Source organism: Giraffa tippelskirchi, chromosome 3 (assembly GCF_054371585.1).
Source record: "Giraffa tippelskirchi isolate mGirTip1 chromosome 3, T2T-mGirTip1v1.2.pri, whole genome shotgun sequence".
NCBI classification, from domain to species: Eukaryota; Metazoa; Chordata; class Mammalia; order Artiodactyla; family Giraffidae; genus Giraffa; species Giraffa tippelskirchi.
In genome coordinates this window covers 162185280-162319619 of record NC_137277.1, presented here as the reverse complement: position 1 = coordinate 162319619, position 134340 = coordinate 162185280, and the positions used below count along the sequence as shown (strand labels likewise).

Genomic DNA, 134340 nt, shown 5'->3' with positions numbered 1-134340 from the left:
TCCACCCCGGGCTCCCTGACTCCAGAAAGATGAGAATAACTTGGGGGTTTGGGTTAAGATCGGCGCGGGAGTGGGCAGGAGTGGGTGCTTTTGTCTCCTGTTTTCGGTTCAATTCGGAAGGACTTCGTTTGCGCGCTTCCCATGTGGCCGGCGCTGGGCTCACTGCTGGAGGGAATGCAGAGGACGTCAGGCATGACCTTCAAGTAGATTTCAGTCTACTCCCAGCAGTTCCCTCCATCCTCGGGTTTTCCCCCACTGCTGACGTGCTACTTGGGACAGTGACTTCGGAGTCAGGAGGCTGTTCACGTTCTCTAGATCAGCCTACCCCCGAACTGTCCCTCTTAGGGACCATTGCAATTTCCCAACCCTGCAAGCATCTGGTAACGTGTAAGTACCTGAAATGCAATTTCTGGACACTAAGAAATCTCCCCTCTTCCGGGCTTTCTCAGCTCCACACCCCCTCCCTCCGCAAAGAATCCCTTGGGGACGTGCCCCACCGCACCCACTCCAGATCTGAAGGCATTTGCTGCAGGACAGAACACCCTGCTTCGGAGGTCTTAGGTCAGATCAGTTTTCCAGGTGTAGGAGAATACGCTGCGGTAAGGTCATTTAGAGCTCACTCCAATAAATGCAGATGACCAAGAATGGCCTCCCTTCATCGTTCAGCTTTATTTACTGATTCATCCATCCAAGCTGTCCCCAACTCACAGAAATTCCAGACTGGACCCCACTTTAATTATCACACATCTCTTGTGACCCTAACAAAGATTCTTGTCAGATTCTCTTGGTAGGGATAGGACCATTGAACTGCCTCCAGCCTGGGTCTAATTTCTCAATACCTGCATGCCACCCTTCCACGTGGCCCCCTGCCCTTGAAAGTCAGCGCCATGACCCAGGAAGGCAAGTGCCTGATCTTAAGGAACCAACAATGTTATGGGGGTGAGTTTGGTGAGATGAACAAATAATTGGTTGTCAGAGGCTTTGAGGAGGAGAAATATTTAAATGGCAAGGTGATGGGGATTGCAGGGGTGGATCAGAATTTAAATTGAAGCTTGGAATTCTACCGGAGGACATACAAGCATAGCAAGGGCATCTTGAGCAGAGGGACCAGCTAGAGCAAGGACCTGAAAATAGGAAAGCAAGAATAGAGAAAGGAAGGCTTGGAGGCAGGGGGAGCACTGGCAGGAAATCCAGTTGACTTGGGTGGAGGTTTGGCTTCATATAATGGGCAGGGAGGTGCAGCATCCGTGTTTGGGCAGAGGAGTGAAATATACAGAGCTGGACTTCGAAAATCACAGAGCTGTATCTAGTGCAGATCTGATGGAACTAAGAAGAGTCAGGCAGGGGTGGCTGCTGGTAACTCTTTAGTGTGCCCTAGCGTCCTGTGCCAACCTTGTAACATTTGTTTCTATTGGTCTCATCCACTAGAGTCTGAGCATCTTCAGAGTAGGCACACTCTGGCATGATGCTGTCCAATAAAAATCTATTGCAAACCACAAACGTGAACCACATGTGCAATTTTCAATTTTCTAGTAGTCGTGTTAAAATATAGTAAAAAGAAATAGATGAAACCCATTTTAGTATATACTTTATTTAGTTTCTTCAAAATATCATTTCAAGGTGTAGTCAATATTAAAAGTTATTAGAGATTTAACACTCCTTTTTTCATACTAAATCCTCAAACTCTGAGGTGTATCTTATGCTTATGTGTCTGTGTGTGCTCAGTTGTGTCCGACTCTTGGCAACCCAAGACTGTAGGCTTGGGCTACAGCTACAAGGACTGTAGCCTGCCAGGCTCCCCTGTCCATGGGATTTCCAGGCAAGAATACTGGAGTGGATTGCCATTCCCTTCTCCCGGGGGTCTTCTTGGTCGAGGGATCGAATCCACATCTCTTGCATTGCAGGCAGATTCGTTACCACTAAGCCACCTGGGAAGTGCCAATTTTATACTTATAGCACATTTCAATTTGAACTAGCCAAAATTCAATACTTTCTAGCCATATGTGGCAAGTAGCTGCCAGATTGGACAGGAAACAGGTCTAAAATATAGTGCCTGGCACCTTGTAGGCACTGAATAAATGTACCGAATGAATGAAAAGTATGGTCTCTAGAAATACTTCTCAGGGCCCTGATAATCAGTTGCCATTGAATGCCCAGTAGCTAGAGATGAAAGGTAAGGCTCAGCCATGACGCTGTTGAGAGGGTAGGAGAGGCGTTCATTCATTCATTCAGCTCCTCACTCATCTTTTGAGACACGTTCTTCTTCAATCTCGTTTAAAGTTCTTGATCTCTTAGCCAAGAACCATGGAGATGAGCCGGCAAAGTAGGGCTAATTTGACACATGCCAAGTGCTCAATGAAAATTTTCTTTCTGATGAGTCTGAATATCCTCCACCAATTCTCATTGTTCCCTGATTAAGAGTAATCCTCCTCCCTGTATATGCACATTCACTCACTAGCAGCAGCCCCATCTTTTTTAAGTCCTTTCCTAACCACCCTGAAGTCCACAGTCCTACTCCAGAAAGACCAGCTTCTGCTGAGGCTTCAATCACAGAACATCCTCAGTGGACTGAAGTCTCAAGAAGAGGAGCAAGGGCTTGACCAAGACCCCACGAAGGTTACTAGCTGGCCTGGGACTCCTCCGTTTTGTTCATCACTGCAGTCCCAGGGCCTGAAACAGCGCCTGTTACACACAGACTGGATAAATCCTGAGTGAACCCAGGTACTCAGCTCCTAGCCCCCTAGAGCATATCTACCTTTACATTTCTCATGAATTCCTCTGTGATGTCCTTAGGCCTGTCCTGAGAGCCTGTCTGTGCTGAGGATGAGGCAGTAAGGACTCCCTGAGAGATGGGGACAGGCTGCAACTGGTTTACTCCCCTCCCCCTAATCCCTGCCTTTTTTCCATTTGAAAAGTGCTTCACAAACCCCACCCTCACAAGGTTTACCGTAACTAAGTACCACCTGTACTATTATTTACATAATATTTTCTTAATGAAAGTCAATCCCCCTTTTTTTTCTTTTTTACTTAAAGCTTTTTTTAATGCAACTTTATATCACTACCATAAATGGAAAAGCAGTATTGATGGATGGCCATATATAGATAGCAACCATAAAACTAAACACAATGAAAACAAAACAATGTTACTCAGTTCAAGTTGCATACCTCTTGCTTACTGCAGCCTCTGAGGCTGGCCTACTTCTCTGGCTAACAAAAGATGAGCCGAGTCTAAAGAGCAGTAGTAAAGGCAAGCCTGACCCAAGCTGAAATTTTTCTCCATTAAGTCATCAGAAGGAGAGGAATATTTTTTAAAACATTTATTGAAATGTAACATACATGCAAAAAAGTACACATATCATAAACTTGAGGAATGTTTGAGGAATCTATGTAACCAGATGAAGAAAGAGCATTGACAGCACCCAGAAGACCCCTGCCTGCTGCCTTCTAGTGGTTACATCCCCACCAAGGGTCACCATTATCCCAACCTCTGCTAGCATGGATGAGTTTTGCCCATTTTTACATTTCATATAAATGAAAACATACAATATGTAGTCTTTTTGTCTCTGACTTCCCCTGCTCAGCCCTACACTCATGAGATTTGTCCATAATCTTGCATGTACTTGTTCGTCCCTTCTCCTGCTAGGCACACATTTCCCTGGCCTCCCTACCTGGATGTGGAATTTCTGGATCGTGAAGTGTACCAATGCTCAGCTCTAGGAGATCTAGCCGAAAGTCATGCCAAATAAATGTATGAATTTATCCTCCTATCAACAGTTTAATGAGGGTTCCACTTTCTCCCCATCCTTACTAACACTTGGCATTTTCTGTCATTTCTCAATGTATCAGTTCTGGTAATTGTATCTGATTATGGTTTTATTTTGGAGTTCCCTGATGACTGAAGAAGCGGAGCACCTTTCTAATGATAGAATAGGAGGAAATTTTCAAAGGGAATTGTGTCATATAATGTGATGTAATGTCATGTCCATGTATCATGATTATACATCTTGAGTAGAACCTAAAATCATCTTGCATGTAGGAGTTGCCACCTTTTTTATTATGGAAGTTTTAATTGTAGTTGTTTCAGGAGGAAGGGAAAAGAGAAAAGGTTATATTGCTTGAGCAGAGGAAGCGTCCTCTACCCTCTATCCATCCAGTGAACCAGTGAAATTGCTCAGTCATGTCCGACTCTTTGCAATCCCATGGACTGTAGCCCACAAGGCTCCTCCATCCACAGAATTTTCCAGACAAGAGTACTGGAGTGGGTTTCCATTTTCTTCTCCAGGGGATCTTCCCTACCCAGTGATGGAACCCAGGTCTCCTGCATTGCAGGCAGATGCCTTACCGTCTGAGCCACCAGGGAAGCCCTTGCTGCAGACCAGCACTATCCACCTCCTCTTTGATGCGTCCTGAAACAAAATAAACAGGCAAGATTTATTCTGATTCAGTGGTTGGAAACCCCACCAACCAATATGAAAACTGAAGAGTGTGCTCTCAGAGGCCAAGGCTGCATGCTTTGTGGGGGTTCCCCAAATGAGCATCGGGTACCAGGGCAACAACGTGATCAGATCACCATCATCATCTTTGTCTTCAGAACATCTTTACCATATACCTCTCCTCAGATGCTGGCTTGGGCTTTTGTGCAACCCTTCCCCTTAGAAGTTACTGAATCGAGTTGGATGACTCTAAAGTGACCAAAAGGAGAGGGCACAAAGGGAAAGAACTGGATGACAACGTGAGCACCAGAGGCTGGTGGAAGAGTTCAAAGAAGGCTCTGCGGCCGGACTGTCTGGATTCGTGTCCAACTCCTCCCCTCCCTGGCTCTGTCATTTGGGACAAGTTAACTTCCCTTATCTGGGCCTCAGTTTCCTCATCTATCATGAGGAGGTGGTAATAATAGTACCCATTTGAGAGAGTTGCTGCAAGGAGTGAATGAAATGATCAAAGTGAGTTTCACACTCTACCTGGCACACAGCCCTCAGCAACAGACAGCTGCGCTGTTATTATTACCTGATGCTCAGGAGACTGAGAGTTCCTCAGTGTGAGGTCAGGAAAGTCTCACATCCCTTCCTCTAACACAGCTGGTAAAATGTCTGCAGGGGGAGGAATTCACCGAGCTTGACTGGAAGGGGGAGTGGCTCCCAATCTCTAGTGAGGTAGGGTGGGGATAACTGCATGCACTGAAGAGGGACAAGGAAGAAAGAGAAGACATCAGAGCATAGATGCCTCAGAGGCCTGGCAGAAAGCACAGATTCAGAACCTTCTCCCTCCCGTAAGTAGAAAGTCCAGCGGACCCACGCGGCCAAAGCAACAGGCAGTGAAGTGCAGTGATGACAGGAAGAAAAGAACAAAACTAGGAGCCGTAATTCCATGCAAATACTTTCACAAGTATGACTTCATTTCTCATAAATGTCATCAGAGGCCCAGAGAGGTTAAGTGACCTATCTGTGGTCACTCAAATAGTATTACCTTGCTACAATCCCAAAGAAGCAAAGAAATCAGCACTCAGTTCAAAGTCAGCTGCTGACTTCAAGGTGTATGACCCTAGTCATCCCACGTGCTCCTCACAGCCCCCACTGCCTTTGTCCTGGTCTGGTTCTTTCTCACTGTGGACCCCTCATCCCAAAGCTTAAGTCTTAAACATGGGTATCATCAGTCGTGGTTCTATGGATTGCTCAGGCTCTGCTGGGTCATTGTCACATGGGTTCCTCCATGTGGCTATAGTAGATGGAGTCTGGGACCTGGGTCAGCCTACTAAGCTTAGCATCCAAGAGCACTGTCCTGGCCAGCAGTTGAGCCAGGTGATTAAATGAATCAATGCTTTTTCTTGCACTGGGTTTTCTCCCTCCCAGTCTCCAGGGCTCACAGTCTTACACCTAGCACAGCAGAGTTCCACACGGCACAAAAGAGGTGCTACCCATGAAACAAGTCACATATTTTCCCTCTTTTTTTGGGAGGTTGTTGAGGTCAATGTGTTGTGGAAATTCCTGATGGGTTTGGGACCTTGGTTCGGTTCGGTTCAGTTCAGTCGCTCAGTCGTGTCCGACTCTTTGCGACTCCACAGACTTCAGCACGCCAGGCCTCCCTGTATCCAACTCCTGGAGTATCCATCGCCTGTGAAAGAGAGGCGTTGAGCAGAGCATCCCCCAGCCTTCATATCAGGGTCCAGAAGACATTTTTAGTTTTAAAAAAACAAACAAAAAAACCCTTCATTAAGTATTGTAGACTTTGAGGGCCTCATATGGTCTGTCACAACTGCTCATCTCTGCCATCCCAGCCCCAAAGCAGCCAAGGATTATAGTCAAACAAAGGAGCATAGCTATGTTCCAATTATGTTTCATTTATGAGAACAGATGACGGCCAGAATTCGCCCAGGGACAGCAGGATGCTGACCTCTACACTAGGGCCTCCTTGATGCTAGAGAGCAGGCTTTCAAAGACGGTCAAACCCAGGAGATAATATAGACCCTGGAGTGCTACTCCCCAGTCTGCACCATTAGAACGTACCTACATGCAACCGCAAGGGACCAACAGGATGCCTGTTGGAAAGACCAGCTTTGTCCCCTCTCCAGGGATCCTCGCTCCTTCCCAGAATCCCACAGTGAGCTGTCTAGATCCCCAGTGTCACCAGAAGATGATCTCAATCCGGCATCTGGCCAGGCCCAGGGAGACCCCCACTCCTACCCCCACCACCCGACCCCAGTCATATAAGACAAGATTCAGAGTTCAATAGGATGCTCCCTGAGACTTCCTGGAGGAGGAAGGCGGGACAGGCGGCACCAGGAGGTAAGGCAGACGCCATGGACCCCAGCGAGAGAGCACTGGCTTCCCTGAAAAGATTTTGAGCAGGGTGCAGCATCTGTGAAAAATTCAAGCAGGGCCACTGCTCCCATTAGATGGGCCTGCCCCCCTCCTCCAGGCTGCAGCTTTTCTTTCGAGGAACAAGACTACATCTGTTTGGAGATACTCTATCTGGAATCGTTAAATAAACCTTTCAGGCCCTGGCAAACAACAGCCCATCTTATTCCGATGGGGGAGCTCCTGAAACGCACCAGACTTCTTAATCCTAAATCTGTCTGCATCCTCCCCCCCCAACTCCCCTCCGGGCAAATCCCCACCGCCCCCACTCCCAGCCCTCCACTGGGGGAAAGGCTGCTCACCCTCGCCACCTTTGGCCCCTCTCAACGGGAACAGATTCTTGGCTTTGAGGGTTTCTTCGAGTTTACTTTTAGTATTGTCGTACTTGGGTTGTTTTTTTTTTCTCCTCCCTCCCCCATTCTTCCCAGGGGGGGGTCTCTCTCCCTCGCTGGCTTGTTCAGTGGATCGCAGTCACACAATACTGTCTGAGCAAACTTGCTCAGGGCCCCACAATTATCTCATCTTCCCATTACCTCCACCCTCACCCCCTTGGGGCCACTGAGAAGCAGGCAAAGCTAAACAAATTAAGGATGGGAGGAAGGACGCAGCCAGCTTTTCCAAGGCCCTGGCCATGTGGAATTGCAGGCTCGCAAACTCAGCTTGCCTTCTGCTCCCTAAGGGCACCAGCAGTCCACACACACATACACACACACACCCTGAGCCTTTCCTGTAGCTGAAACCCAAGTCCACCACAAAAGCCTCTTGCAATGCAGGCTGAGGGATCTGTGTGTCCAGCTGTGCACACAGACCTCTGCACACACACACCCTTCCCCCCACCTCCAGTTGTCTCTGGCTTCCCACACGGTGGCACACACTTCATCGCCCTGACTCCCCTTTCCAGGAAATCTGTTGCCTCTGCTGAGAGTCAGGGAAGGTGTGAAGTTGCGGTGGGCACATTTGGGCTTTTACAGAGTTGCTGCCGGGTGCTGGTGACACATGAGTTTGAAGGTGCCCTTCTGCCCGCCCGGTCCCCTTCCCACCTGGGAGAGGACTGCATGGAGGACACACTAGGATCCAGCACGCACTCCTTTGCTCTGCAATTAAAGCCCAGCCTCTCCCCTCCAATCAGAAGCCCGCTGGTGCTGGTGCGAGGGCCACTGCTCAGCGGAGGTTGAGGGGGAAGGAAGGGAGATTTGAGCAGGGGAGGAAATGATGAAATCAGCCAGCCAGTCTGGAAGCTCAGTCATTGAGGGGATTGGAGGTAGCAAATAGTCATTCCCTCGGGGAAGAGGAGGACCCCTCTATTTGGAGACTATAAACAGGCCAGTGTGAGGATGAGGGAAGTTTCCTGGGAGGCAGGGCGGGGAGCAGTGAAGACTCTCTTCTAATAGCATTCTTGCTTCACTCCTTGTAGAGCACCTTGGGCAGGGGTGAGACCAACCCCATGTGATTCTGCCCACTGTGCCGATCACCTGAACACTGGCATTCAGGAGTGGAGCTCTGTGGCAGCTATTCTAAGATCCGAGTTTATGTTACTTTGTGTTTTTGTGTTTTCCACCCATTTCCCCATGCACTGTGAGTGTACACACCTCTTCTGCCTGGCTTTGCCCACAGTAGATGGAGATTATCCCACGCTGCCTAGGTGCTGACACGTGGGCAGGCTCAGCGATTCCTCTTTGCACAAATGGAAGAACTGTGGCGTGAGGAAACCAAGCTCCTCCTGGTTCAAGGTCAGGGGGCCAATCTGCAGTTTCACTCCTGGAACAATGATCACTCCATTTGGCACTCCCATCTCCTTATCTTGGCTGTGGGCAGGCCATAAACTGCACTGACTGGGCCATTGCTGACAGAGCAGATGCCTAGCAGTGTTTCCCAAACATCAGTCCTTTGGGGACCTAGCTTTGAGTGACTTCAATTATTTCTTTAATATTTACCTTTAAATCAACTCCCATATTTTATTTAAATAAAATACTGCAGTAGTAATATTTCTGAAAACAGGTTTCATATATTATGCTTCCTTTACACATGAAAAAAGAAAGCATAACTTAAAAGATGTTCTTCAAAATACACCTAAAATCACCTTGTGTACCATACTCGGGTACACAGAATAGAAGGTATTTTAACCTTTGGGCCAGGTGAAGTATTTCAAGCAAGTCTCTGAGGTTCAGTCCTCTTACCCATAAAATGGGAATGAAAGTACCTTATTCTGCCTTCCTGAGGGTATCAATACCCCACAAAGGACAGTGGGCGCTATACAGAATTATCAAGTAGAAAGGGGATTTTTAACAGAAACCGTAGCCAGAAGAATGTCCCAAAATTTAATAAGCATGGGAATTGTGAAAAGTGTTAAGTTGCTAAAAGAGGAAGGAGTAGAGAATGCTGTACATACTCAAAAGAACAGGAGCCCTGCACAGATCCTGCGAAGGAGATCTAACAGAAATAGTAGAGAAATGTACAGGCTATTAAAAGAAACAATACACTCCCACATGAAAAACACAAATAAAAGAACCTATAGAGATTTCTGACCCTGATTAGAATCTCTTGAGCCACGAATGTGGAGCAAGGGGATGATGAGGCATTGGGCCCCACAGCCTAAACAATGGCCTGGGAAGGCTTCCTGGAGGTGGTGTCAGAAATCAGAGCTCTGGTTGTGAGGGTGGCATCCTTTATCCTTTCCCCACATCTCAGCTCCACAACCCCTTTGGGTTTCTACCGTGGACAGCGGGTGCGTGTTGGAATTGACTTTTCTGGAGGCTGGTGGTGGTTGGCAGGACATCGGGGCTGCTAAAGGCAGCAATGCTGTGTTTCTGGGGTGTCACCCGGCGCTCAGCACCCTCTGCTGCTTCTCCACAGCCCCCCACGCACCCCCTCACCCACAGCCTCCTGAGTACACGTTCTTCCCACTGGAAATCTTTCTGATTGCTGCCTCCAGGGAAACTTGTCTTCCTCATTTTCTGTAGTGTTTCTCTCTCTTCTGTGCAACTGTCAGAGTGCAACTATTTCTATCTCCTCTGCTGTTGCTTCTCTCTGCTACTCTGCAGCTTATCTTGGTCTCTTTCTCTGTGTTCTCTGCCTCCTCTCTCCATCCTGGTTATCTTCTTTAATGATATCCTTTTCATATCCTTTTCATCCCACGCTGACCCCCAGCTCGAGGCCTCTTTCTATAGCCCATCCTTTTCACTCTAGAGAGAAAAGTCCCAAGGACTCTGCTCTATTGTAATGACCATCAGTGGCTATGGGACTCCAAGGTATTGTCCTCTGGGATCTGGGCAGAAGGGAACTTTTAGAGTCACAGTGAATACCCTAACACCATTACACACAACACGCAAAACACACACACAGTGCAGCATTGGGCATTTTGCCAATACTTTCCAAATTGTGCCTCCTGCCCACGGTCAGAATGAAGAATCAATAGTTATTTCCATCCACATCTTTACGAAATAGCTACAACCCAGAAGCTCAGCCAAATGACCTCAGTTTCTGCTTTTGGTCCAGAATCCTGGTCTCTGGACCCTCAGTGTGTAAAGGGGCATTTGAGTTGTAACACTAAGGACTTCATAGCTTGAAATAACCTGGACAAGCCCACATACTTTAGAGGCGGCTCTGTGGGGTCCCAGTGCCAATTCTGCCCAGGATGACTTTATAAGTCACCAAACAGCTTGGAGCCTCAGTTTAACCATCTGCCAAATAGGGGTGAGAAGACGTAGCTCACGGGGCTTCTGTAAGGATTGAGTGGAATCATCCATGACAGCCTCTGGCAGGATGTCTATTCCAAAGAGCAGGTTCAACCTACTGTGTGCTGGGGGTTCTTACTTTGAGGATCTGGCTTCTCGGAACAGTCAGTCCCCTGTCTGTGAAAACTTTGGTCTAGGACACAGGGTGCCTAGTATCCTTCAAGGACACCTGTCGGCACCTGAGCCTCATCCCACCTTCCCTCCAGGCTGGGGCAATGCTGAAGGCTCCACCCACTGGCACTACCCCCTCTGAAGACCTTCACCTTGTAAGTGTGCCACCTGCCGCTGCCTGTCCACTCTGCTTGGTCCTAGCCATCTGGAACAGGTCCTTCTCTCTGGGGAAAATATTATTGTTTTTTTGGCCACTTGTTTGATCCTCCTAAGTCAATATTTGTGGAGATAAGCACCGTGTCCCATAGCAGTGCAGTTGTTTATGATTCTGTCCACATCCCATTTGATTCCAGTTCCTTCTGGGCCACAGTGGGAGGTAAGGGCGCATTTCAACCACAGTGGGTCCCATTACTCATCCAAACTGTCATCCAATGAGGAGGAAGGGCTGGGTTTAGGCTTCTCCAGATCCTGGACGTGTGCTCCCAGCCCGCCCTGACTGGAAGCTGGGACAGGAATTTTATGTGACCTTCCAGGAATCGAACCCGAGTCTCTTGTGTCTTCTGCATTGCAGGCAGCTTCTTTACCCGCTGAGCCATCAAGGAAGCTCTCCAGGAAGCTGGCAGTCTGGACTCCTGTGCGTCCAGGCCTTTCTTGTTAACACATCCCAGGCCGACCCCAACCTTCTCCACTAGATGATGATGAGGTCCTGGACTGGTCCTTTCTATAAAAATGAGATTTTTTTGTTTCCACTTCACATAAAAATTCCTGGTGAGATTTTTTCCACCCAGACTGGAGAGCTTATTTCAAAGGATTTTACTTAAAATATAGGTTGTGACGGGTATGCAAAATTCCCTTTGAAGTGGCCTGCAGGGGAGGGCATTCCCCTGAGGGTGGGGTGGGCAGCCATTCTCTTCTGCAGCTACACAGATGATCCCATGGCAGGCTGGGATGACATCCGATTTAGGACAGACACACTACCTATATTAAGCCATTGAGAGCAGAGAAAACAAGTGTGGTTTCAAGTAAAGCCCCAGAGCAATAGGCATGAGGACAAGCAAGGTTGCAACTGAGCTGTTTCTCAGGTGGGCAACTCTATATAATTATAAGGGAGTAGAAGCAGGAATTATGAATTAACCATGGTTAATGGCTTTCTGGGGGCTTTCCCAAGTGGCACTAGTGGTACTGCCTGCCAATGCAGAAGACATAAGAGATGCCAGTTCGATCCCTGGGTCAGGAAGATCCTCTGGAAGAGGGCCTGGCAGCCACTCCAGTATTCTTGCCTGGAGAATCCCATGGACAGGGGAGCCTGGTGAGCTACAGTCCATAGCATCACAAAGAGTCAGATACGACTGAAGCGACTCAACACACATGCACACAATGGCTTTCTGGAAAGATAGCAGGGAGGCTAGCTAGTGAATAATAGTAATAACAACAGCAACAGGAGAGAAGGAAGAACAGGAAAGGGAAAGGAGAAAGAAGGAGGGAGAAAGGAGGTGGAGGGGAGGGAGGAGGGGAAGAGAGCAGTGGAATAGCTGAGTGGTCTGCTCTGTACCAGTCTCTTAGCAAAAAGACTTACAAAAATAATCTCACTGAGTTACTTAATTCTCAGAACAACCCCACAAAGCAGTTCTTATTATCCCCATTTTTCAGATAAGGAAAGTGAGACCCTGAGAGGTTAAAGTGACCTGTCCAAGGCATACAGCTTGCAGAAAGCAGGCGTCAGATGAGATTTTGCTGATCTAGATCAAGCAAACTCCCAAAGATTCATTTTTGCAGAACTCATCATTCTGTACTGAAGACAGGCCCTTATTATCCTGTCTTAGTCATTTCCTTGATTATTCTTCTTTCTCCCTTTGAGACAATGGGATCCTTTGAATCCTTGGCCTGAGCCCATGCTAGGCTCCAGGACAAATTATTCAAATGAGTCAAGATGACCCATGCCTGTCTTAGCCACCCATGGATCTGAGATTGCCATAACCCTCCCTGAAGTGCTCGGAAAGTTTGGAGACCTTCAGGAATTTGGGGCAACTGCTATGCACCAGGAACGGTTTTCTTTGTTTGGGATAAATCGGTGAACAAAGCGGACAGTGCTCCCTTTCTTGGTGGAACTTATGTGGGAGGAGGATAGGGGACTCAGGGGTGGTGGGGAGAACAGGAATGACTGGCAGACATGGAAGGGAGTTTCTCCTCATGGGCTTCCTTTTAAGAAAGCTCGACCCAGCTCCAGTCTGCTCTCCACCTTGCAGCCAGAGAGGATTCTGTTCCAAACACAACTATGAGCAACCCAAATTCCTGCTCAAAAAGTGATCTCCCTTTGCTCTTAGGATAAAGACCCAAAGCCTCAGATCTGCCATCAAGAGCCTAGGTGGGGTCCCCATCCATCTTGAGCCTCACTGCACACTGAGCTCCTCCCTTCTCTAACTGGCGCTTCCAGCCCCTTCCCTTTTACCAGCCAGCATCTCCTTCAACCATCTCTTCCGTCATCTCAACCGTCTGGAAGGCCTTCCCCCATTGGTCAAACCCTCCTTACAGACTCCCCAAGCACCCTAGACCTCTCTGTAGCACTTCTCAGCCTTATGGCTTCACCCTGAGTTAGGCACATAGCTGATGACTGTCCACCACACTGGACTGTAAGCTCCTTACGGTCTGACCACGTGGAGGTAAGCTCCACACAGGACTGACCATTGCACTCACCACCGTGTGCCTAGAACTTAGCCAGGACCTGGACCAACACAGTCTGCTGAATGAATGACCATTCTCTGCACCCTGTACCTCTAATGACCTTCTCATTTGAGGGGTGCAAACTTCCCTTTCCTAAAAAGTGAACAGGCATGGGGAGTAAGAGCTGAGGGCAGGTGCATGGGCACTTCAACCTCCAACCAGGATCTGTGGTTTCAGAGTATAGGTGCATATATAAGGACAAAGACAGAATGTTTGACTGCCCACAGTCCAGGTCATACGGTCACAGCACCTGTGATGGAAAACATTCCACTGCAATGTGAAATCCTGGAGAAATAACAGGGTGAAATGAGTCACTAGCCAAATCCATCTCTATAAAAGTGCTGAGCAGAAACCCTCCAGCCTCACGAAGCTTGGAGTTGCACACCCAAGAGCTCTGTTGCATAGCACCTACTCCCCTTTCATTGGAAAAGCACAGGCCTGGGTTGCAAAAGTTACCTTTTAATTGGAGAAATAAGAGGCATCCCTTCACTTATACATTGAGGTAACATGCACTGATTAAGCCTCTACTGTGCTTTTGCTGTTGTTCAGTAGCAAAGTCGTGTCTGACTCTTTTGAGACCCCATGGACTGTAGCCCGCCAGGTTCCTCTATTCATGGGATTTCCCAGGCAAGAATACTGGAGTGGGTTGCCATTTCTTTCTCCAGGGGATCTTCCTGACCCAAGGATCAAACTCACATCTCCCGCACTGGCAGGTGGATTCTTTACCACTGAGCCACCAGAGAAGCCCTCCTGTGCTTTAGGGATATAAAAATAAACTAGACCATGAACTCAGAGTCCTTCCAAATGAACACAGCAGGCAGGCTGGGTGGAACAAGGGGTGGGGGCTATGGGGCAGGCACCTACCTCAGCACAGGAAGGGCCTCTTGGAGATGATAAGACTCAGGAGGAGTCTAGAGACAGATAAGAGTCGGGTTGGATTGCAAAGGGCTTTCCAAGCCATTGGAATGGCACATACAAAGGAATGGCGGTAGACAGAGCTTGGGTTGTGGTGGGAACTGCTGGAGGTTTGGTATTGCTGGCAAGTTAAGGGTAAGACTGAGAATGGAGGGAAGGGAGCTGGAGCAGGAGGGAGGAGACAGGTCTTAGAGCAATTTTGAAGTCCTGTGAAGAATTGTGAAAATGTTCATGTCCAAACAAAGAAGGAGCATTGAGCACTTTAAGGAGGAGAATAACATGGATAAAACTGCATTTTAGGTGGCTCCTAATATGGGGATAAAAGATTTGTAGGGGACCAAGAAAGGTCATGCCGAAGAATGTTCAAGCTAATGCACAATTACACTCATCTCACACGCTAGCAAAGTAATGCTCAAAATTCTCCAAGCAAGGCTTCAACAGTACTTGAACCGAGAACTTCCAGATGTTCAAGCTGGATTTAGAAAAGGCAGAGGAACCAGAGATCAAATTGCCAACATCCATTGGATCATAGAAAAAGCAAGAGAATTCCAGAAAAACATCTACTTCTGCTTCATTGACTAAGCCAAAGCCTTTGACTGTGTGGATCACAATAAACTGTGGAAAATTCTTCAAGAGAAGGGAAATACCAGACCACCCTACCTGCCTCCTGAGAAATCTGTCTGCAAGTCAAGAAGCAACAGTTAGAACCAGACGTTGAACGAAGGACTGGTTCCAAATTGGGAAAGGAGTAAATCAAGGCTGTATATTTTCACCCTGCTTATTTAACTTATATGCAGAGTACATCATCAAAGTTGGGCTGGATGAAGCACAAGCTGGAATCAAGATTGCTGGGAGAAACAGCAATAACCTCAGATATGCAGATGACACCACCCTCATGGCAGAAAGCAAAGAGGTACTAAAGAGCCTCTTGATGAAGGTGAAAGAGGAGAGTGAAAAAGTTGGCTTAAAACTCAACATTCAAAAAACTAAGATCGTGGCATCTGGTCCCATCACATCATGGCAAATAGAAGGGGAAACAACGGAAACAGTGACATATTTAATTTTGAGGGGCTCCAAAATCATTGCAGATGGTGACTGCAGCCATGAAATTAAAAGACGCTTACTCCTTGGAAGAAAAGCTATGACAAACCTAAACAGCATATTAAGAAGCAGAGACATTACTTTGCCAACAAAGTCCATATAGTCAAAGGTATGGTTTTTCCAGTAGTCATGTATGGATGTGAGAATTGGCCCATAAAGAAAGTTGAGCGTGAAGAATTGATGCTTTTGAACTATAGTGTTGGAGAAGACTCTTGAGAGTCCCTTGGACTGCAAGGAGATCAAACCAGTCCATCCTAAAGGACATCAATCTTGAATATTCATTGGAAGGACTGATGCTAAAGCTGAAGCTCCAATCATTTGGCCACCTAATGCGAAGAACTGACTCATTGGAAAAGACCTTGATGCTGGGAAAGATTGAAGGCAGGAGGAGAAGGGGACGACAGAGGATGAGATGGTTGGATGACATCACCGACTCAATGGACATGAGTCTGAGCGAATTCCGGGAAATAGTGAAAGACAGGAAAGCCTGGCATGCTGTAGTCCATGGGGTCAAAATGAGTCAGACTCGACTGAGCAACAGAACTGAACTGAAGGGGAACAAGGAGAGGAGAGAAGCCAGTTAGAAAGCTGTGGCCATGTCCCCAGATAAGAGACAAGAGCATAGTATTGAGTTATAGGAAACGCATGGGGGGAGGGGTTCAAGAAGGGTTTAGAAATCTATACTCAGAACAACTAGGGTATAATAAAAGCAATAACCCACACTTTACAATTCTGACTTCTTTCTACATGCTGGCCACTCTGGAAAGCTTTATGTACATTATTATAAGTTTTAATATTTATCCAAGTAGGTGGGGGATCCAGGATGAGAAAGGCCTGGAGGTTCTGGGACGCTCTATGTAGGGTCTAAATAACTTCAAAATGCTCTACAGATGCTAATGTCAACTGAGCTTAGATTAGGGGAGAGGAATGAAGTAGGTGATGGAGTGTAGAGTAGAAACGAAAAAGAGCAGGTCCTCATGAATAATGAAGAGAATTTCATTAGGGACTTTGGGAGAAAGTAAGTTTGGACAAAAGTTTGCAAAATCAAATGTTTCTGTGTGCCAGAAAGTGAACGCAAGTTCAACAGGCAAAAGGCCAGACAGTTAGGAGTGGTGGGGACTGCAGCAAATGGAGAGTCCACCTGCCATCTAAAGAGTCAGCCACTGCTCAGTTCTAGTGACAGTAGCCTTTTGAGAAAGAGGGTTCAAGGTAATCAAACTGGCTGATGTTCAAAGCAAAACCAGTTCTCCAGGCTTTTGCCTGAATTCTCCCAATCTGAAAATATTGGTAACTATTTGAAAATTTGGAAGAGAAAAGAAAAACATTGTACAAAGCACCCCAACCTGTCTCCAAGTTGGACACCAGTCTAGGATTGGCAATGTGAGTGCTCTGCTGTCGCCTCTCCATCCAGCAACTGAGTACCTCAAGGAGAGGGAGACTCTGGACGGGGCACACAAGTGCAACCAGGATGAAAGGAGTGGCTCAGGGTCCTGGAGACTTGCCAGCTTCCTGACCAAATGCCATTTGGAGAAGGAGAGATCAGGTGTGGTAATGTCTCATCCCCAAGTGACAGGATCTGCAGAGACAGACCTTCCTAGGATGAGTGAGATCTGTCACGCTGTCAACAGGGGTTGTCAGACACCAAGAATATCTTCAAGATCTAGAAGCTCAAGCAGCAAGGTACATGCTCAGCATCTGAAAGGCAGCTGCGAGTGGGCTGGACTGCCTGTTGGAATTCTGCCTCCATCTCCCATCCCTGTCTCCTGGGGCCATCCTCCGCTGTCCTTGCAGAGTCCCTATTTCACTTCCTATCCTGTGACTCAGGTTCAATGACCCTCACCCCCATCCCTCCCTCTAGATGTCTTCTCTTCAGATCCCAGGGACTGCCCCTGGCTCCCCTCTCCTGATCTACCCCTGACCTCCCTGACTGTCCTAGTTGTGAATCCACTGCTCTGGGGCTGACCCCATGACCCAGGTGTCATTGTGTGGTCTTGTGATTTAAGGCAGCAAGTGGGGAGTCTAGGGAGAGAACCTGAATCAGTACTTACTGAAACAGCAAAGAGTGGGAATAGAGCTATGTCCTCAGAGAGCTCCATAAAGAGGTCAGTGGAGAATGATCCTGGAGGTTCAATCAGCTCAAATCAAGGAGCCTCGGCTAGCACACGTGCCCCTCACTCTGTGCCCGGCAGTCCTGGTACTCCTCTGCTGAACGTGGAGAATCTGAATGCTCCCAACAATTCCACTTTATTATCCCACTTTGCAGAGGAGAAACTGAAGTCCCGGTGGAGAGGTTAAGTCACACGCCCGAGGACCTGTAGCCTCTTTCCCAGTCCAGACTCTTCAGAGTCTGCTCTTAAACAGTGCTTCTCCAGTTACTTCTGATGGAAGCCCAGTTTTCCCTCAATCCCTCAGAGACCTGACTCTTGTAAAATACAGTAATAGATGAATTAACAGAAAAAGGATCATGCGCTTGGATGGAGTGGGCAACTGGCAAATTGCTCTGAATGCTTCTGGATGCTTCAGTTTCTACACCTATCACGTCGGGTGCGGAGCAGCCCAGAGCCACAGGGACTGAGAAACGCTAATCCACCTACGGTATCCTTGCTCAGCTACCGAGGATGGGAAGGCATGAGCTGGGCGCTGGGGAAAACAAACAAACACTTGTATATATTCCAAAGGCTGAACTGTTCACCTCACTCCAGTGGTGCGCACTCCAGGACTCAGGATGCGCCAGAGCGTCCCGCCCCGCGTTCCCGGTTCGGGTGACTTAGGGCAGGGGTGCCCCGTTATTGTCCAGGGGTGAGATTCTTAGCTCCAAAGGGCCCTTCCAAAACCAAATCGCTGGGACTCGGCCTCCTTTTGCAACCCCGCAGCTCAGCAGAAATGTTTGCAAGGGCCAGCTGTTTTTGCTCCCGCATTCATTAATAAAAGTAGTGAATGCAGCCAGGGCCACCCTTTTCTTTCCTTTGTCCTGTCCTGAAAAGGGGCAGGGAGGGAACAGGAGAGCCTGCAGACGCAGGGGACGTGCCAGACGTGCAACAGGAAGGGCTCGGAGATGAGGACTGAGAGGAAGGAAGGCAGGTGGGCGGATGGGGAGGGGGGGGAGGGAGCGCGGGGCAGGGGGAGGGGCCGTGTGACAAAGGCGGAGAGACACGTGGAACTAATTCCCCGGGGCCATGGGGTGGGGGTGCACCTGAGGATTGAAAAACACCTGGCAGTTTATGGAAACAGAGGAGGATTAAGAGCTGCTGAGAAAAATGGGGCCGATGACAGAGCAGGGCTGGGTAGGGTGGGGGGACCCTCTAGGAACTGCACATCGAACTCTGAGACCTTCTTTTTGATCCCTTAGTGATTGGGAAGAGGTTAACAGTGCATCAGTTGGTGGGTAGGGCTAGGAGGGGGACACTCTAGGTCTTTTATTCAGTCTTTAAAGCAGGGAATTGGTTACAGAGGTGATAGAAAGTTTCCATGGGCTAGAGGGAGCACAGAGGAGTTGAAGGAGCAAGGATTCTCTAACAAGAGTTCCCACATAGAACACCAGACGCTGGTTAAATTTCAGAGAAAGAAAGTATTGTTACTAAAAGAACTTTTGTTAAAAAATTTTTAGTATATAATGTATTAAATGCCTCAAATGCCACAGAATTGTACATTTTAAAATGATTTAAAATGGTGAATTCTATGCTATGCACATTTTACCATCATAAAAATTGAATATAACATTTTCCTTTGTTCATTTGAAATTCAAATTTAAACAGTGCCCTGTGTCTTATTTGTCAAATCTGGCCACCCTACACACAGCAAGAGCTAAGACAATACCAAGGGGCTTCCCACATGGAGCTGGAGCCACAGAGACCCAGTTGCTGCTGCAGGGGGTGGAGAGAGACAGGAAGTCCAGGGAAAGGAGGGAAAATGGTCCTGCTTCTCTTCTCCAGTGACTCCCAGTTCCTCCCTGCCATCAACCAAAGTTCCTAGAGGCCCAAGGGCAAAGAAGTCTTAGAAACGCAAGAGCAGGGAAAGATATAAGAGCAAACTTGCAATTGCTTTATATGACCCAGGCAGGCCACCCAGTGACCACAATTCTATTTTATCTGTGGCAACCAAAATAATAATAATAATGACATGATGATGATGCAAGAGACCACAAATAAGAAAAGAACTTATTTGTGCTTTTAAGGTTGCAGTCTGGAAAACACAAATCTGGGGTAACTGCAAAAGAGTGTTCCAGAGAAGAGAAAGAGTCAAGGGCTTATAAGGACAAAAAGCCATGAGGTCCCTGAGTCAGGAAGATCCTCTGGAGAAGGACATGGCAAGCCACTCCGGTATTCTTGCCTGAAAAATCCCATGGACAGAGGAGCCTGGCGGACAGGTCACAAAGAGCTGGACATGACTAAGTGACTAAGTACGCACCTTCACAGTTGCCTGGCAAGAACTGTGATTGATTCTGACTTGAGTCAGAAAATATTTGTCCTTAAGGATTCGTGAGTTGTTTTAGGGTAAGGGTCTGCTAACTATAGACAGGCTGTCATGAGTTTCTGGTAGATGTTTGGGATGACAACATCAGGGCAAAAGGTCAGATTCCATCCAGGCTGAGACATGCGTAAGTCACACTTCCTTAATGGCTCTAAAATGAGAGCTCTCTTAGCAATACCAACTTCACTTTGATTTTCTTTTCACATTTCTCCCTTTTGATTGATTTCTTCCTTTAAAAAGCATCAGTGATCAACCACTTGGGTTTTGGGCATCAGTATGAACTCCATCAGGACTGGGAAGGCTCATTCCCAGAGAGTTGTATCCCACAGAGAGGGGAGCGGGGTGGTTTGTGGGAGAGGTCTGCTTTTAGAGAGTTTATAACCATATTTGAGCAACAAGGAGCCACCCAGGAAGACAATCTTAGGCAGTGTTCTAAATGGACATGGATCTTTACCAGGAGAAATCTTATAGGAGTGAGCAATCACCTCCAGATTCAATCTATCATTATTTCTAAACTGATGCTTTCCAACTGTGAAGCTGGAGAAAACTCTTGAGAGTCCCTTGAACAGCAAGGAAATCAAACTCATCAATCCTAAAGAAAATCCACTCTGAATATTCATTGGAAGGACTGTTGCTGAAGCTAAAGCTCCAGTACTTTGGCCACCTGATTCAAAGAGCTGACTCATCAGAAAAGACTCTGATGCTGGGAAAGATTGAGGGCAGGAAGAGAAGGGGATGACAGAGGATGAGATGGTTGGATGGTATCACCAACTCAATGGACATGAGTTTGAGCAAATTCCGGGAAGTAGCAAAAGACAGGGAAGCCTGGCGTGCTGCAGTCCGTGGGGTTACAAAGAATCAGATGCAAATGAGCGACTGAACAACAGCGTCGAGAAACACAAAATCCAAACAGTGTAAAAACAAAGAGAAAACTGTTAGAACAATGATTAGTAAAACTGGTTGCAGTTCAGATTACACTAAGCCACCAAGACCCGAGGGGAGTCAGCTGAAGACTTCTAGATGTCAAGGTTGAAGCATCTTTTGGAGTTTGAGATGTCTCTGATGACATCATCAGTTGTTTAGGTAAAGGCAGTTTTAGTTGTCAAGGATTCCAAGGATGGGAGAAAAACTGGAAATGTTTGGAGAGCCATAGATACTGGAGGAGTGAGAATTCAGGATCTAATAGTGCTAAGTCACCTCAGTTGTGTCCAACTCTGTGTGACCCTATGGAATGTAGCTTGCCAGTTTCCCCTGCCCATGGGATCCTCCAGGCAACAATACTGCAGTGGGTTGCCATTTCCTTCTCGAGGGGATCTTCCCAAGCCAGGGATTGAACTCGAGTCTCAAGTCTCCTGCATTGGCAGAAGGGTTCTTTATCAGTAGCACCAGCTACGAAGCCCCAGGATCTAATCCAGTTTACAGGTAAATACCGAAACCCAAAAGAAAATTAATAGTGCTAGAACCTAATATCCATGAAGGTATGATATTGAAACATACTTTTTCTCTCTAAAATCACCATTATTCCCATCAAATGTAGTCAAAATGAGACTAATTTGTTTGCAAAATAAGTACAGTTTCAATAATGTGGCCTGGTTACATAAATATAACAAGAATACTGTTGATCTGGACTTCCCTGGTTGGTGGTCAAGTGGTAAAGATTCTGCCTGCCAATTCAGGGACACAGGTTTGATCCCTGGTCCAGGATGATCTCATATGCCGCAGAGCAACAAATCCCCTGTGCTATAACTACTGAGCCCTGAGCCTGGAGTCTGAGAGCTGCAACTACTGAAGTCCAAGTGACCTAGAGCCTGTGCTCTGCAATAAAAGAAGCCACAGCAATGAGAAGCCCACACACTGCAGCTAGAGAGTAGCCTCTACTCGCAACAACTAGAGAAAAGTCCACGTGTGAAGCCAAAAATAAATAAATAAAAATATTTTTTTTCTTAAAAAACAATAGCAATTGATCTTATAGGCCTTTTTCTTTATTATTTTAAATTAATTAAATATTTATCTGACTGTGCCAGGGCTTGTAGGATCTACTTCCCTGACCGGGAATTGAACTCAGGCCCCCTGTGTTTTGGGAGTGTGGCGTCTTAGCCACTGGACCACCAGGGAGGTTCATTAAAGGCTCTTTTAAATCTCTTTGCTGGAACTTTTCATAAGAATCTAAGATTGAACATTTAAAGGCCTCTTGGGGCTAGGAAAGCAAAACCTATGTATGGATTTATGTGAATTCCTCTCTTCTTGAGGTCCCCAAAATATCTTGAATTTCCTGCACTGGGAAGGAAGGGCCCTTCCTTACTCCCTGGTAAGGCTGCTGCATACCTTGTAAGTAAGGTATCAGGCTGTTTTCCCATGGGTCTTTATTGGCTCCGTAAAATCAGTCTTAGCTTTTTAAAGCTGTCCGGTCATATCTGAGTCTATGCGTGTTTCTCTCAAATATAACATTTTAGTCAAAATCTTGACAACATAATCAAAGTTCCCAATTGTATTCTGTTATAAGGAGAACAGATTCTTATTGAACTTATACAAATAACTATGTTACTATCAAGATAAGAATACTCACTAGGAGTTTCCAAATTTTGGAGGGAACAGAAAAAGAGGAATCAGAAAAAAGATAAATGTTTTTTCTTTGTTGACAAGTGTATGCTTTATCAAACTGCTGCAAGTCAAAGATAGCTTGGGAGAAAAGAGTTCCTTTAATCTGAAAAAGCAAAACATAAAAGAATCAACAATGTTTAAAACAAAATGTCATACAAATTATAATTATCCCCATCCCTTCATTCAGTCCCATGGAATTAATTCTTGATTTGATCTTTTGTTAGCAATTTAATGAAGCCATCAGTTTCTTTGTTAGTATTCTATAAATTCTTACCCAGTTCAGTGGTATGATCTGAAAGTCTTTCAGAAACCTCTACTCTAGAGTGTTGATGTCCTTTCCATGAATCTCTCTGAAGAAGAAACATATTTGCAAAAGCATGAAGAGTAAAACAAAATTGTTGTTGTTAGTTACTCAGTTGTGTCCAACTCTTTTGTGACCCCTTGGACTGCAGCCTGCCAGGCTCCTCTGTCCATGGGATTTCCCAGGCAAGAAGAAATTGCCATTTCCTTCTCCAGGGGATCATCCAGACCCAGGGATGGAACCTGTGTCTTCTGCATTGTCAGGCCAATTCTTTACACTGAGCCACAAAGGAAACCCAGTAAAACAGTAACTGTCTATAAATGACAGACGACTTAAAAACACCCACTTTTGAAGATCTGAGAGTTCATTATAATGGAATTATAATGGAATTTGGTTATTTTTGTGACACAAAACAATTTAAGATAATAATTAGATTATGACTGATAACATTATACTAGAACATATCAGATATCCAGAAATTTCACATAGTTACTGGAACACTTACATACTTATACAGACACAATGTAAAGAAGGTTTCGTGTTACTTACTTGACAATCCTTCCCATGTAATTTAACATCTAAGCCTAATTAGTTTAACAATTCTCTTTTTATAAAGAGAAAAATAAACCTTTGGATTTTCCAGGCAAGAATACTGGAGTGGGTTGCCATTTCCTTCTTTAGGAGATCTTCCTGTTGCAGGGATTGAACCTGTGTCTCTCGCACTGTAGGCTTTACCATTTGAGCCACCAGGGAAGTCCTGAGATAGTTCAGGGGCCCTCAGAAGCATCTCATGCCTCAAATTAGTTCTTTTTTTTTTTTTTTTTCAAATTAGTTCTAAATTAAAAAAAACAAAAACAAAACTTCACTTAGAATTTGATTTGGAGAAATTTGTCAAAAGTATCGAAAGTTATAAAAAAAATTTGGTCAAATAGAATCATAGGTCACTGTGAAACAATGCTTAATTACCTATTTAACCAAAATAACAATTAAAGACTTCAGGGGCAGATTTCCCTGGTGGCTCAGAGGTAAAGAATCCTCCTGCCAGTGCAGGAGACACAGGTTCGATCCCTGATCCTGGAAAATCCCACATGCCACATGGCAACTAAGCCTACGTACAACAACTATGAGCCTGTGCCCAAGAACCTGGGAGCCACAACTACCGAAGCCCACGTGCCCGAGAGCCGGTGCTCCACCACAAGGAGAAGCCCAAGCAATGAGAAGCCCATGCACCACAACGACAGAGTAGACCCAACTCATTGCAACTAGAGAAAAGCCCGAGCAGCAATGAAGATCCAGCCCAGCCAAAAATTAATAGATAGAAACATAAAATTATATTAAAAAACGTATTAAAGTCTTCATGGGCAAATATAAAAGGTTGTATACTTATAAAAAGCCTTGTGCTGTGCTTAGTTGCTCAATCCTGTCCGACTCTTTGTGACCCCATGGACTGTAGCCCGCCAGGCTCCTCTGTCCCTGGGGATTTTCCAGGCAAGACTACTGGAGTGGGTTGCCATGCCCTCCTCCAGGGCATCTTCCCAGCCCAGGGATCGAACCCAGGTCTCCCTCATTGCAAGCGGATTCTTTACTAGCTGAGCTATCAGGGAACCATAAAAAGCCTTCGCTATAAAATATGGAATCTTTACTTGTCTAGTCAGATTACATTAAAGATAAAGAAAACTTTTATCATTTCTCATTAAGATCAGATCAATAATCCAAGAAAACTTTGTTGTTTTAACCGAAAGAAAAACCAAAGTTTGATTTTGTACCAGTTTACTTTTAATATTAAAACTCATTTACTTAATTAAATTCATTTCAATCTTAGCCAGTCCTGACCACACATAAAATTCCTTTCCAAAGATTCCTTTTTTATTTTTACCTCCACAAACCTTCAACAACTTTCTATATCCATTTTAGTTTGTCCTTTCTTTGTTTCCATTTAGAAATAACCAGCTTTAGGAGAAAATCACTCTCTCTTCCCTTAAGAAAATGCATTTTCACTTCTTACATCTTTTCTTAAAAATTTCTTTATAGCAAAGATGCTTTTCTTATTAATTTTAGTAGTTTTAATTACATACATTAATTAGAATTTTTAACCCTTAGAAACCTTAATTTCTTTTGAAACGAAGTAAGCAATTATGAACTGTCTTTTATATTAGCATTCTATAGACTGGAAAACTTATAAATATCTTTTATAACCTCTAAAAGCCTGTGCTTTTTTTATAGAAAATTTCTCAGTATGGCACTAAATGCATTTACTAATAGTCCCAAATATCTCTAGTTTTCTTGTGAAAGGAAGCCTATGTTTAGTCATTAATGTTTCAGCATCTTATTTTATTGGGGAATGATCTAGGTATTTAATAACTTTCCATCATTTAACTTAACCTAGCAAAACGCTAAAGTTTCAAGTTGCCAAAAAGATTTGAGGAAACTGTTTTAAGTAGACATATCATAAAACATAATTATTTTTAAAGAGCTCACCTAAAAACTCTTATCCCATTTACATGTACTTAATTGATTGATACTTATGAAAATATCATATAAGTTTATTTTTCTTGATAACAAATTCTATAACAAAGATAACACATGAACTTATTTGACTTTTAGTAAACCTAGGTACAATAAAAATATTTTACTTAATGCTGATGACTCTAAAGACATGTCTGTATTAATTAAAACAATAATCTTAAACCAGCTTTAATAGTGAATATTAGCTTAATACCAAATACTTCCCAGATTCTGTGAACCTATTCATTTGGATTAGTTTCTATTATATTTCTGAAAATTTATGTAAGTGCTTGTTTTCTTTAATCCAATTAAATAGAACTCCTTTACAAATTAATTGTGGCAATACCATATACTATCTATAGAAATAGATACTACAGGTATAGATAGATGCCATATCTGTAATGTATATACATAAACACACATACATATAGATAGACACAGACAGAGGTCTTATAGTTTTCATTTTAACACTTTAATCATGAATCAAGTATAATACAAAATTTACTAGCTTATAAATAACAACTAGAATAAACTAAGTCTACTCACTCAAATGGCCTGAGTCTTTCATTTTTTTTGCAGAGAAGAATTTTAAAATCCGTATTTGCCCTTGACAAGCAATGTTAAAGAGACTGGGCAAGAGAGTCCTTTTTACAGTTTGAATTTTAAAAGGCCTCTTTTCTTCTTTTTTTTTTTCCTGTTGTTCAGTCATAAAAATTAGAGATGATCTAGATAGTTCCTTGAGATGACCAGGTAGAATGTTTACATCTCAAAGGCACAAGGAGAGAAAAGCAGTTTCCTCTAAGAAGGTCTTTTGTTCCTTTAAGGGCAAAACTTTTAAAAAAAATGTTTTTTCCAAATTGCCATAATAACGATAGACATTTTTCTTAGGCCATTGGATGCATAATTGCCTTCTGCAGGAGCTCAAGCTCACCATCATAAAACAGAAGTTCAGAGAGAAATGGATAGCAAGGAGGAGAGCATGGTGGTAGACATTCAGAGGTACACGAAGGAGCAGAGGGATCCAGAGGGAGAGAGAGTGAGCTTTCAGAAGCCCCAGAGGATTTTTCCAATTTGAAAATCCTTTGAGATAATTGTCAGTTTCTCTAAGAGAAGCAACAGTGTATACCTTATTATGTTTTTGGAGGCCTCAACATACCAATTGAAATATGCTTCCATTCTTGTCTTACATTCCTTTTCTAATTGACCATACAGACAAACTAATTTCAGAATTTCGAAGGAGTTCAGGTTGGTCAATTTAATTGTAAATCATCCTGGGTAATCATAGTCCAGCAAGGCAAATACTTGCAGGACTAGGGCCCATAATTCTTATACACAAAAACAGCAGAAGTTCCAGAAGGCGGCTGCTCTGAAGTCTTGCCCTTAGAAAGTGAACTTCCCGTATTACAAGAGCAATTACACAGCAGAACAAAAAACAGGGAATGAAATCTTGAGAACAGAAGCTGGCAACCCAAACAATATGGGAAGCAAAATCGTGAAGGCCATTCAAACAAACAAAATAGGAAGTGAAATATCAAAGGTCACTTAAACAAAACAAGAGTAAAATACCAGAGTTCACTTAAACAAAACAAACAAACACAAAATGGGGAGAGAAATCCTAAAGGTCACTCAAAACAGGAAGTAAAATCCTGGAGGCCCTCTATGTAAAACAAACAAAAGTGAAAAAGTGAAAGTGTTAGTCACTCAATCGTGTCTGACTCTTTGAAACCCCATGGACTGCAGCCTGCCAGGCTCCTCTGTCCGTGGAATTCTCCAGGCAAGAATACTGTAGTGGGTAGTCATTCCCTTCTCCAGGGGATCTTCCCAACCAAGGGATCGAACCGAGGTCTCCTGCATTGCAGGCAGATTCTTTATCATCTGAGCCACCAGGGAAGCCGAAACAAGCAAAATGGGAAGCAAAATCCCAAAGGACAGAAGCTGGCCCCAGAGGGCAGCCAAATAAGCTAGAACCTCTATCAAGGTGGAAGGAATCCCCTACCACCACAATCTGGGAACACTGAGGAAATGATAGCGTCCAGTTGCCTCTTGTATGGGTTGTGCATGCTAAGTCACTTCAGTCGTGTCTGACTCTGAACAACCCTATGGACTGCAGCCTACCAGGCTCCTCTGTCCATGGAATTCTCCAGGCAAGGATATTGAAGTATGTTGCTGTGCCATCTTCCAGGGGCTCTTCCTAACCCAGGGATTGAACCTGTGTCTCTTACATCTACCTGCATTGGCAGGTGTGTTCTTTACCTGGGAAGCTCCAGTTGTCTCTTACCTTACACAAATCCAAGACAGTGCTGGAGAGTGGGTAGGCTGTTCTGTATCCCACTTCTGACACCATATAATGTCAACCAAAAAATAATGCAGGAGGTTGCAATTAAGAAAAGTGTTTATTTGGAGCTTTAACCATTGCAATTCAAGAGACACAAATTCGGGTAATCCCAAGAGAGTGTTTTGGGAAACAGAATGAGTCAAAAGCGAGAGAGGAGCCATGAGTTGCCTGGCAAGAATTGTGGAAAATGTTAAGAGTTGCCTGGTGAGAATTGTGACTGACTCTGACATGGATTAGAAAATATTTGTCCTTAAAGAATCACAGTTGTTTTAGAGTAAAGGCCTGATAAGTAGACAGGCTGTCATGAGTTTCTAGCAGATGTTCTGGATGACTTTATAAGATCAAAAGGTCAGATTTCATCCAGGCTGAGATGTGCGAAAGTCACACTTCCTTAATGGCTTCCCAGCTCCATTTTTAGAGAGCTCTCTTAGCAATACCAGCTTCATTTTTATTTTCCTTTCACATCTGCCCGGCTGAAATGAAGTCCCAAGTCTCGATCAGGTCATTCTCTGAAGTCCTTGACCTAGCTCACTCTCATGATCAATCCATGAGCAAGTAGTTACTGCTTGCTGCTAAGACAACAGATAAGAGCACATTTGTAAGCATCCTCAAACTAAGAATCAAAGAGAAGTGCTTTGTTTAGAAAGTGGAGGATATGGCTCCTTTCTTGCATCTGGGACCCCCAATGTCTATTCATTCTTTTATGCAATGTCTACTTATGAGATAGGCACTGTCCTTGGCAATTCAGTGTATGCCAGTAAATTAAACAGATGCTTTCCACATTCTTAAGGTGCTTACAATTCTAGTTGGTTGAGGGAGTATAAAATGCAGGAAACTTTGCTAAAATATAAGATGTAAATGACAAATGCAAGAAAAGACAGAGAAATGACAGAGAAGCTTGTAATGAATAGAAAATAGATGACTTAGGTGATATCTATAGTAGGTATACAGTGCGCCCAGCTTGGTGCTAGGTACTGGGGGCAGCAGAACAGAAATGAACACATGACCTTCTCCAGGAACTCATGATGTTGTTTACAAGAATCGGCAACAGATATTTGTCCACTTGTCCTGACTCCTTAAAACCTCATGGAAAGCCATTGAACAAAGAAAGCAGATTTAGTTGCTTAGAGGTCTTGGGTTCCCACCAAGCTTTGCCTCCAGCTCTGTGAATCCTGGGGTCTCTATTCCCCATGGTGGAGGGAAACTCTGGCCTTGTTGATCTCTGCCTCCTCCTGTTTTGTTGTATTGGTTACTTCTCTGTTTCAAGTCCCTGGTCACCTCTGGCAGCCCCCTGAGAAGTGACAGGAGCTGAGTCACATCACCGGTAACCCTGGAGCAACAATCTCAAAGCTGTGAACAAATGACTTGCACATTTACGGCCACCCTGTGCAGGAGTAGCAGAAAATAGGAGCAGGGCTCTGGTGTCAGGCTGCGGGGGTTGAAGCCTGGCTCTGCAGATGACCAGCCTGAACAAAGTTATGTAAACTCTCAGTGTGTCAGATTCCTCATTTGTAAATAGGAATAATAATAGTGCTCCATCCATTTGTAAGGCTGAATAAGACAGTGCCTGTGAAAATGTGTAGAACACTGCTTGTTAGCTATCATTATTTATTCTCACCCTTCATAGATTTAGAAATGGATAAGACATTCACTTCTTCACTTTCAACTGCCTATCTTCAGGTCATTTCTTTGGCTTGCAGGATCCTACTCCTCAATCGTTGATCAAACCCAGGCCCTCGTTAGTGGAAGTGTGGATCCTAATCTCTGGACTGCCAGGGAACTCCCCGGGTCATTTCTTTTCAATCTATGGGTTATAAACCACTGAAATTGAACATTGCTCAGTCATGTCTGACTCTTTGTGACCCCATGGACTGTAGCCTGCCAGGTTTCTCTGTCCATGGAATTCTCCAGGCAAGAACACTGGAGTGGGTAGCCGTCCCCTTCTCCAGGGGAATCTTCCCAACCCAGGAATTGAACTCAGGTCTCCTACATTGCAAGTGGATTCTTTACCATCTGAGTAAAATCACTTTAATAGGTATTAAATTATGCATTTAAAATAAATATTATAGCTATATCCAAAACACAGGTATGTGACAAGAAAGGAGAAAGATAATAGACTATCATCTATTATTAATATTATTTTATTTATTATTAATAAAAATATTAGTGCTTCACATTGCACTAAAGGTAAGTATTCTGTTGAACTAGGGGTTCAATTGTGTGTGTGCATCTGTGTATACCATGTTGCAATGTAAAATTTTTCTCTCATTGTTGGTCATGGTCAAGAAAATTTGAAATCACTGTTTTAGGTTAAGTCACTACTGCTCATAATTCTACCTTTCCCACTTTTCAACACCCTTGCTCCTTCGGACCCCCAGGCAAATACCACTTACCCTCTTCCTCACACACATATTCATCCCTTCCTTTCCCTTCCCTTCCTCCTTGGGATCCCAGAGACCTGGTCTTTCTCTCCATCCCTGTTCCCCCTGAGTGGTCTCCTTCCTCCACTGTCAGACACCAGAAAAGTGCTCAGGGTACTGGACATGGACATGTGGAAGGCTGCAGAGTTGTCCCCAGATATCAGCAGTCCCGGGAGGGGGCGAAGGCAGTCAGGAGGTTTGGCTTAGAGGAGGACACCCAGGCTTTGGGTTCAGTTAATGGAGGGGAGTAAAGGTCTGGGTCTGGGTCACTTCTGAGGGAAATACATTCCTGAGGGGGGAGTGGGGTTAACCTAAAGGGAGGCTGAAGAGGAACTGGAAAGAATACCTGGGAGGGGAATCACTGAGACAGGAGTCAAGGAGGTGCTGGAGACGGGAAGTAATGTGTGCGGCATAGGAAGACTGTGTCTCCGGGTGGGCAGAGGCTCAGTGCGCAAGGCCTACCAGCAGGAAGGGGTTTCCAGGGAGGCCTGGAGGCCACCTCTGGCCTTGAAGGGGATGGGGGGGTCCTTTTCCCCTGCTTTCTGCTCCTCCTCTCCCTCCTCCCTCTTCTTCTCCCCTCCCCCTTCTGTCAAGTGAAGTAATAAATAACCCAGGTTGTTCAGGGTTAAGTCAACTTAGCTGCAGCCATCATGACTTTAGCCCCCGGCCCCATGGCTTTGTTCATGCCCTCTCTGGGTCTACTAGTGCTGCGGGATACCCAGCTTGCATGATAAAGCCTGCCGTCCAGGCTGGGCCCCTGCAGAGGTCCGAGACTCTCTTTAGCACATCCCCCTCTCCCATATCTCTTTTCCACCGAGGGTATCTGTCAGGTTGAGAGCAGAGAAAATTAACAGATCCACTCTCCCAGCTTGTCCAAATGTCAAGGCCAAGGGAAATGGCCTTGATCATCCAGAATCTCATCCTTGAAAGCATTCCAGTGGATCATCGTTGGGGTCCCAGACTGGACGGTCAGGACCAGGGGCTCTGGGAGGCGCTAGTTCCGACAGCTGATCCCTTCGCCTCAGTTTCCTCAAGAGGGCAGATCCGAGAGGTCTCTCATCTTGCACTCGCTTTGAACTTAGTCCTGATGGCCACCCATGCCACCTCCCCTCTGTGAGCTCTGCTTCATCATCTGTGTGAGGTGGGGCTCCCATTGAATGACCTGTAACACCTTTTATAGAAAAACACTTCTGTTACAGGTGTTACCCAGGGTCAAGACAGGTAAGGGGAGTGAGCGAAGCTTGGCACCCTACAACAGGGATCAATGGGATGGGTCAAATAGAACCCTTGACTGTCTCAAGGGGCAGCTGCTCTTCCACTCTGCTGCTGACAGAGAAGCTGGAAATCTGAGATTTAAAACACTGACACTTAATTTTAAACACTGACACTTAATTCCAGATTTTTCAACCATCATTACAGGCCAAGCTTAATCATCTGCAGGCTTGACTCAGCCTGTGGGTACCAGTTATCTGCCACATCCAAATAATTCTCAAACTTAAGCCTGCATCAGAATTACCCCAGGGGCTTGTTAAAACATGGGTTACCAGGCCCCACCCCCAGAGTTTCCAATCCTGTTAAGTCTGGACTGGGGCCTGAGGAACTGCCTTTCTAACAGGCTCCCGGGTGATGTTGCTGCAGCTGATCCAGGGAACATACTTTGAGAACCACTGTTCTACTGTATGGGCTTCCCTGATGGCTCAGATGGTAAAGAATCTGCCTACAACACAGGAGACCTGGGTTCAACCCCTGGGTTGGAAAGATTCCCTGGAGAAGAGAATGGCAACCCACTCCAGAATTCTTGCCTGGAAAATCCCACGGACAGAGGAGCCTGGCAGGCTACAGTCCATGGGGTCACAGAGTCAGACATGAATGAGTGAGCCTTACTCTATAGGAAGATGACCACTAGCCCATGTAATTCTTTACATGATGCCAAAGCAGCTTCTCAGGAGGCACTGTCAATATTCGAGTTCCCTGATTTGACAAGTAGGGTAAGGAAGACAGCGATGATCACAAGGATGATACAGATAGTGGCTAACTTCCTAAAATGCATGCTACAAATAGCAAGTATTTTACATGCATTATGGCTGTTAGTCTTCAAAGGCCTCAGAGGTCGGCATTATAAACAGTCCCTAGTTACAGGTGAAAATAGCTAATACGTAGTGGATTTGAAGCCAGACTGAGACATCAGAGGTCACCTTCCCCCAACAAGGACTCACAGTTTTCTTATACACCCCATCACATAGTCGAATCCTCTAGATCAGTGGTCCCCAACATTTTTGGCAACAGGGACTGGTTTTATGGAAGAATATTTTTTCATGGATGTTGGGGGGTTAATTTCGGAATGATTCAAGTACCTTACATTTACTGTGTGCTTTATTTCTATTATTGTGATATATATTGAAATAATTATACAACTCACCATAATGCAGAATCAATGGGAGCCCTGAGCTTGTTTTCCAGCAACAAGAGCAGCTGCAAATACAGATAAAGCTTTGCTCACTTGCCCACCACTCACCTCTTGCTGTGATGCCCGGTTCCTAACAGGCCATGGACTGATACTGGTCCATGGCCTTGGGGTTGGGGACCCCTGCTCGAGATCATACTTTTCATGAGTAGATCTCTGTAAGTCAAAGCAAATTGTGTATTGGTTAATCACTCATTCACTCAATGAATGTTTGAGTTTAAAATATAACTGCAAGTCAAGCTATATGAAGTAAACACAGCAAACAAGGTAAAAGCCCAGATAGCGATGGGGGGAGGCGGGCAGGGCTATTTTGAGACACAGCAGTCAGGGAAGGTCTCTCCAAGGAGGTGACATTTGCACAGAGACCAAGTGAAAGGAGGAAGAAGAAAATAGGGCAGCAAGCACAAAGGTCCTGGGGTGGAAACAAGTGTGGCACATCCTAGGACCAGCAAGAAGACCCGTGCGGCTAAGAGTGAGCACAGAAGAGGCTGGAGAATGAAGCAGGTATCCTAAAGTCCACACCAAGGAATCTGCCTTTTATTCCAAGTGTGATGGGGAGCCGTGGGAGGGTTTTGAGTCAGAGAGTGATCAGCTCTGATTAGATTTGGGCCAGAATTCCTCTGCTCACAGGGTGAAGACTTCGGGGAGGCTAAGATGGAAAACATGGAGCTGATGTCTAAATGACAAGATCCTCAGAGATGCCTGAGCTGTGAGCTGTTGCAGCCTGTCTCAGCCTCGGTGGGCAGGGGAGAGAAGCAGAGGGAAGGAAATGGATGCCAGATACAAAACTAAAGCTATCTGATTGTGGCGTTCTCTAGTTGTCCAGTGATTAGGACTCGGTGCTTTCATTGCAGTGGCCCAGGTTCAATCCCGGGTCAGGAAATAAGATCCCACAAGCCACACAATGTGGACAAAAGTGAAAAAAAAAGCTTCTGATAAATGAGGGCATGGGTCCCCATCAGGGGGGACAGAAAAATGGTAGGGCCACTTCTAAGGACACCAGCAACTCAGGTTTCCTGACTCCTGATCTCAGTACCTGGTGCTTGACCTTGTTGGGGACAAGAGGTGTCTGTGTGAGGTTCGGATTTGCAGAAAGACAACTCCAGTCCTCGGACTCGTCTCCACTTAAGCCTGTCTTAAATGCTCAAAATTTCCATTATGGGAGATGGAAATATTTGAAAACTGGATTGTGGTGATGGCTGCATAACTGTATAGATTTACTAAAAGTCATGGAATTTACCAGGGGGTGAACATAATGGTATGTAAATCCTACTTCAATAAGATTGCTTAAAAAAGAAAAATCTTAGCTCACAAGGGAATCATCCTTTGACCTTGAACAGTTTGTCTATCACTAAAGAGCCCACAGCACTTTAAAAATATACACGGTAACATCCACTGAATGGAATAACAACCATGGTGATTGATATTTTTGAAGAACACTTGAAAATATAGCTATAAAACTATGTATGTAATTTCAATCATATTATATGTATTTGTGTGTGTGTGTTTATGAGAGAGAAAACCCAGACATTAATTCTTGGTACTGGGATTGTTTTATTCCTCTTTTTTGTTTCCAGCTTTTGATTTTCCAAGTTTCCTACAATGAATGTTAATAGTAAAGATGCCCTATTAATCAGGAGAAGGCAAATAAAATCCAGATAAAATTGAGTTAGAAAAAAAGACCAGAAAATAGGTCACATGAACTTATTGCCATGCACATTGTCTGTAAGATCAGCAGGGACAGAGACAAAGTAGAAAGGAAATGAATTATGTTAACAGAATCATAGGTGATTTCAACATTTTTCTCTTTGCCTATCTACACTGTCTCATTTTTCCACCATGAACATGTATTATTTGCCTAGTGAAAAGAGGCATACAATCTTCTAAACCATTGGCACTCTGGTTTAAAGATTACTTTCTGCTTTTTCATGGACTATTTCATTCTTCTTTTTCCATTGTGAAGATTTAATTTAGTTCAAAAATTTCACAACTATTTATGGAACGCTTATTCTGTGCCAAGCACTGTACTAGGCACGGCAGGAAATGGAAAGATTATTAAAGGAAGATCGGGTATCTTTTCCCAAGTAGGTCATCGGACCAGTCAGGGAGGCAGATATGGATGCAAAGAACGATACTGCTGCTCTGCATGGTCACAGGGCACAGAGATAGAAATATAAGAGGCAAGGAGAGTTCAGCTTATTAGTCAGCAAAAATGCTTTTTTTTTTCCTTAAAGGAAATTCTTTTATTATTGCAAACACTTAGACAGAAGTAATCTCTCTTGCCTTACTAGCTTGCCAAGTACAGATCTCTGATGGCCTGAGCTATGTGAGTAAGTGGGACATTTTTGTTAGGAGCTAACTGAGCATCAGCTGTGTGGGGCGAGGTGGAGTTTTGTGTTTCATCCTCCCCACTCCGTGATGCACTTCATGAGGGACAGGAAAAATATTATAGCTGCTAGAAGACCAGGCTGTATAGTCAGGCTGCCTGGATTCTACTTTGGCTTCTTTTGCTCCAGTTACAGAACCTCCAGAGAGTTTCTTAACCTCTCTGTACCTCTCAGTCTTTTCCTCTGTAAAATGGGCATAATAATGGTACTCACCTCATGGTGGTCTGTGGCAAACACCAAACACCTCATCACACACTCAAAATTAAAACCGGACACACAGAACACACTCTAGGACTTCCCTGAAGGTCCAGTGATTAAGGATCCACCTGCCAATGCAGGGGACATGGGTTCAATCCCTGGTCTGGCAAGATTCCACATGCCGGGGAGCAGCTAAGCCCATGAGCCATGCGCTGCAACTACTGAAGCCTGAGCACCTATAGCCTGTGCTCCATAACCAGAGAAATTACCGCAATGAGAAGCCCGTGCACTGCAACTAGAGAGTAGTCCCCGTTCTCCGCAACTAGAGAAAGCCTGCCTGTAACAATGAAGACCCAGCACAGACAAAAGTGAATAAATACAACAAAAAACACACTCTAAGATTTTATTATGAGTAACAGGCAAATTTGGCCTTGGAGTCCAGAATGAAGCAGGGCAAAGGCTAATAGAGTTCTGCCAAGAGAACGCACTGGTCATAGCAAACACCTTCTTCCAAAAACACAAGAGAAGACTCTACACATGGACATCACCAGATGGTCGACATCAAAATCAGATTGATTATATTCTTTGCAGCCAAAGATGGAGAAGCTCTATTCAGTCAGCAAAAACGAGACCGGCAGCTGACTGTGGCTCAGATTATGAACTCCTTATTGCCAAATTCAGACTGAAATTGAAGAAAGTGGAGAAAACCACTAGACCATGCAGGTATGACCTAAATCAAATCCCTTATGACTATACAGTAGAAGTGAGAAATAGATTTAAAGGACTGGATCTGATAGACAGAATGCCTGATGAACTATGGATGGAGGTTCGTGACGTTGTACAGGAGACAGGAATCAAGACCATCCCCAAGAAAAAGAAATGCAAAAAAGCAAAATGGCTGTCTGAGGAGGCCTTACAAATGGCTGTGAAAAGACGGGAAGTGAAAAGCAAAGGAGAAAAGGAAAGATATACCCATTTGAATGCAGAGTTCCAAAGAATAGCAAGGAGAGATAAGAAAGCCTTCCTCAGCGATCAATGCAAAGAAATAGAGGAAAACAATAGAATGGGAAAGACTAGAGATCTCTTCAAGAAAATTAGAGATACCAAGGGAACATTTCATGCAAAGATGGGCTCAATAAAGGACAGAAATGGTAGGGACCTAACAGAAGCAGAAGATATTAAGAAGAGGTGGCAAGAATACACAGAAGAATTGTACAAAAAAGATCTTCACGACCCAGATAACCACGATGGTGTGATCACTCACCTAGAGCCAGACATCCTGGAATGTGAAGTCAAGTGGGCCGTAGGAAGCATCACTACGAACAAAGCTAGTGGAGGTGATGGAATTCCAGTTGAGCTATTTCAAATCCTGAAAGATGACGCTGTGAAAGTGCTGCACTCAATATGCCAGCAAACATGGAAAACTCAGCAGTGGCCACAGGACTGGAAAAGGTCAGTTTTCGTTCCAATCCCAAAGAAAGGCAATGCCAAAGAATGTTCAAACTTCCACACAATTGCACTCATCTCACATGCTAGTAAAGTAATGCTCAAAATTCTCCAAGCCAGGCTTTAGCAATACATGAACCGTGAACTTCCAGATATTCAAGCTGGTTTTAGAAAAGACAGAGGAACCAGAGATCAAATTGCCAACATCTGCTGGATCATTGAAAAAGCAAGAGAGTACCAGAAAAACATCTATTTCTGCTTTATTGACCATGCCAAAGCCTTTGACTGTGTGGATCACAATAAACTGTGGAAAATTCTGAAAGAGATGGGAATACCAGACCACCTGACCTGCCTCTTGAGAAACCTGTATGCAGATCAGGAAGCAACTGTTAGAACTCGACATGGAACAACAGACTGTTTCTAAATAGGAAAGGGAGTACATCAAGGCTGTATATTGTCACCCTGCTTATTTAATTTATATGCAGAGTACATCATGAGAAACGCTGGTCTGGAGGAAGTAAAAGCTGGAATCAAGATTGCCGGGAGAAATATCAATAACCTCAGATATGCAGATGACACCACCCTTATGACAGAAAGTGAAGAAGAACTAAAGAGCCTCTTGATGAAAGTGAAAGAGGACAGTGAAAAAGTTGGCTTAAAGCTCAACATTCAGAAAACTAAGATCATGGCATCCGGTCCCATCACTTCATTGCAGATAGATGGGGAAACAGTAGAAACCGTGGCTGACTTTATTTTGGGGGGCTCCAAAATCACTGCTGATGGTGATTGCAGCCATGAAATTAAAAGACGCTTATTCCTTGGAAGGAAAGTTATGACCAACCTAGACCACATATTAAAAAGCAGAGACATTACTTTGCCAACAAAGGTCCGTCTAGTCAAGGCTATTGTTTTTCCAGTGGTCATGTATGGATGTGAGAGTTGGACTATAAAGAAAGCTGAGCGCTGAAGAATTGATGCTTTTGAACTGTGGCGTTGGAGAAGACTCTTGAGAGTCCCTTGGACTGCAAGGAGATCCAACCAGTCTATCCTAAAGGAGATCAGTCCTGGGTGTTCATTGGAAGGACTGATGTTGAAGCTGAAACTCCAATACTTTGGCCACCTGATGCGAAGAGTTGACTCATTGGAAAAGACCCTGATGCTGGGAAGGATTGGGGGCAGGAGGAGAAGGGGACAGCAGAGGATGAGATGGCTGGATGGCATCACCGACTCGATGGACATGGACTTGGGTAGACTCAAGGAGTTGGTGATGGACAGGGAGGCCTGGCGTGCTGCGGTTCATGGGGTCACAAAGAGTCGGACACGACTGAGCGACTGAACTGAACTGATTTATCCACCATCTAAATATTCATCTTACTTGGTATTACCTTTTTCATGCACTGCTTCAAATGTTTTCCACCTTAAGACTGAATTTATGACAATGATTCAGCAAACATTTTTGATTCTCTACTGTGTATGGAATTCTGTCCCCTGTGCAGGGAAAGCAAAGAGGAACAGCCAGGATCCCATCCTGTGGCTGCTCACAGATTAGTGCAGGAGAGAGATACAAGCACATATAACAGGACAGGGCTCATAATTAGTAACAGTAGTTGCCTAAAATGTCCTGCAGTCCCAGAAAACATTTTTGCCTCTCTCTCTCTAGTAGTTAAAATGTGGTTCCCATTATCATGTTTATAGTGTTTGCTTGTGAAGGGAAGAAGGAAAGGAACGTTTCTTGGATGTTTGGTGTGCCGGACGTGGTGGGATTGCCTGTAGCAGCAGGAGGCTCACCGTGTACCTGACCCGTGCTGAAATCCACATAAGTTTATTCTCATTTAATCATATGAAAAGAGTATGGTGATTATCCTCATTTTCACATGGGCAAGTCAAGGTCTTTAGCTCAGAGGTCAAGAAATTCCCCTCGGTTATATTGTCAAGAAATGGCAGAGTCAGGATTCGAAATCATGTCTGTGCTCTCTCCACACTACTGTATCTCCTCCCAATATGATATGCTACATGGCAACCCACTCCAGGATTCTTGTCTGGAGAATCTGCATGAGCCTGGCGGGCTACAGTCTATAGGATTGCAAAAGGTCGGATACGACTGAAGTGACTTAGCATGCACACATCATCTCATCTAATTCTCCAAGCAGCTCTTTGAGGGAGATGCTATTATGCCTGTTTTTATACAGGAAGAAACTGATGCTCCAAAAAATTAAATGTTTTGCCCAAAGTCAAAGAGTTAGTAAGCAACAGACCCAGGTGTCTCCGAAGCTGTGGTCTTTTCTTGGTTACTATGAAGTCTCCCATCTCCTCCCATGTGGATTGAAGTTGAATTTCCACCCAGGCCTGCAAGAGCACACCGAGCTCTCTGGGGTGCAGTATTGGGAATATGACTTCTCATTCTGACTCTGTCCGTTACCAGCACTGTGGCCTGGGACAGATTGCCTTCCCTCTTGAGGCCTTCATGCCTTCATCTGTCAAAAGATACCATAAGGGTCACACTTCCTAGGAGTCTCCAGAGGAATGTAACAGAAAATAAGCATAGACCAGACTCTGCTGGCATAGACCTAGGGTGGGAGCCTGGAGTGATGCTCAAGGAGTGAAGAGGGGAGAGACTCTGAAGATAAACAACTCCATACTTGTGCAGGAAAGGGGTCTCCATCCTGCCATCTGTCAGAGAGGGAAGTGCAGCCTGGCAAGTACACAACTTCATCAGGACTAACAGATGTTCTAGTTCATCTTTGTCAACATCAACAAACACACACGAATACCATATATCAGGCTCTAGGGTTGTACACAGTCCTTGCCTCATTGGAGAGGCAAGGAGAAAGAAAGAAAGAGAATAAAAGAAAGGAAGGAAAGAAGAGAGAAAGAAAGAAAGAGAGAGAGAAAGAAAGATGGAAGGAGAGAAGGAAGGAAAGAAGAGTTTAGAGGAGGCAGCGGGGCTGGAAGAAAATAGGAAAGAGTTTATAATGAGGATGGAAGGGCCCTTGATGAGGACTCGAGGAATGGCTCACATGAAAAAGAAGAGGAAATTAGGGCATCTTGGACTGAGGGAACTCTGGAAGCCAAGAATGGACAAAAATGGACGCATTTTGAATCTAATTAGACCAGCTGCCTATAGTGGATAATCTGCAAGATAAGATGGAAAACTGGAGGCCAGTTGTGGAGGACTTGAAGTGCAAGGATTAGAAAACTGTTTTTATCCATTTATCCTTAAAAAAAATTTTAGCAGGAGAATATTACCTGGTTATTACCAAGTATGACAAACAGATTACCTGGAGCCATGTATGACATACAGATTAAAGTCCAGAAAAGATGAGCAGTTGAGAAATATATGATAAGAACAAGCAAAGATCAATGGATTTGGACAATAAGGCACCATGGATGACCCTGCCATAGTGCTCCCAGAGTGACCCAGGTGGAAGCCAGGTCACAAAGGAGGGAGAAGGGGATAGCTAGTGCTAAGTGAAGGTGAAGAATATTACAATTCTAGTGAAAATCTTCTGAGTAAAGCCTAGGACGATAGGTTATGGGACATATTCAAGGAAAGCTGTGTTTTTTTGTTTGTTTTTTCCAAACAGGCTAAAGACAGAAAGGAAGAAGTTAGCAGAGGGAAGGAAGAAAGGTGCTAGAAGAAGGGGCAGAGTGATGAAAGGACTACTACGAGGTAGAAAGGACTCCCAAGAAAAGGTAGACAGCGTACTTCTCTGGTGGTCAAGTGGCTAAGACTCCACACTCCCGATGCAGACAGCCTGGGTTCAATCCCTGGTCAGGGAAGTAGATGCCACATGCTGCAACTAAGACCTGGTGCAACCAAATAAATATTAAAAATAAAAAATGGTAGACAGGAGTTGCCAACTTTTCCCTCACCCTTCCCTCCCAGGTTAAGCTATATGGATATATTTGTCAGTTTAAAGGTTTGGATACCGAGGTGAGTAAATGAGAAACTCTTCAGTTCAGTTCAGTCACTCAGTCGTGTCTGACTCTGCGATCCCATGGACTGTAGCACACCAGGCTTCCCTGTCCCTCACCAACTCCCGGAGCTTATCCAATCTCATGTCCATGGTGTCGATGATGCCATCCAGCCATCTCTTCCTCTGTCGTCCCCTTCTCCTCTCACCTTCAATCTTTCCCAGCATCAGGGTCTTTTCCAGTGAGTCAGTTCTTCGCATCAGGTAGCCAAAGTATTGGAGCTTCAGCTTCAACATCAGTCCTCAGAAACTCAGCTGGCCTCAAACATTCTGCACACAATAGGGGATAAGGTTATCAGCTGTGAGGGAAAGAAATGAAGGGAGATGGGTTTTTTTTTGCAGGTGAGGATTGTGCTGGGTCTTCACTGCTGCACTCGGAATTTCTCTAGTTGTGGCAAGCGGGGGCTGCTCTTCATTGCAGTGTGAGGGCTTCCCACTGTGGTGGCTTCTCTTGTTTCTGAGCACGGGGTCTAGGTGCACAGGCTTCAGTATATGTGGTGCACAGGCTCAGTTGCTCCATGGCATATGGAATCCTCCTGGACCAGGGATGGAACCTATGTCCCTCACATTGGCAGGAGGAATCCTATCCACTGGACCACCAAGGAAGTCCCGAGAGATGGTGTTTTGGCTTGGGTATCCCCAGAAGCAAACTCCAAGACAAGGATTTGAGACAAATAGTCCATTTAGTAGTTGATTCCAGGAAGCAGCAGAAAGGGAGCAGGTAAGTGACACAGGGAAGGGAAAGTAGCCAGGAGTGGGTGTGCACGCTCAGGCTGGTGACCACGGTGGGCGCTTCATCCAGTGGAGAAGACTGGAAATCAGCAGAGAACAGAGTTATCCTGCAAGAGAGATGAGGGAGCCAGGGAATTTATCTCCCAGCTCCCATCAGTCACTGCTTTTGGGCTGACACACGAGTGGACAGTGGCTCGCACACTGGGAGAGAGGGCACTGCAGGCCCTGGCAGCCAGGTGCAGGCAGTTGGAAGAACGTCTGCAAAGGATACCAGCTGAGAAGATGCGAAACCAAGACCATCTGCTAGAGATGGGAACTAGGGGTAAGGAAAAATATTTGGAATAGACAATAGATGAGGCGTGTGGTAACGGTTCTTCGGAAATACATAAAGGGCGTTCTCAGCAACAGTAAGAGTCAGTTCAGATTAAAAGATGTGACTCTGTTAATGATCTAACGAAAGACAACTTGAGACCCAATCAGATTCCAGAAACACTTCACTGTCTGAGAGATGAGAACAGGGAATGCAGATGGTCAGGATGTGCTATGGCAAGCACAGGCAGAAAAGTGCATAGGGAAAAACAAGGGGGATGAAAACAGTCCTAGTGCTGGAGCCCCAGAGATGGGCTGATTGTTGCAACATCTAGACATGTTGGAGGGATGCAGGAGGAAAAGCCACCATGGACCCGAAGAACCAGAAATGAGAAGGGATTGGTTGGCACTGCCCTCATTCAACTGATGGAGGAGCTGAGAGAAACAGAGAAGGGAAGTGACTTGGACAACGTGGCACAGCTGGTGAATTTCAGTGCCAGAATGACAGCCCACATGCTCCACCACTGCCTTAGGCTACTTTGTCTTGGGACAGATCCCAGGGATTATTAAAGGTTGAATCAGCAGATGGAGGGAAGTAGGAAGGTAAAGAGCATGTAAGCAGAGCATGGCTAGAGCTGGAGCAGCTGCCTGGTCAGTGACAGTAGGGCAAAGTTATGGGTTTACAGAGATGGAGGTGGAGTGGCTTTGCCATCCGGGCAGCCCAGGCTCCAGAATGCTGGTACAGGAGGGTGGGGGCAGTCTAATGGGAAATGGACTTTGTGGATGTATCTTGTAGGTGTGTTTCCAAAGAAAGCTCTGTGTTCTCAGATTTGGGGGAAGTATTGGTGAAGATAACAGAGAATGAGCTAAAGCCCACTCCCTGCTTCCAACAAACCACTCTATGGCACTGTCACGCATGTGTGTGTGTGTGCATGCTCAGTCACTCAGTTGTGTCCGAATCTTTGCAACCCCATGGACTGTAGCCCGCCAGGCTCTTCTATCCATGGAATTTTCCAGGCAAGAATACTGGAGTGGGTTGCCGTTTCCTACTCCAGAGGATCTACCCAACCCAGGAATCAAACCCACATCTCCTGCATCTCCATCATTGGCAGGCGGATTCTTTACCACTGTGCCACCTGGGGTGCTGTCATAGATCAAAATAATAGATGGATCATCAATATGGATGTCATGGAGATGTTGGGTGGAGAAAATGTTTGCTTTTGGCAATTTAGCCTAAAGGAATGAGCCATTTGTTTGGTTTTGCTTTTGAGAATAAGCCTAAAACCATAAGTCTTAAAAGCTGACCTGCTCAGGACCCCAGAAGCCCACATGCCTTTTCTACAACTTCTTGTGCTGTAAAGACATGACAAGAAGACGCAAGTCTTACTCTCTTATATGTTTTTCTCTTGCTTGGGGTTGGGGGAGCATTCAGGGATGGGACAAACTGAGAAATTACCCACGAGGGATCACACAACAGTCATGCTTAGAAAGGGTACCTCCGTTTGGTCTGTGGGCAGCAGGCAGAGAGTCTCAGTCCCGGTCTCACTCTGTTGGTCTCCTGCTTAAGGCCTCTGTGATTTTAGGTGTGTGAGCAAGCTGCTAGCCCAAGTTTAAAGGCTGCTGAAACTTATTGTCTGAGATCTTCAGGGGCCACATTTCATATTGGAAGGCACGGCTGGAGGTGATTGGCAGTGGTCTGCATCAGCAATGGCCTCTGAAGTGAACAGCTGCAAAACAGGAAGAGTCTTCTAACAGAAGTGGGACCTAAGGGGGGCATGCACTGGATTGATGCTGTGATGTGACGAGGGTGCCAAGGTGGGAAAGGTGGATGAGACTAGATTTCAAGAGAAGAGGTATTTAATATGGGCAGTTGGTTTTCAACAAGTGTTCTAAGACCATTCAAGGAGGAAAGAACAGTCTTTTCAACAAATGCTGCTGGGGAAACTGGACATCCACATGTAAAAGAATGAAGTGGGATCCTGACTTCACACCATATATAAAAATTAACTCAAAATGAATAAAAGATCTAAGAGTAATAGCTAAACCTGTAAATCTCTTAGAAGAAAATACAGGGGAAAACCTACATAACACTGGATTTGGTGGTGATTTCTTGGATATGACACTAAAAACACAGAAAACAAAAGAATAACTAGATAAATTGGATTTCATCAAAATTAAAACCTTTTGTGCATCCAGAGAGTGAAAGGGCAACCCACAGAATGGGAGAAAATATTTGCAAATCACCATATCTGGTAAGGAATTGTTCTCTACTTTATATAAAGAACCTCAGCAACTCAACAAAAACAACTCAATTAAAACTAGGCAGAGATCTTGGAATCTCTCTTTCATCACAGGAAGAAAAAGCAATTTTTGTAACTATGATGGTGACAGATGTTAACCAGACTTACTGTTGTGAGCATTTTTTAATATATAAAAACATTGAATCATTGATACACACCTGAAAATAATGTAACATTATAAGTCAATTATTCCTCCATTAATAAAGAAGAGAAGTAGGCAAAATGGTTAATTCTTTTTTATTTAAAAAATCTTTATTTTTGTTTTCGACTATGCTGGTCTTTTCTCTAGTTGTGGCGAGCCAGTTGCAGTGCACAGGCTTCTCATTGCGGTGGCTTCTCGTTGCAGAGCAGAGGCTCTAGAGCATGGGTTCAAGTAGTTGTGGCACAGGGGCTTAGTCTCTCTGTGACATGTGGGATATTCCCTGGCCAGGGATCGAAGCCATGTCTCCTGCATTGGCAGGTGGATTTTTAACCACTGGGCCACCAGGGAAGCCCCCAAAATGGTGAGTTTTATGTTATATGTATTTTACCACAATAAACAACAACTCAGAAAAGGGGTTTCGTTGGTGGCAGCTGAATAATAATATAGAATTGAGAACATGGAGGAGCCATAAGCTAGCTGGCAGTCCTTCCCTCTTAGGAGAGAAAGGAAGTTCGGTCTTCAGGAGAAGCGCCTCTGAGACGTTTGTTTGGGGTTAGCTGTAGTGGAGATGAACGTGGGCATGCTTGGGAAAGGGTACCCGATGCAGGAGAGTTTTTACTTAGAAAAGAAGAAAAACCAAAACCTCAAGGTGGTGTAATGGAAGGGATTCGAGAGGTGGAAGGACCACACTAGGGAGGAGTGAAGAGATGAGAAGCATAAGGTTGACATGGGGACGAGCTGGGGGGGAGGATGTTACCAAGAGATGCTTCTTTTTAAGCGAATAGTCACCAGGCTGCACAATTAAGTGCAGTTTCCACTGTGCTGTGCAGAGTGTGGCCAGAAGAAGCCTGTGGCACCTCCCACGGGACGGCACGGTGTCTCACATGGACTGATGCTGTCCTACCTTGCAGGACTTCTCATCCCTCCCCATCTGCCTGTGATCCACCTCCAAAGGGCACAACTGGGGTTCTAACTTGGCTCCTCATGTTACCAGGTCTGGCGTTGGAAGTCGCCCAGAGGAAGGGGTGGGATTAAGGAGAGAGTTTGCTGTCCTGTGTTCCCCCAGAGTCACGATAAACTCCTACGGCCAGGGCGTCAACATATTATGAGCCGTGGGATTTAGAGTAAAAGTTAAGTTAGGAGAAAGAAGCTTTTGTCCTTAAGGACTTTGCAGCTCAAGGAGAGAGTGTCATATTTTACGGCCGTGACAAATTGGGGGGAAAAGCAGGGGGCTTTTCAAAGATGGGGTTAATTTACACACTAAGCCGAAAGCTGAGATGCATCTCAGGAAAATGAAAAAAAGAAAAAATGAGGAAAGCCAGCTGTGGTCCAGACAGAAGTCAAGTTAAATCTCTGGAACATGCTTTGGCTTGACAAAAATTGAACTGTGATGGGCTCCACATCCGTGGAGGTAAAAGGAGATGGGGAAAGTTCCTTCTCTTTCCATTGTAGGGACGTAAAAGTCCTGCTAATCAATGAGCTTCCCCCAGACAGAAGCATCATGTTCCGTCCTCTGGGGATCTCTGAGATGTCTGGCCCTCAGCAGGGTCTCACCCACTGTGAGTAGAATGAATGATGGAGTCAATAAAAGAATAAGCTCAAAGAAGGACTGAAGAAGCCATATTCCAGCCCACGCTTCACCGATAATGGTCATAAAAGGAAGGACAAAGTGGACTGGATTGTTATAGTATTTTGACTTTGTTTAACTTTGTGCAAACGCTTTCTGTTTAGCTGGGATAATGGGAGGACTTGGATTGGTAATAAACAAATAAATGAGCAGAGAATGCTGTCTTACATTTGAAGTGATTTACAGTGTACAAGGCTATTACGCACACATTTTTTCCATAGAGCCTGTTAACCACCTTGGGCACAGGCATGACAAAGAATACTTTCTCCTTTGACGAAACTGCAATTTAAACCCCTTCAATAACTGCAATCACAGAGCTGAGATGGCAGAGGACAGATGTAAACCCAGAGCTGACTCTCAAGGCTCTTTCTGACCTGGGGTCCTTGCTTCCAGGGGACCTATGCTCTGGAAAAATCATTCCACCACGTGTTCAGCCTGGTGGACTCCTCAGAGAGCCTTCTTTTGCAGTCCAGGTGTCATTGCGTAACATTTGGTCTTGTTTTGTGCGGGTTATTAATTTGTTACAAATTGTGCAATTAAATGATGAAATGTGTAACTCGGGGCACTCCCATCTTCTCCCACACAGAAAACCATCCGTTTATCACATCTCTCCTGAACATCAGAAATGCCTGTTTTCATTTTTGCCCTTTCTGTGGCTGCCCTCTTCCCCACTGTATGCGTCACTTCTCTGCATGTCTCCCCTGATGCTGGTCTTCCTTTCAAACTGAAGCATTTTGCCATGATGCCCTTTGCTGCCTCACTTCAAATGTCTGCCCCCCTCCTCCCTCTTTACTTTTCCCCAAGGCCCTGGACTTGCTTTCTTTGGAGGCAGTGCCTACCCACTCTTTCTTTCCACAGCTTTGGCCAGCTGGCCCCAGAAATCAATCAGTGGCCCATCAGACACCAGGCTAGCAGCTGTCACTCCCACCATGGAATTTAGGTAAGTTCCCCAGAGACCTGTTAGTGCACACAGTTCATGAGTCAGCTGTGCTTCACGGAATGCTCCCATTTCCTGCCGTCTCCCGAAGTCTGGTCCCTGTCTTTATCCGCTAAGCCATCAATTTCTACTACACGAGTGTGAAAGTTCTTTGTTTTCTTTCCTTTTTTTTTTTTTTTTTAATTTAAAGAACTCACTGCGTGGTTTCCCACGAAGTGTTTATGGCCTCCACACACTTTGCCATCTTCTCCACTCTGCCCTTTAACAGATCTCTCTTGCCCTTTTTTAAAGTTTTCCTTCTCAGTCTCGTTTGGAACTCTAACATTTCAGCCAGCTGCCCACACCCTTGTGCATGCTAAGTCACTTCATTCGTGTCTGACTCTGTGCGACCCTATGGACTGTAGCCCACCAGGCTCCACGGTGCATCGGATTTTCCAGGCAAGAATACTGGAGTGGATTGCCATGCCCTCCTCCAGGGGATCCTCCCAACCCAGGGATCGAACCTGTGTCTCATGTCTGCTGCATTGGCAGGTGGGCTCTTTACCACTTGTGTCGCCACCTGGGAAGCCTTAAGATCTTAGGTGATGAGCTCCTTACTGCCTAGTTTGGAGGCTGGAGGAAGCCTGAGAGAACTTTCAGTTCAGAAATTCCTAACCCAGAGTCCTTGTGGGCCATCCACGGGGTCCTTGGGAAGCTGTGATGCTATGAAGTTTCATGCAAAATGTCAAGGTTCTGGGCACTTCTCTGGGGAGTGAGTCTATATGTTTCCACGCTATCCTCAGAGATGGGATGATGGCTCAGGCCCTGCTCCCGGTCCAGCCTCCTCGTTTTATAGATGCATACATAGAGGCCCCTCATGGGTTAATGCCTATGAGACAGGAGTGGGGTTTGGGGCCCCTCTCATCTGTGCTCTGCCGTATCTGTGTGGACTTACCCGCCTCTTGCCATGCCACGCTTAGTCACTCAGTCATGTCCAACTCTTTGCGACCCGTGGACTATAGCCAGCCAGACTCCTCTGTCCATGGGGATTCTCCAGGCAAGAATACTGGTTGCCATGCCCTCCTTACCTGCCCCTTGAGGCTTCCCTAAACACAATTTCTCCCTCCTAGATTTTCTCCTTGGGTTTTGCTTTTCTGCATGGGCAAACACTCATATGTGTGTACTCCCTTGTACTTATTCAGTACTCAAGGCTGGCTATTTAATTTGTGGGACCCAGAGGAAAATGAAGAGTGGGTCCTGGCAGGGAGTGGGGATGTCTATCTCCCCTTCCTTTGGGCCAACTGTCGCAGGATTTTGACCTTGGCATCAGGGTACTCTGGGTTCTGAAGGCAGGGTGGGCAAGACGCCCACGCTCAGATATGCACTGAACAAATCGAGGCATCGCAAACCAGGGAGGGCCACCACACCTCCCCACATGTGAGACACCATGGGCACAGTCCTGCCAGACTCTGACTGTCCCTGCGCCAGTACCCAGGCCAGAGTGGATCAAAAATGGAGCTTGGCCATCCAACATGTTGGGGTGAGGGTGGGGTGGGGAGGCTAGAAGGGCCCCGGAACCAGGACTTGGAGAAAGGGAGACAGTCCCACCCACCCAAGGGAGGCAGGGAGGCTAACCCCATGTGAGCAGAGGCTCCAGGCCTCCTGTGCCTGCTGTGCTGTCCCACCGGCCTTCACTTCCAAGATAAACGTGTTAGGAATCTCAAGAAGACAGCAGCAAAGTCTTAAACCAAGTGTGGGTCCTTCTGCACCAGCCACAAGTCCAAGAAACACCTGGACAGCATTTCATAGGTTTCAAAGCACATTCACATCCTTGCCTGTATTCCAACCTTTCAATAGCCCCTTGAATTCATCAGATTTGGTGTCTTTAAGCCCCATTTTAGCAAAGATAAGACTCTAAGGTAGTAGACAGAGCTTAACAAGAATGTTGGTGTCAGTTCAACTTCATCCCTCTGGGTCTTAGTTTCCTAATTTGCAAAGGGAGCTTACCACTCCTTCTTCAGGTTTGTTGTAGGACTGCAACAGTTACTGTAGAAAATGCATTCCGTTATGCCAGATATGGCCATTGCTCTTAAAGTGGAAATATCAGTGTGCCTGTGGACCTATCTGACTTTTCCCCAAACCCTGTTCATGAATAGTCTTCACTAATTTTCAGTATATACAAGCCATCCGTACTGTTTTGGCATAACAATTTTATTTAAATCTGTCTGCATCTTTACACTTTATTTTATGAGCTAGCTTTATTCTGGTGTTAAAGTGAAAGACCAAATAACACCTTAAATAGAAGGCAATCATAAAATAAATTTATGGAAAATGATGATGGTTTGAGAATTTCATCTGATATTTTGCCTGCTGAAAACTTAGAGCCAGTATTTTTTCTTTGTTCAAAAAGGGAAATTAGCAAGTATTAAAGCTTTAGCCCCACCCTTTGACCTTATCTACAAAGCATAATTTCGTCACTGTTCCATTCAGTGGTATTAGGTGCCCTGCACATGATAGAAAGAGGTGGAGCCAAGGTTCACCAGACACGTAGCGTGATTGCAAAAGATGAAAAACCCACACAAACCAATTCCAAATGTTTTTTATGGACACATGGATTGAAAGAATTCACATCACATTAATAGTAATTGCCTCTGAGGAGGGAGAGGAGAGGAAAAGGTTGTGGTCAAAAGATCTTTAACTATATTTGTAATGTTTTCATTATTTTATCAAAAACCGTTGAAATAAACAGGAAAATACTTTTACGGTTGCTAATTCTGCATAATGAGAGCATGCATATTCAGTAATCTTCAGGCTATTATGTATTTTCAAAATTTTTCTAAAATTTAAAAGGAAAAACAGAGAAAAAGAAATGTTTGATCAGGCAAAATGCTCCCAGATAAGGTTGCTGGGAACGATTGGAAATTCTTTGTCAAGTAAGGAACTGCCATAATAAGATAGCCACATACCAGGTGACTTACACAACAGCAATTAGGTTTCTCACAGTCCTGGAGGCTGGAGGTCTAAAATCAAGGTGTGGGCAGGTTTGGTTTTCTCTGAGGTCTCTCTCCTTGAGAGGTGGCCTGAAGATGGCTGCCTTCTCATGTGTCTCCATTTGGTCTTCCCTCAATGCATGCCTGAGTCCTCTTCTTCTTATAATGACACCAGGCAGTTAGGATTAGGGTTCACTCTAATGACCTCACTTTACCTTGCGTGTTAGTTGCTCAGTAGTGTCTGACTCTTTGTGACTCCATGGACTGTAGTCCATCAGACTCTTCTGTCCATGGGATTTCTCAAGCAAGAATACTGGATTGGGTTGCTGTTTCCTTCTCCAGGGGATTTTCCCGATCCAGGGATCAAACTCTGGACCGCTGCATTACAGGCAGTTTCCCTACTGTCTGAACCATCAAGGAAGCCCTCATTTGACCTTAATTACCTCTTTAAAGACTCTCTCCAAATAGAGTCACATTCTGGGTACTGGGGGTTCTGACTTCAACACATGAATTTGGAGGCTATAGTTCAGCCCATATCAGGGACCTTAACTGATGACCCGTACCAACCTACCGTATCATCTAAGAGTCTCTTGCCCCTCTCTTCATGGACTGCTGCCCTTCCCACCTCTTTCCAACGTCCTGGACATCCAGCCCAGGTTTCCTGACAGCCTCACTGCTTGTATCTTCTTTTCTTTTTTTTTAAATTGAGGTATTGCTGATGTACAATATTATGTCAGTTTCAGGTGTACAACAAAGTGATTCACAATTTTTTAAAGTTATGTTCCATTTACAGTTATTGTAAAACACTGGCTATGCCTGCACCTCCTTGAGCCTTCCTGGCATTGACTCCTGCTTTCTGCAGGCAGCCTACTGAGGACCACCTGTCCTCCTCACCCTAGCTCAACCCCTTTGAGTCCACACCCATGTTTGGATTTTCCACTCAAGTACCCACTGGTACAGCGTCCCAGACTGAAACTCTCCTGCTTCACCCAGCTCAAATTAACTATTCATGGACAATACATGCAAGACATTTTCTCCATCTCAGCTCTAGTCACTGAATGCCCACACCCCTCTATCCTGTCTGCGCCTAGAAATGTGTCTATAGTGAGTATGTTTCTGGCAGTCTCTTGCCCATCCCCCTCTCTGGAGTTATCATTTTCAAGTCACAGATGGTATCTAATCAAGAAAACCGAAACCTCTCTAAACACTTAGCTAGAGGGAATTTAACATAAGGAATTGTTTACACAGGGGTTGAGAGAAAGCTGAGGAACCAGGCAGGGCACGATGAGGGATGTGAACGTGGTGGCCCATGTGAGTAAGGGTGACACCCTAGTGATGCTAGAGCAGCAAGATAGAAAGCATTGTGTCCACTGCTCCATGGAGCACACTAGCTCTGAACTATTTGAGCCCAGACTGTTAAATGGAAGAAATGTCTATTATGTTGAAGCCACTGCTGCTTAGAGTTTCTGTTAGGGTAGCCAAGTTCAAGTCCAGCGAATGCGTCTCTTTTTGTATTATCTCTTTGAGAGGCAGTTTGCAGAGCCCTATTACTTCCCCAAGTAGACAGAGCTGTAGCCTTGGGGTGAATGGCTACAGCCATCTGAAATACATTTAGATGCATTCCTTATACTCAAATGACTGCTGGAACTTGGGTGACCAGCTGTCTCTATTTGCCCAGGAATGAGGGATATTGTAGAGGTTGAACTCTCAAATGGGGACAGTCCCAGACAAACTGGGGTGAGTTGGTCATCTTATCTTCTCCTTTGTGCTTGTAGCTCCTGCCAGAGCCCCAATCCCATTCTCCCCTCCCATGCCCAGGTTCAAACCACAGTCCAGGCGGCCACCCTCACAGAGTCTGGTTGCCTTCCAGTGTCTCCTTGAACAAGACCCAGCAAGTCCTTCCATGTCCACTACTTCATTCCCGAAGAGAATAAACACCTCTCCAGCCTCGGCCTGCTGAGCGGAGTCACCAGAGTTCTTCCAGCAGCCTTGGCCTTTTGTATCTGAGGCATTTTCCAAGATAAATTCAGTTTCTCTGGATCTGAAGCTCATGTTGCATTCCTTGCTTCTAGGAATTTTCCTGACCGTAAGGAGAATCTCTGGTCTCACCCCAAGTAGATGATAGTGGGGTTCTCCTACCACACAGGCCTGGTTGATCTGTTCTGCATGGTCTTTCTGAAGGGGGACCTCCTGGTGAGGGTGTCCTCCTTGGCAGGGCTCTTCTCTCATCCTGCTTTCATCTGAGGCACAGCTCACTGGACTGGAAAGAGCAGTGGATTGAGTTCAGACCTCTGTGTTTGGAAGCCTGCCTCTGTCCCTGTTCTCTCTAGAATATTGGGCAAGTTGCCTTACCTTGCAGGGCCTCAGTTTTCCCATCTGCACAATGGAGTGAAATTGTAGGCTGAATAATTACCCCCAAAATGATATTCACATCCACATCCACCCTGGAACTTGCAAATATTACTTCATTTGGAAAAAGGTCTTTGCAGATGTGATTAAGGACCTGAAAATGAGGAAATTATCCTGGATCTTCCAGGTGGGCCCTAAATCCCATCACATGGGTCCTTAGGAGAGGGATGTAGAGGGAAATTTCACAGACACAAGAGGAGGGAGCAATGTGACCATGGAGGCAAAGATGCAAGTGATGCAGCCACAAGTCAAGGGATGCTGGCAGCCACTGGAATCTGAAAAAGTCAAGGAGTAGATTCTCTCTTAGGGTTCCCCAGGGAGCACACCCTGCTGTTATGGGCTGAACTGTAACCCCAGAAACTCAGAATATAACCATATTTTGAAGTTATGTTTTTAAAGAAGTGCCTGAGTTAAAAAGAGGCTGTTAGAATGGGGTCCTAATTCAGTAGGCCTGCATGCTCAGTCACTTGAGTCATGTCTGCTGACTCTTTGAGACCCCATGGACAGTAGCCCACCAGGCTCCTTTGTCCACAGGATTCTCCAGGCAAGAATACCAGAGTGGACTGCCATACCCTCCTCCAGGGGATCTCCCAGACCCGGGGATCAGATCCACACCTCCTGCAGCTCCTGCCCTGCAGGTGGATTCTTTACCACTGAGCCCCCAGGAAGCCCAATCCAGTAGGAGTGGTGTCCAATAAAAGGACACCTTATAATAAGAGGACACCAAAGACTCATACATGAACAGAGAGAGGACCACGGGAGGACCCAGAAAGAGGGCCACCATCTCCAAGTCAAACAGAGAGGCCTTAGGAGAAACTCCCGCTTCCAACATCTTGATCTGGACTTCCAACCTCCAGACTATGAGAAAGTAAGCCACCTGCTGTGTGGTCCTTTCCATGGCAGCCCCAGGAAGTTAACCCAGCTGGTGATACCTAACTTGTAGGCTTGTTCGAAGATCAGGCGATCATGAGGTATCCCATTGGGCTGTGGGTAAGCACTCATCTCACTGTAGTGGTGTCTGAGATATCCTCTTCTGGAGACTTGTCTGCATATTTGTTCCTCTGCCCGGGCAGAAGTTAAAAGAAAAACAACAACAACGACAGCCATAGTCATTTTTTTTCTCTTTACTCCTCTGTTTCCCACCTTACCACTCCATCTTCTTTCTGTGAACCCCATCACCTACCAGAACTCCATGAATAACTGGTAATTGCATGTATACATATATGTCTTGTGCATGTGTGCATGCTAAGTCGCTTCAGTCATATCTGACTCTTTGCAACCCCATGAACTATAGCCCACCAGGCTCCTCTGTCCATGGGATTCTCCAGGCAAGAAGACTGGAGTGGGTTGCCATGCCCTCCTCCAGGGGATCTTTCCAACCCAAGGATTGAGCCCATGTTTCCTGCAGCTCCTGCATTGCAGGTGGATTCTTTACCACTGAGCCACTGGGGAAGCCCACATATCTGCCTCACTGCCACTTAATAGCAATGACAATAGCTAACATTTATAGAATTCTGTTTATAGTCAGGCATCCTTCTAAGTGCTTTTTTAAAATTATATCATTTAATGCTCCGAGTGTCCCTTTAACATGGATACTATTAATATTCCTACTTGATAGATAGGGAAACCAAGAAAGAATGATTAAAGAGCTTGTGCAAGGAAGTGGCAGAACCAGGAGGCCCAAGCCCATGTCCTCATCCCCTGTTAAACCACAGGAGAGCAGGAATCCACCCTGTTGTTGCTAATGTTAATTCTCCACCAAGTGCTTGGCACAGAGTGTGGACTCAGCAAAGGCTGCCTGGCTGTCCAACTGGCTGAATAGGTGAATGAATGAATGACTCTTTCCCTGTGCCAAAAAGGTGTTCTCCAAAACTCTGCTCTGTCCAATTTCTTTTCAGCTTGACTCTGCCGCTATTACTGCTACAGCCCTGACCATCAACAGTCCCACATAGCCTGTGCCCACATCACCCTCTCTCTGCCTCTTTCACCCAGGAGCTGAGAGAACCTGAGTTGAAGCATCAGCCACTGCTGCCTCTCCCCCTCCATCCCTCAGGAGTGTCCTTGTCTCCTCCTCCCGGTGACTGCCTCTCACCTATACGAACAGAGAGACTAGAATTCCCAAAAGCCTAGTGAGAGAAGTCTCAGTTCAACGGGATTACGGAAATTGCAGGGGCCCTTTATACTTTCCCAAAGCCACAGAAAACTGGGTGTTATTTTTGACTTCAAATCTGCTCTTCCTTCCAACATACCAAGTCGGTAAGAAAAAAAAGAGAGAAGATGGGGTGTCAGAGCCTGGTTTCAATTCTTACCAGCTGTGTAACGTTAGGTAAATTATATGAATTCCCTAAACCTGAGTTGGCCAACAAAATGGGAGATGAGGCTGTTTTCTCTCTGCTAGGCTGCAGGACTCACCTAGCCAGGCTCTCCTGGGCCCAGGTCACTGTCCTGGGAGAGAGGACCCGACTCCAGAAGTGCATATTTCAGTAATGGCCAGTCTAGACCTTGATCAGTCTCATTCCAACTGCTGATCCAGGCCCTTCAGGCTGCCTGTGTGTGTGGTTGCTAAGTCACTTCAGTCGTATCTGACTCTTTGTAACCCCATGGACTGTAGCCTGCCAGGCTCCTCTGTCCATGGGATTCTCCAGGCTAGAAAACTGGAGTGGGTTGCCATTCCCTTCTGCAGGGGATCTTCCTGACCCAGAGATCAAACCCAAGTCTCCTGTATTGCAGGTGGATTCTTTACCATCTGAGCCACCAGGGAAACCTTCAGGGGCACAGGCTGGTTTCTTATTAATAACGGGGGAAGTGCCCTCAAAAACCTTGATTCTGCATCAGTGGTTGCTGCATTTGCCTCTGGCTGAGAATCAGAAAGAGGAAGGGAAAGTAGCAACTCACCTGAATAATTCCATCCCTGAGTAAAACCCCAGAACATCTCTTTGGAGTCAGGAAAATATTTACCTGGCAATTTTGTTCTAACTCATTCAGTCATCTCTCCTTTGTGATGAGTGCCTGATCACTATGGAAAATAATCTCTTCTCTAAACTATGTATTTCATGACTAAACCCCTACCAGAAGTATACTCCCAGGTCTCATCTCTTCTAAATATTTTAAAACACATTTGAGTGAAAGAAAACAATGCTTGCAACAGAGATCTGCAATAAAGTTTTCATTGAACACAAGACAGGCCAGCCCTGATGTCATCATTATAAACCCCTAGAGCAGAGTTTCTCAACAGCAGCACTATTGACATTTTGGACCAGATAATTCTTTCCCTGGGGGGTGGGGTGGGGGATGGCCTGTGCATCATAGCATCTCTGGCCTCTATCCAGGAGATGCTAGTGACACTCGCTTCCATCATGACAATAAAAAAGGCTACAGATGTTGACGGATGTGCCCTCAGGAACAAGATCATCGCCAGTTCAGAACCTCTGTTCTGGAGAAAGAGACCAGGCCTGGGAACTCTCTTGACCCTGCCCCACCTGAAATTAAGTACTTTATAGGAATGCTTTTTGACAATGCTGACGAGTTAAATGTAGGAATAAAAGTTGAGTGAGCACTGCAGGAGATCTAAAGAGACATTTCTCCACAGAAGACATACAGATGGCCAACAGACACATGAAAAAATGCCCAACCTCGTTTGAGGCTGAGAGAAATGCAAATCAAAGCTACAATGAGGTATCACCTCACACCAGTCAGAATGGCTATCATCAAAAAAAATCTACAAACAATAAATGCTGGAGAGGATGTGGTGAAAAGGGATCTCTCTTGCACTGTCGGTGGGAATGTAAATTGATACAGCCATTATGGAGAACTGTATGCAGATTCCTTAAACAACTAAAAATAGGGCTACCACATGACCCAGCAATCCCAATCCTGGGCATATACCCTGAGAAAACCATAATTCCAAAAGACACACATTCCCCAATGTTCCTTGCAGTACTATTTACAATAGCCAGGACATGTAAGCAACCTAAGTGTCCATAAGTGGATGAATGGATAAAGAAGATGTGGTACATATATACAATGGAATATTACCCGCCCATAAAAAGGAATGAAATTGGGTCATTTCTAGTTATTTAGATGGACCTAGAGTCTGTCATACAGAGTGAAGTAAGTTAGAAAGAGAAAAACAAATATCTTATAGCTTCTCTGGGGGCTCAGATGGTAAAGAATCTGTCTTCAATGCAGGAGACCTGGGTTCGATCCCTGAGTTGGGAAGATTCCCTGGAGGAGGGCATGGCATCCCACTCCAGTATACCTGCCTGGAGAATCCCCAGGGACAGAGGTGCCTGGTGGGCTACAGTCCATAGGGTCACAAAGAATCACATATGACTGAGCAACGAAGCAGACACAATGAATATGTCTGGAATCTAGAAAGATGGCACAGATGAGCCTGTTTGCAGAGCAGGAACAGAGATGCAGAAGTAGAGAACAGACATGTGGACACGGGGAGGGAGAAAGGGGAGGGTGAGACAAATTGGAGAATAGGATTGACATATACACACTACCATGTGTAAAAAATAGGTAGCTAGTGGGAAGCAGCTACATAACATGAGGAGCTCAGCTCAGTGCTCTATGATGACCTAGAGGGGTGGAGTGGGAGGGAGGTTCAAGAGGGAAGGGATATATGTATACATACAGCTGATTCAGTTTGTTGTACAACAGGAACAAACACAACATTGTAATGTAATTATAGTCCAATTTAAAAAAGGAACAAAATAAATCAATAAAATCAGAAAGAAAAAAAAGACCACTGTGGTGGCACGCAAGCCTTCTTTTGCCCAAAGTAATCTATTGGCACTGCAAGTATTAGCTACAACAGCGTTTCTAGCTAACAGAAAGCTAACATGTGATGAGTACTTGGTTCCCATCCCCTGACACCATGCACACACACTCACACACATCCAGCCTTCTCCAAATTCAGTTTTGAACATGTTGAGATGTCTGTTACTCATCCAAGGGGGGAATGCAGAGTAGGAAGGGGGATATACAAGATAGGAGTTCTGGAGAGAAGACTGGGCTAGAGATAAAAATCAAGGGATGTAACGAGAATGTGTGCTAAGTCGCTTCAGTCATGTCCTACTCTTTGCAACCTATGGACTGTAACCCCCCAGGCTCCTCTATCCATGGGATTCTCTAGTCACGAATACTAGAGTGGGTTGCCATTCCCTTCATCAGGGGATCTTCCCAACCCAGGGATCAGACGCTCATCTCTTACATCTCCTGCACTAGCAGACGGGTTCTTTACTACTAGGCCACCTGGGAAGCCCGTAGCAAGAATATTGTAGTAGAAATGAACACATTAGCCTTACCATACCTCACAATTTTTGCTATGTCACTAAACATGCTGCCTTGTTTCAGCTAACATTTTTTTTCCTCATAACCAGACTCTCTTGATGAAGAAATTAGTGTGTTACAGGGAACTATATTCAATATCCTGTAATAAACCAGAATGGAAAAGAATATATATATAAAATGTATAACTGAGTCACCTTGCTATGCAGTCCATGGGATCTCAAAGAGTCGAACATGACTGAGCTACTGAACAACGACAATACAGCAGAAATTAACACACCATTGTAAATCAACAAGACTTCTAGGAAATAAATCTAATAAAAAATCAAGAGATAGGTCGTCAGCAGATTGAGTGACTCCTGAGTGCTCAGTGCAACAGCACAGCAAAGTGAAGTGGTCAGAAGATGAGATTCAGAGCTGGCTCACTCTATGTAACTAGTGACCATGAACAGGACCCTTTCCCTGTCTGAGCCTCATCTCCCCATCTGTAGAATTAAGGGGTGAGATGAGATGATTTTTAAGGTTCCTTGTAGCAAAATATGCTTGTGATTTGAAAGATTCTTTTTCTTTTTTAAAAATACTTATTTATTTATTTGGCTGGGCTTCCCAGTGACATTAGTTGTAAAGAATCCACCTACCAGTGCAGGAGACACAAGATCCCTGGGTCAGGAAGATCTCCTGGAGGAGGAAATGGCAACCGACTCCAGTATTCTTGTCTGGAGAATCTCATGGACAGAGGAGAATGGTGGGCTACAGTCCACAGGGTTGCAAAGAGTTGGACACAACTGACTGAGCGACTGAGCATGGACACCAGGTCTTAGTTGTGGCACATGGGGTCTTTGATCTTTGTTGCGGCTTGTGGGGTCTTTAGTTGCGGCAGGCAAACTCTTAGCTGCAGCATGTGGGATCTAGTTCCCCAACCAGGGATTGAACCCAGGCCCTCTGTCTTGGGAGCTAGGAGTCTTAGCCCCTGGACCACCAGGGAAGTCCCTGTGATTTTAGAATTCTAATCACTAAAGTGTTCCCTACCCTCTTACTCCAAGGAGCTTCTTCCTTGGCCAAGATGATCAGTGACAAGGCAGTCAGTCATAGAATCACAAGGACAACAGAGCAGGAGCCTTCTGCTCGGAAGTCACCTGGCAGTGGGAACAACAGCATTACCCCCTATGGGAATAGTTGGGAAGACTTCTTGGAGGATGGGATGGGAGCTTGGGAAGGTCTGAATTGGAGGAAAGGAAGGAGACTCTGTTGCATATTTTGGAAATGGAATAGATGAAGCATGGAGAAGAAGGGCTTGTCATTTAAAAGTGTTTAACTGAAGAGAGTTGAATAAACTATTTACAAGAGATATGGACAAAGTCCTGGGAACCATGAAAGAACCGATGAATACCCAGGACTCAGCAACAGTGAGGAAGCAAGGGCACACTGTGGGGTCAGGGGAGAGAATGCTTTTACCAGAACCTGGGCAGGGCTGGAGAGGTGGAAGAGGGGCTGTCTGACAAGAGGTACAGCTGTGGAGGCAGAAAGGGAGCAAGGTAGTAAATGCTCCATCTTCTCCCTCTCCTCCTGCTTTGGGATCTCCAACCAGTACCTCCCATTGGACAAACCAAACAGAAGACCAGGGCAATGGAGTCTGCGTGATGCAGTTCACAGGGGTCACATCACAGGTCATGGAGCAGAAAAGAAGGGCAGATGATGATATGGTGGGAGATGGGGTAAACGAAGAATAACCAGCACATAAGATATCTAGAGAAGAAGAGCTCAGTATGAATTCTTTACAAGAAGGTTTACTTTCCCTATGTCCAAACGTGAAAGTTGCTCTGAGTCTCAGGATTCCTGAGACTGTGTCCTAGTGAGCTAATGAAGTGTGCTTGATATGCCACATGGAAGGGCCAACCATAGGGCCTGGTCCACCTTGGAGGCTCCATGTATGTTACTTACTTTCTTCTTTCCTGCACGTGCCTACATGCCCCTTTGACCAGATTACCTCTCCAGGTCTGATTCTTCAAGTGATCTAATAAGCTGCATATCTGTCTCCTTCCATCTTTCTATTCATTCATTCATTCATTCATAAGTGTGTATTTACTGAGCGTCAGGTGTGATTGCTGTGGACACCACAGCGGACAATGCAGATGTGTTCCCTGCCCTTTTTCCTCCCTTCTTCACAGAACTGTCTCCATCTCTCTGATTTGGCTCCTCAGTTCCTCTCTCCTGATTCACACTGATTTTATATCTTCAACATCTCTCTATCATTCACTCTGACAGAACTGTGAGAATGGCCCTGGAAGGAAAGCTGCTACTTACTTTTCTGAGGGCCACTGAGCCCAATGTGCACAAGAAAAGAAAGGAGTCGCTGGCTTTATTCTGACCATGAGTCATGCAGGAACCAGCTATACAGCCATGCACGCAAGAGAGAAGGCTCCATCAAAAGAGGCAGAGATGTAAGACACTAAGAACCCAGAGCCTTTCTAAACTGTCATCAGAACACCATGAACTGAGGGGTATGGTCAGACGTCACCAGATCCAAAAGAAAGAAAAAGTGAAGTCGCTCAGTCGTGTCCGACTCTTTGCGACCCTATGGACTGTAGCCCACCAGGCTCCTCTGTCCACAGGATTTTTCAGGCAAGAGTACTGGAGTGGGTTCCTTCTCCAGAGGATTTTCCTAACCCAGGGATCAAACCTGGGTTTCCTGCATTGCAGGCAAACACTTTACCATCTGAGCCACCATGAAACCAGGTCCAAAGAAACTCTTAACTCAGTCTCATTCCAGCCTTTTGCGGTGCTGCTCCTTGCCTTGCCATTCTATTCAAAGTTCCACCCTAGCTCCAGGACTCAGTATTTTGATCTGTAACATGAAGACGTTGGACAAGATGACTTTTAAGTTCTCATAGAAGAGTCTGGCTCAGATATTTTGAATCTATACATGTGGAAGACTAATGAGAACTTTAGAGCTGGCTTTATGGTTTTGTATATTCTGGCAACTTCAATGATTTTCAAGAAGGTTGAAGATTCTACAGTCTGGGTAATTTTCCTTCTGAGTTTCCACCCAATCTGTCCTGGAAAAGAGTCGACACAATTATTTTTCTACTAGGGGGCTTCCAGCAGGCCTCCAAATTTGTAAACACCGCAAAAAGAGTGTGAATCAAAGAGCAACGGCTAGCTGGCACATTAGCATCTGAGACCAAGGACTGGCGTGGTCCCTAAAGTATCTAAGTAGCATGCTTGCATGCATACTAAGTCACTTCAGTTGTGTCCAACTCTTTGTGACCCTATAGACTATAGCCCACTAGGCTCCTCTCTCCATGGGATTCTCCAGGAAAGAATACTGGAGTGGGTTGCCATGCCCTCCTCCAGGGGATCTTCTGGACCCAGGAGTCAAACCTGCATCTCCTGTGGCTCCTGTATTGGAAGCAGATTCTTTACTACTGAGCCATCGGGCAAGGCCCTGGTCCCTAAAGGGTCTGGCTGAACTGGAGGTTTAGTCACACTGGCTATCAAAAGAATCAAACTGAACTTGGTGAGAAGCTGAACCTGGAGAATATTAATAAATACTTGCAATAATAATAGCTCTTTTTTGAACACTTACAACATGCCAGACACTGTATTAATCAGTCAACAAGAACCTCATTTAATCTTTACAACCCTCTGGGGTAGGTATTATTATTATTATTCCCAAGATACAGATGACAAGCTGAAGTTTAAAGGCTTAAGTAACTTGCCCCAAGTCCCTCAGCTATTAAGTGAAGGATCTGGATGGGGGATGGAAACCTAGGTCTGTCTGACTCTGAGATCCCTGAGTAAGCACTAGCTATGCTCTCTGAGCCCCAGTGGACTTGGGAAAGTTTCAGTTCATCATGTCTGCCTCTGAGGGATGGCTCAGTAGGATCACAATGTTCCCTATTTAAAGACCTCTGAGATAAACTCTGCAGATTTTCTGTGTTCATTATCCCATCTCCACTGCACTAATGTCTCAGCCACCCCTCCTCCCCCTGTTCCCAGAGGCCTCTGGGCCATGTTAATATGTCTATTTACAAACTCGCTGGCTCCACACTCTCTAGCTGTTTCATTTGGTGTCCTGTCTAAATTCTTTAGGAGTCTGCAGGAGGGGGTGACAGCCAGAAGGGCAAAGGCCAGGCAAAGGATATCCAAAAATGTGATACACAAACTCTTTTTGCGACCCATAGGATCCTTCAAAATGCATCTTGATATGGAGATGATCAACATGGGCTTTGGAGTCAGTTAAACCTGGATTCTAAAGGTGGTTCTGAAGCTTCATCTGAGTTAACGTCTCTCTCTGAGTCTTAGCTCCCTCATATGTACAAGCGAGGAAGACACCCATCCAAGGTTAGTTTTAGCACTCCTGGAGATCATGCATCTGCTGGGTTTAGCACAATGCCTAAACAGTAAAGAATCTGCCTGCAATGCAGGAGACCCGGATTCAATCCCTGGGTCAGGAAGATTCCCCTGGAGAAGGGAACAGCTACCCACTCCAGTATTCTTGCCCAGAGAATCCCATGGACAGAGGAGCCTGGCGGCCTACAGTCTGTGGGGTCGCAAAGAGTTGGATACAACTGAGCAACTAACACTTTCACTTTTTTTTCACTACCACACACAGTAAATGCTCCAAAGTGGTAGCTGCTATTCGGAGAATGCACTCATTGGCTGCCAGCTCAGTTCCTTCTCACTTACGCCATGCTGGGTGAAGTGTGCCTTGTTCTTTCTGATAGGTTCAAAAGTGTGCCTGCTACCAGAACTCTCTTCAGATGTTGCTCCCTTTCCCACCTTGTGAGCAGAAATAATCTAATGTCCTTAAGAAGTTTGATTAACCAAGCACTATGAATTAAGCACCAGTGATGCTTTGGTATGTACACAGCACTAAACTAAGCATGGAGTAACACTCTGATTGTGAAGAAGAGCATCTAGTTGAAGAGATAAGACCAATACCCCTAGAGCGCAGTAACCAGAAAGGGAAAAACAAATATCATGTATCATGTGTGTGGAACCTAGAAAAATGATATTGATGAACCTGTTTGCAGGGCAGGAATAGAGATGCAGACATAGAATGGATTTGTGGACACAGCGGGGGAAAGAAAGGGTGGGAAGAACCGAGAGAGTAGCATTGATATACATACACTACCAAGTGTACAACACAGGGAGCTCAGTCGGTGCTCTGTGAGGACCCAGAGGGGTGGGATGAGGGGGTGGGAGGGAGGCTCTAGAGGGAGGGGATATATGCATATATATAGCTGATTCATGTTGTTGTACAGCAGAAACTAACACAACATTGTAAAGCAATTATCCTCCGATTAAAAAAAAAAAGGCCAATACTCATGAAAGAACTAGGCTACAAGAGCACAAGACTGCATAACTCATTGCGCTGCTGGTACAGGGAACAAATGCTGAAGTTAAGACTCAACTTAATGGCTCTTCCAAATCCCTGACAGATCTTTATCAGAGGTTTTAGAGAACTCAGGAATCTCATACTTGGTTAAAACACAAATAACATGTCAGGATCCTATTGCTGGCACTCTGCGTGGGTGTCCTCTCATGGGCAGTGGCAATGATTTGTGTGTGGGCTGTTGTTTCCATTTCCAGAGGGCAGAGCTCATGTTTGGGCTAGTAGGGTGTTTCCCACTCAATAAACAAAAGGTGGCCACAACAGGATGGGGGCAAAATGGTGAAGGGAAAGATCACTGAACTAGAGGTCAGAGGACCTGAGTCCTAATTCCATTATGACCACTAACTCCTTGTATGACCTTGAACAAGTCTCTTGCCCTTCTGTTTATAAAAATAAGAGAGATAGCCAGAGAGGGATATTTGAACTGAGTTCCCTGTTACCCTAGGGTGTCTAGAAGTTCTGGAACTTCGAGGGCACCAGTGTGTCAAGAGGACGAGAAAATGGTGGTTGGGATTCTATGTTGTTCCCATCTTATTTTTCCCTACCTTCAATCAGAACAGCCCCCACTTACATTTTTTACACACTGAAGTTCTACAGTAGCTTTCTTGGAAAATCATCTAACTTGTCTCTCTCTGTCATGTGCGTTTTCCATACAGGTCAGCTGAGTCCCAGAGAAATAAAGCAACTTGACCAAGGTCATCTCATAATTGGCAGAGATGGTACTAAGGTCTCTTTTCTGATAACACTGACAATTATTTGGCTGTCCAGGGATAAATGTCACTTCCCATATCCTGCTGATTTGAAACATATATGGCTCCTAAATTCTGAAAAGGGGCAAGTTGAAGGTAGGGCAGTGAGTATGGGCTCCGAATCCATCAGCAAAGACAGCTGAGTGCCAGCTCTGCGAAGTCCACCTGAAGTCTAGGCAGCACCCAATTGAGAAGCTGTCACAGGTTTGGGTCCTTGATGACTCCACTCCCCATTGACAAAGAAGAGGACCCAAGCCAAAGCAAAGAGACCCATTGGTCGGTCACTCGGAGCCTTTCTAGAGTACTTGTCAATTTCTCTACCCTGTACCTTTTTAGCCTCGTCCCCAAAGTCAGTATGACAGCAAAATTTCTTTATCCTTATTTTTTAAATTAATAGACATTAATTTTTAAAGAAAAAAATGAGCACAAGGTACAGAGTACCCCCCTTCTACTCTTGGATTTGTGTGATACATTTCTTACAATCAATGAACCATTATTGACACATTATTATTAACTGAAGTCCAAAGTTTCCCTTAGAGGTCCCTCTTTGGGTTGTACGCTCTCCCCAGAGTTTTGACAAATGCTTAATATCATGTATCCATCATTACTGTATCATACAGAACAGTTTCACTGCCCGCCAAATCCCCTCTCTTCTCTCCATGCCCCAGACTCCCGGCAACCACTGGTCTTTTTACTGACTCCATAGATTTGCCTTTTCCAGAAGTCATATTGTTGGAATTATACAATATGTAGCCTTTTCAGACTGGTTTCTTTCATTAAGCAATATGCATTTAAATTTCCTCTGTCAACCAAAATAATAATAATAATAACGTAAGAGGCTGCAAATAAGAAAATAGCTTATTTGGCGGTTTTCAGATTTGCAGTTTGGGAGACAGAGATTAACTCCAAAAGAGTGTTCCAGGGAAGAGAGAGAGTAAGGGGCTTATAAAGACAAAAAGCCACAAGGTTGTTAAAAGTTTCCTGGTGAGAACTGTGATTGACTCTGATGAGTCAGAAAATATTTGTCCTTAAGGACTCAAGAGCTGTTTTAGGGTGGGGGTCTCATAAATAGACAGACTGTCACACAGCTATTTTAGAGTAAGTATCCGATAAGTATCTTGAGTTTCTGGCAGAGGTTCTGCATGACTTCATTAGGTCAAAATGTCAGATTCCATTCAGACTGAGACGTGCATAAATCACTCTTTTTACTGGCCTGCCAACTTCATTTAGAGAGCTCTCCTAGCAACACCAACTCCATTTTGATTTTCCTTTCACACCTCCATGTCTTATAGTGGTTAGATAGCTCTTAAAAAAACCAAATACTGTCATATCTCATTGTGTGGATGTACAATGTAACACAGTTTATTAATCTATTTATCTACTCACGGACATCTTGTTCACCTTAAATTTTGACCATATGAATAAAGCTGTTATAAACATCCATGTGCAGAGTTTTGTGTGGACATAACTTTTCTACTCACTTGAATAAATACCCAGGAGTGTGACTGCTGGATCACATGCTAAGAGACTGTTTATTTTTATAAGAAACTACCAAACTATCTTCCAAAGTGGCTGTCCCATTTCGCATTCCCACTGTCATAGTATTTTAATTGGCTATTAAATGTTGTTCCAAGTCAAGAAAAAATTTAAACTCTAAATTATTAACATGAGTTTTACTGTTCATTTTTATATTGTGCAATGCCAGTTTTAAACGCAACTATAAAAACATTTGCTCATGTGCAGAACACCGAAATTACGCAAGTTGTATTTTGTAGCTTGTACATGTATATGTTGGAGAAGGGAATGGCAACCCACTACAGTACTCTTGCCTGGAGAATTCGATGAACAGAGGAGCCTGGCGGACTACAGTCCATGGGATCGCAGAGTCAGACACGACTGAGCGACTAACACACACATGTACACACACATGCATATGTATTTCATACTCACCCAAAGAGTGGAAGCACTGCACAAAACTAACTCTAGCAGTTTTCATATGTGCACATTCTACCAAAACTCTCTTCCTTCAATTTAATAAGCAAGAAAAGACCCAAAAGACACGGAACCTGTCCATTGCCCTGTCCCTTTCCTTCTGTCATTATTACAGCATAAATGGTTGACTAATATAGACACGTAATAGGAGTTAAGAAAGATTCCCTTGTCATTCTGTTCCTTAGAATGCCATTGCTTTCCTTCTGCCTTTAAGGCAAATTGATTTGAATGGAAAGCAGTTTTTCAACTTAGTCAGTGGTAGTCCTATTAATATGAAACAGGAGTAGGGAATTGTGGTGTTCAAAGAGATTCAAAGCACCCAGCTTTCATGACACATTTATCTTGTACTCATTTTGAGTCTCACTGAACTGCCACGCTTGGTACGCACTGGAATTCAGAGCTCCTGGGGCATTCCAAACACTCTTTGTGAATGGGACAGTGAGGAATGGAGGACACATACGTTGCATGGACCTGCTCTGTTCATGAGCAGGCTCCAAGACCTGAGTTCACAGATAAAATTATTGTAAATTTCAAGATGGCCAGCAGAGCATTGGATCAAGCCCAGAGCCCTTCTGCGTGTGGGGCTTAATGAGACTGCACAGGTTGAGCATCCGTGAAGCTGGCCCTGAGTTTCCTTGAGGACATTCTGCTCCATTCAGGTCATAGCTCTGTCCTGCCTCTCTGTTGTGTTACTTCCTTCCCTCTTTCACTTCCAGGAGGTCACAGGAACAGAGCTCTTCCTCCTGTCATCTATCTGCCTAATGGTCAAACCAGAAACCTGAATATCGCCTTGCATCCTCTCTCTCCAAGTCCATGTTTGCCCACCAACCCCTATCAATGCTCCTCTGGAAGCATCACTTGACTCCTCTCTCCTCCTGTCTCCATTGCCATCACCTGGTTCTGCTTACAAAACCCTGCAAATAGCTGCCTGACAGATTTCCCTGCTCCCACTTCCTCCTTTGGGTGGAACCCCACACAGCAGCCAGAGAGATCTAGCTAAGAATAAAATTGAATCAGGTTGCTTTCCTGCATAAGATCCTTTAATGGCCCCCAGAGTTCTCAAGATCAAGGCTTACTCTGACTGTGACTTCTAGACTCTTTCTGGTCTGCTTCCTACCTCTCTTTCCAGCAACACTTTCTCACTGTTCACCTCTTGTTTCTGGTGAAGCATGTTGAACAATGAACACTTCTCTGAATGTATCTCATTTTCCCTTCCTTCACCTGTTCTTACTCATTCCTCTCAAGCCTCAGTTATATCTCTCTCTGCCATGTTTATATCACCCCCATCACATAACACTTTCAGTGCTACATCACAAGGAGTTAGCTGCATCTCTCACTAGACTCTAAGCTCTCTGAGAGCGCAAGGATCTTGTCTGAATCACTATAGAGTCTCCAGCACATCGAGTGCAGTGACTTTCACAGAGTCGTCACTCCATAAAAGATGGGATGGGGAGGGAGATGGGAGGGGGGTCCAGGAGGGGGAACACATGTAAACCCATGGCTGATTCATGTCAATGTATGGCAAAAACTACTACAATATTGTAAAGTAATTAGCCCCCAACTAAAATAAATAAATTTATTTATAAAAAAATAAAATAAAAAAAAGGAAAAAAATAATGTGTCAAAAGAATAAGCTCTTTCTGCAGTGTGGAGATTCCTTAAAAAACAGGGAATAGAACTGCCATATGACCCAGCAATCCCACTGCTGGGCATACAAACCGAGGAAACCAGAATTGAAAGAGACGCGTGTATCCCAATGTTCATCGCAGCACTGTTTACAATAGCCAGGACATGGAAGCAACCTAGATGTCCATCAGCAGACAAATGGATAAGGAAGCTGTGGTACATATACACAATGGAATATTACGCAGCCATTAAAAAAAAGTACATTTGAATCAGTTCTATTGAGATGGATGAAACTGGAGCCCATTATACGGAGTGAAGTAAGCCAGAAAGAAAAACACCAATACAGTATACTAATGCATATATATGGAATCTGAAAGATGGTAATGATAACCCTATATGCGAGACAGAATAAAAGACACAGATGCATAGAACAGTCTTAAGGACTCTGAGGGAGAAGGTGAGGGTGGGACGTTCTGGGACAATAGCATTGAAACATGTATATTATCACATGTGAAACAGAACACCATTCCATGTTCGATGCACGAGACAAATGCTCAGGGCTGGGGCAATGGGATGACCCAGAGGGATAGGATGGGGAGGGAGGTGGGAGGGGGGTTCAGAATGGGGAACACATGTAAACCCATGGCTGATTCATGTCAATGTATGGCAAAAATCACTACAATATTGTAAAGTAATTAGCCCCCAACTAAAATAAATAAATTTATTTTAAAAAAAAAAAAAGAATAAGCTCTTTCTGGGCCAGCTGTGGCCGCATGTCACAAGTGAGATAAAAGCTCCTTAGCAGGTGATGGGGTGAGTTGAGTGGTACTTAGCCCATCTCCTCATGTCCCTGGGGCCAGCCTTGGCTAATTCATTCACATTCCTTGGCAGCCTGTGCATGATTCTTTATGAGGGTTTTCTGGGCAAATGCTTAGCAACTTTCCATTTGTCAACAACAAGCCAAGAGGCTAAAACCCAGAGAGAATTACCAACCTGTTTGTGAAATCAAGATTTTCAAGGATATCCCTTTGTTTGACCCAATCCAGAGCTTTTCCAAGCGGGGTCCACCTAATCTGACAGAGAATTGAGAGGGAAAGGAAGGAGGGTAATTTATGTTATTTCCATGAGAAAAATGTCAACACTGCACCCAGAATGGTTAATCCAGAATGAAAGAGCAAGCGGTTACTCAGAAACAATTTAACACTTTGCTCAAAGCACCTCAGATTGTTGCAAAACCTCTGGGCTATTTAAAAAAAGGGAGGGGGGAGAAAAAACAAAACAAAACCCCAGCAGTTTGGAGTTGGGAACAAAGAGTCCCAGAATAATTGCATTTCCACACCATAGTCACAGCAAAACAATCCTTTGGAAAGGCTTTTTAGTTAATAAGTCCATTTACTTACTTGTCTCTTTGAGTCCTTGTGATAAGGCAAGAGTTCCTTGCAGCCTTTGATATCAAGTCCAAATACTCTGCCTGCGTTCGAGGTCATCCTTGATCTCAGAGTCTGTCTCTACCCTGTCTGTCTCACATTCCGACTGTCTCACATTCCCGAGTTAGGCAGGCTCCACTACTTGGATACATGTTCTACAAACACACAAGCACATGGTCTTCATGGCTTCCCACAGGCACTCTCTACTACAGTTGCTCTTGCTCAGTCTTTTCTGTTTTTTTTCTTAATATGTATATATAAAATTTGCCTTTGGTGTTCTGCAGTTTTGCTATTGTGTGTCTTAAAGAATAGTTGGTTTTCTTTCTCAGGTTTGGGGTTTGTTGTGATTTCTGAATCTAAACATTTCCGTGTGCTTCATGCTCAGTTGTGTCCAACTCTTTGAGACTCTATGAACTGTAGCCCACCAGGCTCCTCTGTCCATGGGATTTTTCCAGGCAAGAGTACTGAAGTGGGTTGCCACTTCCTCCTTCAGGGGATCTTCCCAACCCAGGGATCAAACCCATATCTCTGTGTTTTCCTGCATTGACAGGGAGGTTCTTTACCATTGAGACACCTGGGGAGCCCCCTAAACATTCTTCAGTTCAGTTCAGTTCAGTCGCTCAGTCGTGTCTGACTCTTTGTGACCCCATGAATCGCAGCACGCCAGGCCTCCCTTTCCATCACCAACTCCCGGAGTTTACCCAAACCCATGTCCATCGAGTCGGTGATGCCATCCAACCATCTCATCCTCTGTCGTCCCCTTCTCCTCCTGCCCCAATCCTTCCCAGCATCAGGGTCTTTTCCAATGAGTCAACTCTTCGCATCAGGTGGCCAAAGTATTGGAGTTTCAGCTTCAACATCAGTCCTTCCAATGAACACCCAGGACTGATCTCCTTTAGGATGGACTGGTTGGATCTCCTTGCAGTCCAAGGGACTCTCAAGAGTCTTCTCCAACACCACAGTTCAAAAGCATCAATTCTTCGGTGCTCAGCTTTCTTCACCGTCCAACTCTCACATCCATACATGACCACTGGAAAAACCATAGCCTTGACTAGACGGACCTTTGTTGGCAAAGTAACGTCTCTGCTTTTAAATATGCTATCTAGGTTGGTCATAACCTTCCTTCCAAGGAATAAGCGTCTTTTAATTTCATGGCTGCAATCACCATCTGCAGTGATTTTGGAGCCCAGAAAAATAAAGTCAGCCACTCTTTCCACTGTTTCCCCATCTATTTCCCATGAAGTGATGGGACCACATGCCATGATGTTAGTTTTCTGAATGTTGAGCTTTAAGCCAACTTTTTCACTGTCCTCTTTCACTTTCATCAAGAGGCTCTTTAGTTCCTCTTCACTTTCTGCCATAAGGGTGGTGTCATCTGCATATCTGAGGTTATTGATATTTCTCCCGGCAATCTTGATTCCAGCTTGTGTTTCTTCCAGCCCAGTGTTTCTCATGATGTACTCTGCATAGAAGTTAAATAAGCAGGGTGACAATATACAGCCTTGATGTACTCCTTTTCCTATTTGGAACCAGTCTGTTGTTCCATGTCCAGTTCTAACTGTTGCTTCCTGACCCGCATACAGGTTTCTCAAGAGACAGGTCAGATGGTCTGGTATTCCCATCTCTTTCAGAATTTTCCACAGTTTATTGTGATCCACACAGTCAAAGGCTTTGGCATAGTCAATAAAGCAGAAATTGATGTTTTTCTGGAATTCTCTTGCTTTTTCGATGATCCAGCAGACATTGGCAATTTGATCTCTGGTTCCTCTGCCTTTTCTAAAACCAGCTTGAACATCTGGAAGTTCATGGTTCACGTATTGCTGAAGCCTGGCTTGGAGAATTTTGAGCATTACTTTACTAGCATGTGAGATGAGTGCAATTGTGCGGTAGTTTGAGCATTCTTTGGCATTGCCTTTCTTTGGGATTGGAATGAAAACTGACCTTTTCCAGTCCTGTGGCCACTGCTGAGTTTTCCAGATTTGCTGGCATATCGAGTGCAGCATTTTCACAGCAACATCCTTATCTTTCATCAATTCTCAGGCATCTTCCCTTCACACTTGGCCTTACCCCATTCTCTCATTTTATATTCTGGAACTTGTATTAGATATATGGGAGACTCTCGTTTTCTTCTCTGTATCTCCTAATATCCATTTCATAGTTTCCATCTCTGGGCTCCCTCTGGACAATTTCCTAGGTTTACCTCTAAATTTAGTCCTTCTTTCTTCAGCTATGTCTAATCTACTGTTTAGTTTGTTCACTGAGTTTGTAATTTTAATGAGTATTTTTTTAATTTTTAAGAAAAGTATCATTTGTTTTATTTTTTAATTAATGGTTCAATGCTTTTATTTTTAACTGAACAAGGAATATATAATTTTCCTTGTTGTAAATAATTTAAAAGCTACAGAAATCTAGTCTCTTCTCACATCCTGTTACTGACCCACCTGTCATTAACAGAGTCATTCTTTCTAGATATTTACTGTTTGCAATTTTATACCTATCCTAATATATATATATGATATCTTAATATAAATGTATGTATATTTGCTTTATTTTTTAGGTCTGCCTTATTTTGTTCACTTCCTAGATATGTATTATGATTTTGAAACCTTACTTTATGATATTAGTCATTTTAATAGCATGTTAGCTTGTGATCTCCTAGGATGATTCTGTAATCTAAGGTTCTGGGAAGTCAAGCCCTATTGTTTGTTGGATCTGTGGATTCTGGTTCATGATTTTTCCTTGTGTGTTGTGTGATTTCAGATTGTGAGCTCATCTTCAGTAGGGATTTAATCTAAAGAAATTGGTATCATCAAAGTGTTTGCTTCTAACATAGTATCATTGGCCCAGACCAAAATTTATGTTATTTCCTAGCCCAGGGGTTTCTAGGTTGTACAGGAACTATTTATTCAAACCCCAAACCCACTAAAGGCTCATGCCAGTGGTTTTGAATTCTTAGGGGAGACATTTTCCCCTCCTGACCTAGAGCTCAGTTCAACATAAACAAGCTTTCTTCCCATCTTTTTAAATGCTAGAGATTGACTATTTCTGGTCTACAATTGTTTAAAGGATGGCGTCCTTCCACGATTTTGCTTTATGTGGAAGTCTTGCCAACACTCCACTTCCCAGAGGCTCAGGATCTTGTTTCTTATCCCTGAACAGTATGAAAACCCAAACCCTTGTGTAAATAAAACTGGCTCTCACACCAGCATCACTCCTTCACCCCCATGGTAACTGCAAAGGACAGTTCATGTGCTTACTTTTCTAACTTTCAGTTCCTTCTTGGTTTCTGGCTCCTGGAGGCTTTTTGTACACTCAGCCTTGTTAATTAACAGGTAGTATTTCTTGTATGTAAGCACCACACACCATGCTAAGTGCTCACACATATTAACTTATTTAACTGCAGTACTACCTCTTGAGGTAGGTACTGCTTTATCAGTTTCACTTTCATGTAAGAAAATTGAGGCACAGAGAAGCCAAGTAACATGCCCAAGGTCTCGTGCCTAGTAAGTGAGGAAGCTCAGATTGAAACTTAGGCAACCTGCTTCAGAGCCTATGTTCTTCATCAATAACTCTACACCACTTTCTGATTTAGGACGTGTAGGTGTTTTTGTAATGGGAAAATAGACTCCATATTTTATTTTCACACTTTCTCCCCAAACTAAGTGAAGAATAACTGCATGAATTGACGTGCTTTCTGTTAAGCAGACAGGCAGCTTGGCGATTTTTATCAGCTAGTCTCACTAAGTTGAAGCCTGTATCTTGAGGGAGAAGCTAAAATCCAAGCTCTATCACTGGCACTTCTGCTCGCTCAAAGTAAATAACTCAGATTTGGGGAAATTATAGTCCATCAGAGTCATCACAGACTTTAGAGACAAGACTTGGACCATAGACGATCTGCGTCAGAATAAATCCAAGATACTTCTTAAAAATGCAGACTTTGAGACCCTTCCACAAACCTACTGAGTCAGAACATTAAGGGTTGGGCCTAAGAATCTGCCTTTTAAAAATAATCTCTCAAAAAAAAAAATAATAATCTCTCCATCAGGCTCTCATTCTAATGATCACTGGAGTTTGAGATACTGCTCAGAATTTGCACTAGGTCTATACTCCTTCTGAAGATGAGACCATGACAGGCACATCAAAGCCCCCGTCCCTTCCCTTTATGATGTAGGATCACATACTGAACATACAGATGACAAAGCAAGCCCACAGAAGCTGACCCTCTGCTGGGCTCCATGGCATCTGGGTCTCTCCCACCCCACAAGCACCACCTTGTGATATAAGTAATTGCCATGATGGCTGCTCTGTCTTCCCATATAGTCTGTACAGGTAGAAAATATTCCATAGTCAGCTTCATGTCCCCAGTGCAAACCATGGAACTTGATACAGGGCCATCGCTCAGTGTTGAATGGATAGATACATTGATTTGAATTGCTCAAGAGCCACCTGCTAATCAAGGATAATGTGAGGGCTAGAGCACAGGAGTTAATTTTCCCTGGAAGACTTTAAATCTTCCCACCCTGATATCCCACAGCCATTTTCCCCCCATTCTTTTAGAAGGAAATGCGATTTCTTGCTTTCTTTTTTTTTAGCCCAAAGTAGGTCTGAGGTATGGAACAGCCACTCATTCCAGCTCACCGCATCGTATCCCACTGTGATACAAGGACTGCTGTCCAGGCACCTCACTGGGAGGGGAGTGAGGGCAGACCATTTAAAGGCTGTGATGCAGGAATCATTCTCAAGTGTGATAGTCCAGACAATGATGTAAAGGGCTCAGACAAAACGTTCATGCTTGTTGGTGCTGGAAGGCAAGGAAGCTGGAGTGAAATGCCAGTAAGGTCTCACTATGTTCCTCCTCCAAACATGACCATTTGACCTGTAGGCTTGTTCCCTTGTGTCTGCAGTTCTAGTGAAAGCTGGCAAGAGATCCCACGTCAGAGAAGCTAACCTCTAGCCCCTGTCAGCACTCCCAGCCCACTGACGTTTCTCCAAAGGACCTCAGTCCACACACTGTTCTTTATACCAGGACTTGCCCCAGGAACTCAGCCCTGAGTTTTACCTCCTTGCTTAGCTCCTCCTCTGGGAAGAGGTTTTTGTTGTTATTGTTTAGTCGCTAATTCATGACTGAGTCTTTTGCAACCCCATGGACTGTAGCCCACAAGGCTCCTCTGTCCATGGGAATTTCCCAGGCAAGAATACTGGGATGGGTTGTCATTTCCTCCTCCAGGGGATCTTCTCAACCCAGGGATCAAACCTGCATCTTCTGCATTGGCAGGCAGATTCTTTACCACTGAGCCACCTGAGAAGACGGTGTTTACTGAAGTCTCCCAGTTTGTTTCTGCGTGGAACGCCTACACACCCGGCACTATCTGGGTTCCTCTGCAGGTTACTGAGATAAACAGAAGGTGGACCCCACCCTGACTGTTCATATGGAAGACAGACATTCACACCCATGTAACACACCCTTTACCAGGTTGTCACTCAGGGGACATTTCAGGTCTCACCTTCTCCTGCCTCCACCCTTTAATTTCTCTCTGAGGGAGTCATATCTCAGGCAGTGTTGTTTTAGGGCTCACAGGGCCTACATGACGAGGGGCATGGGTGCTCCACAGGTGATCTGCATGCTTCAGGCCCAGAGAATCCCAGGCCTCCCCCCAGAGCATCCCTGCACAGGAATCTAGAAAGAGCAAGACTGCTCCTGTCTCCCTCTCATGTCTCACTCCCGCTCTGTCTGTCTGTCTGCACTCTCTTCACCTCCTTTGTGTCACCTCTGACTCACAGTTGAATGTGTGTCTCAGTTTTCACTAATCTGCAAGCCTCTTGCGATGCCATTGTTGGTGTGTTGGCAAGAATGGAGACTCTCAGCAGTCATCAACTGCTCCCACTCCCTGCAACAAACCTCCTGGGAATTAGGAGGCCAGTGGGTTCCAAGACACTATGACATCAAATGTCAAGGGGTCTGCCTAGCAGCTTCCTGTCCTCTGTACATGGACACTTGTGTTTGTTTATTTGTTTGTTCAGATGTATTTATTGAAGACAAAAGGGAAGGTGTTGGTTCAGGTGTGAGCTGAAAAGTGCTGCATGGAGCTGAGGCATGAGGAAGAGACATAAAGTATTTCCGCAGACCCCAACTTCTCTCACCTCATCCGTCTCTCAGCTCTGCTAATTCTGGCTCCTGTTCTCCTCTGGGGTCAAAAGATAGTCCAGCAGTCAAGCCCTCACCTCACCTCCAGTCCAGTTCCAATGGAAGTGCCAGGACTGGTTTTCACTGGCTCTAACTGGCCTGGATTTGATCATGTGACCACCCTGAAATTATTACCAGTGTCAGTAGAGTGTGGTTCATCCGTCGTTCTCAGACCTGATCTTCCTATGACACCCTCTTGAGTCAGCTCCACCAGGCCCACACAGACCAGAAGAAATACGGAAGCAGAGAAAATGAAGGCAAATGTGTGTAACAACTAATATTTTGAGCACCATAAGCGGTTCACTTGAGTCTTGCGACTTAGTACCCACCTCTAAGGTACCTATGTTTAATGATAAGAAAACCCAAATTTTACCCCAAATGGTGGAGAAGGGATGAGAACCCAGCTCTCCCAGATTTCAGAGTCATTTTCCTTCCATTTTGTCTACACATCACTCCATTTTACAAACTACACAGGCTTGAAAATCCAAGGTCTCTTGCCACCTATCTTTCTCCTTTATTCCCAGAGCCAACGGTCAGCAGATCATGTTGCCTTTCCCTCCCCCATTCCCACACGTTTGGGCTCTACTCTATCTGTCCCTGCTCTGCCAACTTGCTGCCCCTGCCCTAGGCAGCCCTCATCACCTCTCTCCCAAATAAAGACGATAGCTTCCTAAGGGATCCTGGAGTCCCTACCCCAAGACCCCACACTGATGGGCTCAGGCTGGACACTGGTCATAGACTGGACTCATTTAATCTGTCTGGGTTTTTTTTTTTTCTTTTTTTAACCAACATTTCTTAACTGGTGGAGGGGTTTCTCAGGTGGCACTAGTAGTAAAGAATTTACCTGTCAGTGCAGCAGATGCAAGAGACCTGGGCTCATTCCCTGGGTTGGGAAGATCCCCTGGAGGAGGAAATGACAACCCACTTCAGTATTCTTGCCTGGAAAAATCCCATGGACAGAAGATCCTGGCAGGATATAGTCCATGGGGTCATGAAGAATCAGACATGATTGAGCACTTGCTTTTGTTTTGCTTTTTTAAATTGATGGGAGATTCCTCAAATTCAATTATTCTTTCCAGTTTCTCTTAAAAATTGGAAGAACTGGAAAGGTTTTCTGCAAGTTTTAAAATTTTCTGAGTTCAGTTTCCCACCTAAACTGGCAATAGTAATACCCACCTGAGAGGGTTGCTGAGATGACCATGTGGGGACTCATACAGAGAAAGTACACTCAAATGGGCTCTTTAAGCGTCCCTAACTATGAAAACCTGCCTCTTGAGAAACCTGTATGCAGGTCAGGAAGCAACAGTTAGAACTGGACACGGAACAACAGATTGGTTCCAAACAGGAAAAGGAGAATGTCAAGGCTGTATATTGTCACCCTGCTTATTTAATTTATATGCAGAGTACATCATGAGAAACGCTGGGCTGGAGAAAGCTCAAGCTGGAATCAAGATTGCTGGGAGAAATATCAATAACCTCAGATATGCAGATGACACCACCCTTATGGCAGAAAGTGAAGAAGAACTAAAGAGCCTCTTGATGAAAGTGAAAGAGGACAGTGAAAAAGTTGGCTTAAAGCTCAACATTCAGAAAACTAAGATCGTGGCATCCGGTCCCATCACTTCATCGCAAATAGATGGGAAAACATTGGAAACAGTGGCTGACTTTATTTTTGGGGGCTCCAAAATCACTGCAGATGGTGATTGCAGCCATGAAATTAAAAGACGCTTATTCCTTGGAAGGAAAGTTATGACCAACCTAGACAGTATATTAAAAAGCAGAGACATTACTTTTTCAACAAAGGTCTGTCTAGTCAAGGCTATGGTTTTTCCAGTGGTCATGTATGGATGTGAGAGTTGGACTACAAAGATAGCTGAGCACCGAAGAACTGATGCTTTTGAACTGTGATGTGGGAGAATACTCTTGAGAGTCCCTTGGACAGCAAGGAGATCCAACCAGTCCATCCTAAAGGAGATCAGTCCTGGGTGTTCATTGGAAGGACTGATGTTGAAGCTGAAATTCCAATACTTTGGCCACCTGATGCGAAGAGCTGACTCATTTGAAAAGACCCTGATGCTGGGAAAGATTGACAGCAGGAGGAGAAGGGGATGACAGAGAATGAGACGGTTGGATGGCATCACTGACTCGATGGACATGGGTTTGGGTGGACTCAGGGAGTTGGTGATGGACAGAGAGGCCTGGCGTGCTGCAGTTCATGGGGTCGCAGAGAGTCGGACACGACTGAGCAACTGAACTGAACTGAACTGAACTATGAAAACAACTTCCTGGATTCCCATAGTGTCTTTTCCTAGATACCCAAATGGCTCTCATCTGTGGGGTCTCCCTGAGCCTTGCGATAGTCCTGAGAGAGACTTAAGAGCAGCTCTGGATGCCATTATGAGAAAAGAAACAGTATGATCCTGGAAAACTAAGAGTTGTTTTTTTTTTTCTAATATCATACCATCAGGTAGAACCAGGACTAACTGTTCCATCCAATACATTATATCAGGAAAGCCTACCAACTCGTATTTTACAAACATTTCTTACAATGTTTACAAGATGTAAACACCTTACAATGTTTACAGAAGAGATTCAGATGAGATGGAAGGAGGAAGAGCTGTCTGTTCTACCTGTGACCAGCCACCAAGGGGAGTTACACAATCCTCTGTGAGGCTGAAGGATCTAGGGATGCTCATCACGCCAAGAGTGCTCCCACTGGAACAATAATATGTCTACTGCCACACCATAACTCTAACCAAATGATGTAATCAATTTCACTGTTAGAGTCATCAGATATGATTATTGGCAAGGACAGCATTATGAAATATTTACAGTGAAAGCATTAAAAACAATGGGGCAGATCTATCTATGTGTACTGAAAGACAGTTTACTAAAAAAAGGTCAGAGCAATGAAAAAACTGGAAGATCTGGCAATATTAAACCTGCATCTATCTCCTCATGCCAATAATGCATAAAGCACCATGCCTGCCTTAAAAAGGCATTCATGCTTCCATGGCTGAGAGGTAACGAATCCACCTACCAATGCAGGAGACACGGGAGAATTCGATCCCTGGGCCAGGAAGATCCCCTGGAGAAGGAAATGGCAAACCCCACCTCCACCCAGTACTCTTGCCTGGAAAATCCCATGGACAGAGGAGCCTGGTGGGCTGCAGTCCATGGGGTCCCAAAGAATCGGACACGACTGAGTGACTGAGCACACACAATGCTTCTGTTTGCCCACCTCCCTTTACTGTTCTTTTTTAAAAGTAAAGTTTAAATAGTAGATGTACTGTATCCCCAGACTTTAAAGTCTGGAAGTACCAATGGGGATACAGTGAAAAGTTTCCTTTCAGCTTCTATCCCACAGCCAAATAGCTCCCCTCTCTTATAGCCTTCCAGAGATATTCTGTACACAGTCAACCAAATACACATGTGTACACATACTGTTTTCCTTTTCTTTACAATAACTCACTAAACTTCCTTTGATAACTCAAGGAAGTTATCTAAACTTCTATGAAGATAACTAAACTTCTATGATAACTCAAGAAACTTCTTTTCTTTATGATAACTCACTAAAAATGATAACTCACTAAACTTCCTGCTCTTTACCTTGCATTTTTTTCTTAACGTTGTCTCTTGAAGATTAGTTAATATCTGTATAAAAAAGAGCTTTCTCATTGCTTTTTCTGTTGTTTTTGTTTGTTTGGTTTGGTTGGAGGTGGGATTGTTTTGTTTTTTTTTTAACTGCTGGATAGAATTCCTTTCTATGGATATGTCATAGTGTATTTAACCAACACTCTCCTGATGGACTTCGGGGATATTTCTAATTATTTGCTATTATAAACAATTCCATGACAAATAATCATATGCAAGTGGTATTTCACACATAAATAAGAATAAATCTAGCAGTAGAATTGCAGGGTAAAAAGTCTGATGTTAAAACGAAGCTTTTATAATTATTTATTTATTTGGCTGCACTGGGGTTTAGTCACAGATGTGAACTCTTAGTTGTATGCAATATCTATTTCCCTGACCAGGGATCAAACCTAGGTCCCCTGCATTGGGAGTGTGGAGTCTTAGCTACTGGATCACAAAGGAAGTCCCTAAAATGAATCTTTTCATTGCAGGGGACAAAAGATGGTATCAGAAAGATTAAAGATGGCTCTTGCTACACTTGCTACACTACACTAACTGACCCATATTGATGTCTTGCATTATCTCTTCCACCAGACCATAAGTTCAAGCAAGACAGGAATTTGTCTTACTTATCACTGTGTCTTAGGTTGTAGTGTCGGTAAATAGTTGCTCAAGGAAGGAAGAGGAGAAGGAAGAATTATTCTAAATAGAGACTAGTCCTTGGGTACGTTGGCCTCAGAAAGGTCCTGCTTACCCAAAGGCCCCGTTTTTATGACCTAATCAAATCAGAAGCCATCAGGCTCCCTAAAAAAGTCTCCAAAGTACACTAGAGGGAAAATAAGGGAAACTCAACACCAAGGTCAGACTGAAGGAGAGTGAACATATTTCCTTCTGAGACAAGGAGCTGGTAAGATGCCATTCTCCTAGCTGGCCAGAGTGAGAACAATGCTGTGGACGCCAGACTCTCTATTCCAGGAAGAGAAAAGTTGAGCCAAAGATAGAAAGATGGTCCATCAGGGGAAAGGATAATCAACCCTCTGGCCTCATTACAGTTTTAACTAGATCCACATTTGCTCCCCAGCTTGGCAGAGTGATGTTGACAAATGTCTTCTGTTTTCATTCAGATATTCCCCAGATGGTTTCAGGAGTCCCTGAGCGGTATGTTTTGGCACAAATCTACCCATAGGATCTTCAAGAAATCTCATCCCTAAGCAAATTCAATACAGTAAGTCCCCTACATATGAGCCTACAAGTTGTAAACTTTCAAAGATGCATACATGCATTCACATGTCCAATCATGTAAGTTAGTTCACGTGTCTGACATGCTTTGTCACGTGCATGCATTCTCTACAAGTGGTTGTGCTTTTGTGTACTTCACTGTATAGTACTGTATAAATTACAGTAGTACAGTGTCTTTATTTCAAGCCCAGCATGTCCAGAAGCAAAACGGCAGACAGAATTGAATCCAGCAAGGAACCAGAACCCATGCCATCAATGTAATCATGTGGGAGTGAAATTGCATCTTGCCCTCCATCTTCTGTTGCTGACGATTCTTCAGCTCTACCATCTCTCACCTCTTCTCCTTCCTCCAGTCAGTCACTCATGTTGCCTGTTCACTTGACGCCAGTCCCTGTGTGGCAGCTGTTGTACTGTACTACTGTACTCGTCGAGGTACTGGACTGTAATACTTAAAGTGTTTCCTATTTTGTGTGTTTGTTTTTTATGTATCATTTGTGTGAAAAGTATTATAAACCTATCACAGTACAGTACTAGATCACCAACTCTGTTTGTTGGATACCTAGGCTAATGTTACTGGACTTAACAGCACACTCTCAGAATGGAACTCATTTGTATGTAGGGGACTTACTGTAAAAGAAAATTAACAAGCTCATGGTGCTAGCTAGAATTTTCTCCAAGCCTCATGTGGAGGCCTGCTGAATTTTTCAAAAGCAGAAGTCATCAGTAGGCCCACAGTAAAATTTGTTGAATCGTATGAAAGGATGAAGGCAGAGCAATGAAGGTGTCAGAAGATGACTAAGGGTTTGAGAACCTCCTCCCTCCAAACCCAATAAAACCAAGCTTGGGAGGAGGAAGGGGAAGAAGAAGGACCAGGGGAAGAGGGGGCAGGAAAGAGATGGTTCTTACTGGAGAAGGTAGATGAGCCTGGAAGGGAAGTGGGAGAGCCGTGAGGCAGAAGCTTTCCACACTGTGGTGCAGAGAGTGAGAGAGAGGAAGGGAAGGGAGGAGATGGAGAAGATGAGAGAAGAAGAGGGCAGAAGACAGAGGAAAAGAGGGAAGAAAGAGAGAGGAGAGGAGAGCTGGGGGCACACGAAGACCTGCTGGGCTCCCCGGTGCCATCTCCCCGAGCTGGGACGAGCGAACACCTAAATCTTCCTGGAGTCCGTGAGAGGCTGCCTCCTGGGAGGTTATGGAAACAGGGGCTGCGGGCAGGCCAACTGGAGAGGCGTTTCGGCGACGGTTTGCCCTGGTATGTGAAAAATTTTTCCTGCTTAGATAGTTGGCAAACATTTTAGAGGCAAAATGGAATTTATTAACAGAAAATATTTGTCGAGCATTGTTTCGATTGTTTCCTCCCCCCCCCCCCCGTTCTGTTCTTTCTTTCCTTTCTCTGTCTCTCTCTTTCTTCCTCTTCTCAGGGTGGAGGACTTCAACTGGATTCTTTCATCTTCCTTGGTGCTTTTGATCTTTCAGCCTGGCTCACGGGAAAGAGAGCGAGTTGGCTTTAGGGGAAATGCTCACCTCCCCACCCCCCACCCCTAACAAGACAGCTTTCTTCTCTACAGGCAGGTGTTCAGCTTTCTGCCCGGGGAAGAGCTTGGGCTGATGTGGAATTGTCTTTCCGGAGGGATTCCTTCTGTTTCCCCTGACGTGGGCTTGGAGCCCCTCAAGAACTGAGTCTGAATCTATAATTGCTATTAGTGCTGTGGCTTTCATCTTTTTTAGACTCCATTTCCTTAGAAATAAAATGGGGTGGAGGGAAATAATCCTTAGTTCTTGACATTGTTGAGAAGACAAAATGAGAAAGTGTTTATTTTATTAAGTGTCTGGTACAGGGTCTGGCCCAGAGTAAAACCTCAGCACATGTTAGTTCTGTTCCTTCAGTACAGGACAGACATCCTGGTAGTAAACTGCTCACAGGGTTAATCAATTTTGGCTTAGAATATGGCACTTTGCGGAGAAGGCAATGGCACCCCACTCCAGTACTCTTGCCTGGAAAATTCCATGGACGGAGGAGCCTGGTAGGCTACAGTCCATGGGGTCGCTAAGAGTCGGACACGACTGAGCGACTTCACTTTCCCTTTTCCCTTTCATGCACTGGAGAAGGAAATGGCAATCCACTCCAGTATTCTTGCCTGGAGAATCCCAGGGACGGCGGAGCCTGGTGGGCTGCCGTCTATGGGGTCGCACAGAGTCGGACACGACTGAAGCGACTTAGCAGCATGGCACTTTGAGTATCAGTTAATAAAGGAGAGGTGAGACCCAGCCGTGATGAAATCTACATTTAACTGGAAGCAGCAAAAATGGACAATGTTTATTGAGAGTTTACTAAGAACCAAGTGTTCTAAAAACTTTATGGTGTTATTTCACCCACCCAAGTACCCTCCTATTTTACCAAGGCTTATGGTATAAAAGCGACTGAACCAGCATTGAACCCAGACCATCTGCTTCCCCAGCCTACTTCCTTAACCATAATGGATGCTCCATTGCTGCAGCAAATGAAAGGGAGACATGGAGTCCTATTCTTGTGGATTATACAGGCTTGGAGATCAGCTTTTCCAGATCTGTTTTGAGGAGGAGGGAAACAAAGCCCAGAGACAGGAACTTCTCACTCAGGGGACCTGGAGCTGGTGATTCTGAAGCCAGAACCGGAAGCCTGCCTTCTGGAATTTCGGGTCAGTGCCTGCCACCTAGAAAGAGAGAACCAGCTGAATCTGCTGTGAGGGAGAGCCAGCTGGTTGGCCACATTGTCCTTGAGGATTGTGGGTCTTGACTTAGATCTCCAGATGGGAATTTAAAACTTATTTAACCCACCCCAAGCCAAATGTTTTCCCAAGCACCCTGGTTGGGTGCTTGCCATGAGGGAGGCACCTGGGAGAGCAGTCACCATGGAGGAGACTGAGGCGGAGGAATCCTCACTTGTGGAGCTCTGGTCCATGTCATGCTCATCTCTGATGAGCTGGAATGTTGCAACTGAAGGAACATAACTCCAGAAACCGTTGTTGGGCTCTGGGTGAAGAAGCACAGGAGGAGGAACCTACGGGGATGAGGGGTCAGGAAAGACTCATTTGCAATGACCCTAAGGAACCATGGGCAGGGTTTCATTGTCTCCCATCTAAGCCATACCTGTACACACAGGTACAGCCATATCAGTTCTCAAAATATTGAAAACGTCATGTACCACTTGGTAAACAGCCAATGCCCTGAGCCCCACTAGTGTCTCAGGCCACAGTACTCTCTCTCCCAGCAACTTCATACCTCCCTCAGGTCCAGTAACTAAAGACTTTATGTTTGCCCCACCAGGGGTCCTCGGAGAGTAGACTCCTGCCTTCGGAGCTGGCCATCTGTGAAGACTGGCCTAGGACTAAACTCATTCTTGGTGGTGGTTTAGTCACTAAGTCGTGTACAACTCTTGCAACCCCATGGACTGTAGCCTGCCAGGTTCCTCTGTCCATGGAATTTTCCAGGCAAGAATACTGGAGTGGATAGCCATTTCCTTCTCCAGAGGATCTTCCATACCCAGGGATTGAACTCGGGTCTCCTGCATTGCAGGCAGTCTCTTGCATAGCCGGCAGATTCTTTACTGCCTGAACTCATTCTTACTGTTTTTAAATAGTTCGAATGTCCTTCTCCAGATGAAACTACCCAAATGGAATGAGGCATCTAAACAGAGCCACATGGGGTCCATCTGGGGTGGCTCCCTGGAGGACAAATTTTGCAAAGGAAATCTGAAAGGGTAAGAGATGCAATTTACTGGCGGGGAGAGTAAAGGTTTGGACAAAAGCTCTGATTAAGGGGCAATCCTTCTGCGCATGTCGGGGTTTAAACATAGGGTTCAGGCGCCCCGCACACTCTTCTACCCTCAGCTACCCTCTGGGCCCCTCCCCTGAGACAGACCCTGTGGGCAGGCCGAGCAGCCGGTGGCCACATTATTAATACTCCTTGATCTGCCCGACTCCCTGTGGCTTCCCTGCCAGCAGTGCCCTCCCTCCCCTCTTTGCTCCTAGACAACATGTGCTGGAAGAATTCAGGTCAGAAGAGCCACAGGGGGCTCCCCAGCAACTCCTGAAATTCCCTGCCTGGCAGAGTCCTCCAGAGGTTGTCCAGGCAGGGCTGTGGGTAGGAGGCTTTCACTGGGATGCAGACATTTTGCAGGGAAAGAAGTTCAGTAACTTCTGAGCGATGGTGCCCTATATCTTATGACAGTTGGAAAGGGTTCCTTAAGGCTTCATCTCAGTCCCTTCTATTCTGAGGGAGAAAGAGTGAATTGGAACAGGGAAGAAGGGAGGGGAGGGGAGGGCCAAAGCCATGGCCTCTCCTTATCTTGCTATGATGGGCCAGATGGGCAGTTCGGTTGCCTGGCTCTGGAGCTGGGCAGCCCTGGGCTCACATCCGGGCTGTCCCCTTACCAGCTGTCTGATTCGCACAGGTTATCTAACCTCCCAGAGCCCCGCTTCTTTTTTTTTTTTTTTGGTTGTGCTGGGTCTTTGTTGCTGCATGGGCTTTTCTCTAGCTGCAGGGAGCAGGAGTTGGTCTCTGATTGTGGTGTGCAGGCTTCTTTCTCACTGCAGTGGCCTCTCTCATTGTGGAGTGTGGGTTCCAGGGTGTGCAGCCTTCAGGAGTCGCAGCACATGGGTTCAGTAGTTTCAGCACCAGGGCTCAGTAGCTCCACAGCATGTGGGATCTTCCTGGACCAAGGATTGAACTGCAATGGCAGGGAGTGTCTCCTGCATTGGCAGGCAGATTCTTTACCAATGAGCCACCAGGGAAGCCCCCCAGAGCCCAGTTTCTTAATCCATGAAATTGGAATAATAACTCAGGATCCTCATAAGGATGAAATGAGGCAACGGATGGAAGGCATCTACCCATGTGTCTGTTGTTAGTTCCCTTTTCTTCCTTCCTCATATCAAGTTGGGCAAGAAAACTCTCTTCCAAGCCATTCAAATATTCATAAAATAAGGTAAAGAATTTTTCTTGCTATACTTTAGAACAGAGTTCCAAAACTCTGTAGTTTTTTCTACATACTTTCTCGCATATCTTCACCTGGTCTTTTCTTTCCTTGGGTTCACCCTCCCTGGTCCTCTCTTGGGAATAAAAGAATAAGAGATGCTCAACAGTGAGAAGATAGTTCCTGAAGCCAAGCAGAAATTTCAGAAGGGATGGTTTCTACCTTTTTGTACTGCATATCAGAAGCTGCGCCAATGTTTATAGTGTTCTACCTGGAACTTGACTTCTGGGAATCAAAGTAAAAATATTTGAAGATCTAAAAGGTTCAAAGATTTAGAGATTTATGTTTAAGCATATAATCATTTGACACTTAAATTGTGATATACATATAATAGGATATATAAAATAAGCTAAAAGTCAAGTAAAGGCCGAACAAATTAAATAATAGTATTTATTTATTTATTTATGCTAGGACATTATCTAGCCATTAAAAATTAGGTCTGGTGCACCCCAAAGTTCATAAAAGTATGACTTACACTAGTCAAGATATGCAAGCAACATAAAGATCCATCAACAGATGAATCGATAAAGAAGATGTGGCATATACATATACAATGGAATATTACTCAGCCATAAGAATAATGAAATTCCACCATTTGCAGCAACATGGATGGACTTGGAGGGTATTATGTTCGGGGAAATAAGTCAGACAAAGAAAGACAAATACTGAATGATATCATGTATGCTGCTGCTGCTGCTAAGTCGCTTCAGTCGTGTCCGACTCTGTGCGACCCCATAGATGGCAGCCCACCAGGCTCCTCCATCTCTGGGATTTTCCAGGCAAGAATACTGGAGTGGGTTGCCATTTCCTTCTCCAGGGAATCTTCCCAATACATATGCGCGCGTGCGCGCGCGCGCGCACACACACACACACACACACACACACACACACACACAGAACCACGGAGGAGATTCCCACCTTAGTCTCTTGGGGTTATTGCAAGAACTTGAGGCTGAGGATAAGGCATCTGCTGGAAGGATGGAAGAGAAAAAATTAGAGGAGGTGGGATGTGGGGCTTGTGAGGGAGTAGTGAAATGAGAAGGGTGGGAGCGTGGGCTTCTAGGAATAAAATTCCTGCAAATCACCATCTTCGCTTAGAAAGATGAGCTGAGTTTTTTTCCAAAGAAAGGGGAGTTGACAGGATGCTTGGGGTGGCAGCTGTTTTTTTGAAAAAGTAGAAGCAAGGAAGGGGGATTGTCTGGAAGGATTTGAGGGGCTTGCTCCCCAGCACCAGGGAAACACTAGTGTTCTACTGTCCGACAGCAAACCACCCCATGACTTAGTGGCTGTAAGAGCAACAAGCTTTATCATGCTCCGGTACCCTCGATTTGGGCGGGGCCCGATGGGGGCAGCTGACTGCTGCTCCACACTGTTGGCTGGACTGGCTGGACTGGGGGCTCCAGGATGGCTCACTCACGGGGCGGGCACCTTGGCAATGGGTGTTCAGCCTGGGCCACGGGCTCAGAGCATCGGTTCCTCCCCACGTGGGTCTCTCCTCTTCACAGACTGCTTTGGCTTCCCATTGGCACAGTGGCTGGCTTCCAAGAACCAGCGTCCCAGGAGACAGGAAGTGGCAGCTGCCAGTTTCTGAAGACCTGGACCCAGATATGGGCACAGAGCCTCGTCTACTGTATTCATTTGCCAAATAGTCACAAGGCCAGATTCAAGGGGAAGGGAGACAGATCCTGCTTCTCAGAAAGAGGAGGGTCAAAGAATTTGGGGACCATGTTTTAAAACTGCTACTGAGGAGAACAGGCAAGATTAGTTCTCAGGGTGTTCATCCAGACCAAGCTGTTTATATTATAACATCAGGGCACTCATAAGGGTGGATGGGATAAGAATCTGTAGGGTGAGCAATGTTGCATCATATCCATAAAGAAGCAATCTGCTTTGGCCTGGAAAAAGAAAGTGCAGTTTCTCTTTTTGGTCTACTTCCCAGCCCCCACCGCACAGATCGCTTCAGTCTCTGGTCTCCTTTTACTTTCCCACGCACCGTAACGACTTTGGACAACCTCATGATGGTCCCCAGGGCTGTGACTCCTCAGACCCAGCTCTGGGAGCCAGAGAATGTCAGGGACCATTCAGGTGTCCCTGGCGGGAGAAGAAGAGACCACTTTCTCTCTATGGGCAGGAGGAGGGGGCCTGGCGAGAGGCAGGAAGGAGCTGGTTGTGCTTCATCCAATCAGTGTGCAGCCCTAGGGGACTGCTCTTCTCCTGAGACTTTAATTCCCATAAGCCTCTGAGAAGGGACCTCACCAATGGAGTCTGGTGCCTCATCCTCAGAGGACGCTGAGGCTTAGAGCAGGGCAGGGAATGCTTGGAAAAGCAGGACTAGAATCCAGTTCTCCAGACCCTAACCACAGCACCCTCTCCACCAGCCCACCTCTTATGGCATTTTCATCCCCTACTACGGAGTTTCTACTGTAAGTGAGGCACTCACGCGCCAAGGGGCTCATTTTTGTTGAGAAGATGTTTCCAATTCAGCACCTCCATCCAGCAACCCCTAGTAGGGCATCTAAACATCTCCTCTGAAGAGTCCAGGAGCCGAGGAAAGAGCTGCAAAGCCAAGGCCATCTGCTTCCCATCCTGAGCTCACCACCCCCATCCAATCCACCAAGAGTGAGACTTCTCTACTGTCACAGTGCCATCTTCAAGGTGGGAACCATACTTTCTATGACACGATGTAGCCAAGGCCGATACCCTGTAACAACCATGCTTCCAGGAAATTAGGTAAAAAGGATGATACATTTATAGCAGAGTCCTCAAGTCCCCCTCCACACCACACACCACACACACACACACGCCCCATGCTCTGGGTAAGAAGCACAGCCTCAGTGGGAATGTTGCTATCTCACTTGAGTATTGTGGCTGGCACACTAGTGGGAAGACTGGCACCTGAATCTGGGCATCTGGGCATGAAATCCAGGAGGGTTAGAGTTCTCCTCCAGCCATATCACACACCCACTCGGTCACCCCACAGGCTGTACAAGTCGTAACCTGCCTCAGGACGCCCAGAGGAAGGGACAAGTGAAGGCTGAAGCTCCGCTGGGGACTGACTTGCCCAGACATGCCGCTGCAGGCAGCAAGGCCCTGTGCCCCTCACCCTTGCCCAGGCAGAATCCACCTTCCCAATATTTTTGGTTTAATGAACCATTTAACACATATTTATTGAATATAGATCATGTGCTGGGGACTGTTACAGTCACTGGGAATGAAATGAAAAAACCAGGCAAACAGAATCCCTGCCTTTGTGAAGCTGGTGCCTCCGAGAGGAGACAGGAGAGTCGGAGGTCGAGAGTGCTATCAAAACGGCGATATGGAGGAGACAGAGGGTGCTGGGGGGCACTGCTCTAGATACCTGGTATGGGAAGATCTCCCTGCAGAGGTCACTTTGAGCTGGGACCTGAATGAAGTCCTGCAGCCATGAGGAGACACGGTGGCAGCAAGACCTGAGCTGAGGGGACGGCAGGCATCGACTCTCCAAGGTGGGGTAGGGGAGCGTGTAGGGGTTGGTATTCGAGGCTGGCATGAGGTGAATAAAGGGAAGAGAAGTAGGAAATGAACCTGCAGAAGTAACAAGGGCACGACTTCCCTGGTAGTCCAGTGGTTAAGACTTCGCCTTCCAAGGCAGGAGGTATGGATTTGATCCCTGATCAGGGAGCTAAGATGCTACATGCCTTGAGGCCAAGAAACCAAAACAGAAGCAATATTGTAACAAATTCAATTAAGACTTTAAAAATGGTCCACAACAACAACAACAAAATATTAAAAAAGAGAATCTTTGGAAAAAGAAAAATAATAAGGGTTCCTACTGCTCCTTCTATGCTGGTGAAGAGGTAACTGGCACTTGTTTAGGGCTGACTGTGTGGCAGGCACCTGTCTTGCTCAACTCTCAAAACCGCCCCAGGTGGGCACATTCAGAGACCCCCAAGAGGATATCTAAACATCTCCTTTAGAGGGGCCAGGGGCTTTCCTCATGGCTCAGATGGTAAAGAATCTGCCTGCCTTGCAGGAGACCTGAGTTCGATCCCTGGGTCAGGAAGATCCCCTGGAGAAGGGAATGGCAACCCACTCCAGTATTCTTGCCCGGAGAATCCCATGGACAGAGGAGCCTGGTGGGCTACAGTCCATGGGGTCACAAAGAGTCGGACACGACTGAGTGACTAACAACAACAACAGTGGAGCCAGGAGCCGAGGAGAGATCTGCAAAGCCAAAGCAAACTGCTTGCCGTCCCCCAGCTCACCACCGCTACTGCACATACCAGGAGTGAGGCTTCTCCAGTCTCAGTGGCATCTTTGGTAAAGGTAGGAACTGTCCTTTCTGTGCCATGATGTAGCCAAGGCTGATAGACCATAACCATTCAGCCTAAATCCCCAAGCACCAGACTGTGTCCTCACCATGTCGGGACATGAGAAAAGGCTTGGAGAGTGTTGCAACTTATAACAAAATTTGCTTTCCCTTCCAGTTCTGAAGATTCAAAATGCATTTTCCATCCATTTAGTAGAGAAAACTTTCTACTGAGCTTTTCAGCCTTCCTCTTTTCTTCTTGTTCTTCCTTTTTTCCTTTTTCCTTTACATATCTTCCTCATCTATGCTTGAGTGCTCTCTCTCTCTCTGTCTCTCTCTCTCTCTTTATCTCACACATCTTCACAATCTAATACAATGAGGGGATCATGGGGGAATTTCTGACATCTGGGAACCTGGATAGAGTATATGTATTTACACTATATATACTGAGTTTTATCTCAAGAATTTTCTATTCCTTTGATTGCCATCTAATTGGATGCAAGGGCAGGAATGCTTTCTGCTGTGGCACCAGACTTGAGAGACACACTTCTAGCTATCACAGCCTCCTCCCTGGTTATTCAGTTCAGACATGACATCAGACATCCTTGGACCATTTCTAAGTAAAATTTTAGAAGAACCATGCTTCTGAAAACTAAGATCATAGCATCCAGCCCCATCACTTCATGGCAAATAGAAGGGGAAAAAGTGGAAGCAGTGACAGATTTTATTTTCTTGGGCTCCAAAATCACTGTGGATGGTGACTGCAGCCATGAAATTAAAAGACGCCTGCTCCTTGGAAGGAAAGCTATGACAAACCTGGACAGTGTATTAAAAAGCAAAGATATCACTTTGCCAACAAAGTGAAAAGTGAAAGCTATGCTTTTTCCAATAGTCATGTATGGATGTGAGAGTTGGACCATATAGAAAGCTGAGTGCCGAAGAATTGATGCTTTTGAACTGTGGTGTTGGAGAAGACTCTTGAGAGTCCCTCAGACAGCAAGGAAATCAAACCAGTCAATTCTAAAGGAAATCAACCCTGAACGTTCATTGGAAGGACTGATACTGAAACTGAAGCTCCAATACTTTGGCCACCTGATGCAAAAAGCCAACTCACTGGAAAAGATCCTGATGCTGGAAACGATAGAAGGCAAAAGGACAAAAGGGCGGCAGAGGCTGAAATGGTTAGATACCATCACTGTCTCAATGGACATGAATTTGAGCAAACTCAAGAAGATAGTGAAGGACAGGGAAGCCTGGTGTGCTGCAGTCCATGGGATTGCAAAGAGTCGGACATGACTGAGTGACTAAACAACAACAAATGCTTCTGAAAAAAATCATTAGGACATTTTAAAACAGATGTCAATCATGAAACTTGCTCCTACCTTCTTTGAAAAAAATTAGCATTAGAATAGATCAATCTAGGATTTAAGTTTTCAGGGTGGAGTTAAAAGAAACACATGTATGGTTTCAGTGCCATCAACGATTCTAAACACATATCAGCTTCATGTGTTGAAAGGTTTTTCTGATTCCATGCATTTTTGAGTGCTCTATGCCCCACCTTAGAACAGAGACACGGAGTCATGGAAGATGCTTTGTTATCAGGCAACCCTGGTTTTGAATCCTGACTCAGCCACTTACCAGCTCCAAGTATAAAAATACTTCTCTGAGCTTCAGTTTCCTCATCTATAAAATAAGAGACAAAAAATATCCAATTCTCAGGATTGAAAAGATTTGATGAGATAATGTCTAAAAGCCCTGGATACATGTTAATTTTCCTCATTCCCACATCCTTGCCTTGGGAGCGGAGAGATGATTCAAACAGGTATTACCGCACCCTTACCATCAAGACAATTACAACGTTGTTGAAAAGACAACGCTTAGTAATATAAAATAGATAGCCAAATTGGTGCAAAGTTGGAAATAATCAACACAGAGACAGTAAGGGCATAAAGAGGGTGACTCGATAAGGTACGCTTCACAGAAAAGAGAGGCCTTGAAAAACTGATAGTTTGAGGGACTTCCCTGACGGTCCAGGGGATGAGACTCTGCGGTCCCAATGCAGGAAGCCAGGGTCTCATCCCCGGTCAATGAACTTGATCCCACATACAGCAATTAAGAGTACACATGCCACAGCAAAGATCCACAGGCTGCAACTAAGACCCAGTGCAGGCAAATAAAGAAATTTTTTTTTTTTTTTAAAAAGGAAAGAATTGGTAGTTTGGAGCAGAACTAAAACTGGCACTTCAGACCTGGGTGCAGAGGGAAGAATCAGACTAACATGTTTGAAGGAGAGGAGGAGAAGACAAGGCTGAGCAGGGAGAAGCCATGGAAGGGAGCCATGAAAAATGATCAGGCAGCAGAGGGGCAGGGGCAGGATGTGGAGATGCCGGGAAGCCAGGCAGAGGCAGGTGGGCATGACTTCACTGGTAACGGGGGTAATTGTAGGTTCTGCTATCATGAGATCAGCTTGATGGAAGGGGAGGCTAAAGGCCTCCCGTATCCCCAGACAAGGGGCCTGCAGGAGGAGAGTCATCCACCAGGGAGGGGATGGGGGGTTCACCATGGCAGAGACGTCCAAGGAGGAGGAGCAGGGAGGACTCCTGGAGTGAGGCAGGGCAGCAGGGAGAGTATGCTGACCACACTGAAACTGAGAAGTTAAGGAGGAGTGGCCAGAAGGAGAAAGCCCTGCGGTCGACGTTGGGCAAGTTGATGTAAGAGTCTTCATGTGGATGTCTCTGGGGCCAGGTTCCACTTGCTGCCCCTTCTCTCACTTCCTTCCAGCATCATGTTTTCTTTCTTTCTTTTTTGTTTTACTTTTTATTTTGTATTGGGTTTAGCTGATTACCAAACAATGTTATGATAGTTCAGGTGAGCAGCGAAGGGACATACATATACCTGGTATCCATCCTCCCCCAAACTTCCCTCCCATCCAGGCTGCCACATAACACTGGGCAGAGTTCCCTGTGCTATACAGCAAGTCCTTTTCAGTTATCCACTTTAAATATAGCAGTGTGCACATGTCCATCCCAAACTCCCCAACTGTCCCTTCCCCCCATCTTACCCTCCTCCCTCTCCCACCAGCAACCATAAGTTCATTCTCTAAGTCTCTGAGTCTCTTTCTGTTTTGTAAGTAAGTCCATTTGTATCATTTCTTTTTAGACTCCACATGTAAGGGCTGTCATACGAATATTTCTCCTTCTCTGTCTGACATATTTCACTCAGTGTGACAATTTCTAGGTCCATTCGTGTTGCTGCAAATGGCATTATTTCATTCTTTTTAATGGCTGAGTAACAGCATCACGTTTTCTAAAACCTCAACTGAATTCATCACTAGGTCTGCCTGGAGGCAGGAAGGTATACAAGCTGTCCAGAGGAAGACAGAGATGTGCTCAACACACATCTAAATCTTGGGTGGATCCCTGACCTATGCAGCTATCAGTCCCCCTAGTCGTATTCAGACTCCCTCCCCTTTCGGCAGAAGAAAAATCAGAGTTTCTGGAAAGGATGTGACTGCATGTCAGGCAAAAATCTCATGACTCAGGGAGAGTCAATGCCATAGAGGATATTAGAATCCCAAGGTGACGTTGTTATTCAATCGCTCAGTCATGTCCAATTCTCTATGACCCCATGGACTGCAGTACGCCAGGCTTCCCTGTCCTTCACCAGGCTTCCCTGTCCTTCACCACCTCCCAGAGTTTGCTCAGATTCATGTCCACTGAGTTGGTGATGCTACCTAACCATCTCATCCTGTATCTTAGAATCCCAAGGTGACCTGGAGCTGATCTTTATTGGCTCTCGATACTCTCCTTCCTTGATTATGTGCATTCCAACTTCCTCCTCTCAGCTGTAGCTCATCTTTTCTCTTTCTGTGAGGTACCCTTTGATAAATGGTCAGAGCTCGCTTGCACAGATCCTCTGGCCCTTGCATCCTGCCCCCAGGGAAGCCCACCCTTATCAGCTGCTGCAGCTCCCCGTGGCTTCTGCTGGCAGAGCTCTGTGGGATTCTGGGCACCGGAATAGCAAGCAGGCCCGGAGGCAGCCAGCATCAGGAATCGAGGAAGGGAGTTCCAGATGGAAGCAACAGAGTGTGAAGATGCTTGACTGCAGGCCAGCCCTGGGGTGGGGGGAGGTGCGGGGGCTTGGAATGCCCTAAAAGGTTCCAGACCAGTGGAGAGAGGCTGCTAGGAAAGGCTGAGAGCATCGGCACGCAGACCCAAAGGAACGTCTGGTATTCAGCCCCTGTGTTAATAAGATTTGGGGAATTACAGACTCCCCAGGATTGAAATCACCCTCACCCTAAGATTCTCATGTCCACCCTTGAGCCTCCTGCCAAGATGACTAAAGTGGTGTTTTTCAAACAGAGGTGGAAATCTGCCACAACTCTAATGAGTCTTTCATTGAAGACCCCCTAGTACTTCTGCTGCCATCTATGAAATGTCGAGAAGGATAGGAAATCCAACTTCAGATTTTTCTGGACAGCTAGAAGGAAACAGGTGAACACAGAGGAAATGATTTACATCCATTACAAAGAAATGAATCAAAGCTAGAGAACAGAAAGAACTTCCAGGAGTCTGAGAGGGTGTGAGGTACAGATGATAGCCTCAAAAGCAAGTTTCCATGTTCTTTTATGGAAGAGACAAGCACGCTGGGCCTCAGACCCCTCATCTATAACTTGGAGAGACTATTCCTTGCCTATATTACTTGATATTAGAGAGTAAAGTCCACTTCGGATGCTATGGACCTTGACGTCTCCAAACGAAGTTTCTCATAACTTCTGCAAAGTAGATGCTAATGATTCATGAGGTTATCCAGCCAAGGACATGGGAAAATGAGGACCCTTCAACTGTAGATCATCTTACAGAAGCACTAGGTGGGTAAATGGGGCCAGAACCATCTGTAACACGCTGCCAGACCGGGCTTATCCTGTCAGCTGCCAACACCTCCTCTGCTCTCAGAGGATAACTTGCTTCCTTCTCACCAAAGCAATCATGATTTGACCACTCCCAGGACTTGGTGAACCCAAGTACTCCAAGACCATCTCCTACCAGCCTCCATCAGAGCTCCCAGGTGGCAGGTACAGACTCCTTCTGGCAGCAGCGACCCAGCCTCATGCCCAAATGGAGGCAAAGCAAGAACACAAGGAAAGCCTGAAACACCATCTCAACCTGAGGGTTTCAACTGCAGCTGAGGGAGCCCCAGAGTTCTAGTGAGGTGCCCCAGTGGGCGGGGGGCGGGGGGGGTGTAGGGGTAGGCCAGGACTAGTTTGGGGTCTCCTACCCCTACCTCAACCACAGTAGCTCCGATGTTCTTGGTCTTACACACTGGGATTCCATATATATGCTTTTGTTTACTAAGGAGGTTCCGAAACTCTAAAAATGTTTAAACAACTCTGTCTGCACTAATATATTCTATAGGTAAAGAAACCAAAGCCTTGAGGTGTAAATGAACTGTACTCCAGATTTCTTTAGAATCAGATACCAAATCCAGCAGAAGAATTCTGCTGGGGTATGTGTCCATGCTGCTGACCCCAAACTAATGTAACCTGCACATAAAGCCCATTTAGCCTTATATTCTTGCTGTTTCTTCAGTTCTGTCTCCTCAATTCCTAAGTACTTCTAGGACAGGTAGAGATGCCATTTAGGAAAACGTCCCCTAAGCTCCCTCTTGGGCACTGCAGACACTCCTTCAGTTCTGTTTTGTGCATCCTCCATCATGAACGCGCTGTACTGTGGGTAGATCTAGGCTATGTACATCTTGAGGGCAGGGAGAGGGTCTAATTCCAAAAATCTGTATAGTATACACATTAGGGACAGTGCCAATAACTCAGGAGAAGCTCGGTAGATGTGGTTGTTGGAAGGAAGGAAGGAAGGAATATACTTCTGCACACACAATCTCTCCATTTCTCTTCCCTAAGCTAGCTAACCTCCACAGTTTCGTCTTTTTTTTTTTTCCTTCTTCTTCTTCTTCCAGGTTACAGAGGGCAAATGCTGTAAATTCTCTTTAAGGGAATAACTGGGCAGATGTACTTGGGAACATTTAAAAAACTAGGTTGGCATCGGAAAGGAAACAGCCAATATATTTAGCTACCCATGGCATGCCAAGGCCTTATTGAGACAGAAATAAAAACTGTAGGAGGAATCTCAATTAAATATTTTTCTAAGCAGTCAGTTCTGGGGCTTTGCCTGAACATGGGTATAGAGCTGGGGCGAAGAACAGGACAGAGGGCCCAGAGGATTTTGAGGGGGCTTCGGAATCGTCTTGCAGCTGGGCTGTTTGCAGTGTATAGCTAGTGACCCCAGGACCCCAGGGGTAGGGGGCTGACCTACTTCCATGGTCCAGAGAGCAAGATATCCTCCTTTCAGGCATTTTCCAGAATCCTACACGGAAAAGACTCATCACCTATTCTTAAGTGGCATTGTACCTCTGAAATATTCTTTCTACGAGCACTACACAGTCTTTCCAAAGCTCTTTCCATTAGTTAGCTCCCTTATCGAGAGATAAGGTTCCTGGAATGACCTGATGGGAAACAATGACACTTTGGGCACAGAGCTCCACACACATTCTGCTTATCTTTGTTCAAATATGCACTACTTCAATCCAGTGGCTCAGAATCGACCGGTCCCAGATGGCCCGGGGTGTGGGGACACTGGGAGGGGTGGGGAGGGAAAGAGGGTACCGCGTGGGGGCACCGGCCATAGGCAATCCAGTACAGAAGCCGTATCTGTCTGCCAAAGTACACACATGTGAATAATAACACATATCTTTCCTTTTTCATATTTGGGATCATACTGTTTTGAAAACAGCTTTTCTCACTTAAAAACGTATCATCAACATTTTCCCATGTCATTGAGTGTTCTTCTACAGAGCAATTTTTAACATCTATATTGCATGCTCTCATTTGGAAGTCAGACTTGATTTAGCCAGCCTCCAGCTGTTAAGCATTTAGATTGTTTCCTGTTCTTATAATGCTAAAATGAACACCCCCAGGGCGCAGCCTTGTGTTCATTTCTGGTCATTTCAAGAGGCAGAATGGCCCAGTGGTTAAGAAGGGCCTCACAGCTGTTGTCCTTGAATATCAATCCTTTGCTCACATGACAGAATCTCTCTGGGCTTCATCTTCTTTATTTGTAAAGTGAAAACTTACTTGTAAAAAGGACAAATAGTACCAGCCTTATAAGATTGTCCTGAGAAATAATTAAATTCATGAATATAAAGTGCTAATCAAAGAACTCTGCTCCTTGTTATGTGGCAGGCTGGATGGGAGGGGAGCTTGGGAGAGAACGGATACATGTATATGTATGGCTGAGTCCCTTTGCTGTCCACCTGAAACTATCACAACATTGTTTAACAGCTCAGCCAGTTCAGTCGCTCAGTTGTGTCCAACTCTTTGCAACCCCATGGACTGCAGCACACCAGGCTTCACTGTCCATCACCAACTCCTGGAGTTTACTCAAACTCATGTGAGTCGGTGACGACATCGAACCATCTCATCCTCTGTCGTCCCCTTCTGCTCCTGCCTTCAATCTTTCCCAGCATCAGGGTCTTTTCAAATGAATCAGTTCTTCACTGAGGCCAAAGTATTGGAGTTTCAGCTTCAGCATCAGTCCTTCCAATGAATATCCAGGACTGATTTCCTTTAGGATGGACTGGTTGGATCTCCTTGCTGTCCAAGGGATTCTCAAGAGTCTTCTCCAACACCACAGTTCAAAAGCATCAATTCTTCAGTGCTCAGCTTTCTTTATGGTCCAACCTTCACATCCATACATGACTACTGGAAAAGCCATAGCTTTGACTAGACAGACCTTTGTTGGCAAAAAAATGTCTCTGCTTTTTAACATGCTGTCTAGGTTGGTCATAACTTTCCTTCCAAGGAGTAAGCGTCTTTTAATTTCACGGCTGCAATCACCATCTGTAGTGATTTTGGAGCCCCCCAAAATAAAGTCTTTCACTATTTCCACTGTTTCCCCATCTATTTGCCATGAAGTGATGGGACCAGATGCCATGAGCTTAGTTTTCTGAATGTTGAGCTTTAAGCCAACTTTTTCACTCTCCTCTTTCACTTTCATCAAGAATCTCTTTAGTTCTTCTTCGCTTTCTGCCATAAAGGTGATGTCATTGGCATATCTGAGGTTACTGATATTTCTCCTGGCAATCTTGATTCCATCTTGTGCTTCTTCCAGCCCAGCGTTTCTCATGATGTACTCTGCATATAAGTTAAATAAACAGGGTGACAATATACAGCCTTGACGTACTCCTTTCCCTGTTTGGAGCCAGTCTGTTGTTCCATGTTCAGTTCTAACTGTTGCTTCCTGACCTGCATACAGGTTTCTCAAGAGGCAGGTCAGGTGGTCTGGTATTCCCATCTCTTTAATCGGCTATGTGCATGCTAAGTCGCTTCAGTCTTACCCAACTGTTTGCAACCCTATGGATTGTAGCCTGCCAGGCTCCTCAGTCCACGGGATTCTCCAGGAAAAATACTGGAGTGGGGTCCCATGCCCTCCTCCAGGGGATCTTCCTGACCCAGGGATCAAACTGGAGTCTCTCACATCTCCTGCATTGGCAGGCAGTTTCTCTACCACCAGCACCACTTGGGAAGTGGGCTATACTCCAATATAAAATTAAAAATTTTTTAAAGTGTAAGGTACTAAAAAATGTTATCCTTAGCACAATGAACTCTGCTCACTATTCTATAATAACCTAAACGGGAAAAGAATTTGAAAAAGAATAGACATATGTATAAGTATAGCAGAATCACTTCACTGTATACCTGAAGTTGATTGTTACCTCCAACACAAAACAAAAAAAAAATTTTTTTTGAAAAAAAAAATGCTATCCTTGACACTGTGTTGTTGGTTGAGAAAGTACTCAATAAACTTCTGCATTACGTCTTTTGGGTTATATTCTTTAACAAGGAATTTCTGCATCAGCAATTTTATAATGTTTAGGCCTTTCCTCAATGTCTTTTGTTGCATCCCCTCTCATGGGATCAAGTAATGCTAAACGTTTCCCCAGGTGCAGACCTCAGTAGCCACCCTTCCTTTCACCATATCCTTGTTTTCAGAGGTCTCATCTGCTCCACCCCCTCAGCTTTCTGACACCTGTGGTTCTCACTCATCACTAACATGCCAATCATGTCTCCACACGGGGTGTCCCACCATCTCAAATCTCCAAGTCTGACACTAAACCCACCACATCCTACACTCTCTCCTCCACCTCCCCAAGGCTCCTGGTTTCCATCTTCCTGTCACCAAAGCTTGAAAATTCAAAGACACCCTGAGTTGCTCATCCTCCGATATCTAAGCAGTCATCAGACCCACACATCATTTTTTCTCCGTATCTCCTGCAGTATTTTTCCCATTGCATTTCCAACACTATCACCCTTACTCAAACTTTTATCATAAGGCAGATCCTCTTGCCAATCAGCTCTCTTCTCCCGCACACGCCTCCTCTGATCAACTTCAGGATGTATCTCTAGATGCCCAGCCACACCCCTACTCAAGGATCCTCTGCAGTCCTCACTGCCTGAGTGAAGCCCACAGGCCTCCACTCGGTGTCCAAGGACTTCAAAGACCTAGTCTATATTTCCAGCCCTGTCTTCTGGACATTTTCTTGTGTAATTTTCTTTGCCTGGAATATCCATTTGCTCTAAATCTTATCCATCCTTCAGATCATTCTCTTCCCTGAGGGCTTTTCCAGCCCACAATAATAAGTTGTTTTACTTGGGACAGTTGAGCTACAGGCAATAGTTTGAGAAACACTCAAGGATATTTGCTAGCTCTCCTCAAAGGAAATCTATGGGCAGAGCCGCCAACAGGGCCGACGGTAGCAAACACTGTTGCTAACCAACATCTATTTCTTCCTTCCTGTGTCCTAACTGAACTTCAGTATTATTCAAGTCCCCACCTCTCCTTCACTCAGCCATGTGCTCTAGGGAGGCAGACCTCATTTCTTTTTTTTTTTAACACCAAAAACATTTTGTATTGGGGTATAGCCAATTAACAATGTTGTGATAGGTTCAGGTGAACAGTGAAGGGACTCAGCCATACATATACATGTATCCATTCTCCCCCAAACCCCCCACCTCTCTGACCTCATTTCTTAACGGGAGTAAGTAGTGATTAAGGACACAGGCCTTGGGGCCTGAGTTCAAAGCTTAGTTCTGCCACTTCCTAGCTGCGTGGCCCCTGGGTGAATTATTTTAACTCTGTGTTTCAATGTCCTCAGGTATAAAATGAAGATACTAATAGTACTTCTAGGGCATTATTTTTTTTTTATTTTTTGACCATGTGGCTCAGCTTACAGGATCTTAGTTCCTCAACCAGGGATCAAACTAGGCGACGAAAGCACTGAGTCCTAACCATTGGACCACCAAGGAATCCCCTCTTAGAGCATTATAATACAGGTATAGCACTTAGCACAGTACCTGGCACATAATAAAAGTTGTAGATATAGTGTACTTGCTGTTTTCAGCCCAACTAAGATGACTGGGCATCATGGCATTCCCAGGCCACTTGTCCTTGCCTGCTTTGGGGTAGCCATGGAATCCCAAAAAGTGCTGGCCAAAAAAGTCATGAGGGTGTCTGCTGGAGATCATCTGGGGGAGATTATCCTAACTCTTAAGAAGGAGACACAAGATTTTCTGATCCTTTATCCCCTGGACTACAGCCATGTGTGAAGTTTAGGATGAATAGTCTCAGGAGGGTGGGCCTCTGTTGACTGAATGATGTCCTCAGGGACCCAGACTCACTCCTCTCTCTGTGCATCCTCTTCCATGCACTGGTTTCTTCGAAGAGCCAATTAGTCGTAGCAGCCCACTCACCACGTTCCAGGCACAGTGACAACCAGAGAACTAGCGAGATTTCCCCTTTTCCTGGCTCATTAGGAGAAATAGATGCTTTCCCGTGGGCTGCCCAGCAGCGCCCCCTGCCCCCGCCTCTGCCCCAGTTTCTGCCTCATTAGCTGGAATTGTGTCACGTGGCCTTTCTTGAACCAACCAATGGCAAAAGAAAGAAGGCTTTTTGTTGCCCAATCAAGGCAAGCCTAGCCCTTGGGGGCGGGGTCATCATCCAGAGACTACAATGCCGCTTCTGGCAGCATCTCTACTGGCTCCTTTTTATCCACGCGCAGTGGTGTCAAGATGACGGACTTCCGGGTAAGTTTCAGGAGACCCGACTTCTGGCCCTGGCACTATTGCTAGCTAGCTGGTTGACTTTGAACATGTCACTTCACTTCTCTGGGGCAGTGTGCTCAATGGTAAAGCGTAACCCTGCCTTCTTGTTCTAAGAATCCAAGAAGAATATGAAGACAGCACTTTGTGAGCTTAAAGCTGTTCTATAAATGTAAATAAAGTGTGAATTTTAAGGGGCGGTTTTCCTTCTTCGTGAATCCACTCCCTTAGGTAACAGATCTCTACAGCCTGCAGCCAGCTCAGGGAGTGAGTCAGGAATCTGTCTCCCGTTTCCTCTTGGCTGCTCTCTAGGAGCTGCCTCGGTTGGACCCCACTGTTGTATCAGCAGCCCGAAAACAGGTCATTTGTCCATCTCCACCACCATAACCACAGGTCTTCTTTGGACTGAAGAGTCTTTATTTTTTGGCCATGCCACTCAGTATGTAGGATCTTAGTTCCCTGACCAAAGATTGAAATCATGTCCTTTTCAGTGGAAACGTGCAGTCTTAACCACTGGACCCGCAGGGAAGTCCCTGGACTGGAAAGTCTTGAGGGAAGACAACTCCTGCCTCTTTCAGATATCCAGGTCTATGTGCCGCAAATCTCACTGCCAGAAGGGCTGGGCTGTTGCCTTTCCATCTAGAAGCTCTAGGCTGTTTTCCTCTTGAACCAGTCTCCTGAGACCTCAGAAGGCCAGAGAGGAAGGTTTTAGAAAGTAGCTGTTAAAAGGATGGGCTCCAGGGACTTCATTGGTGGTCCACTGGCTAAGACTCATCGCTTCCAGTACAGGGGGCCTGGGTTTGATCCCTGGTCAGAGAACTAGACCCCACATGCTGCAACTACGAGTTTGCATGCTGCAACTGAAAGATCCCACATGCTGCATTGAAGATGAAGGATTCTGTGTGCTGAACTGGACCCAGTGTAGCCAAATGAATTTTATTTTTCTTTAAAAAAGCATGGGTTCCAGAATCAGGCAGTTTCTCAGTTAGAATCTAGATATCGACGCTCAGTAACTGGTTGAACTAAGCAAATCATTTAGCCTCTGAACTTCAGTTTCTCCATCTTTAAAATGAATGTCTGCTTCATAAGGCTGCTCTTAGATAAGATGAAATATGTAAACCACTTAGCACTGGTTTGTGCCTGGCATGTAGCAAGAACTCAACAAGCAGCAGCTAGGCTTTCTAGTCTATTTATAACAATTGTTGGGGAAAATGACTCCTAGCTTCTCTCCGGTCCTTGAGAAGGTAGGAACCTTGGGAAGAGGAGAAGATATAGGTTCCAGTCCTGGTGCTACCACCATGAACGGTGTGGCCTAGGTCACCCCATTTCTCTCTCAGCTTCTGTTTCTTGATCCCTGAAGTGTTGGGAGTTGATTGGAGCAACTCTCAGGCTCTGCCTGAGAGCTTATTTCTGTGACTTCTGAGTTTTTCCATGACAAGACTTTTAAAGTCTCCTTCTGTCCATCTGCCTTTCAGAACTGGCTCCCAGGATGGTGTCCAGGCATTGGTTCCTGGGGCTCCTCACCGCTTTCGGACACAGACACTGCATCTCCAGATCAGTGCTGCTGTCACCCTTTGACCTTCATCCAGGGCTCCGCTTGGCTTTCTTGGAGGAGACGCTATCCTCATCCGCCACCCCCACCCCAGGCCACTGTGTCCTTTCACTTTCTTGTCTCCTGCCAAAATTCCTGGCTCCCTAAGCCAGGTAGGAAAGCGATTTAGTTCGACCCAATCTGGCATTTTCTCAGAACCTCCCCTGCCTCTGGCACATTCCTTGTGTTTGGGCAGAACCCAGAGAGCTAGAGAATTCCTCTCCCTCCTTAGCGTGGGTCCCCGTGTTGGCATGCCAACAGCCCCAAATATTTAAAGCAATCATGAAAATGAGCTCAGAGTCCCATGCCAGAGCCTTGAAAGGAATTAGGCTAAAAACAGGACAAAGGAAGAGGTGAGGCCAAACGGAAAATGCCATGAAAGGCACTGCCCAGTGTGGCCGAGGCCCAGAGCCCTCCTCACTGACTTCATTCATCTGCAGCCAGATCCTGTGCTGGGCACCAGTGATGCAGAGTTAAATGAATCATCACCCCTGCCCTCGAGGAGCAACTAGTTCAGCCAGGAAAGATATTCAAACAGAGTGCAGAGTGGTGAGTAGAGGGAAGATGCTACCAAAGGCACAGCAGAGCCACCAAAGAAGCGGGCATTGTCTCAGCCAGGGAGGTTAGCAAGGCATCTGACGCAGGCCTGACTTAAGACAGGCATTCTCCAGGAGACAAGGCAGAAGATGTACTTTCAGGCAGAGGGGAAACATGCTGGAGCCTGAGACAGGGTGGAGGAGAGAGAGAAAGTGCTCAAGCATAACTGCTTTGTAAAGACCGGGTGTCTCCAGCAGGCATGTTTATGTACAGGCAATGTGCAGGACAGAGAACAAAAGTAGCCTTACTATTTAAGATTTTTTTTAAATGTTGACAGAGATGGACACTTGGACGCACAGAAACAGAAGGACAGTCTTTAGCAGAAAGCCTGTATCAGAAGGGCCTTTGAGTGCGAGCCAAGCATGGTCCCCGTGTAGGGAGCTGTGCCTCAGAGCAGCACCTTTCCTGTGATCAGTCTAGGGAGACTGAGCTCCTGCTGGAGGGGAGGTGGGGTTTCCCAGGTCATTTGTGTGATGGAAGAGAGGCAGCTTGGCAGACAGGAAGAGCTGGCAGTCCTCCAGACAGCAGGCACCGCCACGCAGGGAAGGCACCGAGGTCAAAAGCAGATGCCCGAGTGAGCTGTGATGAAGAAAGCTCCAGCAGGGGATGGGAGAGATGGGGCAGGCCCAGTGCCTCCTCCTGCCAGAGTGCTTCCAAGTCCTCACCACAGGTGTGGAGAGTAGCTTTGATCTGAATTTTGGGCAGCCAGTGTGCCGGGCAGCCACGGGGAAGCCTCTTTTGGAAAGAAATGAGCAAAATGAAAACAACGCACGTGAAATGACCACTAGCTGCTTTAAAAAAGGAAAGTTATGACCAAGACATCCGCTAATAACAGTGGTACTGTCAGCATCATCATCATCTTTATTTATTTAAGTGGCTCTAACATTTACTCTGTGTGTGCTAAGTCGCTCAGTCGCGTTCTACTCTGCGATCGCATGGACTATAGCCCACCAGGCTTCTCTGTCCATGGAGTTCTCCAGGCAAGAATACTGGAGTATTGTGGGTTGCCATTCACTTCTCCAAGGGATCTTCCCGACCCAGGGATCAAACTGGGGTCTCCTGCATTGCAGGTGGATTCTTTTACTGTCTCAGCCACCAGGGAAGCCCAGCGTTTACTAAGCATCTACTATGATGCTTCATGGCACTCAATCTTCACAGCAAGTTCAAGATATCAGTATCCTTACTAACCTCATTTTACAAAAGAGGACATATCTCCTCAGAAGCCTCAGTGAAGGTCCAGGATGCCCTAAAGCCAGGCAGTGTGCACTTAAAAAGTGGAAAGTGTTGGAGGCTGACTTATGTCTTACCCTCTAAATTCATATGTTGAAGTCCTGGCCCCTAGTAGTTCAGAATGTAACTGTATTTGGAGAAGCAGTCTTTAAAGAAGTAATTAAGTTCAAATGGGATCATTAAATGGACTCATTCAATATGACTGATGCCTGATGAGAAGGGGAGATGAGGACACAGGCAGGCACAAAAGGGAAAACCATCTGAAGATACAGGGGAGCAGATGGCCATCTATAAGCCCGAGAGAGAGGCCTCAGAAAAAAACCAAACCTGTCAACACGTTGTTCTTGGACTTCCAGCCTCCAGCATTGCAAGAAAATAAATTTCCGTTGTTTAAGCCTCCCAGGCTGCAGTGTTTGTCGTGGCAGCCCAAGCAGACTAGTACAGGGAGCAGGAGCCCAGGGGTGCCTTAGAGAAACCAGGTGGCTCAAGTCTGCGGAGCACGTGGGTCCCACTCAGGGGAGCTGACCCCCACAAGCCTTTGCCTTGTCCTTGGCTGAAAGGAGCCTGAAGACTTCTTAGCATCCTCAGTTGGGAGGTCTGCGGTGGCGCAGCAACAGTGCATTGATGGGTGTCTTCCTTGACAATATCAGAGCTTGAAATCAGTGGGGTGAGAACTGAGTTTTAAAGAGACTAAAATACCAGCTCTACAACAAAGCAAAGCCATCATAATCTTCCCTTTATACACCAGACCTCCATGAGAGGGTCAGGGGAGCAGACCAATGTTTCCATTTGCTCGAAAAGCAAAACCGGTACCATGAAGGAATTCATGTTCTCACCTGCAATAGACCAGAAGAGCCTAGAGGATGGACCCCCATGAGAAACGTGACTAGGATTGGTCAGTAACTAGGTCAGCAGTCACTGTGTCTGGGTTCTTGAATTCTTCGAAGCAAGTTAAGCATTAAAGGGAAGAGGTAAAAATATAGTCTTCAAGTTTGGTTAAACTAAAATTGGTCTAGTCGAGAAGGGGAGGGTGGAAGAGGGTTTCAGGAGTTCAATCAGCCCCTGATACAGGTGCTGTGGATACTCAAGTTGCTCTGGAATCTGCAGTTGATCTGGAAATTACCAGCAGTACAGAAGGCTCTAGCTTGTAGGACAGTGGGACATGGAGGTGGAGGAGTGAGGGAAAGGAGTCCAAAACTTTAAGAAAGCTGGATTTCTGGGTTGAGAGTAGACTTTAAAGTAGGTACAGACTACTTAGACAAAGAGAAGGCTAGCCAAAGAAATAAGGAGGACGTCCTAGAGGAGGTGCTCTGTGAGCTGGGGTCTGGAGGAATAAGGATATGGAGTTTAAAGGGCGGAGGAAGATGCTTTTTCTTATAGAAAGTGTGAGAGAGAAACTCCAGAAGGTTCAGCTTCAGGAAGTCCTCAACAAAGCATTTAAAAAGAGAAGTGGGGGCTTTCCTGGTGGCTCACTGGTAAAGAATCTGCCTGCCAATGCAGGAGACACGGGTTCGATCCCTGATCTGGGAAGATCCCACATGCTGCAGGGCAGCTAAGCCTGAGCACTGCAACTACTGAGCCTGTGCTCCAGAGCCCAGGCGCCTCAACTGTTGAAGCCTGAGCACCCTAGAGCCCGTGCTCCACAACAAGAGAAACCACCGCAATGAGAAGCCCTCGCGTGATAAAGCAGAGCCCCTGCTCACCACAACTAGAGAAAAAGCGTGCCGCACAGCAACGAAGACCCAACACAGCCATAAATAAATAAATAAAACCACATTAAAAAAAAAAAAAAACTAGAAGAGGATGGGATTTCCCTGGTCGTCCAGTGGCTAAGACTCTGCACTCTCAGTGCAGGGGACCTGGGTTCAATCCTGGGTCAGGGAACTGGATCCCACATGCAGCAGCTGAGACCTGACATAGCCAACTAAATAAGTAAATAAACAACTGAGCAGTACCTTGTGTGTGTGTGTCCTGAGATTTTTTTTTTTTTTTGCTGCACCACATGGTAGGTGGGATCTTAGTCCCCAGACCAGGGATCAAACCCATGTCCCCCGCAGTGGAAGAGCAGAGTCCTAACCACTGGACAGTCAGGGAAGTCCCTGTGTCTGGGGACTTTAACGGGGAGGACCACTTGGTCGAATGTCTCTGGTGAAAAGCGGTGCTAGCAGAGCCAGAGCTGACGGTTGTGAGGTTTGCAGAGAGCTGAGCTAAGGGCGAGCAGAAATAAAGGGTCGTGAAAGAGGCCTGCTGGATTTCCAATCAGACTTGGAGTGTCAAGTTGCAGCTTCAGTAATAGTCAAACGTCTCATATTTCTATTTGATCATTTCCACACTTAACTTCCAGCGAGCTGAGCTCGCCATCTGCACAATGTCGGGCCAAAGAAATAAAACCCGGGAGGAAATTGCACTCTGGTGCAGCATAATCGGCCCGATACGCCTGAGATATTAGTTGAGACATGTGTGTCTTCACTCATCTAAGTATTAACATCCTGACTGTTTCGAAGCAGGATGTTTCCCATTTGGTCTGGCCCAGAGGCGGCTCTAAAATCAGCCATGAAGCGGCAGCTTTCCGGTCTCTCCGCGCTCCTCTCCCCGGCTCCTAAATCGTATTTCTCCCCAGTTGCTGCTGACGATTCTCATGTGTTGACAGGTTATGCGGTTCAAGACAAGACACCAGCAGGAGTCCGGGTCTGAGCAAGAACCAGGCATGCAGCAGGGTGGCAACGTGAAATGAATGTTAAGTGACCGGGGCAGGAGGTGACCTGCCCGCTCTTCCCAGCCGGCTCTCTTCTTGGCCCTGCTGACATGTCCTCTGCAGCCCGTGGGGGCAGTGGCCTATCTCGAACAAGTTATGCGAACTCTGCAAACCTTAGTTACTTCCTAAGGCTTTCTCTAGTTGCAGCATGAGGGCTCCTCACTGCGGTGGCTTCTCTTGCTGCGAATCATGGGCTAGGCATATGGGCTCAGTGATTGGGGAACCCGGGCTTAGCTGCCCCTCAGCATGTGGGATCTTGCCAGACCTGGGATCGAACCTGTGTCCCCCGCATCAGCAAGTGGATTCTTAACCCCTGGACTACCAGAGAAGTCCCAGGAATGGTCTTCATTTACAAGACTGATTTAACCTTTCACAACCCTATAAGGCAAATTACATTTTTATCTCCACTTTATAGAGGAGGAGGCTAAGGCACAGAGAGGTTGTGTAATTTGCCTGTGGTCACAGGGCTAGTAGATCTGGGATTCCAACTCAGGCAGCCTGACTCCAGAGGCTAGGTGTGAATACATAAAGGAGTGAATTAAAAAGCTGGTCTATTGGTGTGTGGACGGACCAAGGACGTGGATCCCAACAAGCTTCAGGAAGGTGCAGGTTATCTAAGCAGAAGATTGATGACTTGAGGGCTGGAAGTTCTCATCCCAGCCCCACAGTGCTCAGTAACCTCAGTTATAATCTAATATTGCTGTGCAGTGACCTAGCCACTCAGAGCTAGAGGTGAAAGCTGTCTCCCTTACTGAAAGAGGCACAGTATAAGCTATAATTTGGAAAGTTAGAACTGGAAAGGACTCAGAGGTTGCCTAATCCCTAATTGTACATTTGCGGGAACTGAGGCAAGAGGCAGGAAGTGATGGAACCAGGGCCCGCAGTACCTGCTGAGACAGAAACCGCATCCCTGCCCGGCACTGTTTTTGCTACCATGTGGCCTCTGCTTCAGGCCAGGAGAGAGTCCTATCTGAAAGTCAGAAGAGCAGTTACAGACCAAAAAAATGCAAGTTTTTTTTTTGAAGAAGAAGAGTTGAATACATGAATACATGGCAGAGTGTTTTACAACAGAAGGTTTTCCTTTGTTGCAAGAAGTTCCTACAATACATGAGTCTAGTGAAGTCAACAGGCTTCGTGTGTCCTCCTGCCTGAAGCCTCAGGCTGATGCATGGATGCATAGAGTGGACAGGACCCTTGTATGCACCCTCCTTGGCCAAATGGGCCACTTGCTGTTCCCCAACCGTCACGGTGAAGAGTGAACTTTCTGGGCTTGGGGTACTTTAGACCAGTGGGTCAAGTTCTGGCTCTCATGTTAGTCAGACCTGAATGTGAGTCTCCATCCTCCTCTGATCAGGGTGTGACCTTTGGCAAGTCCCTTAACAGTCTTCCTGACTCCACTTTCCATTTATCAAGTGGGGAAACAATCTCCTACTGGGGTGTTATATACATGAGATTAACAAATGTACAGAAAGAATGTAGCAGAGGACCTGACATTCAGTAAATGGAAAGAGGACTGCCTCCCTTAGAGGTCTTATTCTGCATGCTGATTTGATTTATGGTTGTTTGGGTTTATTTCTTATCTCTGTCCTATCTTATTGGCAGGAACTAGGCCAAGTTCATCTCTCCATGCCTGCCTCACCCCAAGCCCCACACAAAATTGGTGCTCAGTGAGCATGCATTCAATTAGAGTGACCTGGACACACAAATACGATGAGTTCATTGTAACCAGAAGCAAGGGTTATAGCTTTTGTAAAAAGCCTGTGGTGACTGCCTTTCTAAATAGGCTTCAAGAGGTTCTGGGTAGAAATGGAGAGTGGGGCATTGCTTGTGCTGACAGAAAAAATATGCACAACCTAAAAATTGAGTTGTGCTTTATTCAGCGGGCATTCTGAGGCCTTCAAGCCCAGAACACAGCATCTCAGATAATGCTGAGCAAACTGTTCCAAAGAGGCAAGAGCAGAGCCAGGATATACAGAAATTTTTGCAACAAATGACCAGGTAGTTGGAACATGAAAAACTTACTGCTAATCAAAAAAAAGCTTCCCTGGTGGCTCAGAGGTTAAAGCGTCTGCCTCCAATGCGGGAGACCCAGGTTCAATCCCTGGATCGGGAAGATCCCCTGGAGAAGGAAATGGCAACCCACTCCAATATTCTTGCCTGGAGAATCCCATGGATGGAGGAACCTGGTGGGCTACAGTCCATGGGGTCGCAAAGAGTTGGACACGACTGAGCGACTTCACTTCACTTCAATCAAAGAAAACTAGACATCTCAAGATGCAAAGAATAAGATGTCTAGTTTCAGACATTTAGAATGAGAAGATGCAAAGTCTGGGCTCACTGAAATCATTCCTTTGACTTGCACCTCAGCTACCTGGGGCCAGTATTCTGTGCTTTCTCATCTCAAGTTTCCTCGGGGCTCACCGTCAGGACAGCTGTAACGCGGTGGCTGGATAGCTGCATCATCCTTGGTTTACTGATACGGCAGGCAACAGTTTAGTTCACACTCACAATTCTTGGTACTAGTTTTCTTATGGGTGATGAACACGATAATGGTAACCTCCACCAACAGAGGACTTCAAACAGTCCACATCAGGTTCTTCACCCCCTCAAACTCATGTCATGCTCACTGAGCTAGACATCGTTATCCCTATTTGAGGAAAAGGAAACTGAGGCTCTGAGAGATTATGTCATCTGCCACAGGTCAGATGCCAAAGGTTAGAGCCAGGGTTTGACCCCAAGCCTGACTCCCAAGTCCACGTTCTAAGCCCAGGGCCTGAAAAACTCCCTCCCATGTCTGCCCCTGTGCCTGTTTCTATATGGCCATCACGGAAAGAAGGGATTTTAGATTTTTAAGCTGTTGGGGGAAAAAATCAAAAGGAGACTAATATTTGTGACACCTGAAAATTATATGCTATTCCAATTTCTGTGTCCATAAATACAACTTTATTAGAATACTCCACATCTTTTCATGTATGTAGGTATTCACGTCTGTCTGCCTTTGTTCTAAAACAGAAGAACTGGAATATTTTCAGGAGAGACTGTTGTTCCTTAAAGCCTAAAATATTTACTACTTGGCTCTTTACAGGAAGAGTTTGTTGACCCCTGCTCAATGCCATGCTACCTCTTTAAGATAAACTTCCTGCAAAGAAAGTGTCCCTTTCCATAGACATGTCACTACAGAAAGAACACCGACTCTGTAGCTATCAATATTGGTCCTAGATCCTGCCTTTCCCTGTGCATGCCAAGCCAGCCCTGGCTTCTCACGGCCATCACCCAGCTCCTGGTACAATTCGAAAGGCAGAGCAGGGGGCAGCCTCGGGACCCTGCCAGGCAGAGACAGGCTGGAGCAAGCCTGGAAGGAGAAAGAAAGGGATTTAGACCCAGAAGTCAGCCCGACTTCTTTAATACCTTCGTCCCCTTGATTCATGGTTTCTTGCCACATCTTGTTCACCTATGAACGTGCCCAGGCCCCAAGCGGGGACAGGCAAGCCAGAACCGATGAAAGCACAGGGCCCGTGCCCCGCGACGTTTCTTCGGCTCCCACCCTGGAGCTGGATGGAGGCCTGGCTCAGAAGAGCCTGTCTCGGGGGGGGCCTCAGGCTGTTCCCTCCCTGTCCTCATTTGTGAAATGAGAGCTTGGCTTGGCTGCTCTGTCCCCCACCTACCTGACGCACCTGCAAGAAGCAGGCCTGTCCTTCACGTTGCATAACCACTTTGGGAGAGTCCACACCACCCTCTGCCCTTCCATTGCACCCTGGGGGTGAGTTCCAAACAACAGATTTTGCTCTCTGCAGCACTCCTTCATTTAGCAGGACTTTTGAGCACCAGCTGCATCCAGCTCTGTAGGGATAGGAAGGAAGTAAAAGTAATGGAGAAGCTTTCTGTTGGTTTCAGGACACAAGATACACCAGATGGAGAAGCTACATGACAATCCCAGCAAATTCATATGCCTCATACAAAAGCTAAGGGCCAGTTTTATATTTGGCATGCTCCGGGTACTTTCACATCCATGCTTTCACTTAAGCCACAAAACACTCCTGTGGGCCAGGCATCCTTAGACCCATATTAGAGATGAGGAAACTGAGGTCAAACGGCTGCTCAGAGGTGAACCTAGGCTTTCCATGAAGGTCTCACTGGTTCTAAAACCTGTGCATCTTTGATAAACGGAGCTATCCACACAGGGTGCAGTCGGGTGCCTGAGTGGGTACAGCATGGCAATGTTAAGACAAATTCCTTAGAGAAAAAAGTCTTAACTGAGCCCTTATAGAGCAGCAAAAGAGCACTGAGACAGCAATCAAAATTCTTCTAGGCCCAGCTCTGCCTTTTAATGAGCCCCTGGGTGAGATTTTTTTTTCATCCCTGGGGCTCAGTCTCCCCTTCTGTGAAACTGCAGTGGGGAAGCTGAAGCAAGTGATCTCAAAAGTACTACCCACCTTCACTGCTTCTCTCTGTACTTGCTTCACAGGTGCTGTGCTTCAGCACAAGGTTCATCCTTCAGTTATGGCCCTGAACCACAGGGCTCAACCCGAGGGCCTGTATCAGAACCTTACAAAGACAGAGAAGCCCTCGTAAAACTCAGACAGGTGAGCTACCTGGGCTCATCTTGCAATGAGAAGGGAGTGGAAACCAGGTGATGGGGGCAGGGCAGGAGACAGAATTCTGTCTTTTTATATTGCGTAAATTACCCCCTGCGCACCCCCCCCACCCCGCCTTTTACATTTTTGAGTCATATAAAGGTGGTACTCATTCAAAATATAAATAGAAAAATGAAACAAAAGGAGATGGTTTACAGAAAATTATTAACTTAAATACTAATGAGGTGATATATGGATATAGCAGGAGTCATGAAGGTGCTGTGCAAATGATGGGCACAGAGGTCTGCTGTGCTGTGTCATGCACACATGTGTGCTAAGTCACTTCAGTCGTGTCTGACTCTGCAACCCGATGGACCATAGCCTGCCAGGCTCCTCTGTCCATGGGATTCTCCAGGCATAATATTGGAGTGGGTTGCCATTTCTTCCTCCAAGGGATCTTCTTGACCCAGGGATCGAACCCTAGTCTCTTCTCCTACATTGGTGGGTGGGTTCTTTACCACTAGCGCCACCTGGGAAGCTGCGCTCTGCCAACTACCTGCTAATGGCACCTCATTCTGCTTCCTAGTATTTGATGGATTAATTGTTGATTACCCTTTAAGTCTTATGGGGTGAAAAATAAAGTGGTGAGAGAAGAAAGAAAAGCAGCAAGACAATTCACAGAGTTTTAGATGGAGAAGAAACAGAGAGGGCTTCTAATTCAGTGCCCTCACCAAACAAAAAGAAAGCCCTGGGGAAGGAAGGAGGGCTCGAGGCTTGTCAAGGCTCGTCTGCAGGACGGCAGAACTAAGACCTCCCTAAGCCCTGGGCCCATGTTCTTCTGGAGGCTCTATCTCCCGTCAAGCATATCGAAATGCACTCACATTGAATAAATTTTGTTCGTATAATCGCTAAAGCATAATTCTAATTTTGCTTTTGAAGTGGTTGGACTGTTAGTAACATAAAATTTATGGTTGCTTATGATTCCTGAGTATTTGAATAATTGTGTTCCCTGGGATTCCTGCGAAATGTGAAAACCTCAACTAAAAGCTGCTTTCCTAGGAAAATTCTAAATGCTGAAGTCTATAGTTATTGAAGGTGACATATGAAGATGTTCTAATTAAACATATTAGCCTTGATCTTGCCATTTCCTTTGATATCTTCTTTTTTCGGGACTTAAAAGCTTCCTAATGCCTACAAAGTTCCTAAGTAAGAGGGGTTGTGAGCCATGGCAGCAGAGGTAGGAACCCGCGCCCTCTACCTCCCAAACCAATGCCCCCTTTGAGAACACCAGTCCTCAAAAGGGAAGAGGGATGCCGCCCCCTCTGTGGCCACTGGCACCGTCAGACAGAGTCAGTCTCCTGCCCACTCCCACCTACACAGATAATGCTGATGGTAGGGTGATGGCAGCCCAGAGGGTCATCCCCCGCCCCCGCCTCCATTCCTGAAATAACCCGCGGTGGAAAAGGCTGCCCACCCCTCCCTTTCAGCGCCTCCCTCCCATTAGCCCTTCCGGCAACTCCATAAATCATCCAGGCGCTACACAAAACCCCTTTCCAAGGTTTCCCAGAAAGAACCACTATTAAGTAAAACAAATGGGGGGGGAGGGTGGCGCTTCTCAGAGGCTGACCCAGGCCCGAGGAGAAAGAAACCAAGAATGTAAGCTGGAGGCTGCACGCTGATGCCGACCAGACCTTGGTTTTTCAGTGACAGCGCTCTGGGTTGCCTCGCTTTCATTTCCATTTGAAGTTGTGGGGCGGGGGAGGAGGAGGAGGAGGGCTTGGGAGTGGGGGTCAGTGTGGGGAATAACACATACAGACGAGGGTGAGTCAAGGCTGGAAGCATCCAGATGACCAGGATGAAGCGCTTCCTGCTCATAGAGCCACAACCTCTCTGCTCTTTAGGGACCCAAGAAATGACTGCAGGGCAAGACACGGAGTCTGGATCGGTCTGTTTTTTATAGGATGTGGCCCCACAGGCACAGCTATGTAAACGCTCTTACTCCTATACCTCAGAAAGCACACAGGAGACCGGGGCACCCGATCAGACATGCATTTTACTCTCCTTGGTATGTACAAGTGTCAACACATTTTCCATCGACGGTATCTTCTACCCATTTAATTAGAGCCTGTACTTGCTTGGTGCTTAGCCTGTATTCTCTGAGGTCCCAGAAAGCATTGGCCTTAGCTTACTTCATGTAAATACAAGAAAATAGCATCAACAGCTAACACTCATGGGCTTCTTTCTTGTGCCGGGTATTTTGCTGAGCACTCCATTCCTGTCTCATTTCAATCTCAGAGCAACACCCTGAGTTTGGGTTTGTCATTATCTCCATTTTACAGACGGGGAAACTGAGGTTTGGAGAAATTAAATATCTTCCAAATTAAATACCTGCCAAACAGCTAGGGTCAGGAAAAGCCCAGATGGTCTCGCTCCAGCCTACCCTTTGTACCAGTCCCCTTCACGGCCTTATTACCTGACTTCTGACTGCTATTTCAGGTTTTCGGGTGACATGTTCTCATAATCACCATGGACTAAGGTGAAAAACCCTCCGCTGGGGAATTCCTTGGAGGACTAGGGGTTAGGATTCCATGTTTTCATTGCTGAGGGCCCAGGTTCAGTCCCTCGTCGTGGACCTAAAACCCACAAACCACATGGTGCAGCCAAGGAAGAAAACACTCCATGGGACTCAGAGTGGTCATTCTAAAAGCATCGTCCTCAGGGCCTCTACGTCTCCGCTCTGGCTCCACCCCACTCCCCCATGGCACTTTCCTACCATGCAGCTGGCACCAGCTTAGCTTGACACATCCTCTGTACTTTGAGTCTCACATCTACCCTGTGAGGTGTGCAGGCAGGGCAGGCCTTTTATCCACTCAACACAGGGAACTGAACATGACAGGGGTGGAGCATTTGGTAGAGCTGGAAATCTAGCCCAGTTTTCCAGAGGCAACACCATCTCCTATTGCTGGTTCTATATCTCAGGGTCATGATGGGGAAGGTAAGGAGATTCTCCAGGGTCCTTGGGTCTAAGGCTTGCCCTCCTCTCACCAGAGGTCAGCAAACCACTCTCTGGGATTCTCCAGAATGACTGACAACAGTAATTTCTTCCCAGCCAAGTCGCTTCCCTTATTTATCTGTTCCTTGGTCTTACACTCAAACCACAAATGTGCCGCTGGGGAGAGTAACACACTAACTGCCTAATTCTTTCATATTAAGAGAGTTCCCAATCCCTTTGTGATAGATAGGAGCCCACTGAGCTAAAAGAGAGGCAAGGCCACAGGGGTCTGGGAAATAGCAGAAGGGAGGTGGGGACTGTAAGCCATAGAAAACTCCTTTATAATTTTGCCAAAGTTGGTCCAGCACACTCCAGACAGCTTGCTGAGTGGAAGAAGGAGGCCTCCATATTCTCTTTGATCTTCTTTCTCTCCCTCTCACACTCATTCTTGCTGACCTAGCAGTATTAAAGCATGCCAGGATTCAAACGGGGGTTCAGGTGATCAGGGTGGGGTTCATGGGGGCTTTCCTGAAGAAAAGCCAGAGACAGTCTAGTTATTAATGAGGTAAACCATTCACCAGGGTCTTTAGAGTCAAGGAAATAATTCCAAAGACTACATTCTCAAAGTTCATCATTTATCAGCACAGCTGGGTTGTTGTTCAGTCGCTCAGTCATGTCTGACTCTTTGCAACCCCATGGACTGCAGCATGCCAGGCTTCCCTGTCCTTCACTATCTCCTGGAGTTTGCTCAAACTCATGTCCATTGAGTCAATGATACCATCCAACTATCTCATCCTCTGTTGCCCCCTGCTCCTCCTGCCCTCAATCTTTCCCAGCATCAGGGTCTTTTCCAATGAGTCGGCTCTTCAAATCAGGTGGCCAAAGTATTGGAGCTTCAGCTTCAGCATCAGTCCTTCTAATGAATATTCAGGATTGATTGCCTTTAGGATTGACTGGTTTGACTCCTTGCAGCCCAAGGGACTCTCAAGAGTCTTCTCCAGCACCACAGTTCAAAAGCATCAATTCTTTGGCACTCAGCTTTATTTACGGTCCAATTCTCACATCTGTACATGACTACTGGCTTACCAGCTACCTTATGTGACCTTGGGCAGATGGCCTATTCTCTCCAAACTGTTCCCCCAATTGCAAAATGAGGCTATAAGAGGCCTACCTTCTCAGAATTAGGTGAAAATCAAATGAAAGAAAGTGAAAGTATCAGTGTTCAGTTGTGTCCAACTCTTTTCCACCCCATGGACCATAACACACCAGGCTCCTCTGTCCATGGAATTCTCCAGGCAGGAATACTGGAGTGGGTGGCCAGTCCCTTCTCCTGGGGATTTTCCCAAGTCAGAGATTGAACCCAGGTCTCTTTACCATCTGAGCCACCAGGGAAGATCAAATGAGATCATATAAATTCTTTGTCAACTCTAAGCCATCATTATTCCTCATTCACTGATCACCTTTACCCCTAATTGGCTGCTGTACACAAAGTAAGTACCAGAATCTGCCATTAAATTGTTTTACTGGAAGAGATAAAAAGGCAACAGAAATTGAAAAAATAGTTAGCATACGAGAGCAAACTTGGAGAGACAGTCCTGGACGGAAGTCAACAGCAGCCTTGACAAAGAAATGCCAAGTTCTCTAACCTTTGCACTATACCTCAAAGGGCATTGGCCCCTGACTCACAGGTAACACAAATATTTTTTACTCCAATGTATTTCTTCATTCAACACACTCATCACGTTCTCCCTGGGTCCTCTCCATGTTTATCAATATTATGACTGCCTTTTAAACAGAAACCCAAGTGTGATAAAAATATCACAGGCTCTTATTTAAAATGCCAGTTTCTGGGTTCCATACCTAGAGATTCTGGGGTGAGTCTCATAAGTTTGCACTTTTGGGCAACCCCAGACCCATCCTTTCAGACCCTCTGCATTGGTTAAGCCCCAGAGGGGATGGGCTGTGGTTGGTCATTAACTACCCAGTATACTGTTAATGCCCAGCACTCAGAAAAGATGCTTGCTAATAAATGAGGCACGCTAGGAAGTCTGAATGCTTGCTTCTTAGAGAATGTCACACTTTGTCCCCAGTATCATTTCACAACCTCAACCAGTTGCATAACTCCTACCCCTCCTTAAGAAAGAAATTCCAGCCACATCAGTTTTCCCATAGTGAACTTTTCTGACACCCCCAGGCTGGATTAAGTGAACCTCGTTGTGGTTCCACAGATCCCAGACCAGACCAGCACTTACTTTATATTCTATTTGTCGACCTCACTGCTAGTCTTTCCCCCACTAGCAAGGAGTTTGCTCTCTTCCTAAGGACAAGGGCTGTGTCTGCTTCTCTTTTGCATTTCCACCATCTAGACCAGTGACTGGCACTAAATCAGCCGTGATTAATGAAATGAACCATTTTGTTCAATGAATAGGATGGGACAGGCCGATAAACACTTTGGGATGGAAGAGAGACAAGACCCTCTGTGATGTTCTAGTACAAGGACCCTTTCCTCCTGGGATGAGCCACATGATGTATGTGGCTGGTTTTCAAGGAATGGAGATTTTGTTCTCATCCGTGGTTTAGGGATTTTTAGAAATTATTTCAAGGAATAGGACATCAAGAGGTGCTCCTTTTAATGCTGTGGACATGTCTCTTAGTTTTTCATACCAATTTTCACACTTGGAAGCAGGTGTTACAATTAGCTCATGTCAGAGGACCACTCACACTAAGATTGTATTTGTTTATGTAGGAAATCATCATATACTATGCTACTCTTTACCCATATTTGGTCATCTCCTATAAGGGGGTTATGCCTACCCACATTGTGGAACTCCATATGGCCATGTGACTTACTCTGGCCAAGAACTGTGGGCAGAGGTGATCGGACTCACCCCTAGAGGGAGGCTATATTGTAAGAGCAGGTCCCAGAACAAAGAAGATAATGATAGAAGCAGAGCACCAACTGACCCACAACGGATACAGAGTGTGGGCAAGAAATGAATATGTTTTTGCCATAAGCACTGGCATTTAGAAGTTGTTGCTGCCATGTAACCTGGCCTTTCTTAGCTCGTATGCAGATGCCCACATGCTCCCCTTTTTTAATCAGTGAAAATGTTCACACACAACTAGGCTCATTTTGTGATTTTAAGAAATATAATTCTTTGTTCTTCCTTTCTGGCCATGTTGCACAGCTTACAGGATCTTAGTTCCCCAACCAGGGACCTAACTGGTGAGAATGCTGAGCCCTAACCATTGGACTGCCAGGGAAGACCCAGAAAATATATTTCTTAACATACACCTCTGTGGGTCTCAGTTCCCATGTCTGTAAAATAAGAGAAAGAAAAATAACATAATATCAATTGTTAATTAAATGTTTATTATGTGTCAGCCTGTTCTTTGAAAAAGTATCCCATTTTATCCTTACAACAACCCAGTGAAGTAGGTGTTATCATCCTCTTTATACAAAGGAGCAGAGGCCTAGAGGTTAGGAAACTCGCCCAAGAATATAAAATACTGAGACTAGTTTAACGATGGAATGCAAATAATCTGGCACCAGAGTCTGGTCTCCTGACTTCTGTGCTATGTCTGTGGGTTCATCTCTAAGATCCAGTCTGTCTGGGACCCATGAAGGCTCTGTGACATTGCCATATGGTAACAACTGCCCTAGGTCTTCAATTTTGAAACCAAGACCCATTTCCACCATTGCCCTTATCTTGTAGGTTTAAGACATCATTTGTGCCGTGCTTTGAACGTCTTGGAGAAAGGCAGCAGAGGCATGGGGGTGTGGGGTGGAGTGCGGGAGGGTGCCCCGGTCTGCAGAGGAGGATGCGCCTCCCCCCAGGGGCAGGGTCCACTCCAGTTATTTTCCAAAGTCACAGTCTTGCTGCATGAGAAATGTGCTGCCAAGGCAGAAAGCCTTCCTGCTCCTGCCAGGAGACTTTTATATATACGTGGAAATAGCTCACCGGAGAAGTGGCAGCCGGGGGGGGCTTCCCTTGGGGGAGGTGGGGATGAAGGGGTGTGTGTGTGCTCATCGTGTGGCTCTGGATTCAGGTCTGCTGCTTCAGGTCACAGGGTATTTGGTTGATTTAATCCTAATAAACCTCACAACAGGCACACCTCAGCCCCCTAAGAAAGGAGGAAGGCATGAGTGGAAGGCCAGCTCCTTTCATAGAAGGACACTGGTGGAAAACACAGACTTCCTGTATCTTGAGCTCAGTTAGACCCTGCAAGGAACCTGCATCCATCTCCCTTCTTCTGCTATTTTGAGAAGACATTTCCATTCTCTGTGGTCCTCTCTCCCGATGACCTAGCTCTAGAGGGTGATAAAAGCTCGAGTCCAGTTGGCCTGAAAAGAAGCTGGTTCCTTCAGAGGGACAGAAATGCCAAACCAAGGGCCCCTCCAGAGCCTCTCAGCTCGAGGGCAGTAATGAAGCTCTCTCCCATTAACCTGCGCCCTGAACAACCCTGAGCTCCTTGCAAGGCTCTTGCAGATTCAATCTTGGGTTCTCGTCAGGGACGGAGCCCTGAATTAGACTCCTGGCTCTGTCATCATGACTGCGGGCAAGCCACTTCGCTTCTCTGAATCTGCACCTACGTCTCTTTGAAATGATGGAGTTGGAGGAGACAAACTCTTAGGATGCGCTCCTAGCAGTGTGAGTCTAAGATGCCATGAGGTCTGTGGTTCTGGGACCATATTGGCATAGCTGTCTTGCTTGACCATTAGCAAGAACAGCAACATTGGTTTACCGCTTCCCATACACTCTGTCTTCCCTAAGTGTTATTGGAAGGCTGCTGCTGCTGCTGCTAAGTCACTTCAGTCGTGTCTGACTCTGTGCAACCCCATAGACAGCAGCCCACCAGGCTCCCCCGTCCCTGGGAGTCTCCAGGCAAGAACACTGGAGTGGGTTGCCATTTCCTTCTCCAATGCATGAAAATGAAAAGTGAAAGGGAAGTCACTCAGTCGTGTCTGACTCCTAGCGACCCCATGGACTGCAGCCTACCAGGCTCCTCCATCCATGGGATTTTCCAGGCAAGAGTACTGGAGTGGGTTGCCATTGCCTTCTCCGTATTGGAAGGCTAGTGACTCAATTTCTGTCCCTCTGTCTACTTTCCAGCCACATGTAACTCTCCTCCTGTCTCCACTACCAATGTGTACTGCCTGTGGAGCGGGAGTACAGATGGATGCCGCCAAACATCCGCCATGTCACCAGCCACTTTGTTTTGACCCTCAGCAGCTCTGGCAAAGGGCTGGCGTGTATATGAGAATTTCACTCACCTGCCTTCACCTCACCTGTTAGCTGAGTTCATGGATATTTGGTTTCCATTTTGGCATCTCTAAAAGAGTAGAGCTGAAGTAAGAGAGGGACAACCTGGATTTTTTAAGGGCCCCAAGCAATATGATTTGAGTAATCCCTGTTTTTCTACAAGAAAGTGTTCTACCAACCGCTGATGGTCAGTAACATCAACAAATCCACCCTCTGCTCAGGCTCCTCTGATCACAACCCCAGTGCCCCCCATTCAGCTGCTCCTCACCACTCCTTCTTTTGGGCAACTAAGTGCTCACTCCCTTCCCTGCAGGGGAGCATCCTGGGGTACTGCCCCCTACCCCCAGCTGATCTTGGCCCTGACTCATTGGTGCTGACTCAAAGAAAAGAAAAGCAGACCCCTCAGGCAGCCGGAGGGTGGACCTGGGCCAGAGCCTGCAGGAGTGGGCGGGAGGGCCAGCAGAGGCTGGGAACCCATCAATCAGCCTGTCACCAGGTCTTTGCTGGGCCCCTCCCCCACTCCCTACCGGGCCTTGGTTCCAGGCCAGCAGCCCAGCGGGGTCCCAGAAAAGGAAGGGGAGAAGACAGGCATCTTTATTTTGTATCAATTAAAGATGTGAAGATGGAGCTCATTCCTTTTGGGGGTCCTTCCCCTAGTGAGGTAACCCACCATCACTCACAGGAGGAAGGCCAGGACAGGCCACCTCGGTGGAGCTGAGGGAAAGGGGCAGCCACGGTAGAGTTCTGAAGCTGTATTTGCAGATTCAGACAAAAGACTGAGATAGTGTCAGCTGTTTATAAAAAAGAGAAGGCAAGTGGAAATTATGAGGAGAGTTTAATGCCCCCAAATCCACTCCCTAGGTACCACCATTGCCTTTACCACCCTCCACATTCTTCTCCTATAGGCTTGCCGGCTACAGGGTAACCGGCGCCTTTGAGTTTAAAGCACTGTGTTTTTAAATGTCCCTACTGCAATTCATGGGGTCGCAAAGAGTCGGACACAACTGAGCGACTGAACTGAACTGAACTGACTAAAACTATGCTACTCTGGGAGTGTCCTTTTAACCCTCTTAGTACCCAGGGCTGCATTTGCAGAGAAGGAATACAGGCCTATAAAACATTCAGGGGCACAGAAAAGTGACTTGGGGATGAGGAGGCCAAACTTTAGAAATCCAGAGAACCCTGAGAACGAGAATCCTGACTCAGCTGCTTACCGGTGTGTGACTGAACTGGGGGCAGTGAGTCAAGTCCCGTGGGCTTGGTTTCCCTATCTAGTGAGGAGGAGTAAAGCCACAACCGTACAGGGCCTCGTGAGAGGAGGCACAAAGCGGCACTGCGTAGGCACTTCTGTCTGGGAAATGATATAGGGCACTGAGTGAAAAATGGGGAGAAATAAGCTTGTGGTGAAGGAGCACCAGAGAAGACAGCACTTTCTCATTGTCTCCTTCTGAGTCCAGGCTTGATGAGCAAAACTTACCAAGAGCTCCCTCTGCTGTCCATCCTTACACTCACCTTCCTGCATCAAACACGATATGCCCACAGTCCAGAGTCCGAAGCTTGGAATGTGCCCTCGACCTAATCAGTGGAGTCCTGTTCGCACTTTATTAACATTACTTCTTGAAAACCTCCTTTCCTTTCCATTCTGTTGTTCCCTCCCTAACTTTATGCCTTTGTCTCAGGCCTGTGTCGGCCCTCCCATCACCAAAATCCCTCATGGTGCGTCATGCTCAGGAAACCTCAATCTTTTTATCTGTAAAGACAGTAAGTTTTCTCTGAAGTTCAAGTCACTAAAATAACAGAGCTAAAGCTGGAAAACAAAACTTCTAGGTCCAAAGTTCATCCTTTTTCCACATTCCTATCTCTCTCTGAAGTGTGTGACCTTAGACATAACATTTAACTTTTCTAAGCTGCTTTTTCCTTGTCTGGGAAATGGAGGAAAGAACTGTATTAATCCCATGAGTCTGGTGAGAAGAGAAAGGGAGACAACGCGGGAGCAAAGGAGAGTCAACAACAGAGAGGGCGTGACGAATACTTGCTATGATCTTCAAGCACGATGCAAGTTCAGTGCTTAGAGTGGAAACAGAACATGAACACAGATAAGACTGGAAAGGTAAACAGGAGTCAAGTCCAGGAGAGCACTGGAAAATATGGTCCCATAGTCACTTGGTACAGGCTGCCTCGAGGATTACATGAGCTTACACAGGTCAACAGTCAGGATCACAGCAAGGTCACGTGTTAGGTATTCCTGATAAAACTCTCCTGCTGCTAGTCACAACTTAAAAACGAAAGCAGGGAAATTTACGAGCAGAACAGCCTTGAGTTGATGAGTTAAGGAATAGTGGATTGGGAGGGAAGAAAGACTTAGAAAAAAGAACATCAGGAAAGAGAAGTGAAGACCCACATCAACCCTGTAACCCTGGCCTTTGTAATCTTAACAAATTACACCATTTCGTGTGCACATGTGCACACCCATAGCTCCCTCATCAGAGACGAGCCCTTCTCATACTGGCTCCTTTTTAAGTCATACCTCCCCTGAGCAATCCATTGGCTCCGCCCAGTGGTGGAGCCATGAGGGCATCTCCCTGCATCAGTGTAACCTTTTGACTTACTCTGGGGGGCTACCAGTATGTGTCTTCATTGCTTTTACTACTCAATTAGAAAGTCCAGGGTTTTGACAGTGTATTTAATACGTTCCTCCTGTACTGACCTTTTTAAAGAGAAAAAAAAAATTCTTGAAAAAGAAGAGTCTGAAAATGTGGTCAAGAGACCTACACACCCTAAGTTTGAGAAATGCTTCATAAACAAAACCTTATTCAATTAAATATATTTCAAAGAATGAATTAATACTACAAAAGAATTGTTTTTATACCTGGTAAAAATAATTTTATTATTAATGAAAATACTAAATTAAAACTTCCTCTTCAAACTAGCAAACCCTAGAAAATACATCCAAGTTCATTTTAATTATAAGTGGTTTGTTTGTCTCAAAAGACCTATAAATATTAAATCCTTCGGTTTCTTTCCTTCCTTAGGCTGCTTGACATTATGGAAATTTTAAAATAACTTAATAGTTACTAAACTGTAATTTTATACAGGCTCCTAACCATTTGATATATGCTCTCCAGATCCATCTTCCAAACCTTACACTTCATTGCCAGGCTATGTTCCTTTCTTCTGGTTATCCTGTATCACCCCCTAGCGTCATATATGTTGCTTGCAGCCAAAACATGATGACAAATCTCTGCTGCGTTGAAGGAATGAGTATCTGTAGATAAGTACTTTCTTGATTTACAGATTAGGTTCCCAAAGAATATATATAAACCCATCAGGTTCCAAGACCAAAGTACACTATATACTTGTGTGCTGTGCTTAGTCGTTCAGTCGTGTCTGACTCTTTGCAACCCCATGGACTGTACCCCGCCAGGCTCCTCTGTCCATGGGATTCTCCAGGCAACAACACTGGAGTGGGTTGCCATGCCCTCCTCCAGGGCATCTTCCCACTTCAGGGATCAAACCCAGGTCTCCAACATTGCAAGCAGATTCTTTACCAGTTGAGCTACCAGGGAAGCTAAACCTTCAAAAACATCTAGAGAACTAGTGACCATACCATGGCACCTTACGCAATCTGTTCCCAAAGTCACAAAACAAATGGTGAATATAGTGATATACACTCAACAATGATTACTCCTATTTTCCCCTGCTGACATTTCTAGAGATACATCAATGTTTAATGCCAGTCCAGGAAAATGGAGCACCAGGCTTCAGTAACAGAGAACAAAACCATAGACAGAGCAATGGCTCTAGTCTCTTAAAAAGTTAATTTTCTAAAAAATGATTAGCATCTTATTACATCTTGAGCTGCTGAAATATTTCTTGGTATTTTTTTAGTTTTTGCTTCATAGAATTATTATTTAGAAATTAACTAATTAACATCTTTTGTAGCTTATGATGACTCCAACTTGCTGGGTCTTCTTGCTCCTCGGCATTGACTTGTAGAACTTATCAGTTCCCCCTATTTCCTCCTAGTTCTTCAGTTAATTGTTCAGTATGTTCCTCAGGAACATCTTCAGAGCCATCCTCACCTACTTATCTATTATTTCCTATCTTCATCAGTGGCCCAGAAATGCTAAAAAATTATGCACACATTTTTTTTCTGTTTAACGATATAAATGTCCCTCTTTGTTTCTAGCAATGCTTTCCTGCCTCAAAGTCCACCTTGTTAAATATTAATACTGCTTTCGCCTCATGGATTAGTGTTTTCAGGTTATAACTTTATCCTTTTACTTTAAACCTTTCTGTATCTTTATGTTTTTAATGTGTCTGTATCCTTATATTTTATCATTTATATCTGATTCTTTGGGTCTTTCTTTAATCTCTTCCTATTCAATTCTATTTCCACTGTTATTATACATTATTTTTCATCCTTTGAATGATTCCAGAGTTTGCAACATATACTTGATTTGTAGTTTGAAGACCTCTTGCCGAATGATCCAAGAACGTTGGAACATTTTAATACTGTTTATCCTTTCTCAACCTATATGCTGTTGCTATATTTTAGTATTACCCCAAATTTGTTAGTGTAGTCTATATTTACTTATACAGTATATATTCACTTGTATTTACTTCCCTATTTCCCCTTTTTTGCTCTCATTACTTCCTGCATCTTCTTCTCATTCACTTTTTGTCCAATAGGTGGATCTGCAATCATAAACTCTGCCTTGTTTGAAATTGTCTTTATTTCACCTTCATATTTTAAGAACATGGCCACTGAGTATAGAATTTGAAGAAATTTAAAGATACAAATCTATCATCTTGCAGTCTATTGTTAAGAAGTCAACTGCCTTAGTGCTGCTCCATTTTTGCTACTAGCTGCTTTTAAGATATTCCTTTTGTCTTTGGTATTCATAATACTATGAGATTCTTAGGTGTGATTGTCTTTATTTTGCCTAAGGCTTACAGGGAGATTTTTGTATCTGTGGCTTGATATACTTTGATTGATTTGGGAAAATTCTTACCCATTATTTCTCCTCTTTCTCCTTTTGGAACTCGTTACACACGTATTAGAGCTCTTCATTTTAGCTCTGGTCTCTTATACTTTTTTGTTCCGTTCCCTTTTTGGTGCTCCTAGATATTTTTTTGATTTTTCTAGCCACTGATTATTCTCTCTCAACCTATATCTAATTTGTTGTTAAATTCATCTATGGAGTTCTAATTTTAGCTAGTAAAATTTTCAGTGCAAGAATTGTCTTTTATTTTAGGTTATGACATTCTTAGTCTTGTCTTTTATTGCCTTGTTCATATTAAGTAGTTACTTTTAGTGTCTGAAACTCTACTGTTTGGATACCCCCTGGATCTGTTTCCATTGTCTATTGTTTGTATTGGTTTTAAAAATCAAACTCTCATTTCCTTGTACACTTGGTTGTTTTTACTTGCATTCCAGATATCATATATTAAAAAGCATAGAGATAATCTGAAGTTCAGAATATCTTTTCTTTTTCCAGAGAATATTTAATTTACTTCCCATAGGCAGCTAAGGCAATTCTAAATTAACTAATCCAGTCACGGATTAAGATGATTCAGAGCTCATCTGGCTTGTTTCATTTCTTGCTCTCTTCTACTTCCAGTGTGTAGCCTGCTGGAGTTTTACTCCATACTGGGATCTCACCCAATCAAAGGAAGAGCCTGGGCAACTTCAGGAAATCTTAGAGGCAGAAATTTATAATCTACCTTTACTTCCTCCAGAAGACTCAGTTCCAAATAAACCTGTTTGACTGCCCAATTTACAAATTTCCAGAAGAAATCAGGTTTGATCAGTTATAGCAGTTTGTATCACGTGACCAAGGGAGAGGATCCTGCTATTTGTAACCCCACCATAAACAACTGGGAAGGTAACTTGCTCAAAGGAAAAGATTTGGGAAGACAAAAATGTTTTATTACAGAACATTAGGAAGAGGGAATCAAGAGAGAGATGACAAAAGACAGGGAACAATTTTGGAGGAAAATATGATTTCAGCTCTAGAAATGTCAACAGATTCCTGTGAAACATTTAATTTGATCAGGGTCGCAGCAGGAAGCAGACAGGACACTATAATGGGGTAACGGAGGAGAGCTGAATAAAACAACTAAGGTCAACAACTTGGGTGGGGTTAAGGGAAATCAACAGTGGATGAAGCCTCCCAGGAGTAGTTAACATGGGGGGTCATTACTACACTAGGTCTCCAGCAATAAGGGGAGGGAGTAGGTACTAAATCTCAGAGCAGCTGTAAATACTGGGAAGAGCCACCTGAGAGAGCTGAAGCCTTCAGCAGGATGGTCTACCTGAAGCGACTCTGCAAGGAGGAACAGGGGAAATAAACATCACGACTCCCCTTTCTTCTCATTGGCCAAATCTTCTGCTGTTACCTCCTATTTACTGAGCCTAACCAGAAGGCAGAGAACAAGTAAACACACTGCTACAGCCTGTAAGGCAGAGAATCTCCTTGAGAATCTCCTAACTGGGTAGTCAAGATGATGTTTCTGGAGAGATTCCCTTCTCTGTTTGTTGCTTCAGTGGCACAAAGAACTCAAAATGATCAAAGAACTGCCTTAAGACTTCAATTTAAATAGAACTGAGACTGTGTTCCCTGGAAGAACATTTCTTCCTCAGGCACCAAGACCTTGAAACCGATCAAATTCAAGGTCACAAGGCAAGAGAAACAAAAAATGCCTTCAGCAGGTCAACTGGTGTAATACTCAGTTGTGTTGAGTCCCACTTCAATCCACTGACTGACCCATGCATCCTATGGGGGAGAAGGCACCATATACTATTAGATTTAAGGCATATACTGTATCCTGTACAACAGTACCTAGCCTCACAGAAAGTTAACTCCCAGCTGGTCCTATAACTGAGCCTTTGGCAAACCATCAAAAGTCTATCAAGCAAACTATCTCTAGGTAATGGGGCACAGGGTAAAACACATGACTTCCATGCGTGCGAGTCAACTGCAGCAATTCCTTCACTTTCTTCACTGTCAGAGACTACACCGTATAGGTATCAAAGTGATGAATTAGGTGTTCTGAAAGCCAACCTACACTGATGCTGGGCAGACGTGTTGTAGGCAGCAAAGACAAATCCATACCCATAATACCTGTCTAAGACAAAATGCAGTCCTTTGCATGATAGAAGTCATCCAGTATAATCACTTGTCCAAGCAGCACCCCTAGGGAATGGTGGGTGTCATTTTAGCTCAGCATTGGCCTCTTGTTGCAGTGTGCCACTGAGCAGAGGCAACAGCCAGGTCATCCTTGATAAGGGGAGGTCCATCTTTTTGAGCTCACACACAGGCTCAATCTCCACTATCATGATTGTTTTGTTCATAGGCTGTTGAGCAAGCCCCAAGGTAGTGGCTGGTGAAAACTGCTGACATCCACAGAATGGGTTATCTTATTTATCTGCTTAGTGAAAACAATATCCATAGTGAATGCTTTTTGTAGGCATTCACATAGGATCTAAATATCAAAGAAATATCTACAAACTTATCCCTGCAACATCCTTGTCACCAGTCTTTCTTATTCAACTCTTGGACCAGCTGCTAACCGAGCTGGTTAAGTCTAAGACATTGGAGCAGGTTTAAGTTGTGGTCCAAGTCACTCTTGACATTTAAGTCTCTACACCCAGCAAAGTGAACGTTCCATTTTAGAAGGCTGCTGCACACCATCTGATTTTATAATTTTACAGACCACATAACAGATGGGCAGTTTCAGATGCATAGAAACGTTATGTTCAGACATTCTACCAGTAGCAAACAGCTACTTTTCCAATGAATAATAGATGGTAGAAATCTCGAACTCCAAACCCTATTGCATGTGATTCTTCTTTTGGAGCATCACTGAGCAGCTCTACCACTGGCATGTGCTAGGTCACAGACGAAATGGCAGAGTAACTTGGACAATGACTTGGACCTGCTCCAAAGTCCTTTCTCCAAGTCTCCACTCAAAACAGACTGCCTTACAGGTTTCTCAGTAAATGGGACAGGTTAAGCACTCAAATGTGACCTGTTTTGCCCTCCAAATCCAAACAAGTCCAGTAAACACTATGCTTTCTTAACTAGGGGTGGTCTAAAGTGAAGAAACCTGCTCATCACTGAAGCAGGCAGTGTTAGCTAAATTACAACACACGTGTCAAAGGCATGGAAGGTTCACAACACTTCATTAACCTGTCACGGTATTAAATGATACTCCAGGCTTAGAATACCCAGACACGACAAATGTTAAAATGTTACCGCACCACTTACAAAATTCTAATTCTCTACTATGTACTGAATCACACCCAAATTCCAAGCAAAGTTAACACAAAAGCCTTCAGTTAAGACCCCAAATCAAAAATCCCAGCTTCCATCATATACTCCATTCCACTACCACGCACTGTTCAGCAAACTGAAGCAGAAGAAGTTAACCATACAACTACCCAGGCAGTTTGGTGGAATTGGTGCTTAACCACAGCCAATGAATGCTTTTTCACCTCCCTATGCTAATCCAAAATCCCATTCCTGAAGGCCCGTGTCAAACATTTCAAACAAGGGCAATGTATGATCAGACAAAACACCACAAGTTAACAGGCAGTATATGTCATCTTAACCTTTAAAATATTAAAAAATATGTATTAACTGTGATTTTAAAATTGCATTTTCTGGACCAATCTACCTCAAGGAAGTCTAGCAAGAACAGACTTAGGCTCATAATCTTATGTCATGCAACATTTGACTACTGAAAAAAAGCCAACTGTATTACAACCCACCTCAGCATGCTTTCCCAAGAAAAATTTAAAGGATTTTAGTTAAGTCCTTATTTTAGAAAGCAAAAATAATGCAATGCAAATAAGAACGTCTAGCCAATAAAATTAACAAGCCAAAGTAATTTTGTTACATAAATTAACCCATTTATTATAGGCTAGCAACATTATCAAATGGTGGTGCTTCTACTGGTCCTTCAATTCCTTCAGTCTTCTGATGGCAGACTTTACTGTGACAGCAGAAGTGGTGCTGCAAAGAAAAACAAATTTGGTTCCAAAACTAGTTAACATGCAGAATGGCAAATGAGAATATGCCTCATTTTTACATTACAATCCTAATGATGACATCTACTGGCAATCTCATACATCTGACTTCTCACAGACAGTAGAGCATGAAATTAACAGGAAGGAATGATTGGGAGAGGCTGACTAAACTCATTAAAAAAGAATGGACAGAATGTCAGAAGAAACTAATAAATTACAAGATGGTACAATGAAGATATCAAGAAAGCAATGTCGAAGGCGGTAGAGCTGACTAAAGCACACTGTGGAAATGACAAAACAATGTTTTACTACAGCACTCAGGCACTGTACCTGAAAAACACATAACCACTCCACCTCATGTGGTAAATGAATGAATGCTAATTCATTTATCCATCACAACCAAGAGAGCACTCTCCATTTTCCCTTTTGTCCACAAGGAACCCCAACAAGGTGCTTATATATATATATATATATATATATATGTATGTATGTATATATCCACATTATCATTTCAACATTTTCCAGTATTTTACACTGCTTCAACTCTAAATTTAACAAAAACCAAAAATTTCAACTACACTAGCCAAATCATTTTACTATGTGACTAATGTATTGGACAGTACGAGTTTATAAGCTGACTAAAGGGAAACCATGTCAGCCTTCAGGTTCAGCAATGAATCTCCAGGTTAGAAGCCTTCAAGGACCGCTTGAATTTCCAGAATTGGATAAAGTCCAATATAATCAATAACCAACACAGAAGATTATCTCTGTAATTATCACTTGGCCCTTGTCAGTTACAAAGCTGAAAAAGTACAACCAATACTGTTTAGAATAGCAAAGGTGTGTTGGCCAGATGGCCTCACATGTACAGCAATAGCTAACTGACGTCTTATTTTTTTAACAAAAACAGCCTGCCACACAAGCATTGTTCAGTAGTCAGCCCAACTAGCAGATTGGTTAAAATTTGCCCATCCAGCGACAAACCTGAATTTTGACATGGCCCACACACTTTCAAACACCATAAAGAAATGGACTCACTTGTAGGTCCAGGCACCACCAGCTACTGTTTTCATGCAGGAACCACAGTGCCAAATGCCCACAGCTCTTCTCTTCATCTTGGTCTGTAAAAGATAATCGATTTTTCCTATGACCAAAGAAAAGCCTTTTATATTACAAACATCCAAGAGTCTAATAACACTAGGAAACTAGAACTGGTGTACTCTGTGAGGTTATTTATGTTTTTTTTCTCATTTCAGGGTCTCTGGTGCAAAATTTGCATTCACCATGGTGACATAGCCAAGGATGTGAATGACCCGCCCTCTTTCCCCCACCTCCAAAAACAGTATTTCTGCACACAGTAAACAAAAATCTCTAGCAACACCAGCAAACAAAAGTTGACAGAACCATGTTCCACAAAGGAGGTTTGACTTAGACTGGGGCTGTCAAATAATTTTTCCCCCTTTAGTTTCCAAACGGTTTTCTTTAAAGGAAAAGCGTTTGACAAAACCCGAAGATATAACAACACTCTTATCTCAGAACTGGTCACCAACGGTGTGTGCAGCTAACTGCTCAACAACTTAGAACCAACAAAACTATTTATGAACTTCCTTCAAGAGAGGACCCGTTTCGGAAGGAAACCATCCCGCCCTCGTCCCTTCGCGCCCAGAGACCATCTTACTTTGCCACAGAAGGAGCAGGTATACTTGGCGTGCTGGCTGATTTCAATTTTCTTCACCATTTTCCTGAGGGAGGCACCATAACGAGTCCCGTATTTGCCCACGATTCCGACCTTCTTGGTGCGTTTCGCCTGTTAGGAACGAGTTAAGAGAGAAAACAGAGGTATTAGAACCCAGGAACGGGGACTTCGCCACTCCATCAAGTTCCGGCGCCTCTACACGCCATTCTCCCACCTGCCCACCTAGCTCTCCCCCTCCCACCCCATCCCCGTAAACCCAGGGCCCACGGTGGGCCCGGTGCTCCGGGGACACCCGGTAAACCAAGCCTGAACGCGCCAGCCCCCGCCAAGCCGCCCCAATCTGCGCCCCAGAGGACAGGCGAGGGTACGCAGGCCAGGGACACCGGACAAAGCGGGCGAGCAGAGGCAAGTTAGGGCAAAGAAACCGAAAAGGGGGGCAGATGCAAGCGGATAGACGTTTAGGCCTCATCCTGACCAACACTCACCATGTTAACGCAACCTAGATCCGAGCCCAAGAGGAAGATGGGAAGTGCGCAGGCGCGGTTTTAGGCCGACAACAGGAAGTGGTGGTGGGAGGCCCAGATAGGAATTGAACTCTATGGTCTGGAGGTTTTCTCGCTCCGGTGCCTCCAGGGTAGTGTGGCCGGAGGCCTCTCTGACAGGTTTACAGTGATTTACAAATTGTAGCGACAAACTGTAGCAGAAGCTCTTTCACACATCGACATTATCGTACATATATCTCACGAAATCCTGCAAAGGAGGTACGATTTCCTCCATTTATAGACAAGATTCAGATTTTAAGTAATTTGCTCACTCATTGGCACTTAGAGAAGTGCTTAAAATATGATTTCAGATCTCACTGCTTTCTACATTATGCCTTCTAAAAGCGGCAGGCCCTGTGGTTGTGGGTAGTGGGGATGTTTAAACTGAGTTTTGTCTTAATGTATTTCTGCATTTTCTAATTATCTCTTAAAATGAGTATGTATTTATAACTGAAAAAAAAATATTTAAGTCCATTAGAAATGTGTACACCTCGCACTCAAATCTTGGTTTCTAATATCATTCTACAATGAAAGGAACCAGGACTTCTTGGACAAATGACGATCCCAGGACTGCTGAAGGATATATGCAAGATGAGCCTGGAGTGTTGTAGTGCCAGAAAGTAAGGAAGTGCTTAAAAACCAAAACAAAAAACCCTACTGTGATGGATCTAAGTCAAAGAGACAAGGTAACCAACTGAAAGAACTCCCAATGGATAAGTCTGGAAATTTTTGAGCAAAAAAATCAAGTTTTGTTGATTTTTAACCCAGAGTAGAAAATAAATGTCCATGAGTCCATGCTGATGTGAATAAATGATTGATTAAATAAATAAATGGGGGAGAAAAGGCCACTCACTCTTGCAGCAGAATTCTAAATAATTTATGTGGATTCTCTGCTCTCTGAGAAGGGGGATATAACTCCTCACTCCTTAACTGTGGGCTGTGTAGAGTCATTCCTTCCAAAGAGCACAATATGGGAAAGCAAGGAAAGAGTAACCACACAGTGGAGAAACCTGCCAAACACTAGCAAAGCCGAGTCAAGGTCAGTATCAACAGTTATAAATCACGGAGATAGTGTGTCCTTCTGATATGGTGCAATGACAATGGCACTTTACTTTTGTGATCTTTCTCCAAACCCATAACTGAAGTCCAATCATGAAAAAAAAAAAAATCAGACAAATGCGAATTGTGAGGTGTCCTACAAAATTAAGATCATTAAAAAAACCGAGTCTGAGAAATTGTCACAGTCAAGGGGAGGTTAAGGAGACATGAATGTAAATGTAAAATAGGATCCTGTAACAGAAAAAGACATTAGGTAAAACCTAAAGAGCTCTGAATAAACTGTGGACTTTAGTTAATAATACTGTATAAATATTGGTTCATTGGGGACTTTCCAGATGGTGCTAGTGGTAAAGAATCCACCTGCCAATGTGTGGGTTTGATCCCTGGGTCAGGAAGATCCCCTGGAGGAGGGCGTGGCAACCCACTCCAGTATTCTTGCCCGGAGAATCCCATACACAGAGGAGTCTGGCAAGCTCTGTCCGTAGGGTTGCAAAGAGTCAGACACGACTGAAGTGACTTAGCACGCACGCACATGTTGGTTCATTGATTATAATAAATGTACCATACTAATGTAAGATGTTAATAACAGAGGGAGCTGGGGTTTTTAAAAGGTAAATGGGAACTGTGTACAATCTCTTCAATTTTTTTTTTAGGCCATGCTACACTGGCATTTGAGATCTTAGTTCCCCACCCAAGGATCAAACTGGTGCCCCCTGCAGTGGGAGCATGAATTTTTTTTTCCCTTTGCTTCACTAACAAAGATTTACTATTTTTGTCTTTCTTTTTAATTTAGTTATTTTTAATTGAAGGATAATTGTTGTACAATATTGTTTTGGTTTCTGCCATATATCAATATAAATCAGCCACAGGTATACACATACCCACCCTCCCTCTTGAACCTCCCTCCTACCTCCCACTGGAAGCAAGAAGTCTTAACCACTGCCAGGGAAGTTTCTCTTCATTATTTTTTTTTAAATATTTATTTATTTATTTGGGTGTACCAGTCTTAGTTTCTGCATGTGGGATCTAGTTCCCTGACCAGGGATCAAAACTGGGCCTCCTACACTGGGAGCATGGAGTCTTAGCCACTGGATGCTGGGAAGCCCCATTTTTTTTTTTTTTTTCTTTTTGCAAATCTTAAACTTTTCTAAAAAATAAAGTCTGTTTTAAGAAAAAACCACAATCCAAGATCACCACAAGTCACCTCCATGAAAAGAGTCTCAGTTGTCCACCTTTGCATCCCAGGACTGAGCACAGAGCCTGGCATGACAGTGGTAATGGATACATGTTGCGTGGGGAAATGGTACCTTGCATGGTATAATGTTGATGATGAGTTTTAAGGGGATTTTTATTTGTCTAGGTTTCTCTGCATTTCAAGGTCAATCCACTTATGTTAGAACTAAAAAAGGCTTTAATATAGCTCCAACTGGAAACTGAGGCCCAGAGAAGTCAAATGCCTTGCCCAAGGTCATAAGCCAATGAATGACTTCCAGACTAGTGTTCTTTCTACTGTGTCACAAGATTTGAGCTGTTTCCTCAGCTTCAAAATGAGTATACCATAACTTTTAAGGTTCTTAAAAAATGAAAGTGTTAGTCACTCAATCGTGTCTAACTCTTTGCAATCCCATGGACTGTATGTAGCCCGCCAGGCTCCTCTGTTCATGGAATTCTCCAGGTAAGAATACTGGCGTGGGTAGCCATTCCCTTCTCCAGGAAATCTTCCAGACCCAGGGGTCAAACCTGGGTCTCCTGCATTGGAGGCAGATTATTTACCGTCTGAGCCACCAGAGAAGCTTAAATAACTTCTATGAAGTGCCTAGTGAGCATTTCTAAATGATGGTTGTTATTGTTGAGATGATGATGCTTGATTTCAATATCTCTTGATGCTTTTTCAGTCCTATTTTCTGTTCTCCCACACTCAGGGGACAGATTTGTTTTCTACTTTTACCTTAAAAATATGCCCATCTCTTTTCTCTTTAATTTCTTCAGCTTGAACACAAAGACACTATTAAAGTCTTGGCTATTGCTGCCTGCCTTATGGGTACCACTGATGGAGTAGGGTGTGCTCAGCATCCCTCAGTTTCACCAGAGGCTCCACCCACATATTCTCTGTGCCTCAAGGATGAAGGATGGCAGGGGGCCAAGGGAGTAAGTCTCTCTTCCCTCAGAAGAGAAACACACTGCCTTTGGAGGATGATTTCTGGAAATTTCTTTACCCAAACTATGCCCTGCCTCCAGAAAACTATAAATTAAAATAGATTGCAAACAAATGGGAGTGGTGAAGGAGTGTTGAGGAACAAGCACTGGGAAATTCCCTAGTGGTCCAGTGGTTAGTTGCTCAGAAGTGTCTGATTCTTTGTGACCCCATGGACCATAGCCTGCCAGGCTCCTCTGTCTATGGGATTCTCCAGGCAAGAGTACTGGAGTGGGTTGCCATTTCCTCCTCCAGGGGATCTTGCTGACCTAGGGATCAAACTCAGGTCTCCTGCACTACAGGCAGATTCTTTACCATCTGAGCCACCAGTGAAATTGACATATTGGGCTTCCCAGGTGGCACTAGTGATAAAGAACCTGCCTGCTGATGTAGGAGACGCAAGAGACATGGGTTCGATCTCTGTGTAGGGAAGATCCCTTGGAGATCATGACAACCCATTCCAGTATCCTCACCTGGAGAATCCCCATGGACAAAGGAGGCTGGCGGGCTACGATCCATAGGGTCGAAAAGAGTTGGACACGACTAAAGCAACTTAGCATGCACGCCAGTGGTTATGACTCAGAACTTTCACTGTGGTGTAGCCTGGGTTCAATCTCTGGTCTGCTGCTGCTGCTGCTGCTAAGTCACTTCAGTCGTGTCCGACTCTGTGCGACCCCATAGACGGAAGCCCACCAGGCTCCCCCATCCCTGGGATTCTCCAGGCAAGAACACTGGAGTGGGTTGCCATTTCCTTCTCCAATGCATGAAAGTGAAAAGGGAAAGTGAAGTTGCTCAGTCGTGTCCGACTCTTAGCAACCCCATGGACGGAAAATCCTCCATC

At 45.2% G+C, this 134340-nt stretch overlaps 1 protein-coding gene and 3 long non-coding RNA genes across 4 annotated transcripts; 1 reads left to right on the top strand and 3 right to left on the bottom strand.

Annotated features, from left to right (window-relative positions):
• Positions 1-49146: 49146 nt before the first annotated feature.
• Positions 49147-68498, bottom strand: LOC145541546 (uncharacterized). The gene is made up of 3 exons (XR_014079102.1): positions 68423-68498; positions 52895-53023; positions 49147-51813 (listed from the first exon to the last, which is right to left on the bottom strand). It is a non-coding gene; the product is annotated as an uncharacterized LOC145541546 (long non-coding RNA).
• A 13284-nt stretch (positions 68499-81782) lies between these two features.
• On the top strand, positions 81783-102826 carry LOC145541545 (uncharacterized). Its single transcript, XR_014079101.1, has 2 exons — positions 81783-90060; positions 94433-102826. It is a non-coding gene; the product is annotated as an uncharacterized LOC145541545 (long non-coding RNA).
• On the bottom strand, positions 98750-112586 carry LOC145541544 (uncharacterized). Its single transcript, XR_014079100.1, has 3 exons — positions 110578-112586; positions 109810-109984; positions 98750-109496 (listed from the first exon to the last, which is right to left on the bottom strand). It is a non-coding gene; the product is annotated as an uncharacterized LOC145541544 (long non-coding RNA).
• A 12298-nt stretch (positions 112587-124884) lies between these two features.
• On the bottom strand, positions 124885-130223 carry RPL37A (ribosomal protein L37a). Its single transcript, XM_081578232.1, has 4 exons — positions 130190-130223; positions 129687-129815; positions 129047-129129; positions 124885-127994 (listed from the first exon to the last, which is right to left on the bottom strand). Exons 1-4 carry the CDS (start codon positions 130190-130192, stop codon positions 127931-127933), a joined length of 279 nt encoding a protein of 92 aa, XP_081434358.1. The 5' UTR covers positions 130193-130223; the 3' UTR covers positions 124885-127930.
• Between the last annotated feature and the right edge of the window lie 4117 nt (positions 130224-134340).

Excerpts from the sequence above, each read along its gene's own strand:
- RPL37A (XM_081578232.1), bottom strand. Across the intron at positions 129,130-129,686 it reads CCTGCTCCTTCTGTGGCAAA|ACCAAGATGAAGAGAAGAGC; the intron begins GTAAGATGGTCT and ends TATCTTTTACAG. Across the intron at positions 127,995-129,046 it reads GGTGGTGCCTGGACCTACAA|CACCACTTCTGCTGTCACAG; the intron begins GTGAGTCCATTT and ends TTTTCTTTGCAG.